This window comes from Amblyraja radiata, chromosome 7 (assembly GCF_010909765.2).
Source record: "Amblyraja radiata isolate CabotCenter1 chromosome 7, sAmbRad1.1.pri, whole genome shotgun sequence".
Taxonomy (NCBI): Eukaryota; Metazoa; Chordata; class Chondrichthyes; order Rajiformes; family Rajidae; genus Amblyraja; species Amblyraja radiata.
In genome coordinates this window covers 56334381-56478559 of record NC_045962.1, presented here as the reverse complement: position 1 = coordinate 56478559, position 144179 = coordinate 56334381, and the positions used below count along the sequence as shown (strand labels likewise).

At 42.2% G+C, this 144179-nt stretch overlaps 3 protein-coding genes across 12 annotated transcripts; 2 read left to right on the top strand and 1 right to left on the bottom strand.

Annotated features, from left to right (window-relative positions):
* Positions 1–60470: 60470 nt before the first annotated feature.
* steap3 (STEAP3 metalloreductase) lies at positions 60471–103438 on the top strand. Of its 3 annotated transcripts, none has more exons than XM_033024605.1 (5): positions 60471–60538; positions 93645–94121; positions 96013–96540; positions 98012–98176; positions 101328–103438. In XM_033024605.1, the coding sequence occupies exons 1-5, from the start codon at positions 60494–60496 to the stop codon at positions 101622–101624; spliced, it is 1512 nt and encodes a 503-aa protein (XP_032880496.1). In that variant the 5' UTR covers positions 60471–60493; the 3' UTR covers positions 101625–103438. The 3 variants fall into 3 exon arrangements, with proteins under 3 accessions (XP_032880496.1, XP_032880499.1, XP_032880497.1); XM_033024606.1 differs by lacking the exon at positions 60471–60538 and adding an exon at positions 92382–92400; XM_033024608.1 differs by lacking the exon at positions 98012–98176.
* A 654-nt stretch (positions 103439–104092) lies between these two features.
* Positions 104093–121150, bottom strand: c7h2orf76 (chromosome 7 C2orf76 homolog). Of its 8 annotated transcripts, none has more exons than XM_033024611.1 (7): positions 120693–121138; positions 119719–119786; positions 117407–117563; positions 112996–113046; positions 110992–111029; positions 110010–110091; positions 104093–104566 (listed from the first exon to the last, which is right to left on the bottom strand). In XM_033024611.1, exons 3-7 carry the CDS (start codon positions 117537–117539, stop codon positions 104490–104492), a joined length of 381 nt encoding a protein of 126 aa, XP_032880502.1. In that variant the 5' UTR covers positions 117540–117563; positions 119719–119786; positions 120693–121138; the 3' UTR covers positions 104093–104489. The 8 variants fall into 8 exon arrangements, with proteins under 8 accessions (XP_032880502.1, XP_032880503.1, XP_032880507.1 ...); XM_033024612.1 differs by having other exon boundaries at positions 119741–119786; XM_033024616.1 differs by having other exon boundaries at positions 119741–119786; positions 120984–121138.
* A 16747-nt stretch (positions 121151–137897) lies between these two features.
* Positions 137898–143792, top strand: dbi (diazepam binding inhibitor, acyl-CoA binding protein). The gene is made up of 4 exons (XM_033024609.1): positions 137898–137976; positions 141076–141193; positions 141389–141451; positions 142105–143792. Exons 1-4 carry the CDS (start codon positions 137968–137970, stop codon positions 142179–142181), a joined length of 267 nt encoding a protein of 88 aa, XP_032880500.1. The 5' UTR covers positions 137898–137967; the 3' UTR covers positions 142182–143792.
* Positions 143793–144179: the final 387 nt, after the last annotated feature.

Sequence of the window (144179 nt, the reverse complement as noted above, 5' to 3'; positions counted from 1 at the left end):
GGTTGGGTGAGTGAGTGGGTTATCCACTGGTGGCAAAAACAGGAAAGTAGACTATTATCTGAATGGTGGCCGATTAGGAAAAGGGGAGATGCAACGAGACCTGGGTGTCATGGACACCAGTCATTGAAAGTAGGAATGCAGGCAGTGAAGAAATGGTATGTTAGCATTCATAGCAAAAGGATTTGAGTATAAGAGCAGGGAGGTTCTACTGCAGTTGTACAGGGTCTTGGTGAGACCACACCTGGAGTATTGTGTACAGTTTTGGTCTCCTAATCTGAGGAAAGACATTCTTGCCATAGAGGGAGTACAGAGAAGGTTCACTAGACTGATTCCTGGGATGGCAGGACTTTCATATGAAGAAAGACTGGATAGACTCGGCTTGTACACGCTAGAATTTAGAAGATTGAGGGGGGATCTTATAGAAACTTACAAAATTCTTAAGTGGTTGTACAGGCTAGATGCAGGAAGATTATTCCCGATGTTGGGGAAGTCCAGAACTAGGGGGTCACAGTTTAAGGATAAGAGGGAAGTCTTTTAGGACCGAGATGAGAAAATCATTTTTTACACAGAGAGTGGTGAATCTGTGGGATTCTCTGCCACAGAAGGTAGTTGAGGCCGGTTCATTGGCTATATTTAAGAGGGAGTTAGATGTGGCCCTTGTGGCTAAATGGATCAGGGGGTATGGAGAGAAGGCAGGGATGGGATACTGAGTTGGATGATCAGCCATGATCATATCGAATGGCGGTGCAGGAGTAGGTCATTCGGCCCTTCGAGCCTGCACCGCCATTCGATATGATCATGGCTGTTTTCTATGTCTATGTTTCTATGTAAGAGTAAGGAGTAAGCCACTTAGAACGGAGACGAGAAAATACTTTTTCTCATAGAGAGTGGTGTGTCTGTGGAATTCTCTGCCTCAGGGGGCAGTGGAGGCAGACCACTTTCACCCGGCACATTACCTCTTTAATCTCCTCCCATCAGGAAGGAGATATAGAAGCATTAAAAGTAAAACATCTCGCTTCAGAGACAGCACCTACCTCCAAGCCATCAGATATTTGAATTTGCACTAATCACTTTGCACTTTCTTTTGCACTTGCACTTACGCTTAACATGACGCTGCTGGGTACTGTCCTTCCTGTATATATTGTCCTTCGTACGGTATTGTCTGTATTATTTATTGTGGTGTATGTGGTGGTTGTATTGTACTGTATTGTATCTGTCTGAGAGCGAACCAAGACACATTCCTATCAACTTGTTGACATGGCAATAAACTTCTTGAATCTTGAATCTTGAATCTGTTCAAGAGAGAGCTAGAGGGGCTCTGAAAAATAGCAGTCAGGGGATATGGGGAGAAGGCAGGAATGGGGTACTGATTGGGGATGATCAGCCATGATCACATTGAATGGCGGTGCTGGCTCAAAGGGCCGAATGGCCTACTCCTGCACCTATTGTCGATTGTCTATTGTCTATTGCTCCGCAACGGGTTGAGTTAGGGGACCATGCGTCCTGTGGGGACTATGGGTTAATGATGCAATATTGCGTTGGAGAACAGATTGCATTGGGGGACTAGGCTTCCTGTGTGACAGGGACCCAGTTGGTCTAGTATCTATCTATCTTATATTACTAAAAGTCTGATCTTGACCACTTCCTGGTGTTCTGTATATTGATTTTTGAAAAGACGCTGCCACTTACGGCTGTGATTTTTGGCCATCTTACTGAGAGTCCTCCTCAGCTGCACAGGACAAGAAGATTTTTCCCACCGATTAAAAATAAAAGAGTTATTAGTGTTTAATAAATGTTGAGATTCTCTCTCCTGAAGGCCATGCCCCTTCCTGAGGGACTATAAAACCCGGAAGTGTTGAGTGCCTCAGTCAGTCTCTCAAAGATGGGGGAGCGAGAGGGTCACGTCTCTCAGTCTGAGCTGTGAATAACACTGAACACATGTCTACTAAACTGTGAGTGGTTTTACTGACCTGTCAGTGCCCTTAATGTGGTTTGAAAATATAGTTTGGAACTGCTAAAGCTGTGTTGCCTTTGGTTTGGAAATGCTAAAGCTGTGTTGCCTTTGGTTTGGAAATGCTAAAGCTGTGTTGCCTTTGGTTTGGAAATGCTAAAGCTGTGTTGCCTTTGGTTTGTGTAAATGACAATGAACACAGGTCTGAAGTTTAAATCATCTTTAATCATAACATATAGTAGAGTGGTTCAGCAGGTTGTTAGTTCATCACTATCGCTTCCAAGACTACTTAATGTCGGAAATGGGTGTTAATCTAAAGTGTACAGTAAGGTGGGGTTAATGATGCTACACCACTCTGATTGGTTCACATGCAATAACCAATCTACATCCTTCCCCGTAAAGAGAAAAGATTGTTAGGCAAATGTTAAACACACGGATTTAAACATACTCGCCATATCTGTCAGGCGGTCAACTAATATGACCCGAACGCATACGGACAAACCCCTCTCCCTCCGTACTAGAAAAGTTAGTGGGGGAGGGAGGCAGTGAACCCGAAAAGGAGAAAGCAGCTGGGGACACTTGAGGCGACCGGTGGGGTGAGCATGCGGGAGTGGTAACATTGTTAGATGGGGTAGCCGACCGAGGCGGAGAGCGCACACTGGGACTAGTGGTAGCAGGAGCAGCAGAGGGTTTAAATGGCAGGGGTAGAGCATATAGATTGGCTGGAGGTGGTCGAGGTTCGTTTACTAGCAGCAAATGCTGGCGGCTCCGTCTGTACAGGACACCATCGGCGTTGACAAGGTAAGAGCGGGGTTCCTTAAACGGGCCGACAACAAAACCCAGATGGGTATGTCCCAGAGCAGTCTGCAAACGGATTACTTGACCCTGTATTTGCAGCTTCAGTGGTTTACTGGACTTGTCATAGGAGGGCTTCTGAATGTTGTGTTTCTCCTGAATGCGCTTCTGGACCGCAGTTGGTTTAAACACCTGTGGCTTCAGCTGTCGCTGGGAGACTGGTATTGGAGGTCGTGTTGTCCGAGACATCAGGCGTTGAGCTGGTGAACCCAGGACCCCGTTTCTGGAAATGTTTCTCAGGTTTAAAAGGTCCAGGTAAACATCTGACTTGGCCATGTGGGAGCGTTCCATTAGTTGTTTTGCACTCCTGACGGCACGTTCAGCTAGCCCGTTGCTTTGGGGGGCATTCAGGGCTGCTTGTGACATGGTGAAAGTTCCATCGTTTGGCAAAGTGTTTAAATGCGTGGCTAGTGAATTGTCTTCCGTTGTCAGTTTACAGACGAACTGGTGCGCCGAATACAGAAAAGTGTCTCTGTAGCTTTTGTGTAACCATGTCGGATGTGATGGTGGGCAGTAAGTCGAGTTTGAATCAGTTGGAGTAGGAGTCGACTTGGACTAGGTAGTGTTTACCGTGCCATTCGAAATGTCTGCTGCCAGAGCTGTCCAAGGCAGTGCTGGTGAGGGTTGTTGTAGCAGAGGCTGTTTCTGTTGGTGTGGTGCCAAACTGTTGCAGATGGGGCAGAATGCTGTTCTGCCCCGTATGTACTTGGACATCCCAGGCCAATAGAGCATGCTCTGTGCGTGAGCCAATGTGGCCTCGGTGCCTGGAGGAGGGAGAGGTCATGACTCGCTGTCTTTAGTGGCCTTGCACCCTGCTTGAAATGGTATGAAATTGCACTTGAATTTGGTGGCCTTGCACCCTGCTTGAAATGGAATTTCAAGGAATAGCTGTGAGTCAACTGCCAGCCCACCAGCCGTGAGTGAGTGAGCTGCCAGCACAACAGGCCAGACGCCAGCCCAAGAATCCATTCGGCCCACAATGTCCATATTAGCCCTCTGGAAACCAGTCCCTTCAGCCCACAACACCCATACTTGCGCTCCAGAAAGCCCCCACCCCCCCCCCTCCACTGGCCACCAATATTGGAATTGGTGGAGAGATGCAAAAATTGCATTGGGGACCAGCCCTCCCGTATAAAGCTGGGACCCAACGGGTCCCACCTAGTCTAGTACACAACTAAAACTCTGATCTTGTTATCTTACGATTTGGCAGTCTTTCTATTTGCGCAAAATTGGTCCGCAATCTTTCGCCAGTTCACTCACTGTTCTCCTATGCTGCGAATGCACCAAGTTTCTTTCCGATTGGTTGAATGTCGTAAAAGTTAGCGAGGTTTTAAAATCTTAAAAACCGGGCATGCACAGATCGATCTCTTCACCTACCAGTCAGTGCCGCGCGGATTAGTCTCTGCCCATGTCAGTCTCCGGGATGGTCCGCCCCTTCCTGCGCCATCGCGTCTTTACTGGTGCTGAAGATGGCCGACGGAGGTTTCAACCGGACTTTTGGAGGGACCCGCAGCAGCCCAGCCGCAAGCAACCCAGCCCAACCCCTTCCCTTCCCGCTCCAAGCAGCAGCCCCGCCCCAAGCAGCAGCCCTGCCCCAAGCAGCAGCCCAGCCCCAAGCAGCAGCCCAGCATCGGAGACCCGACCCAGCCCAGTGTGGGAGACCCAGCCCAGCCCACCTCAGAGTCGGGGACTCAGCCCAACCCAGAGTTGGAGATATCGCCGATGTTGCCAAACAGAAAGCAGAGACTCTGATCCCGGCGGAGGAGAACGACCCGTGACCAGCGACCATCGCCCGCTGTGAGTCCCCATCACACCGCTAATTCCAACCATTACCCCTCTGGTCCCCCTTGCTGACTCCTCCCCCCTCCCCTGTGATGCTCCCCTCTCCCCTATGGCATTTCCCCGTGTTTTCTCCGAGCTCATACCCTCCACGCACACACCCCTTCTCCCCCATAACTCCCCCCGCTCACACACCCCTCTCTCCCCCCCACAAGCCCCCTTGCCCACACACACCCAACCCCCCAACATACACACCCCCACACACACATCCCCCCCCCCACACACACACCCCACACCCCCCACACCCCCCACACACACCCCCGCACACACCCTGGCACCTACACTCACCCGCGCCCATACCCCCCACCCCAACAACCCCGCCCACACACCTCACCCCCCCACAGACACACCCACTCCCTCCCCCACGCACACCCACCCACCCCCCAGACACCTGGCCCCCACACGCCCACCCCACACAAACCCCACCGCCCACACACCCCGCTGCCCACACACCCCACCGCCCACAACCCAGCCGCCCCCACACCACCCCGGCCCCACAAACCCCCCTCCCCCACAACCCCCTCTCCCCACGACCCCCTCCAGATACCACCCTCCCCCCCTCCTACACCTCCCTATCCACACACACCCTCCTCCCCTCCCACCCCACAGCCCACCCGCAACACGTCCCTTCTCCCACACCCCACCTCCCCTCACACCACCCTCTCCCCCCTCCTACACCTCCCCGTCCACACACACACACACATCCTCCCCTCCCACCCCACACCCCCCTGCCAAACACCCCACTTCCCTCCACCCCTCTCCTCCTCCCCTCCCACACATGAAGAGGAGGGGGAGGGATTGCTTGGGTATGAGGGGAAATGAGCCGCACTTTAGCAGTTAGGGGCTATGGGTGAATGGTGTAATATTGCATGGGGGGAACGGGTTTGCATTGGGGGAATGGGTTGCGTTGGGGGAACAGGTGAGTGGTGGAACATTGTTTTGGGGAATGGGTTGCGTTGGGGGGACCAGGCCTCCCATGTGACTGGGACCCAACAGGTCCCACTTAGTCTAGTATTATACTAAAACTCACATCTTGATTTTATGTGTGTATGTGTATATGTGTTATTGTATCTTTGCCAAAACGAATTTTTGGAGAACCTTACTCAGCTTTTTCCTGTCATCGGTCTTGTCACGTTTCCTTCAGATTTGATGTTATATTTCACAAGTTAAGGATAATTTAAAAAACTTTAAGCCAACTTTGTAAATAATAACTGAGGGAGACTCTTCCAGCAGCTTCCAGTGATGATGTCACAATGCCATCTCACAGTCCTACAATCACAATGGGATCTCATTTACATAAGCTGCGAGTCCGACATTGATATCACAATCGGAACTGCCCGTGAAGAGTCTTCAATCCCACAATTACATCACAGCGGTTATTCGTACGAGTTGCCAAAGGTAACGGCAGCCGCAGCTTGAAGGCGAATGCTGTGCTGCCATCTTCAGTCCGACTGGGCCACGCAAGGGGGGTAGTGTGTGACGGGGGAAATGTGTTATGGGGGGGGAGTGTGTGGCGGGGTGGGTGTGAGGAGTGTACGACGGGGGGGGGGGGGGGGAGTGTGTGACGGGGGGGGGGGGTGTTTTCCAGAATACGCTTTGGGTGAATGGGTGAGTGGTGGAATCTTACCTTGGGGAACGGTTTGCGTTGGGGGACCAGGCCTCCCATGAGAGCTATGGGTGAGTCATCAAATGTTGTGTTAAAAATTAGCTGCACAGTTCGGGGCTATGGGTGAGTGGTAGAATATTGCATTGGGGTAACTGGTTGCGTTAGGGGAAAGGGTGAGTGGTGGAATCTTACGTTGGGGAATGGGTTGCGTGGGGGGACCAGGCCTCCCATGTGACAGGGACCCAATGGGTGAGATGTGGAATCTTACATTGGGGAACGTTTTGCATTGGGGGACCAGGCCTCCCGTGGGGGATATGGGTGAGTGGTGGAATTTTGCATTGAGCAATGGGTTACATTGGGGGAACAGATGAGTGGTGGAAATGGGTTGCATTGGGGGAACGGGTGAGTGGTGGATTATTGAGTTGGGGGAATGGGGCCCAACGGGTCCCGCTTGGTCTAGTATATAACTAAAACTCTGATCGTGTTATCTTCCGGTTTGCGCTATGATTTTTTGTCACCTTACTCACCATTCTCCTGTGCTGCAAATGCAATAAGTTTTGTTCTGATCGATGGTATATTTTAAAAGTTATTAATTAAAAATCTTGTATGCACAGATTGGTCTCCTCTCCTGTCAGTCATCGCCATGCAGATTGATCTCCTCACGGCCGGGATAGCGATGCCCATTCCAGCACCATCACCACACTGATTGGCCGTGTCCGCTGTCAGTCACCCGGTGCTGAGCCTGGCTCTGAGGCTGATGGCTGCAACATCAATATCCTGGGGAGGAAGTGTGGGGGGATTGAAGGAAAGGAGGGGGTAGGGAGGGAGAGGGGGGAACGTGCTGGAGGTGAGGAGGGAGAGTGGGCGAGGAGGGGGAATAGATGGAGAGGAGGGCAGTGGCGGAGGTGAGGAGGGATAGTGGGTGGGATAGGGGAGGTGAGGAGTGGGGTAGGTGGGGTAGGAGGGGGTAGGAAGGGGAGAGAAGGGAGGGAGGGAGGGAGGGAGGGAGGGAGGGAGGGAGGGAGGGAGGGAGGGAGGGAGGGAGGGAGGGAGGGAGGGAGGGAGGGAGGGAGGGAGGGAGGGAGGGAGGGAAAAAGGAGAGAGAGGGAGAAGTGAAGGTGGGATTTGGGGAGTGGAGGAGAGGGAGGGAGGGAGGGAGGGAGGGAGGGAGGGAGGGAGGGAGGGAGGGAGGGAGGGAGGGAGGGAGGGAGGGAGGGAAAAAGGAGAGAGAGGGAGAAGTGAAGGCGGGATTTGGGGAGTGGAGGAGAGGGGAACAATCATGGGGAGCTGAGGAAGGAGAGTGGGGGGATTGAGGGAGAGGAAGGGATAGGGAGGGAGAGAAGGGAAAGTGGGGGAGTAAGGAGGGAGAGTACCAGAGGAGGGGGGATAGAGGGAGAGGAGGAGGAGTGCGGTGGTAGTTAGTGAGGAATGGAGGGCAGTGGGAGAAGTCAGGAGGGATAGTGGGTGGGATAGGGGAGATAAGGAGTGGGGAGGTGGGGGATAGAGGGATAGGCGGGGGTAGGGAGGGGAGATGAGTTATGGAGCGAGTGACTGAGGGTGGGGGAAAGGAGAGGGAGGGAGAGGTGAGGAAGGGATTGGGGAGGGGAGGAGGAGACGGGAAAGAAGAGGGAGGATGAAGAGGAGGGGGAGGGAGTGCGGGGGGATGCGGGGAAATGAGCCGCTCCTGCGCAGTTGGGGGCTATGGTTGAGTGGCGGAATATTGCGTTGAGGGAATGGGTTGCATTGGGGACACAGGTGAGTGGTGGGATGGTGACCGGTAAATTCCACCACAGTAAATTCCACCAAGGTAAATTCCACCAGGTAAATTCCACCACGGTAAATTCCACCATGGTAAATTCCACCACGTGACTCGAATAACTGTTTAATACACACTTTAACTGAAAACGTAAGCTTTGCGATGAAGAGAATCATATATACGAAAAGCATGGAGATAACAGTAGCAAAATCAAGACATATTGGCATTGTGAGCGTTTTTATAATGGTTGCCGAGCTAGACTACATACAACTTACAACTGCAGTGAACCAGAAGTCATTTTTTCATCGGGCTCCCATAATCACTCAGCAAAGGGGATGCGGTCTTCGTCGACGAAGAGAAACCCCACAGTTTCCTATTCAACTCTGGAATGTACGCAACCGCGTTTTAAATGACTTGCCAAGTACAAATAATTCCGTAGAAGGGTTCCACAATGCTTTGCGCTCATCGATAACATCCACACATCCAAATTTGTGGAAACTGTGCACTGCCCTTAAGGCTGAGGAAGGATTAAGCCAAACAAAAATTGCACACATTCGACGTGGAGACTCAACAACAAAAAAAAAGACCTATCAAATTATTGATGTACGACTGAAGAAGCTAGTTCAAGATTATCAAAATGAAAACCCTCTGCAATTTTTAAGAAGTATTGCACGCAATTTGTCTTAAGAGAATTTTCTTTAAATAAATTGAACTTTTTTTTTCATAACTGCTTTTTTAATGTACTCGCTGTTATTTTTATCCTAATGTCAGAATAAAATGTGAGCTAAAATTTATTCTTTTTCTTTCTTTATCCCAAATTATATTATATTAAAAATTTTGCGGTGGTAGTTCCTTTTTTTAATTTACTCTGGTGGAATTTACCATGGTGGAATATACCGTGGTGGAATTTACCTATGGTGGAATTTACTGTGGTGGAATTTACCGTGGTGGAATTTATCTAGAACCGGTGGAATATTGCGTTGGGAAACGGGTTGTGTTGGGGGACCAGACTTCCCGTGTGACATGGACCCAATGCGTCCCTCAGTCTAGTATTTTTTAATTTTCAAGATGTAGATGTCACCAGCAGAACCAGCTTTTTTTGCCCAAAATCTGATTGTTTTTGAGTAGGTGGTGGTTCTGAAGAAGATGCTAGTGAGTTGCAAAGAGAGGCACAGATACCACAGTACAAACTATACAGTATGTTAGAGATATACAAAGACCACATAATTATTGGAAGCAATTGTAGCAACGTATACTTTATAGGCTTTGCAGGGAGTGCAAAATAGGCTTATACGAATGATTCCTTGAAATTTAAAGGTTAATTTGCAAGGTAAGTTTACAGAGGTGGAGGTTTACAAAGATGGAACGAGCGGCTGGAGAAGGTAGTTGAGGTAGGTACTATTGCAACGTTTAAGAAACATTTAGACTGATACATGGATATGACAGGTTTAGAGGGATATGGGTCTGTCACAGGCACGTGGGAATAGTGAAGATGGGACATGTTATTCAAAGGGGGCAAGTTGGGCAGAAAGGCCTGTTTCCACACTGCATAATTCTATACCTCTATTACCTGAGACAAAATTGTATTTGATGGAATTAAGAAGATGAACAAGTCATTTGATTAATGTGTGTGTGCACGTATGTGTGTGTGTGTGTGTATGTGTGTGTGCGCGGGTGCGCGTGTATCTGTGTGTGGTCAGAATTCACCCACATATGTAGAGATTGTCTGTGCAGCTGAGAGTCTGGCCTGAGCCAGTCATCATTCAGCTGTTTGCCATTGGACCAAAACCTTGTTCTGACAGTACTATATGGTAGCTGATCTTCATTCCATATCAAAACAGTTTAAGCATGTGCATTTTCCACTACTCAGAACTTGCCATAGAAACAGAGAACTCTCAATCTCACGGGAATGCCCAAGATGAAAAAGGATTATAATTGTGCTGATTGTGTTCTGTCTCTCTATCTGTGCATCAAATAGACACCAAAAGTGTATTCATCCTAACAAGATCTCAACACGCCTATGTGATTTCATGAATCTCATATCTACCAAGCTGAGAAGCACCTATTGAAATAAGCTTTCCCACAAAATCTGGAGGGGCAGTGGTGAATTTTGCCTATTGATCATTGTCTTTGTTTAAGAGCACTTTTCTTTTGGATCTGCATGCAAATATTATCCTTTCTTGCAACAGGCAGGATAAGGTCATGAGGTGATACAACTGAAAATAATATTTTCTTTATGTATTAGCTGCAGCGAATGTACCCAACTCTCCAGGGAAAATGGGAAGTATAACGGGATCTGGGGGTCCTTGATCATCAGTCAATGAAAGTAAGCATGCAGGTACAGCAGGCAGTGAAGAAAGCGAATGGCAGGTCGGCCTTCATAACAAGAGGAGTTGAGTATGGGAGCAAAGAGGTCCCTCTGCAGTTATACAGGCCCCTAGTGAGACCACATCTGGAGTATTGTGTGCAGTTTTGGTCCCCTAATTTGAGGAAGGACATTCTTGCTATTGAGGGAGTGCAGCGTAGTTTTTCAAGGTTAATTCCCAGGATGGTGGGACTCTCATATGCTGAGAGAATGGAGCGGCTGGGCTTGTATACTCTGAAATTTAGAAGGATGAGAGGCGATATTATTGAAACATATAAGATTATTTAGGGTTTGGACACGCTTGAGGCAGGAAACATGTTCCCGATGTTTGGGGAGTCCAGAACTAGGGGCCACAGTTAAGAATAAGGGGGAAGCCACGGAGATGAGGAAACACTTTTTTCACACAGAGAGTTGTGAGTCTGTGGAATTCTCTGCCTCAGAGGGCGGTGGAGGCTGGTTCTCTGGATACTTTTAAGAGAGAGCTAGAGAGGGCTCTTAAAGATAGTGGAGTCAGGGGATATGGGAAGAAGGCAGGAACAGGGTACTGATTGTGGATGATCAGCCATGATCACATTGAATGGCGGTGCTGGCTCGAAGGGCCAAATGGCCTACTCCTGCACCTATTGTCTATTGCCTATTGTCAGACATAAGCTTGCAGTCAGTGCTCAATAACTGGATGCAAGGGTTACTAGATGTGGAGACCCTGCCTTCAATAGTGCTTTTTAATAAGCCAGGGGTGAAAGGAGTACTCCATTGGCCACTCAAGTCAGCATTCAGCATCTCTGTGGATTGCAATGATCATCTCTCCTGTAGAAATCATTAACTATTGCCAGAAACTCCAACCCCAGCCAGATGCTACTCTCTTCTCCCTCTGCAGCTATGCCTCTGCCTCTCAGTTCATCCACCCTGGTTCTCTCTGTCAGGGCCCAGCCAATTGATTGCAGTGCAATCAAGAGATGAGTGGAAGACTGAAGCTAAACATTTCATTGAGATGCTCCACCTACCTGACCTAGCTGGTAATTTCCAAAAACAACCATGCAGCCAAATCCTCACCCATTGTGGAACATCTGGTGCGTGGTATTGAGAATGTAGGGAGAATATAATCTCTGACTTAATGTAAATGGGTGTTTGATGGCTAGTGAAGTGTCAGTAGGCTAAAACACCAAAGTGACCTATTGCACTATATGACTACAACACTACAATACACTCTTTCCATAGGTGTTAGGTCCAAGATGTTCTCTATCCCTCTTTTCTGATACCCAACATTGCTGGCATGCTGCATTTCGGCCTTCATCAAATATTTTATATGAGGCATTAATATTTTTCCAGCAAGGACAAGATGGGCTGAATTCCTTCCAAATGTAATTCTTTGAGATTCTAAATGGAGTCTCAAGATATGAAGAAGGATGAAAGTGATATCACTCCCAGTATTACCATGCGTTCAAAACACATATTCTCCACCAACATCACAGAAAACATCCCAGAATGCATTATGATGCACATGGAGACAGCATCAGCCTGGTACAAGCCGAGACTGTCTATTCTGATTTTAAAAATATGATTATAAAACCAGAATCAAGTTTGGTTATAAAATAAATCTGGATAAACAGGGTCTGATTAGGAACAGTCAACATGGATTTGTGCCTGGAAGGTCATGTTTGACTAATCTTCTTGAATTTTTTGAAGAGGTTACTCGGAAAATTGATGAGGGTAAAGCAGTGGATGTTGTATATATGGACTTCAGTAAGGCCTTTGACAAGGTTCCTCATGGAAGGTTGGTTAAGAAGGTTCAATTGTTGGGTATTAATGGTGGAGTAGCAAGATGGATTCAACAGTGGCTGAATGGGAGATGCCAGAGAGTAATGGTGGATGGCTGTTTGTCAGGTTGGAGGCCAGTGACTAGTAGGGTGCCACAGGGATCTGTGTTGGGTCCACTGTTGTTTGTCATGTACATCAATGATCTGGATGATGGTGTGGTAAATTGGATTAGTAAGTATGCAGATGATACTAAGATAGATGGTGTTGTGGATAATTAAGTAGATTTTCAAAGTCTACAGAGAGATTTAGGCCATTTGGAAGAGTGGGCTGAAAGATGGCAGATGGAGTTTAATGCTGATAAGTATGAGGTGCTACATCTTGGCAGGACAAATCAAAATAGGACGTACATGGTAAATGGTAGTGAATTGAGGAATGCAGTTGAACAGAGGGATCTAGGAATAACTGTGCTCAGTTCCCTGAAGGTGGAATCTCATGGAGATAGGGTGGTAAAGAAAGCTTTTGGTGTGCTGGCCTTTATAAATCAGAGCATTGAGTATAGAAGTTGGGATGTAATGTTAAAATTGTACAAGGCATTGGTGAGGCCAATTCTGGAGTATGGTGTACAATTTTGGTTGCCTAATTATAGGAAGGATGTCAACAAAATAGAGAGAGTACAGAGGAGATTTACCAGAATGTTGCCTGGGTTTCAGCAACTAAGTTACAGAGAAAGGTTGAACAAGTTAGGTCTTTATTCTTTGGAGCGCAGAAGGTTAAGGGGGGACTTGATAGAGGTCTTTAAAATGATGAGAGGGATAGACAGAGTTGACGTGGATAAGCTTTTCTCACTGAGAGTAGGGAAGATTCAAACAAGAGGACATGACTTCAGAATTAAGGGACAGAAGTTTAGGGGTAACATGAGGGGGAACTTCTTTACTCAGAGAGTGGTAGCTGTGTGGAATGAGCTTCCAGTGGAGGTGGTGGAGGCAGGTTCGATTTTATCATTTAAAAATAAATTGGATAGTTATATGGATGGGAAAGGAATGGAGGGTTATGGTCTGAGTGCAGGTAGATGGGACTAGGGGAGAATAAGTGTTCGGCACGGACTAGAAGGGCCGAGATGGCCTGTTTCCGTGCTGTAATTGTTACATGGTTATATGGTTATAATCAGCCGTAAGCAGTAAAGAAGGAAAAAAATATGATAAGAATAATAATATGGAAACAATACAATAGCTCCAAAATGGCCGAGGGGATCAGTATCTGGAGCTTCTTCTGATGGCTCAGTAATTAGACATATTTCATTATCAAATCCACAATCTAATTTTCATGTTTATTTTCCACCTGATTAAGCCACGGAGTTTGGATTTGCACACTGAAATAAATATCTTAAGACGCTACAATATTTTCTAATGCTTAAACTTACTTGCAGATTATCACTGCAATCATTACATGAAGCAACAAAGCTGTACCATTTATTTTCTCATGCTGAACTCCACGAACTGACAGCATGGTTGGATTTTAAAATGAACTTTAACTTTCAGCAGTCATTCTAATATGTGCTGTGTTTTCAAATTTGGAAATCTCCTCATTATTCTTTGACAATAGACCTGCATCATTTCAGTAAAGCATTTTTTTATTTTTCACCAGAATAAATATTTCAAGGGATTACCGTGAAACTGGCGTGAAACTGTGAATGAACACAATGTAAATCAACATCATCACAATGATTATATTAAAGAGCTTCTTTCAAAACAATGTTGTCTTACGATGTTAGAATACACAGTCATGTTACCTTGTCAACCAATCATCTCAAACCAATGTAATCAGGAATGTTTGACTTTCATTTAAATATAGTGGATTTACAGTAGAAATGAAATACTGTACAGGCCATGGAACTTTGTCATGGACATCATAAGTCTTGTTTATTTCAGGAGTACATGTTATGATTTTAAATTCTAGATTTTGCTGATTTAAATATATAATTTATGCAGTGGTAAATATTTTAGGGTCAATCCTCTGGTATTATTCTGCTTCAATATATTTAGAAGTGAATCTGGATGAACACTGGAAGAGGCATGAGTTATTGGGCCATGTACTAAGTCCTAGAAGGTGGGATTACTAATTATTGCCTATTTTTTACTGGCATAAATTAGATAGGTTAAAAATGTGCCATGCACCTACAATTCTTCTAAGAGTGCACAGTGACGCAGTGTTAGAGTTGCTGCCTTACAGAGCCAGAGACCCTGGTTCAATCCTGACTACGGCTGCTGTCTGTATGGAGTTTGTACGTTCTCCCTGTGATGGTGTGGTTTTCCTCTGTGTGCTCCGGTTTTCTGCCACACTCCAAAGACGTATAGGTTTGTAGGTTAATTGGCTTTGGTAAAAAATTGTGAATTGTCCCTGGTGTGTAAGATATGTACGGGGTGATTGCTGCTCGGCGTGGGCTTGATGGGCTGCCGGGCCTGTTTCCACACTGTATCTCTAAAGTCTGAGGTCTAAAGATAGAGTTTTGCACTTCACAATCATTCAATTAAAGGATCGAACACACAGGTACATCTGTGATTAACCTAATTTAGGTTTGGTAAGCTCTCAGCCCTTAGTTCCTGAATCAAAGAGTATAATATAGTTTAAGATAGTTACAAAGGGAATGATTAATAAATAACCAAGAGGCTGTTGATGTTTAATATATTTATTTCTATATAGAACTATGTCTCTGGGAAAATCAGATGGGGAAAATGCATGCGGTTCCAGATATGGGATTGCTTAGAAGCAAAGAGTAGAGACTAAAGACTAGAGAAACTAGCAATATGTGTCATATAGCATGGAAACAGGCCCTTCATCCCAACTTGCCCATGCCGACCATAGAAACATTGAAACATAGCAAGTAGGTGCAGGAGTAGGCCATTCGGTCCTTCGAGCCAGCACTGCCATTCAATATGATCATGGCTGATTGTCCAAAATCAGTACCCCCTTCCTGCTTTCTCCCCATATCCCTTGATTCCATTAGCCCTAAGTGCTATATCTAACTCTCTCTTGAAAACATCCAGTGAATTGGCGTCCATTGCCCTCTGTGGCAGAGAATTCCACAATGAAGCCCAAAATGCCCTATCTACACTAGTCCCTGCCTGCGTTTGGCCCATATACCGCCATATCAATCTTATCCATGTACCTGTTTCTTAAACGTGTGATAATACCAGCCTCAACTACCTCCTCTGGCAACTTGTGTCATATTCTTACCACCCTTTGTGTAAAAAGGTTGCCCTTTGGTTCCTATCTTTTCCCCCCTCACCTTATACCTATGTCCGCTGGTTCTTGATTCCCCTATTAACCATATAAGCATATAACAATTACAGCACGGAAACAGGCCATCTTGGCCCTACAAGTCCGTGCCGAACAACTTTTTTCCCTTAGTCCCACCTGCCTGCACTCATACCATAACCCTCCATTCCCTTCTCATCCATATGCCTATCCAATTTATTTTTAAATGATACCAACGAACCTGCCGCCACCACTTCCACTGGAAGCTCATTCCACACCGCTACCACTCTCTGAGTAAAGAAGTTCCCCCTCATGTTACCCCTAAACTTCTGTCCCTTAATTCTGAAGTCATGTCCTCTTGTTTGAATCTTCCCTATTCTCAAAGGGAAAAGCTTGTCCACATCAACTCTGTCTATCCCTCTCATCATTTTAAAGACCTCTATCAAGTCCCCCCTTAACCTTCTGCGCTCCAGAGAATAAAGACCTAACTTATTCAACCTATCTCTGTAACTTAGTTGTTGAAACCCAGGCAACATTCTAGTAAATCTCCTCTGTACTCTATCTATTTTGTTGACATCCTTCCTATAATTGGGCGACCAAAATTGTACACCATACTCCAGATTTGGTCTCACCAATGCCTTGTACAATTTTAACATTACATCCCAGCTTCTATACTCAATGCTCTGATTTATAAAGGCTAGCATACCAAAAGCTTTCTTTACCACCCTATCTATATGAGATTCCACCTTCAAGGAACTATGCACAGTTATTCCCAGATTCCTCTGTTCAACTGTATTCTTCAATTCCCTACCATTTACCATGTACGTCCTATTTTGATTTGTCCTGCCAAGGTGTAGCACCTCACATTTATCAGCATTAAACTCCATCTGCCATCTTTCAACCCATTTTTCCAAATGGCCTAAATCACTCTGTAGACTTTGGAAATCCTCTTCATTATCCACAACACCCCCTATCTTGGTATCATCTGCATACTTACTAATCCAATTTACCACCCCTTCATCCAGATCATTGATGTACATGACAAACAACAAAGGACCCAACACCGATCCCTGAGGCACCCCACTAGTCACCTGCCTCCAACCCGACAAACAGCCTTCCACCATTACCCTCTGGCTTCTCCCATTCAGCCACTGTTGAATCCATCTTGCTATTCCTGCATTTATACCCAACAGTTGAACCTTCTTAACCAACCTTCCATGAGGAACCTTGTCAAAGGCCTTACTAAAGTCCATATATACAACATCCACTGCTTTATCCTCGTCAATTTCCCTAGTAACCTCTTCAAAAAATTCAAGAAGATTAGTTAAACATGACCTTCCAGGCACAAATCCATGTTGACTGTTCCTAATCAGATCCTGTTTATCCAGATGCTTATATATATTATCTCTAAGTATCTTTTCCATTAATTTGCCCACCACTGAAGTCAAACTAACAGGTCTATAATTGCTAGGTTTACTCTTAGAACCCTTTTTAAACAATGGAACAACATGCGCAGTACGCCAATCCTCGAGGACTATTCCCGTTTCTAATGACATTTGAAATATTTCTGTCATAGCCCTGGCTATTTCTACACTAACTTCCCTCAATGTCCTAGGGAATATCCTGTCAGGACCTGGAGACTTATCCACTTTTATATTTTTCAAAAGTGTCAGTACTTCTTTTACTTTGAAACTCATAGTATCCATAGCTACTCTACTAGTTTCCCTTACCTCACATAATTCAATATCCTTCTCCTTGGTGAATACCGAAGAAAATAAATTGTTCAATATCTCCCCCATCTCTTTTGGCTCTGCAGATAGCTGTCCACTCTGTCTCTCCAATGGACCAATTTTATCCCTCGTTATCCTTTTGCTATTAATATAGCTGTGGAAACCCTTTGGATTTACTTTCACCTTACTTGCCAAAGCAACCTCATATCTTCTTTTAGCTTTTCTAATTTCTTTCTTAAGATTCTTTTTACATTCCTTATACTCCTCAAGCACCTCATTTACTTCATGCTGCCTATAATTATTGTAGATCTCCCTCTTTTTCCGAACAAGATGTCCAATTTCCCTTGAAAACCAGGGCTCTTTCCAATTTTTACTGTTTCCTTTCAACCGAACAGGAACATAAAGATTCTGTACTCTTAAAATTTCCCCTTTAAATGTCCTCCATTTCTCTTCTACATCTTTCCCATAAAACAAAATGTCCCAGTTCACTCCTTTTAAATCATCTCGCATCTCATCAAAGTTAGCCTTTCTCCAATCAAAAATCTCAACCCTAGGTCCAGTTCTGACCTTCTCCATAATTATATTGAAACTAATTTTTTTTTTTTTTTCAATTCAATTCAATTTATTGTCATTTGGACCCCTTGAGGTCCAAACGAAATGCCGTTTCTGCAGCCATACATTACAAACAAATAGACCCAAGACACAACATAATTTACATAAACATCCATCACATTGCTGTGATGGAAGGCCAAAAAACTTTTCTCTCCACTGCACTCTCCCCCCCCATGTCAGAGTCAAAGTCAAAGCCCCCGGCGGGCGATGGCGAATTGTCCCGTGGCCATTAAGCCACGTCGGGTAATGCAAGGTCGCACACCGGGTCTTGGTGTTAGAGCCCCCGGCGCGCGCTCGCAGAGCCCCGCGGCCATTCCAAGCCGCGCGGGGCGGTGCTGTAAGGCCCCGCTCCAGGAGCTCTTCAACCCCGCAACTCGGGCGGGAGAAGTCGCCGCTGCGGAAGCCCCGAAAAGCGGTCTCCCTCCAGGGACCCGCGGGCTCCCGGTGCCGTCCGCCAAACCCGCAGTTGCAGCCACCGAATCTCCGGGGGTCGGGTCGCAGCAGCGTCCACCACAGCTCCACCCGCTCTGGACTCGGCCAGCTCCGCGACGGTGAGGTGAGTTCGGCACCAGAGTCTGTGATCACTGGACCCGAAGTGCTCCCCAACGCATACCTCCGCCACCTGTCCCATCTCATTTCCTAACAGGAGGTCCAGCACTGCCCCTCCTCTAGTAGGTACCTCTATGTATTGCTGCAAAAAACTATCCTGCACACATTTTACAAACTCCAAACCATCCAGCCCATTTACAGAATGTGTTTCCCAATCTATGTGTGGAAAGTTGAAATCTCCCACAATCACTACCTTGTGCTTACTACTAATATCTGCTATCTCCTTACATATTTGCTCTTCCAATTCTCGTTCCCCATTTGGCGGTCTATAATACACCCCTATAAGTGTTGCTACACCTTTCCCACTTCTCGGTTCCACCCAAATAGCTTCCCTAGATGAGCCCTCCAATCTATCCTGCCAAAGCACTGCTGTAATATCTTCCCTGACTAGCAATGCAACACCTCCACCTCTTGCCCCTCCAATTCTATCACACCTGAAGCAACGAAATCCTGGAATATTTAGTTTCCACTCACAGCCCTCCTGCAACCATGTTTCATTGATCGCCACAACATCATACTTCCAGGTGTCTATCCAGACTCTAAGCTCATCCACCTTTCTTACAATGCTCCTAGCATTAAAATATGCACATTTAAGAAACCCCCCGTCTCTTATTCTCTGTTTATTTCCCTTTTTTTTCTTTCTCCTCTTGTGTCCGAGTGCTTCCCTTTTCTGCTTCCTGCCTCCCATTCTGTCTACTAGCTTTCTCCATTTGAGTCCCTCGCCCCAACCATTCTAGTTTAAAGTCTCCCCAGTGGCCTTTGCAAATTTCCCCGCCAGGATATTGGTCCCCCTCAGGTTCAAGTGCAACCCATCCTTTCTGTACAGGTCCCACCTTCCCCAAAAGAAGTCCCAATGATCCAGAAACTTGAATCCCTGCCCTCTGCACCAGTCTTTCAGCCACGCATTTATCCTCCACCTCGCTCCATTCCTACTCTCACTGTCGCGTGGCACAGGCAGTAATCCTGAGATTGTTACCTTTTTGGTCCTTTTCCTTAACTCTCCTCCCAACTCCCTAAATCCTCCCTTCAGGACCTCTTCCCTTTTTTTACCTATGTCATTGGTGCCTATATGTACCACGACCTCAGGCTCCTCTCCCTCTGATTTCAGGATATCTTGGATGTGTTGAGACACGTCCGAGACCTTGGCACCAGGGAGGCAGACCACCATCCTGGTCTCCCGACTGTGTCCACAGAATCGCCTATCCAACCCCCTAACAATAGAGTCCCCAATTACTATTGCCCTCTTCTTTTTTTCCCTACCTTTCGGAGCAACAGGGCCGGTCTCTGTGCTGGGTAAAAGCCTCCATGTATTTACCCTATCTATTCCTCTCATGATCTTTTTCACTATAATATCACCCCTTATCCTTCTACACTCCAAGGAATAATGTCCTAGCCTGCTCAACATATCACTAGTGCTCAGGCCCTCGAGTCCTGACAGCATCCTCGTAAATCTTCTCTTCTATCAATTAATCCAATGTTTGTACACTCTACATGAAAACTGGATTTACTGGACCATAATAAAGTGCACCATTACCCTTTTTGGGACATCTATGCAGCTGATATATCAACACAACAAGATGTCTGGAGATGTACAATAGAATCCAGCACATGCAAGGTATCTGGATATGGCATCCATGAACTTCACTGAGGGCTCAAAGATGATAACATGTTGAATCAGCCTTCACAATATATGAGCAGTTCACTTCGGAGTTAACTAAAAGCACCTAATTTACCTGGTTTTAATTTATACCATAGCAGACCTGGTAAGAATCTCTGGGTATTTTAAACTAACACGTACCCTTACTGGCTGTTACTCGGGTATTCCAATACTCCCCATCATGACCTTGCTCCACCTATTCCAATCGTGACCCAATCGTATCCTTCCACGTATCCCTACCAATCTGCCTGGGCTTTTCTCTTCCATATAACCACTTCCTGTGTTCCTAAGACACATAAGCGTCCATTCTTTTCTTTTCATTCCACAATTAATGGTCATCTGACGGAAAACCTTTGCTATGTCTGGCCTTTTCCATTGCACCTGTTGCATTGAGCCTGATGTGAAATAGCATTATACAGTGGTGGAACACTGGATAAATATTTGTTGGTTTATGGTTTCAGCAACAAGTCTAACTTTATTTCAGAGATTTATTTGTTGTTTTCTTCATTTTCTCTGCTTCTCTAACTATTCCTATTGACCCACTATTCATACAGCATTGTAAACCGGGCAACCCTACCCTAATATAGTAGGTATGTTACAATACTTACCTTCAGCAGCGCTGCAGTTCTGCCACTGGCCGTGTGCGCGATTTTGGCGCGTTTGAGGGGAGGGGCGGGGTTAAAACGCGGTTTTCTCCGACCTTGTCCTGGATTATATATTGTTGGGGTGCAAGCTTTTGCTGAAGAATCGTTCCGACGGCCGTTCTGTGTCTTTTTTTTTTTTAATCGCCCGACAATTTCAGCATTGGAGTCATTTTAAAATCAGCTTCTAAAGCCGTCAACACCGACAACGGGGATGGATTTCACGTAGGTGACAGGTAAAAGAAAGCCGTTTATTTTTATGTATAAAAGTCTTTCTTAAGATGCCTTTAGTTCACATTTTAAGTTGCGAAACGGTGATTTAGTCCCCATACGAACCGGCAGTATTTTTCCTGCCGATATGGGGGTCTAGATCACCGCAACCGCAACGTTCCAAATGATCGCGTTCCAGAAAACCCACTCGCAAGTTGATTTAAATGGCCATTAATTTGCAGGTATTAAACATTAAATTCCTTCCATTTGGCCTATAAATCCATGACAATGAGATTTAAAAATTATGTTATATTGTGAATTCTTGTGTGAATGTTATTTGGACACTTAGGCTATTTAAAATTTTTAATCTATTCTTAAGAAATTGATAGATGTTTAGATCTAGTAATTGAATTTTGTAATTAGCTACAATTAGGTAACTAACTAATTATATGGTTTAATTTCAAGTAATCTAAGTAAGATTGTTTCATATTTGTTTCAGAATGCTTCAATCTATACTAACTGAAAATTTCTTTCAGTTCTCTTAATTTTTAAGAAATTTATAGGCTTTTGACTGTCCTCGATCACAGTTTTTGTGTTCAGTCAATGGAAAAGCAATAGGGAACAAGATGCTAATTTCCGAGTATGAAAATGGCCATAACTTTTTTAAGACTGAAGATATGAAAGTGAATTAGGTGTCAAATTAAACTTCATTTTATGCTTTATCTGATGGGATAAATTACAGACTTGATTTTTAAAATCTCAAAATGTTGTAACATTGCTAAATATAGATCTTTTTCTCAGTTCTGGCATAGGGCGTTTGACCGGAAATGTTATCTCTGTTTCTTTTTCCACAACTGCTGCCAGGCAAGCTGACATTTTACTTGCATATTATTTTATTTTCAGATTCTCCGCATGTACAGTTCTTTCATTTTCAATTTCTGTTGACCCACTATGCTGTCGATTCAAAACTTCTTTCTCACCACCAAATAATCTCTAGCCTAGGAATTCTTTGACCCATAACAGTAAAGGAAAGAATTTCCATTTACATCAGCTTTTCTCAATCTCATAATGCCGTCAAAATCAAACATTTCTAATTGTTGTATTGGAGTACAGTTATTGTTGTATTGGAGTACAGTTATTGTTGTATTGGAGGAATTTAGTAAAAACACAGTTGTGATGTTCAACTTATTTAAAAATCTTTTATTCCCTTTTTGGAGTAAATCTGTTCAAATGCTGTTTAGAAATATATTTAAGAAGGACACAATATAAGATGTATTAGATTTATTGCGTCCGTTTGTTAAAACCTTAAGTAACTATATTCTGCAGTGATCCAGTTAGAGGAGAGAACCCATTAACCTTATTGTGTAGTCTAATTTTGTAAAAGTCCAACCTTTAGCTCCAGAATGAGAATATATAATTTATTTTAGAGATACGGTGTAAAACAGCCCCCCAAGTTCACGGTGACCAGTTTTCCCGGTACACGAGCACTATCCTACATACGAAGGACAATTTACAATTTTTTTTTACCAAAACCAATTAACCTACAAACCTGTGTGTTTTTGGAGTGTGGGTGGAAACCGGAACACCTGGGGGAAACCCGCACGGTCACGGGGAGAACGCACAAACCCCATACAGACAGCACCAGTGGTCAGTATCGAACACACGTCTCTGGCTCTGTAAGACAGCATCTCTACAGCTACACCACCGTGAATTTATTTTGATAGATTTTAGAATTTAGCTCAATATTCCAGTAACTACCCAGACCGTTGTGGGACGAATTACAAATGGTGATGACTCAGAGTATTGAAGTGAGATCGACCGACTGACCATATGGTGCCAGCACAACAACCTGTAGGTATGTTGCAAAGCCTACCTGAAGCGTCGTTGAAAATCTGCCGCTGGGGGTGTGCGCGATTTTGGCGCCGTTTAGAGGGGGGCGGGTTTAAAACGCGATTTTCTCTAAGCTGTTCAAATCGAAGATGTTCAGCCTAGTTAATTATTAACGAAAAATCGCTGGAAGACCCCGTCGCAAAAGCTATTATTAGTTTTAAAGGCCTCGTATAATAGTTATAGTAGTTTAAAAATCAATCTCTAAACCCGCGACCGCCAGCAACCGCAGGGTCTCATAAAGCAAACCACAGAAGGTATGCTGTATATTTTTACATTAAAAAGGGCTTCTAAAGATCCCTTTATACAAAGTTTAATATTGCGATTAGCTCATTTTGGGCCCATTATATCCCGCAGTATTTTTCTGGGCATTTGGGGCACAAATCTACCGCAATGTGAACGTTCTAAACCAGCGCGTTCCACAGGGACCCACTGGAAAGCTGATTTAAATGGGCATTTAGTTACAGCAATTGAACACTAAATTCCTTCCATTTGGTCTATAAATTAATGTAAATGAGATTTAAAAATCATGTTTTATTGTGAATTATTTGTGAATATTATTTGGACATTTAGGCTATTTAAAAATGTTAATCATTTATTAAGAAATGGATAGATGTTTAGATCTAGTAATTGAAGTCTGAAATTAGCTACAATTAGGTAACTAACTAATTATATGCTTTAATTTCAGGTCATCCAAGTAAGATTATTTTATATTTGTTTCAGAATGCTTCAATCTATGATAACTGAAAATTTCATTCAGTTCTCTTAATTTTTAAGAAAGTTATGGGCTTTTGACTTCACGATCACAGCTTTTTTGTTATGTCCATAGAAAATCAATAGGGAACAAGATGCTCATTTCCGAGTATGAAAATGGCCATAACTTTTTAAATACTTGAGATATGAAAGTGAATTAGGTGTCAAATTAAACTTATTTTTATGCTTTATCTGATGGGATAAATTGCAGACTTGATTTTTTAAATCTCAAAATTTTGTAACATTGCTACAACCTGGCTCTCAATATCAGCAAAACCAAAGAACTGATTGTGGACTTTGGAAGAGGAAGGTTGAGGACCCACAATCCTGTGTACATCAATGGGATGATGGTGGGGAGAGTCAAAATCTTAAAATTCCTGGTCATGCATATTTCCGATGATCTTTCCTGGACCCAGCTCACTGATGCAATCATAAAGAAAGCACCTCTACTTCCTGAGAAGGTTACGGAGATTTGGTATGTCAAAGAGGATTCTCTTGAACTTCTACAGGTACACAGTAAAGAGCATACTGACTGGTTGCGTCGTGGCCTGGTTCCGCAACATGAACGTCCAGGAGCAGAAAAGACTGCAAAAAGTTGTAAACACTGCCTGGGCCATCACCGGCTCTGACCTCCCCACTATCGAAGGGATCTATCGTAGTCACTGCCTCTAAAAGGCAGCCAACATCATCAAAGACCCACACCATCCTGGCCACACACTCATCTCACCATTGCCATGGAGAAGAAGGTACAGGAGCCTGAGAACTGTAACATCCGGGTTCAGGAACAGCTTCTTCCCTGCAGCCATCAGGCTATTAAAAACTACAACCTCATAAGCTATGAACTACAATAGACTATTATTATTATTATAATTATTGCACTGTTATTGTTTGTTCTTTTTTTTCTGAATTTTTGTTATATTATTTATTATGATTACATATTATTTTATGCTGCAGCAAGTAAGAATTTCATTGTTCTATCTGGGACATATGACAATAAAACACTCTTGACTCTTGACTCTTGCATGGTTACACAATTTATTCTACAGAAGTAATTCTATTAAATTCAAGTTCAAGTTCACATTTATTGTCACATGCACCAATTAAGGTACAGTGATATTTGAGTTACCATACAGCTATACAAGTTTAAAAAAAACGCAATACACAATAATTTTAACATAAACATCCACCACAGTGGAATCAACATTCCTCACTGTGATGGAAGGCAATAAAGTTCAGTCATCTTCCACCTTTGTTCACCCGTGGTGGTCGGGGCCTTGAACCCTCAGCACTGCCTCTGCCGACGGTCCGCTGTTCAACCCCTCTCGTCGGGATGATGGAAACCCCAGCGTCGGGACAGAATGGAAACACTCCGTGGCCTGGAGCTCCCGAGTCGGCCTTTTCTTACCGGAGACCGCGGATTCACGGTGTTAAAGTCCACAAGCCCCGCAGTCGGAGCACTTCCACAGTGATCTTCGGCAAAGGATCGCCAGCTCCGTGCTTGCGGCTTGAAGCTCCAGGCCAGTCTCCAGGAAAAGCCGCACCAATCCAGTTGTTAGGCCGCTGGGAGGGGACGGAGACGTGACATGGAGAAAGATCACATCTCCGTCGAGGTAAGTGACTGAAAACGGTTTACCCCTATTTCCCCCCCCCCCCCCTCACTCCCCACGTAAAAACATACTGAGAAACATTAAAGCATACATTTTAGACACACTAAAAATACCAAAAAAGTCAAAATAACACACAGGCTGCTGGCGAAGCTGCCATCTCGGCACCACCCAATGACGAATATGCTATTACAGTAGCATTTATGACAATTTAAACTTTATATTATTGAAATCTGCACAAGCTCAGGAAAATCATATAAAAATAGCTTCTGGCTTCACTCTGAGTTGTCAATGATGAAATATATCTGTATAGATGTACTTGACTACTGGCAGCAGTTGTGCCTGTGGACAATGATGGAAGCAGAATGTCATTTATGTACATTTTAACTAGATGCTGATGGCAGTTTTAAACTCAGCCCTTACCCTCCTGTATAGCAACGAATAAAGTCCTAGCCTGCTCTATTTCTCCCTCTAGCTCAGGGCCTCGATTTCTGCCAACATCCTCGTAAATCTTACCTGTACTCTTTCCAGCTTAATGACATCCTTACTATAACAGGGTGACAAAAAACTGAACACAACTCTTCAAATGCATCCTCGCCAACACAATGTACAATTGTAAATAATGACCCAACATCTACACTTAATTCTCTGACTGATGAAGGCTGACGTGCCAAAAGCCATTCTTCACCAATCTATCTGTGACGCCATGTTCAGGGAACTATATGTACTTGGACGACATAGTGGCGCAGCGGTAGAGTTGCTGCCTTACAGCACTTGCAGAGCAGGAGACCCGGGTTCGATCCTGACTACGGGTGCTGACTGCACGGAGTTTGTCCGTTCTCCCCATTCTTTGGTTTCCTCCCACACTCCAAAAAAGATGTACAGGTTTGTAGGTTAATTGGCTTAGTGTAAATGTAAATTGTCCCTTGTGTGTGTAGGATAGTATGCGGGGATTGCTGGTCGGCGTGCACTCGGTGGGCCGAAGGGCCTATTTCTGCACTGTATCTCTAAACTTGTGCTCCTAGATTTCTCTGCCCTTCAACATTCTCAAGGTCCCTTTGTGTCCCACTGTGAAGGTCCTGCCCCGCTTTGACTTCCTAAAATGCCATATTTCACACCTATCAGAATTACCATTCCTCATGCACTTACCCAGCTGAATAAGATCATGCTGTAATTCTTGATAACCACCTTCACTGACTATGATACCACCTATTTTAGTATCATCTGAAAACTGATGCCTTGTTCACTCTCGTCCAAATCGTTGATACAGATGACAATTTCGTTGATATAGATTGGCAAGATCATTTTATATCAGCGCGGCTGTAAATTAATATTTCAGTTTGCTGAATGTTCTCCAGCAATTTTTAGTAATTCATTTCTTATGTTGTCTAACTTTGTCAAGATTTCCCTGAAAATGCTTGCCTATGGCTGCCAAAGCCTGTTATTTTTTATAGTGATGGATTTATAGCTACAAGAACTTGATTCTCTTGATTACTCCGGGTATGGCTTCAAGAGAAATAATGAACTGATTCTGTCATGATTTGTCCATTGCTAGCTGATTTAGTGTTAGAGCCTCTGCAAGAGGAAAAGTCCATATCTGACTTGACACCTATCTTTCCATTACTCTTCATTAATTTTGGTGTACATTAAAATATAAACCCTTGGGTTAATCAACATCAGCAAGTGTGGCAAAAAACTAATTAAAGCTGTAATTTTAAATTGGCAAGATTGTAATATTTTAATATAAATATTTATAAAAGTAAACAGTTTTTTAATTCATTTCTAAGTTTTTGCAGACTATTTTGTTGACAACAAATAAATTACAAGGCTGTGTACTGTTCACTGTTCATTAATTACTTTTTAAGAGATGCATGGTGGGTGGATGTTGGTCTATTGTCAGCTCTTCTGAGATACATTGGCTAAATGCATCGATTTATTCAGAACCTAATGTTATTAAACAATCCAGTTTTTATACATATAACTATTTTCCAGAATTTCATGAACCCAGTGACTAAACAATATTTGCAGTGCCTCCAGCACTTTGTGTCAAGCAGTATCTACATTTTGACTGCTCCACTGCAAAATCTCCTCAAGGTATGCCTTCCAGAGATGTTGTTTACCTGCTGAGTTACTCCAGCACTGTATCATTTTGCGTAAATCAGCATCTGCAGTTCCTTGTTGCTACATTTGCAGCACATTTGACTTACTCTTATCAATTGCATTTGCATAACTATTTGGATGGAAAACTGCTATAGGTGGGAAATACAAACATTGCTGTCTTCTCTCCAGGTCATCTTGGAACTGTTTTAGTAGAGCAAGCACTGGTGCATCTCCTCAAGTAATCAGATTCAAGCATACATTAAGAAGAACACCAGAAATGTGACAGGAAGATTAAATTAACCTATGGATTGTGGAACAGGGATGGAAAAGAAAGATTATCAGAAATGCACCTTTTTCCAAAAGACTCCAATTGAAAATCAGGAGAATGAGGTTCCACGTTAACCTTCTGCAATTTATTTGGTGATATTTAAGTTTTATCTTACAATCAAAATCAACTAGTTTGCCTCAAATGGACAAGCTCTAAAATGAGGTGAGTTTACCTTGAACATGGAAAACATGCCTTTCAATGCATCTGCATGAGAAATCAGGCAATGAGATGTCATTTTCAGGGATGGTAATGTCAGATTGGTGTTTTTCTGAAAGAAATCTGAATTTTCATATGTAACCTCACAGCAGTCCTTTTTTGACCTTGTTCTATGACTTTAAAGTATATCTTTCACGGCTTTATAAAACTTTGGTTACAGCATCTTATTGTTATAGTTGGATAAATGTGGCAGTTCTGGTTGCCACATAAAAGGAATGATGCAATTACATTGGGGAGGGTGCAGTGGAGATTTACCAGGAAGCTGCCTGGTTTGGAATATTGAGAATGATTAGGCTGGGGTTATTTTCCTGAGAGCTGATGAGGATGAGGGAAGAACTGACAGAGACATACAAAATCATGGGAGGCATCGTTAGGCGGATGGTAAAAAATATTTTCCTCCATAATATGAAAGTAAGCATGCAGGTATGACAGGCAGTTGTACAGCAAATGAAAGCAAATGGCATGTTGGCCTTCATAGCAGGAGGATTTGAGTATGGGTGCAAGGAGGTCCTACTGCAGTTGTACAGGGCCCTGGTGAGACCACACCTGGAGTATTGTGTGCAGTTTTGGTCTCCTAATTTGAGGAAGGACATTTGTGCTATTAAGGGAGTGCAGCGTAGGTTCACCAGGTTAATCCCTGGGATGGCGGGACTGTCATATGATGAAATAATGCATCAACTGGGCTTATATTCACTGGAATTTAGAAGAATGAGAGGGGATCTTATAGAAACATAAAATTATTAAGGGATTGGACAGGCTAGATGCAGGAAAAATGTATTGGATATATATTCAGTGTGCTGCTGCAAGTAAGAATGTCATTGTTCCTTTGCCAGTGCATATGACATATGTATATCTACCTATTATAATCATACAGGTAAAAATGTCTTGACCATACTTAATTTGAAATGCTAGAACACACTGACCTTGTCATGGTCCGTTCATTAGTGTCTTCTTTTGGCAAATAGTTCTAGCTTTATTACATTTATTCATGTATTTCCATTATTTTTTATGATACCCTCAGGCTACAGTTAGACTTGACAAAGTTCAGTCACACATTTTTGCATGCCTTCAATCTTCAGGGGAAAGTGTTATATATATTCCATCAATGCAAATAAAGAGAAGCCAAGTGTGATCCTCTAATGTCACAGCGTCTGACAGTTGTATCCTAATATGTTCATACCTGAAAGATATGATTTTAAACAATTCAGTTGCTCTTCTTTGTTAATAGTATTGAGATACGTCTCATAAGTGACCTCTAGTGTACAAATGGAAAAACAGCTGAAGGTAATGAGACCAGACTAGCCTACCGTCTCAATGGATTGTTTCACTGATAATTCTATTCACTCGATTTCTCCCTCAAATTTAGCCATATCTCTCTTTGATATTACTATTGAAATAAAGCCATGAAAATAACTGTGTTCATCTGCTCCATAATAATCATGTTTCATTTTAAATGAAAGCAATCATATTTATTGCAAAATATTAAGTGGGTTTTCATTTTGGTTGGTTCCATCTTCTATTAAGATAATCGTGTAAGTCTACTGTGCTTAATGTTCTTATATTTCAATGGTTCAGTTCTTGTAGGGACAATCTGTATGTTAGAAATGGCACATGTGCTGCAGCCTTGGTTTGTATATTCACTGATCTGTGCAGCAAGACGAACAAATGCATCTCTTCATAGAACTGGATTCTGCTGCAGTGGAATTGTTTTTGTTATATTTCAGTGCCTCGTGTCTTTATATGTCTGTGAATAAATGGTCTGTGGTGAATTTAATAACTGAAATATCCAAGGTTAATTCATACAATCATAACACCATTTACTTCAGATGAAATAAAGTGAATAAAAATGTTAACTTTGGAAAAAATATAGAAAATTTATAGTTCACAGCAAACGGGGGGTATAATTACCTTTATGCAGATTTATTGATATCAAACAGTTCCTCAGGAAGGTTTTCAAAAATGAATGTAATGCCTGGAAATGATAAACTGTCTGCTTACAACTTTGATGGAAGAGGTGAAATTCGAAATTGAGGTTTAGGGTTAGGTTTATTGTCACATATACCGAGGTACATTGAAAAGCTTTGCCTTGCATGTTATCCAATCAAATCAGATAATACTATATGTAAATATAATCGTCAAACTCAAGTACAATAGGTCGAGCAAAAAAAAAACAGAGTACAGAGTGATATGGACCAGATTATAAAGGGAACTCAACTATTAAGAACAGTGCGCTGCAACTCTTGATACCAGTGGGCATGTTGGAGATCATGAAGGGAGGAACAAAGGGATGCAAGGAAGGGAGTTAAGATGGTTGAGTTTGGAAGTCACAATGGCTTTTGTAAAGGTTTAATTGTGTAACATTTGAAGCAAGCCAGTTGATCTTTTTCCCACCTCTCTGCTCGAACCCCCTCTACCTCAGGATGCAAAGGTATCCTCCTTGTCTTCACTCACTAGCCCTCACATTCAATAGATTATCCTTTGCAATTTCCACCAGTTCCAACAAGATTCCATCACGAGACACATCTTCCCCTCAGTGTCCATCCCTTCTGAACTCTCTGGTCTGCTCTCCATCTGCACCAACCACCCCCCACCATAGTGCATGTTCCCCATCAAAGCATACATGAGAACAACAGAAAGTTCAAAAAGAGAAAGGAAACAAATTGCAAAATATGTAGTGTTGCAGCTACAGAGAAAGTACAGATTTTTTTAAAGTACAAGGGCCTCAACGAGGTAGATTGGGAGATTGGGAATACATCCTTAGTTTATGAGAAGTCCATTCAGGAGTCCGATTGCAGAGAGCAGGAAGATGTTATTGAATCTAGTGGAGATTACTTACCCGAATACTGTTTTTTGAAGTATTTACTAACCTATTATATTCTATTATGTTATAAGTGAGCTGGGCAGTGGGCAGGTGCTATAAACCTGCTCGGGAAGGTAGACGCTCCCGCCCCCACGTGTCTCGGGCAGATGGGGCTCATCAGCCTGGGAAGGCAGTCCATCTAGGAGAGGGAAAACTCTGATTTAAAACCTCCACTGCTTTGTGGCCATATCCGGTCATGGAAAAGGCTCCAGGAATAAACCTCAAGAAAATCCGGAGCCCCTAAGGCAGTTTGTCATTGTCTACAACCTCGCTCTGGCAGCTCCTGCGACGGTGCTGCCAAACTGTAACGGCCCTGCTGTTCCTTTGGATTGATCAGCGACGTAGAGGGGGGACGTGCTGCATGGGCAACAGCCTGTCCTCCATATGACATCACCGAGGCTTGCATCCGACCAGGATGCATCACCCATGGTCAGTTATGACCGAGAGGGGCCTACTAGACTACCACTATAAGTGAAAATGAAACTACAGTAGCATCTAACTTATTTTGTTTAATCTTTGCTGCGATGGATGTTTTGCTGCAGAAATACTTACCAAAGGAGTGACTTTGAAGCACATTCTGCTCCTGTTCCCATACTTATCATTGCAGCATGGTGTTGTCCTGCACTATTAATGGGTGTGTCCATTTAAACCTGAAACGCCTGATGCCTGTAGATATCCAAGCAACATGATCGGCAGCTCTGGATATAGGTCTCTGAAAGATTCCGTTATAAGGACTGTTTCCCCTTTCAACAAGTAGCAAAAAATTACATGTACTTGAAAACAAATTAAAAAAAGAAAAATGATGGGATACTCATCAGGTCAAGGAGCATCTGGAAGAGAGGAACAGAGTTAACATTTCAGTTCTGATGAAGAGTCATTGACATGAAATGGTGACTCTGTGGCTCCTTCCACAGATGATGCCTAACCTGCTGAGTAACCCATCATTTTCAGTTTTTACTTCCCCCTACCAATGTCAATTGGATGTAAGTGAATATTTAATTTGATGCCTGCTTTCTTGTCATGACCATTCAGACTACTGATAATCCAAATATTTATTGAAGCATCAGAATAATACCGAAATAAATACAGATGTTAGTAACATTACAAATGTTTTAGATAATTGCAATCTCCCAAAATTGGATAGTTTAGGACGAGCAATTAGGAGCACGGATTACTAGTGAAGAAATAAAACAAATAATAAACTCACTGAAAAATGGGAAGACCCCAGGACCAGATGGTTTTAGTAATGAATTTTATAAACGATTTCAGGAGTCAATTGTACCAAGATTACTCAATTTATACACGCAGGCTTATACCAAAAATAAACTACCAGAAACTCTAGCAGAATCAACAATAACGCTTATACCAAAAAATGATAAAGATTTAGATGAACCGGGTTCTTATAGAGCTATTTCACTTCTAAATACGGATCAGAAAATTTTAGCAAAGATTCTAGCTAGAAGACTGAATAATTATATTAATAATTTAATAAATACGGATCAAACGGTTTTTATACCCAAAAGACAATCATTTAATAATTTGAGAAGGCTTTTCAATATAATCTACTCTCACAATGAGGACAATGAAGATATTTCAGTTGTTACGCTGGATGCAGAGAAGGCATTTGATCAGGTAGAATGGCAGTATTTATACAAGGTACTCCAAAAATTTAATACGGGAGAGAATTTTATTAGATGGGTTAAACTACTTTACGATAAACCTACGGCAAGAATATTAACTAACAATATGCTATCTCCAAAATTTTACTTATCAAGGGGTAATAGGCAGGGTTGTGCCTTATCACCATTGCTATTTGCCCTTATGATAGAACTGTTGGCCGAAAAGATTAGAAATCACCCGAATATTCACGGATATAACACTAAGGACTCAAAGAATAAAATTTCATTATACGCTAATGATATTCTTTTATATATTACTAATACACAAACGAGTATACCCACCTTATTAACACTAATTGAGGAATTCGGCTCTTTTTCAGGTTATAGAATAAATTGGAACAAAAGCGAACTTATGTCTTTAAAACCACAGGATTCGAGACACTTACTAAAATTCCCCTTCAAAATTGTAACAGGAAAATTCAAGTATCTGGATATTCAAATTACGAGAAGAGGCAAATCATTATTTAGTGCCAATTTTATGCCACTATTAAATAAACTGAATGATATGATTAAATTTTGGAAAACGCTCCCGCTCTCATTGATAGGTAGAATTAACGCTAGAAAAATGACTTTCTTACCACAATTAATATATTTGTTTCAAGCGATCCCAATATATATTCCAAAATACCTTTTCAAAAAACAAGATTCTACTATCACTAATTTTATATGGGATTACAGAGCACACAGAACTCAACGAAAGCATTTGTGTAAACCTAAAGAAGTTGGGGGTTTATCACTACCTAACTTCATGTATTACTACTGGGCAGTGCATATTAAGAACATAATGTACTGGTTGGATAGTTCCACTCAGCAGTTGGAGTGGATAAGAATGGAGAAAGAGGAGTGCTATCCATACGATATAGGAATGATCTTGCTCTCACCGATAAAATTGAATAGTATAATATATAAGAAGAATCCAATTATTCACAATACAATAAGAATTTGGAAACAAATAAAAGTATCCTTGAAATTAAATAATCTATCGGTACTAACCCCACTATTGAACAACCCCGCATTCAAACCATCTCTCATCGACAAAACATATCAACAATGGGATAGACTGGGGATTAGGAAAGTAGGAGATATGTATGAATTGGGAAAACTGTTATCATTTCAACAATTAAAACTAAAATTTAAACTGAAGGATAATCAATATTTTAAATATATACAGATATGTGACTTTATGAAGAAATATACACATAGATTTCAAACTATATTTTTAGACCCTTTAGAAGAAGCAATGAATATTAAGGCTGATTCACAAAAACTAATATCATACTTTTATAATAATATATTAAATAGAGAATTACCCTCAACAGAAGCACTAAGAGAAGATTGGGAACATGATCTAATGATAAAGATCTCGAAGGATAGATGGGAAAAGTATCTGATGAACACACATAATTGTTCCATTAATGCAAGACATAATTTAATTCAATTCAAATTATTACATAGACTATATTATTCAAAAACGAGGTTGAATAAATTTTACCCAAACGTCTCTCCCAAATGCGATAAATGTTTGTTTCAAAACGCTAATATAACACATTCATTTGTAGGATGTACAAAGTTGAATACATTTTGGAGTGATATATTTGATATATTTACAAAGCTTTTCAAGTCAAGAATAGAACCTAAAACGGAATGGATTATATTTGGAATAATAGGAGAAGATACCAATTTAAATAAAGGCCAATAGTTTTTTTTAATTATGGGTTAATAATTGGAAAGAAATTGATACATAAATTTTGGAAAAATACAACTATACCAACTGTTAAAATGTGGATTAGGAATATGATGGACATAGCACGCCTTGAAGAAATGAGACTCCGACTAATAGATAAATATGACCAATTCTTAAGGAGTTGGTCTCCTTTCATCGACTTTTTGGAATCATGTGATGCAGCGGTACCGTAAAGATTTCTGATTTCAGTTCATGCCGTGGATAGATCTACATCTCCGAATAAAGATTTGAAAATTTCTCTTTTAAGGGGCCTTCTCTCCTATTTCTACTTTCCACTTTTTCTTTTTTTATATACACACTTCACGTTTTTCTATTCTCTACCATCTATTTTTCCTCTTTTTCCCCTTTCCATTGTTTTCTTTTTCTTGTCTTGCTTACTTCCTTTTCAAAACATAAAACTAGAGGTTGTACATAGAATGGATTACCGTATGACATAGTTGGCACCTAAAATTAGGTTCCACTGTACTGTTTTGTACTGTATTAACTTCTAATAAAATAAACAAAACAAAGAATAATACCGAAATATCACCTAAATACTGGACATTTGCTTTCCCCTCATTCCTCAGCACTCACCATTCATAGATGGCATGAGTGGACAATGACATATGTGGAATACACAAGGAACTACAGATGCTAATTTACAAAAATAGACAAAAAGTGCTGGGCTAACATAGTGGATCAGGCAGCAACTCTGGAGAACATGGATAGGCGAGGGTCAGGACCCTTTTTCAGACTATACCTGGAAAATCTGTGATAGAATATCCCAGTATTTTCATCAGTGGTTCTATTTGAGCATTAGTAATATGCAGTCAACCTGCTGAGGAACTTATATCCATAAGGTCTATCAATTATCCATGTACATTTCTTCAGTTGTTATCTCAGACATCTCAATGTTCTTGAAACGCTTAAGGCCTTAGCTGCACTAATCCTATGACAGAGTAGCAAGTAGCAATTAACCACCAGGGGCGCCAAACAATTGGCAGCCCCGCCACAGTCTGTCTGTTTTTTCGTCTTATTAAATTTTTTTAGTGCATTTTAAATGTTTGTGTAAATGTTCTCCGGTTTGTTTTATGTGGGGGGAGGGGGAGTGGGGTCGGGGGAAACTTTGTTTCAGTTTCTTACCTTGCTGGAGATGCGATTACTTTCCGAATCGAGACTCCGGTCGCTCTGCAGCCTACCATCGATGGAGCTGGAGGCCTCCTCGGACTGACCTTGAGTGCCGGTGGGGGTGGACTTAACATCGGAGTCGATCCCTTGCCTGGGATCGCTCCAAGCCCGGCCTGCGGACTTTACCATTGACCTCGCAGTCTCGGGAGAGGCTAGTCGGGAGCACCAACAAACGCAGAGGCTTGACCAGCCGCGACACGGGGTTCGATTACCGGCGCGGGGGAGCTGACATCCACCCGATGCAGGAGCTGATCGCCCCGACGCTGAGGGCCCGCCGCCGGCTATGGGAGTCAAGATCGTCCCCTCAACGGAGGGCTCAAGGGCCCCGACCTCGGGAGAGCTAACAAGGGAAGAGATTGAAGTTTTTTTTCGCCTTCCATCACAGTGAGGAATGTGGTGGTGGATGTTTATGTTAAAATGTGTTTTGTGTGTTCTGTGCTTTTTATTTGTGTGACTGACTTGGCAAATGAAATTCCTCATATGTTGCAAAACATACTTGGCTAATAAAGTATTATCGTGATTGTGCTTGTGATTGTGAAAGTATATATCCCTGCTTTTGAAAATGGAGTCAAGAACTTGCTTTGTGACTTTACTTAACAAGCATCATGTTGTCATCCTCTTCATCTTTCCCCAGTTCAGTTCAGAATAAGGTATTCTATTGTGAAACTCACAGCTAATGATAAAGAGATTGTTATTTAAAAATCGTAGAATCATAGCATCGTACAGCACAGACATTGTTAACTGTGATGCCTATTTACACTAATCCTATTTGCCTACATTAGGCCTGTATCATTCTATGTATTTACTATCCAAGTGCCGGTCCAAATGCCTTCTAATTAATAAAATGCCTTCATAATTGTACCTATCTCTTCCACCTCCCCTGGCATCTCGTTCCAGATATTTACCACCCTTTACGTGAAAATAATTTCTGAAATGCTTCCTTCCTACATACAAAAAATAGAAGGAAAAATAAAAATAATTGCTACTGATCTAGCTTTAATCTCTTCAATTACTCTTCCTATTGTTTCCAGTAAATGAAATTTTGCTGACAGCTCATTCCCATTGGTATCCATTATAAATGGGGATAATGGGATTCAATGCCGTGCAGGCATAATGGGCCATTTATTTGAATAGTTTAATAAATCTTCAACCTTTTTACACCCTGTACACATTTCCAGCGATACCAAGAACAGGTGTTTGATGCCAATTATAGGAGGGAACTATTTCCACCTGCCTACACAACTACCAAAATATGCATAAGCATAAACTTTGCAGAAGCACATGCTTATTTACAATCTTAATTACAATCTAGTTTTCCCATAATCAAATGTACATCAGCATAATAACCTGGTGAAAATCAATAATTTGTAAATCATTTGTAAAATGTTTTTCTAATAGTATGTTCAGGAAAATGTGAAAGGAAAGGGAACCATCTGAAGTAGAAACTTTTAAAAATTATCGTCTTTTTCAGTTTTAATATTGTCACGGATCAGAATTCAGTGCAAAAAAATGCTTTTTAATCCATTTTTATCTCATCACGTCTTTCCAATCTGATTGATGGGTGCATCTAATAATGTCACATGAGATGTATAAGCTAATTCTAAAAAAGTAGTTTAATAAGCATATTCATATGAAATCTTTACAACAGAGGCCAACTGGAAAAGTTTGTATCCTTTAATATACTTTTAAATTTTAAAACCACAAATTTGGTTGCCAGTTTAACATTATTATGCATTAATATATTATTCAGCCTGCAAAGTAAATTAGGCTGTTAATGAAAATGTTAATTAATTTCGTGTTAGCTTGGGGACTAGATGATTTGCTTCACTCTGCTTCTATGAGTTCTGATGTTGCTGAGGAGCCTATTTGTGGGTCTGCTAACTCAGCCACAACTGGGGCTGGAGATGCTTGAAGGGGTGGCAGCTGGGCAGTCTGTGACATGGAGTCCACATGAAGCCATTTTTGCCGAGCTCTCCTGTGCTTCCGATGAATGGTTCTCAATTCTCAGTTAGCAATTCTCAGTTTGTCTGTGAGGTGCTAACTAAGGAGAGCAATTGTTGTAGGATCCATGAGATCTTCCGCATGGCTTTTCTTGCTACACTATTTCTGATGACATTGCTGTTTTGGGGCCGGTCTAACAGAAATAACAGGGTCAATTAAAGGACGGTCAGTACAAGGCCTATTTAGGAACTGTCATGATATTTCAGCACTTTGTGTCCTTTTGTGTCAACCAGCATCTGCAGTTTCTACTATCCTGTGACATGGCATCCTGCGGGTGCTCCAGTTTCCTCCCACGACCAAAGACATGCAGGTTTGTAGATTAATCGGCCTCTGTAAATTGCCCCAGGTGTGTAAGGTGTGGATGAGAAAGTGGAGCAATATAGAACAATGACTCTATGACTCTAAGTAGTCAGTTTAGTTTAGTGTTACATGTACCGAGGTACAGTGAAAAGCTTTTGTTGCATGCAAACCAGTCAGCAAAAAGACAATACATGATTACAATTAATCCATTTACAGTGTATAGATACATGATAAGGGAATAACATTTAGTTCAAGGTAAAGCCAGCAGCCTGATTAAGGATGGTCCAAAGGTCACCAAAGTTGATAGTTCAGCACCGTTCTCTGGTTGTGGTAGGATGATTCAGTTGCCTGATAACAACTGGGAAGAAACTGTTCCTGAATCTGATGGTGTGCATTTTCACACTTCTTTACCTTTTGTCTGATGGTAGAGGGGAGAAGCGGGTGCCAGGTGCAACTCGTCCTTGATTATGCTGCTGGCCTTGCCGAGGCAGTGTGAGGTACAAAAAAGGAGTCAATAGAAGGGAGGTTGGTTTGTGTGATGGTCTGGGCTGCGTCAAGAGTCAAATCAAGAATGTTTTATTGTCATATTTTCCAGATAGAACAATGAAATTCGTACTTGCGGCAGCACAACAGAATATGTAAACATAATACATAAATGAGAGAAAAAAAGTTCAGTGTGCATATAATACCAGGGACATGTGGTCAGGGGAGCCAGGGGAGGCAGAGCTTCACCTGTCATACTCCAATGAAAATAGCTGTTACGAAAAGTAAAGAAAAATAATAATAAAATAAAATAAATATAAAGATTTTTCCACTGATCTGTGTTATAAATGATATTTTTGTATGATTCTAATCATTTTTTATATTAAAAATCGCCAAATTTGCGGAGCTCCGCTGCAAATACAGGGAGACACGAGAAGTGAGGCAGTGACGAGCTGAGCCTCCCCTCTGATCGCGCAACCCCTCAGAAACTGGATGGAGCGCGGGATATAAGCGTGTGCCTGTTACTATCTCTCTGTATGTCACCAATGTAATGTTTGTAGACCCCTTCATTACCTGTCCTCGCCTTCCATAGTCCAGGTAACTTATTTCACGTATAAAGTTATTTAGGCTCGCTGGTCTCGTCATAAAACTGCAATGAAAAAGCACCAGGGTAGGCAGCTATCACATCTGCCTCACTGAGGGGGGCGTGTCTTGAGCCCAGAAGAGGGAGAGCGACCATCAATAGGTTCAGCCCACGTAATTAACGCTCGCTCTCCCTCCACGTTAGCTAGCTCTAGCAAAAAAATTCCAGCGGCTGCAAAAATGGAAAACGTTATATTTAACCTTAAAAATTTATCAAAATTGGACTTTCAATCAAAACAGGGAGTGATAAACACTGGAAGACCAATGCCTGAGCTTAAGGACTTACTTCAAATGAAGGTACAGAAAAAAACACGGTCATTTCAAATGGAGTGGTACCAACGAAAAGACTGGCTGTGTGGCTACGACGAATCGCCTTTAGTGCTTTCCCTGCCTTCTGTTCTCCACTACCGACAATGTTTGGACTAACGAGGGATTTTGTGACTTGAAAAATCTACCAAGGAGCCTCAACAAACATGAAAAATCGACAACTCACATTCAAAGCCAAATTGCTATAAAAACATTTGGAACTTCAAGGATAGATCTGGCTTTGGATGAACACCGGAGATTAAATATCAGCATCCACAATGCTAAGGTAAATGAAGACTGTGAGATATTAAAAGACCTTATTAATGCGACCTGCTTCCTAGCCAAACAGGAGTTAGCATTTCGTGGTAACGATGAGAGTGCAAGCTCTTCTAATCGTGGAAACTATGTGGAGCTATTACATGCTTTTGCTGAGAAAGATGAAAAGTTAGCTAGACATTTGGAGACATCCACTGTATTTTCTGGCTTATCAAACAGAATACAGAATGATTTAATTGAAGCAGTCGGTGATGTAATTAGAAATTATATCAAAGAGGAGATTAATGCAGCCCCATTTGTTGCAGTCGAAGTAGACGAGACAACGGATGTCACAAACAAAACCCAGGTCTCTGTAATTTTGCGTTATGTGGCTAAAAGTGAGGTGACTTGTGAGGTGAGGCAACCTGCCAATTGAATGGTGAATTCATTGTGCAACCTGACAAATGAATGGTGAATTTAAGCTACCTCTATCAGTATCATATGTGTGTAAATCTGGCTCTGATACTAGCCAGTGACTCCCCAGCCATTGACCTCACCGCACGTCACTGATATACACACATACTCAAAAAACAAACAATTATAGTGCAATAATAATAATCTGTTGCAGTTCAGAGCTTATTTGTTGTCGTGTTAAATAGCCTGATGGCTGAAGGGAAGCATCTGTTCCTGAACCTGGACTTTACATTTTTCAGGCTCATGTACCTTCTTCCCGATGGCATTGGTGAAATGAGTGTGTGGCCAGGATGATGGTCTCTGATGATGTTTGTTGCCTTTTTGAGTCAGCGACTCCGATAAATCCCTTTGATGGTGGAGAGGTCAGAGCCGGTGATGGACTGGGCAGTGGTCACAACTTTTTGCAGTCTTTTCCGCTCCTGGATGTTTAAGTTGCCGAACCAGGCCATGGTGCAACTAGTCAATTCGCTGCAATTTTTTGCGACCTTGGATGGAGCTGTTCCCAAACCAAGCTGATGCATCCTGATAAAATGCTTTCTATGATGCATCTGTAGAAGTTGGTGAGAGTTGTAATGGACATGCCAAACATTATAAGCCTTCTACGGAAGTAGAGTCGTTGGTGTGCTTTCTTGGTCATTGCTTCAATATGGGTGGTCCATGAGAAGTTGTTGGTGATATTGACTCCTAGGAATTTACTATCTCTACTTTGGCACTGTCAATGCAAACTGGGGTATGTGTACCGCTTCGCTTCCTGATGTCGATCACTATCTCCTTTGTCTTGCTTACATTGAGAGAATGGTTGTTGGCCTGACTCCAGGACACGGGGGTCTCAAACTCCTTCCTGAACTCCGTCTCATCATTATTTGATAACCAGCCCACAATGGTGGTGTTGTCTGCGAATTTGAAAATTGAATTAGATTTGTATATGGCTGCACAGTTGCAGATTTACAAGGAGTAAAGAAGGGGTCTGAGAATGCATCCGCGTTGAGGATGAACAGGTCGGTGTGGACTCAGTGGGCTGAAGGATCTGTTTCCATGCTATGTCTTTCAATTCAGTTTAATTCAATTAACTGAAAGTGGCAACACAAATGGATAAGAGTGGTAAAGATGGCAAAGGTATACTTGTTTTCATAGGCCGGGGCAATGAATATAAGAGTCATGAAGTCATGATGCAGCTTTATAGAATTTTGGATAGTTTGCATTTGGGGTATTGTATGTAGTTTTGTCTGCCCCTTTACTGGAAGAATGTGGAGGCTTTGGACAGGGTGTACAAGAGGTTTACCAGAATGGTGCCTGGAATACGATGTATTAGCTACAGGGACAGTTTGGAGAGACTTAAAGCCCTGTCCCACTGTACGAGTTCATTCAAGAGTTCTCCCGAGTTTGCCCTGATTCGAACTCGGAGATTTACGGTAATGGCCGCTCGTGGGTACTCGGGGCTCTCGTGGACATTTTTCAACATGTTGAAAAATCTTCACGAGTCTTCCTGAGCTTACCACATTTCCTCAGTATCTGCCGTTAGCATTACGAGCCGCTAAGAGACGTCCCCGAGCTCCGACGTACCCGCTACATTCATTCTATGTGCTTACCGTGAGTTTGATTTTTTTTTAAACTTGGGAGAGCACTTGAATGAACTCGTACAGTGGGACAGGGCTTTTAGATTGTTTTCCCTGGATCACAGGAGGTTGCAAGGTGACCTGGTAGAAGGATTTAAAAGTATGAGAGGCATAAATAGGGTAGACAGAACCATTCTCCCAGGATGTAAAATACAAATACTAGAAGGAATAACTTTGATATGGCTTGTGATGATAGCAATGGGGACAAAGTTTAAAAGAAATGTGCAAGGAAATGCATAACCTTCCTGACTTGCTATCATCACAAAAGCCAGACTTCAGTCAATTTGATGGCGTGGGAGATTGCAACCTTCCGTGTTTCAACGAATGCAATCAACCTGGCGTGCAAAATCAAATAGGATCAAATAGAACAAGTTGCCCTACAACTTTAGGCTGTGCATGCCATGCACAAGAAGAAGAAGAAGTCAATTTGATATCAATAAAATAACTGACAGCCCCAGACACAACAAAGACTATCAATGAGAATACATCCCAACTCTAAACCATTTCCCCAGTTAATTGTTTCCTTAATCAAGCTGTTACTACAGAATTATACACTGGACAATGTGGACAATTGTATTTTCTGTTCACAAGAAACAGGAAAAGTCCAAAGAACTAATTACTGCCAAATCAGTTTGCATTGAAACATCAGCAAAATCTTGGTCAACAAGTTGGGCTAAAGGGCCTGTTTCTATGCTGTATGACTATGATTCTATGGCCCTATGATGGCAGGGAGTGTCAACAGCAGTGTGAGGAAGAACTTAATTTCCAATAATCTGCTCACCAATGCCCATTTTGACTTTTTTTCTGGACCATTTGGCTACACACCTCATGATTATCTTGGTCCAAAAGAGATGAATTCCAGATGTAAGGTGTGAGTGAATGCCCACGGCATCAAGGCACCATTTGATCAAGTATAGAACCAAGCAGCCCTGGCAAAACAGAAGTCAATGGGCATCAAGGGAGAAACACTCAAAGAACTAGAGTAATACCTTGCATGAAGGAAGATGGCTGTGGTTAACATTCAATAGCATTACCATCACTGAGTGCCTCACCATTAATATCCTGAGGGTTATTGATGACTAGAAACTAATTGCAGCAGCCGTTGGGGGCAGCATAGTGGTGCAGCAAGTAGTGTTGCTGTTTTACAGCGACAGAGACCCAGATTCGATCCTGACTATGGGTACTGTCTGTATGGAGTTTGTACGTTATCTCTGTGACCGCATGGATTTTCTCTGGGTGCTCCGGTTTCCTCCCACACGGTGTGTTCCGAGTGTGTAGGACAGTGTTAGTTTACAGGATAATAGCTGGTCGGCGTGGCCTCGGTGAGCCAAAGGGCCTGTTTCTGTGCTGTATCTCAAAGTCTAAAGTTAAACCACATAAGCACTGTGGCTACATGATCAGGTTTGATGTTTGATATCCTACTGCAAGGAACTCACCTACTAATACCCCAACCTCTTTTCATCACTTCCATGGCATGTCAAGAGTGTGAAAGAAGACTCTCCACTTGCCCACCTCAGTGCAGCTCCAGCAATTCCCAGGAATCTCAACACCATCTAAGATAAACTGTCCTGTATGATTAGGCACCCATCACTCACCCTAACCATTAATTTCATCCACCACTGATGCACAGTGACAGCAGTGTGTAATTTCCACAAAATACAATGCAGATGCTCATTCAGCTATTTCAAATGCTTCACCAAAACATTTCATTACCAAACTAAAAGATGGACAAGGGCTTTAAAATACCACGACCTCCAAATAGCACCCTATTCAGATTATATATATATATAATTATCATTACAGGGTCTTTAATCCTGAAACTCCCCATCCAACCCTTCAGTTTAGGGACAATAGGAGTCCAAGAAAACAATTTCAGGGACAACTTGACATGGACAATTTAGTAGCCCAGCCTGAGGGGCAACTTTTTCCACAGAAAGGGTGGTGCATACATGAAATTGATGTGACAGGAAGTGGTAGAGAGAAGTACAATTATCGTGTATAAAAGACGCTTGGATAGGTATATGGATAGGAAAGGTTTGGAGAGAAATGAGCCAGGCACAGGCAAATGGGAATCAAGGGCCTGTCCCACTGTACGAAGTAATTCAAGAGCTCTCCCGAGTTTAAAAAAATCAAACTCATGGAAACTACATAGAATGTACGTAGCGGCTACATCGGAGCTCGTGGATGTCTCGAAGCGGCTCGTAATGCTAATGACAGGTACTCGGGAAATGCGGTAACTCGTGAAGTTTTTCAACACTGTGAAATATGTCCACAAGAGCCCCGAGTACCTACGAACGGCTATTACCATAATTCTCCGAGTTCGAATCAGGGGAAACTCGGGAGAACTCTTGAATTACCTCGGATAGGCCCTTAAGTAACTTTGTCAGCATTGGCATGATGCCATATAGCTTTATGAATGTATGAGTCACAGCCTGCCTGGTTCAAACTGACTCAAATACAGGATGAATTACACCTACCTTGAGTACATTTTATCACATTTTCTCCTTCTAAAATCACCTAAATATTCAATTCCCTTCCTGACTGAGTACAGTGCTCCAACGGAAAAAAAATAAGGACAAAGTCTATTGGAAATCCATTATTACTGTGGAGACACAAGATGCAGCAACCTTGTTCCAAGCTTGCACTGTGATACCTACACCAAACAGAAACGATGTATAACAATGGTCAAATAAATGGTGGGAGTAGAAGAAGCAAGTAACAACCTAAAGGAATATGGACATATTCAAATTTAGAGTGAGGGATATAATGTCAGGAAAAATAAATAAATAGAAGAGAAAAATAGGTTAAATTAACAGCAAATGTAGAGGAGATGTGAATCAAATTACAAAGTAAAGGCTGTTAAATAAATGTGTGCCCTTTGATCGTATAATACATGTGACAGTTTTTCATCTACCGTGAGTTCACATAGGACTCAGCAGCAGAATACAACAAACCTAATTCAGGTCACTTTCTAAATAATGACTCTAAAGATGAACAATAACAAATGTGTAGATAAGATTACAAGACAAAATTGTGTTCAAGAATTTAAATGATCGTTCATAACAACACCTGAAACCTTTGATAGGCTTTCTGACATGCCCATCTGATATTCTCTTTGCAGACGTGTTCAATTTCATACAAGGCAGCATTCCTGTTCCCTTGTCTTGTCTGTCATTTAAAATATGAACAGATCAGATAAACCAAAGATGCAGCTGCCAACCACCTGGCCTTGTTTCCCAGGCAGCAACTGGTAGAAGAACAGAAACAAAAGGCTGTGTAGCCTTCAATTCAATTATTAATAATCACAGAAAGTATGGGCATGGCATGAAACAAAACACCAGAAATGGAATCTGTAAAAGAAGGGAAACTATTTATGAACTTCCTTATTTGCACATAGAAATAATTAAGACTGGACTAAGTGCAGACCTGTTGGGTCTGCTTCCCCAATGCAGTAATCTACCACTCGCCCGTTTCCCAACGCAACCCGTTCCCCCAACGCAATATTCCACCACTCATGCATATCCCCCAACAGCACAGGCGCAGCTCATTTCCCCTCATCCCCCAGCACTCTCTCCCCCTCCTCTTCACCCTCCCTCTTCTTTTCCCTCTCCTCCTCCCCTCCCCAATCCCTCCCTCACCTCTCCCCCTCTCTCCTTTCCCCATCCCTCAGTCGCTCCCTCTCACCATAACTCCTCTTCCCTCCCTACCCCCCTCCTATCCTGCTATTCCCCAACTCTCCCACTCCTCACCTCCCCTATCCCCCCCAATATCCCTCCTCATCTCCCCCACTGCCATCCTCTCCCTCTATTCCCCACTCTGTACCTCCCCCTCCACCCCCTTCCTCTCCCTCTATTCCACCTCCTCCCCCACTTTCCCAGCTCACCTCCCCCACTTTCCCCCCTCTCCCTCCCTACCCCTTCCTATCCCTCAATCCCCCCCACTCTCCGTCCTCACCTCCCCAGGATCTTTCCCCTTGCCTCCACCCCTCCCCCAATCCCTCCCTCACCTCTCCCCTCCCTCTCATTTCCCCATATCCTCAGTCACTCCCTGCCTCCCTCCATAACTCCTCTCCACTCCCTATCCCCCTCCTATCCCTCTATCCCCACCTCCCCCACTCCTCATCTCCCCTATCCCCCGCACTATCCCTCCTCACCTCCCCCTCTCCCTCTATTCCCCACTGTACCTCCCCTACTCCCCCCACCTCTCCCTCAATTCCCCTTCCTCCCCCACCAGACATGAGACAGGAAAAAACTGAAAAAAGAGGAAGAGATAGATTTCTCCGCGGATTTTTGAAATTAGCCGAGGCCCCACCACCGCCACGAGCCACACCGTCGCCGCGAGGCCCCACCTCCACCCCGAGGTCCCACCACCTCCACGGCTCCATCGCCGCAAAGCCCCACTGCCACCGCGACCCCATGGTCTTAATGCCTCCTGGATCGCCGCATAGAACCCCGGCCGGGGCCACGCGTGTAGAAGCCCAGGTCAGACAAAGCAGCCGACGGCTCCCACGGCTGGACAACATGGAGGCCGTGAAGTGCGCTCGGCCGCTCACACCACAGAGGTGCCCGCGGATGCAGCTCCAGCCGGCGGAGCGTAAGTGATGCTCACTCGCTCCTTAAGCTTTATATTCTCCTCGCCGGGCGCCGCCCGTGACTGACAGCCTACCCGGCCAATCAGTGCAGCGATGGTGCAGGAAGGGACATCACCATTCTTGCGATTGACAGGAGAGGAGACCAATCTACGTGGCGGCGACTGACAGGAGAGGAGACCAATCTGCGCATGCGCGGTTTTTAAGATTTTTAAACCTTAATAACTTAAAATATACCATAGATCGGAACAAAACTTGTTGCCCTTGTAGCACAGAATGGTGAGTAAGGTGGCGAAAAATTGCAGCACTATCATATACCTCGCATGCACAAATTGAAAAAAGCACAAAACTGGAAGAGCTCAAGATCAGAGTTTTAGTTATGTATAGATAGAAGATAGAAGATAGATGAGTTAATTACTATAATCATGATAGAATTCTTTGAAATCTGATATCAGAAGCACATTAAATTTGGGCAGCACAGTGGTGCAGTGGTAGAGTTGCTGCCTTACAGCACCAGACTCGGGTTTGATCATGACTACAGGTGCTGTCTGTACAGAATGTATACCTTCTCCCTGTGATCGCATGGGTTTTCTCCAGGTGCTTTGGTTTCCTCCCATACTCCAAGGACATGCAGGTTTGTAGGTTAATTGGCTTCGGTAAGTTGTGAAACAATCCCTCTAGTGAAGGATAATGTTAGTATACGATGTGATCTCTGGTGAGCGCAGACTTGGAGGGCCGAAGGGCCTGTTTCCATGCTGTATCTCTAAAGTCTAAAGTCTGAATATGGTACTGTATATCATGGAGCATTTTTTTTAACATTTGTTTATCCATCCAAGAAGCTAAATTATTGCATTTGTTGACCACCTAGTACACTGCCACATTTGCCACATAAGAGTAAGAAATGTTTCTAATGCGTGAGATTTATGCTTTCGTGAAATGTGACACAATTGCCTTTGCAAATATTGTTTCTTCTGCTAATTGAGCCCACAACTGCAACCCTCACCGAAACTCTCAAATACAAAATTAATCCAATTGGCGGTGAGATTATTTTGACCAGTAGAACATAGAATAGAGAAAAAATATAGCACAGGAACAGCCCTTCGGCCCACAATGACTGTGCAGAACATAATGCCAAGATAAACTGACCTCATCTGCCTATACATGATCCAGAAACCTCCATTCCATGGATATCCATGTGCTTAATTAAAAACCGCTTAAACGCCACTATCACATCTGCCCCTGCCATCACCCCCAACAGAGTGTTGCAAGCACCCATCAACCTCTGTGTAAAAATATGCCCTACACATCTCCTTTAAACTTTTCCCTTCTCGCTTTAAAGCTATGCCCTCTAGTCTTTGACATTCTAACACTGGAAAAAAAGGGTTTACCTTATCTGTGTGTCTCTTAATTCAAGCTATGCACCATGACTCGCATCCAGTAGGGATTCAAGATGGTGGATGTTGGAGCCACTGGATGGTAGTCATTAGGGCATGCTACCTTTTTGTTATTTTGGCATTAGAATGAAAGTAGTCCTCTTGTAAAATTGTCTGTTATAAGCCTCCTCCATTGCCAAGATAGCCAAACACAAACTAAAGGAAAAGTATCTTATAAGTAGTCTACAACCTAATGTTATGAATATTGAATTTTCCAATTTCAGATAACCCATTTCTGCACAATCCATTTAACTATCATTCTGATCTACCCAGATCCTCTCACACAAGTCCTTTCCAGCCCAATAGCTCAGAATTACTCAGTTTGTTTCCTCCCTCCACCCACCTTAGCTGCTATCACATCCCTCCCATTAGCCCATCATCCATCCCTTATTTGGTACTGCTCTTCCTTTTGTATTAGATTCTACAGTCTACATCCTATTGTTGTCCCCACATCCCTTCCGAGCCTCTGTTATGTCCACCCTTTCCTCTTCCACTAACTCTTATCTGCCAATTAACCCTTCCTCAGCTGGATCCACATCACTTGCCAACACTTGTCCCACACCTCCCCGTCACCCTCTATGTACTGGCTACTCTGTCAATCCAGATGAAGGCTCTCAACCCAAACAGTGACTGTCCATTTCCCTTCACAAATGTGGTCTGACCTGCGGAGTTCCTCCACTAGTTAGTTTTTTTTCACCCAATATTGAATTCAGCAGCTAACCTCAAGGCTTCCATTAACATATTAACACATTAGTGTAAAATAACACACCAGCAGCAATGGACCTTTGCAGTAATGTGTAAATTTACAAAACCACTGTCCTTTCATTCACTGATTTTAAATGCTCTGTCCTACTTCAGCCCATCTGTGTTGAATATCACAATTGCTCCAGTGCCTGCTGGCTGGTCTTCATCCCCGACCTCAGAAAGCCAGAAGTGGTTTTCATTGAAAACTCAACTGCTTGCAACATCTTCATCAGCTCTCGCCCACACTTTTTCCTGTGTTGAATAAGCTACATTAACTCCAAATAAAAAGCATAACAGTTAAACAAACAATGGAATCCTGCAATAGTAGGACTTCAAAGTCACTCAGCATGGTTGAATTAATATAAGCTAAGCCTTCATCTGATTCCAGAATCATATTTTTAGTCAGGCAGCAACCGTAAAAGTTCATTCCTAACATGATTTCAGTGACTGTCATTTAGGAAATACAGAGAGGAATTATGGATACTAGCAGGAATTGAGTGGGTGTATTTATTATTTCAAGTACATCTTTTGTGGTAAATGCTCTGCTGTTAACAGAGACATTGCTGTTTTTGCTGTTATCACGCACGCACACACGTACACACTTCCCTGTGAGCATAAAAGTGGCAATGAGATAAATAAGGGAGAACATCCACTGCCCGAGACCTCTTACCCTTCAATTGCTTCTTCCATCAATATCCTGGACACAGTTTTCCTTTTCCTCTACCAACACAAACACCTAACTGTCCTCACAGAAAGGCTTTGAAGCTTTAGACAACCTACCCCAGACTTATAAATTGTCAAAGCCATCACTGAAAAGTTTAAATTAAAATACCATTAAAAATTAAAATTACATTTAAGAATGATGGCATTAGAAGCACAAATACCTTTTAAGCAGTAATTATACTTATATTTTTAGTTTTAGTTTCAGAGATACTGCACGGAAACAGGCCCTTTGGCCTACCAAATCCACACCGACCAGTGATCCCCGCACACTAGCACTCTCCTATACACACTAGGGACAATTTACAATTATACCAAACCAATTAACCTACAAACCTGTACGTCTTTGGAATGTGAGAGGAAACCAGAGAAAACCCACGCAGGTCATGGGGAGAACGTACAAGCTCCGTACAGACGGCACCCGCAGTCAGGATCGAAACCAGGTCACTGGCCCTGTAAGGCAGCAACTCTACCACTGTGCTGCCATGCCACCCTAAACTAGTTGTATTGAATCAAATAAAAATATTTCTTATTATCCTCACAGCAGCTGTTTTTTCCCATTTAATTTCAACCAGGTACAATCTGGTGCAGGCTGAGGGATCAACTAACCAACTTGTAAATTGGGAACTCCATGGAAGTTTGAATTCCTCGAGGAGTCAGCCAAAGTGTTGCAGGGATATTCCATGGTATAAATGAGGCAGCAGAGGATGCTGCTCTTGGTTTAAGCTCTCACCAGCTCTGGACTTCCACAGAGAAACCTGGGTAAGATCATGAGAATCACAGCCTCCAGCTGAACAATCAGCCATTTTTTCTTCATTTCCATGTTAACATTTCTGTGAATTTCATATATTAACCTGTCAATTAAAATGAGAAGTATCATGAGACCATCTCGAACGAATAGTCACACACTGCATAAGCCTCAAAGCAGCTACAGTATAACTGTAACCGCAAGAGATAATTTCAGTTGTGGAGAAGTCATAAAGAAGAGTAAAGAATAAGTCAGCTTGATTGAGAGGCCAAGGATATGACATGTAGGATACAATGAAGAAGATGATTAAGTTGTGATGTAATCAGTGAAGACTGAGCATACTAATTCTGGCTAGATGTAGAGGCCTTGAACATGTTCCAACCACTGACTCAAGGCAGTCTTAAAATAAACCACCAACCATTGTTGTATTGTGCTTCAATCCCTATCTGAAAGACGGCAGGAGCAGCACTTCAGTTATCAGATTGACTGAAATGCGGGTGAGGGATGGAGCAATGGGCATACTATATAATGGTACAGTGATGGTCTAGAGCGTTAACACCTTTTGTGAGGTAGGAGACATGCTGATGGTATTTGAGGAGTATATTCCTAAGTTATCATGACTGGGTTCACTGGAGATTGGCATTAGCATGAGGTGGTTTGTAGACAAGATGGTAGAGGTGAATTTCACGATTGAATTAAGTCATTAATTGGGTAATGGAGATAGGCAGCTTGGGGAATTGCATTCGGCAATTGAGCTATGGGCTGGTAAACAGAGATGTGTTCATCACTCATGCTGATCTACAGTCAGGGAGATTTTCGGTCAGGACAATTGGTGGTTCACGGGTTATTATTGGTAGCAGAAAGCAAGGCTTGGTGGGTGGTGGGGGGGATTTGAATGATGGTTAAGTGCCAGAAGATGCAGGTGGGGGCACTTCTGTGATTCAGGGAAATGGGGCAGTCAGGGTATGAGAGGCCCAGTAGAGAATTAGATAATCAAATAAATAAAATGGGTCTTACCAGTCTCATTTTCTAGCATTGGCCTGAGACCTGCTTGGACAAGTTGTCCACTTTAACTTATGCTGAAACAGATTTTACTCATTTATCCCAACCATAGGAGACTGAGAATTATTATTAAAGAGCAGTATGTTTGTTTTTGTCACAAACGGTTATTGATAGCACAAAAAATAATAGAACCCCATTTGTGACGTGTTTGGTTTTAAAGTCCTTAGCCAAGGAAGAAACTCTTTGTCTTAGACATACTGTAATAAATTGAGCAATTGGGTAAATTGTGTAAATTGAGGTGGGCAGTCCAATATTCCCCCGTGTTTAGAAGAATGAAGAGATCTCACTGAAACACGTATAGCAATATTTAATAGTGTTAGAAGGTGTGTCCTCTGACTGGAGAGTGTGGAACCTGGAATCTTGATCTTAGAATAAGATGTCTGCCAAAATTCCTCATTTAAAATATTGAGGTCTTTGGATGTATCAATTCAAGAAGACTACATATGTTCATTTGTTGGTTTAATTCAAAATGGAGATCAAAAAAGTTAAATACTAAAACAATCAAAGGACTTTGGGATGGTTTGGGGAGTGTCATCGTTGCATTTTTGGGCTACCTCTGGCCCAAATAACCCAGTTTTGTTCCTATTAATTAGGTAAAGCTTAAAGCTTATACTTCATATTTGATCTGTTTAAAATCTTGAATATTTTCTGAGCCAATAGGCTGTTGTTTTTCTCCAAGAATAGGTATGATCCGATTCTAAAAGCTAGCAAGTTCAGCTAAAACATGGATGTAAGCAACTTTACTTTGTTCAATTGATTATAATGGCAATCTAGCAAATTAACTCATTTCCATCAGTTCCATGTCAATCAAACTAGTTAGAAGTTCAAAGCATTCTTCTACATAATGATTTTTTAATAAAAAATGTAGGGCATTGCAGTATTACCTATCTAAACCTGTGATGCAATATTTCTGCTATTGTTCTCGACATAATTCCACATCCTTAATGAGGCCCATGCAGTCACGTTGATTTACATTCCGAACTGTGTCCCCAAAATTGACTCATAGAGTGATACATTGTGGAAACAGACCCTTCGGCCCAACCTGCCCACACCAGCTAACATATCCCAGCTACAATTGAATTAAGAAGTTTCAAAATGTAACTTTTAAGCCATTCTTCCAAAAAGGAATTAGAAATAGGAGGCACTTTTAATATTTATCACACATATAACAAAGGTATCTTGATGAAAGTTGGTGAATATGTTAAATGGATGTTGGAATTTTTCCCCTAAAGAATATGCATTAGCCATTCGTTTGCTAGTGTGGTTAATTGATAAACAACTCACTGCACTAATTTATTTGAACACTGTGTGAGAACAGATGGAGAAAGGAGCATGAGACGGGCTTTGGGGAGACAGGGTGGTAGCAAGGGCAGACAGATCTTTAAAAACTAAGCTGCTGAAACAAAATAGGTAGGCTCAACATGTTGAAAACATCACAGCCAATAGGAACTGGTACTTTTATCCAATCTCTACATGCATTGACTGCTTGTTTGTATTAGGTTCCTTTTATGATGCTTATGTTATAGGACATAAAACAGTACAGCACAAGAACAGGACGTTCGGCCCACAATGTTTGTGCTGAACATCTGTGTAAAAAAATTTCCCCGCACATCTCCTTTACACTTTATGCTACTGCAAGTAAGAATCTCATTGTTCCGCTGTTAGTACATATGACAATTAAACAAACACTCTTGGCTCTATCTTGCACCCTCTCTATAGATTGGTTACTTCTTACTAACCAATTGTAGTGCTTGTTAGTAGAAGCTCCGCCTACTATGCGGTTTATATTATCAGCAGTCTGCTTAAGGGGTGGGAGATTGCAACCTTTGCGTGGTCCAGGCTGTTTCGCCGAATGCGATCAACCTGGTGTACACAATCAAATAAGATCAAATAGAACAAGTTGTCCTACAACTTTAAGCTGTGCACGCCATACGCAAGAAGAAGTCTGCGTACCCTGACTTTAGTCTGAATAGTTGCTAGCTTACTGTAACACTATGCAGAAGTGTGCTGTGAGTAGACTTTAATAAACATGTGTTGTACCCTGTTGTATGACGACCTCTTACATGGTGTCAGAAGTGGGATCTGCCATAACAAGCTTTTGGCATCCAGAATGGAGAACATGGATGCGTTGCCTATCTGAGCAGCAACTTCCTCTACCGTTCGCATCGGGTAGTGTGGGCGTTTGATTGCTGTGTTTAGGTCTCTGGGGTTGATGCAGATTCGGATTTCTTCCATCATGGTGGAAACCCAGTCAGATGGGTCGGTAGCTGTAGTTATGACACCCAGGGAGACCATCCGCTGGAGCTCATTGTGTACTCTGTCACGCATGGCATGCAGAATATGGTGTGGGGCTTGGACCACAGGAGTGATTTTGGGATCCAAGGCGATATTGTATTTGAGGGGCAGCTTTCCAAGCTCATCGTCAAACAGTTCTTTATATTGTGAGAGTATCTGCTGAGTGGGGCCCTCAGTAAGAAAGAGTTGATGGACAGCAGGGCCAAAGTAGACTAGGCCCAGATCATGGCATGTATTGATACCAAGCATAGTTGCAGATTCTCCTCGGACAATAAAAAACTTTAGAGTGTGAGACCGCTAGTCTATGATGCAGTTCAATTCAATTTCTCCAAGTGGGTACAGAACCTCACCCCCGTAGGCCCGTAACATGGCCATAGCTTTTTCAACATGCTCAGTATTACGTATTCGTTCAAAGTCAGATAAGGAAATGACATTGCATTTTGTTCCGGTATCAATCTTAGTGAGCACAGTTTTGTTATTAACAATCAGGGTGACATCGGGGTCGAGTTGCTTGTTAGTGGAAGGGAGGAGGGAGTGAATGTCTGAACTGTTATCTTGGCTTTCAGAGAGGAGAGCGGGGGATGGCGCGTCCAGCTCTTGGTGCTCGTTATCAGTAGGTTCCTGTTTTAACAGGTGCACATTTGTCCTTGGGACGGAACGAGTCACATGAGAATGGCAACATTTTGCGAAGTGTTTACATTTCTTACAGTAGTGGCAAATTTGACCAAAAGCAGCGCAGAATTCCCGACCTGGAGCATGAGAGTTGTTACAGTTAGGGCACTGAGCAGTAGACCTTTGTTGCTGCCAGGGAGGGGAAGGCTGTGAAGGCTTGTCGTATCGGCAAGATTAACACTATACTGGGAACGTTGCCTCTCCACGGCATTCAGCGCCCTGCTCGCCTACTTCGCCACCTCCACTTGACGGGTCTCCGGTGCCGTTCCCGGTCACTTCCCCGGTCACTTCCCCGATGAAAGGAGGAGATGCAGATTTATACCGCACGCGCGCCGGACAGGTCAGTAGGCCACCGCTTAGATACGGAGATTTTGTGTAATCATCTATAGGTCCCCATATGCGTTATTAGCATTTCGGCTACTGTATTATTTAGCCACCATGTATCAATGCTTTACTTTGTTTCTACAAGGAAAGATGTAGATTGGTTACTTTTTACTAACCAATTGTAGTGCTTGTTAGTAGAAGCTCCGCCTACTGTGCGGTTTATATTATCAGAAGGCTACTTAAGTAATTAGTCTGAGCAGTTGCTAGCTTACTGTAACACCTTGCAGAAATGTGCTGTGAGTAGACTTTAATAAACATGCGTTGTACCCTGACGTGCGTATGACTCTCCTCATTACACTCTCCAGTGCCTCCACATCCTTCAGTAATGGGGTGACCAGAACTGCACGCCATACTCCAAATGCAGCCTAACCAAAGGACTATAAAGCTGCATCATAAATTCTTGACTCTTATACTCAAAGGCCCGACCATTGAAGCAAACAGATCACATGTCTTCTTAACTACACTATTGATTTGAGTTGACATTTTCAGGGAACTAGACTTGGACCCCAAGATCCCTCTGAAATTTAATGCTGTTCAGGGTCTTGCCATTAACTGCATAATTGCCCCCTATATTCCAATACCTCACAATTGCTCAAATTAAACTCTCTGCCTTTTTTCCACCCATTTCTGTAGCTGATCTATATAATGTTATTTTCATTGACAGACTTCCTCACAGTCTACAACTCCGTCAATCTTGGTGTCATCTGCAAAATTACTAACCAACTTCTGCATTTATGTCCATCTTTTATATATATCACAAAAAAACAAAGATCCCAGCACAGATCCCTGTGAAACTCCACAGGTCACAGACATCCAGTCCAAATAACTCCTTTACACCACAACACTCTGTCTCTGGTGTCACTTCAAGCTTTTCCAAATGAAGCTGAACAACCGGCATTAAATATTATCTAGGTTAGGACATTCAACAACATTATCTATTGAGGTGCTGACTGAGGAAGGATGTTTTCTTATTTATCTGAGGAAGAGTTGGTAACAACAAATCTCCTTCTTAGGCTACCCTCAAGATCAAGGACAATTTCCACGCCGGTTTTGTAGGTTCTGAGGTAACTAATGAAATCAATGTGGCCATTACAATCTCTTCCACAGATTGGCAGAAGGTACCTGATGGGGTAGGCAGAGGTAGCTTAACATAGAAGCACACAACTGGAGACATTGTTTTTATCTCATAATACAATGGCCAGTTGGGATGAGGTGCTGACTGAGGGAGGATGTTTGACATAAACCCATGCACTTTTGCTACGTTGCACAATATGTAGTGCAAGCAGCTACTGCCTAAAACATAAAATATTAGTGTTGGTGCACAAGGATATCATTATCTCATTTGGGCCATGTAGTGAGACTAAACACGAAAGTAGGACATTTCAAGGAAGGCGACTTCCTGATGCAGACATTTGTGCAAATCAGACAGTTCTTTCTGTCTTGAAATATGGAGATTTGAGCAAATCTCTAATGAAATAGGCCAAGTGAAAAAGTAAGATCTTAAAGCCAGCGATCTCAGGATTACTCTCAGTATCTCAAATTAACAATAGCAAAAATAATGCGTGGCTGGTGCAATAGGGAGGGTTTTAGAATGCTGAGGCAGTGGGACATTTTCTGGGCAAATGGGACCTGCAATTATCGAGCTGTTTGTTCCTCATCAGGACTGGGACCAACATCTTTGCTGGGGAATTTCCAAGTGTGGTTGAAAATGGTTTTAAACTAGCTTGGCAGGGAGCAAGGGGAATTCAAGAGGAAACAAAGTAAGTAGGTACCATAAAAACTGGCATAAATCAACAGCAGAAGGAAAGCGAAATGGAATCCAAGAAGGGAAAATGTTAAAATTACAAAATTGAAGGTGCAATATCCAAATGTGAACAGCTTTCCCAACAATGTAGAGAATTAATGGTGGAAATAGAAAATAGTGGTGTAATATAATTGTCATTAAGGAAACATGACTACAGTATGATTGGTGTGCTCTTGATGTAGGGCCTTGAGGTCCTCAACCAATCAAATGCTCCTTCTCAACTTTGATTGCACATTTCCTAGATATTCTCAGGTATCAACAGGGATAATGTATTTCTCCAAGGAAGCTTTGAACATATGGCAGCAGGGTGGTGCAGCAGTAGAATTGCTGCCTTACAGCGCCAGAGACCCAGGTTTGATCCTGACTACGGGTGCTGTCTGTACAGAGTTTGTACATTCTCCCCATGACCTGCATGGGTTTTCTCAGCAACTCCAGGAGTATAGAAGTTGGGAGGTCATGTTGCAGTTGTATAAGACGTTGGTGAGGCCGCATTTAGAGTAGTGTTTTCAGTTCTGGGCACCATGTTATAGGAAAGATGTTGTCAAGCTGGAAACGGTACAGATAAGATTTACGAGGATGGTGCCAGGACTAGAGGGTCTGAGCTATAGGGAGAGGTTGAGTAGGCTCTATTCCCTGGACCACAGGAGAATGATTGATCTTAGAGAGATGTATAAAATTATGAAAGGAATAGATCGGGTAGATGCATAGTCTCTTGCCAAGAGTAGGTGAATTGAGGCCCATAGGACATAGCTTTAATAGGAATCTGAGGGGTAACTTGTTCACGCAAAGGGTGGTGAGTGCATGGAACAAGCTGCCAGAGGAGGTAGTTGGGGCTGGGACTATCCCAATATTTAAGAAACAGTTAGAAAGATACATGAATAGGACAGGTTTGGAGGGATATGGACCAAACGCAGGCAAGTGGGACTAGTGTAGCTGGGACATGTTGGTAGGCGTAGACGAGTTGGTCTGAAGGGCCTGTTTCCACCCTGTATCACTCTATGAATCCATCTCTGATTTTTTCCACACTCCAAGTCATACAGGTTTGTAGGCTAATTGGCTTGGTATAGAAGTAAATTGTCCCTAGTGTGTGTAGGAAAGTGTTAGTGCGAAGGGATCACTGGTCAGCATGGTCTCGGTGGGCCTATGTGCCTGTTTCCATGCTGTATATCTATCCCCTGGGTAGGCAAATTTTACCCTAGGCTAGGAACCCTTGGTCTACATTCGTCTTGGAAACGCCAAATGTGCAGCTTGCCCAATGGATTAACTAGGGCCTCGCTACTGTTGAAGAACATTGGTTTACTTGTCCTTCTGTGGACTTCGAGGATTTTGATGATGTAACAATAGATATATTTTTCCAGTGCCTTGAGATACCTACTATATTTGGCTGGGCCTCATATAAATGCCTGGGATCACTGCCGCCCAATAGAAAGTAGCTTTTGTTTCAGGCCTGAGGTCTTGATCGTTGAATATTGCATTGGAGTTTCAAGTAAGCTTTCGATAAAGTTCCAAATACAGGATTGGTCCACAAGCTTAGAATGCACAGAATTGTGGATAATACACTGATACAGAGAGAATTAGTTGTCAGACTTAAAGCAAAAATGTGAGAATAAACAAATCTGACAGTTGGCAGTGTTTGACTGATAGCATCGCACAGAGATAGTGGTCTCTCCCACAGAGGGCTGTGGCTCTATCATTAAGCTCGTGCAACATTGAGATAGAATCATAGAGTCATACAGTGTGGAAACAGACCCTTCGGCCTAACCTAGCCCACACCGGCCAACAATGCCCCTGCTACACTAGTCCCACTTGCTTGCACTTGGTCCATATCCCTCCAAACCTGTCCTACCCATATACCTGTCTAACTGTTTCTTAAATGATGGGATAGTCCCAGCCTCAACTACCTCCACTGGCAGCTTGTTCCATACCCCCACCACCCTTTGTGCGAAAAAGCTACCCCTCGGACTCCTATCAAATCTTTTCCCCTTCACCTTGCACCTATGTCAATAGACAATAGACAATAGACAATAGGTGCAGGAGCAGGAGCAGGCAATTTGGCCCTTCGAGCCAGCACCGCCATTCAATGTGATCATGGCTGATCATCCCCAATCAGTACCCCGTTCCTGCCTTCTCCCCATATCCCCTGACTGCTATTTTTAAGAGCCCTATCTAGCTCTCTCTTGAAAGCATCCAGAGAACCTGCCTCCACCGTCCTCTGAGGCAGAGAATTCTACAGACTCACCACTCTCTGTGAGAAAAAGTGTTCCCTCGTCTCAGTTCTAAATGGCTTACTCCTTATTCTTAAACTGTGGCCCCTGGTTCTGGACTACCCCAACATCGGAAACATGTTTCCTGCCTCTAGTCCTCTAGTCCTCGATTCTCCTACTCTGTGCATCTACCCGATCTATTCCTCTCATGATTTTGGAAACCTCTATAAGATCTCCCCCTCATCCTCCTGCGCTCCATGGAATAGAGACCCAGCCTACTCAACCTCTCCCTATAGCTCACACCCTCTAGTCCTGGCAACATCCTCGTAAATCTTTTCTGAACCCTTTCAAGCTTGACAATATCTCTCCTATAACATGGTGCCCAGAACTGAATGCAATATTCTATGTGCGGTCTCACCAACGTCTTATAGAACTGCAACATGACCTCCCAACATCTATACTCAATACTCAAACTGCCAAAAGCCTTTTTGATCTGCAACCTATCTATGACTCGACCTTCAACGAACCATGCACCTGTACTCCTAGATCCCTCTGCTCTACAACACTACCCAGAGACCTACCATTTACTGTATAGGTCCTGCCCTTGTTCGACGAACCAAAACGCAACACTTCACACTTCTCTGTATAAGCGAGTTCAGTATTTCGACTGCGCATTCCCAGGTCAAAGGTGACTATGCATAAACATTGCTGGAAAGCAGTGGAGCTGTGTACAAAGAGACCTTCATTTCTTCAGTTTTTTCCAGCTTTGATACTTCTAGGCAAGAAAATACTGCTTTCAATCTATGAATTAGTATTTATTTATGTTCAAAGACAAGACAAAGACAAAGGACATTTATTATCACATACACCAAATGGTGTAGTGAAATTTGACTTGCCAATGCAGCACACGAATAAAGATAAGACACAACATTAAAGAATTTTACAACATAAAAACATGTTGTCTTATGTTTAAGAAGGAACTGCAGATGCTGGAAAATCAAAGGTAGACAAAAATGTTGGAGATCCTCAGCGGGTGAGGCAGCATCTATGGAGCAAAGGAAATAGGCAATGTTTCAGGTTGAAACCCTTCTTCAGAATTTATTATTTATTTAATATTTATTATTCCTTTGTTAAAAGCTAAGATTATTTTGTTGTTTTTATTGCTTCATGCTTTAGCGAGTGACCAAGATCGTGCTCTTCCGTGTTTGGGGGCGGCCCCGGGTCTCCGGCGCTGTGAGCGCTGTTGCGTTACTGCTGGGCCATCCCCATCCCCTCCCAGGTGTTCCGTCCCTGTCAGGGTGCGGCCATAGGTGTTGGGCCGAGCTTGCAGCCGGCGCGGGGAGGATGCTCTGGCTCCGGCTCCCTGGGGGCCTGGGGACCGTCGACTGCACCTCTCTCCTTGTCCAGTGGCTGTCGATTGGCCCCTCGGTGCTGGTGGGGGCAGGGGGGGGTGGACCGGGCAGTCCAGTGGCGGTTCGGCAATGCTTGCAGCTCCGGGGACCCGGGTTCGAACCTGGCTGCGGATGAGGTACAGGTCTGTGTGCGCGCACTCCCCTGTCTCTCACTCGCATCTGTCCCCTCTCTCTTACTGTTACACTCCGCTCTCCCGCTACCTGTTCCTTTGGGGGGGGGGGGGGGGGATGAGGAGTTGACCATTTATGGGAGTCTCTCTGGAATTGAGAATTTCATTGCTCATTCATATTCATAGATGAGGCTGAAGAATTTTGAATAGTGAAATTCGACTCAGAAACTATCATTGTTGTGTTCCAGTCTGGAATACATTAATTTTCCTATAATGTGACCACACGGCACCTCAGATCTCATGTTCCTCAGATTAAATATATATGTACACATTACTTATGAATAAGAATTGATGCAGTTTCTTCAGCCAGCGCTTCATTCGCCTTTTCTCCATCAACCATTCCTCCGCCCATCTGGCCAATTTATCCAGATCCTGATGCAATCATTCACAACCATCTTCACTATCTGAAAAACCACTCACTTTTGCATAATCATCAAACTTGCTAATCTTGCCCTGTATTTTCTCATCCAATAGGCTTCTAGAAATGAAGATGACCAAGGGTTATGGGAATACTTCAGCAAAATGTCACCGACAAGGAGAAGCACATCCAGGATGATCGAAAGACCAACTGGTCTTCTGCTTCTGCTTCTCCTGAGTCTTAAAACCTTGTGATGCTTTTCTATGTTAAAAGTTCCATATGAATTCAAGCTGTTTAAGGTTTTGCAAAGTACAAAATATTTGTAAGAAACAAATATATACAAATAATAAGCAATGCCTTTTCAACCGTTTGTGCAGTACGCCATGGGTGGGTTGTATTGCGAGGACACCTCGATATTATTTGATAATCTCTTCAACCGCACGAATATTTCCTGAGAGATTCCTTCTCTGCCACGGGTGTCTGGTTCTGATATTCCTAAATGTGTGTGTTCCGTCCGATTATCGTGCCTTTGTTCATCTAATCGCAGTGTTCAGTGTGGAAGGAGGGGCAGTGTAGGATTGACCAAATATCCTATAGCGGAGCCGCTATAGGATCTTTGGGATTGACTGCAGTTGGTCACATGGCAGAACGTCCTTCCAACTTGGATGAAGCGCAGCAACAACGTGTAAGTACAGTGAAGCCAGAATGGGTTTTTTCAGTGAGCGCGCTGTGTTAATCGTCTTTGGTGTTCATGCAGCGTTGTAATGCTGCCGTAAATTGTGTTGAGGTTCTAAGCCGATTTGTTTCCTCATGGTTTCTGGGTCAGAACAGTCGCAATATGTTGCAGAGGAAGAGCTGGTGGTGTAACACAGTATCGCTACAAACCTCAACTTTGAGGAAGTGTGTGCGCTCCTCGTGTACGAGTGTAGTTGTACCCTTCCGTCTGCTCTTATTACTGCTGACTTTGCATTTAAATAAAGATCAGCCAACAGCTAAGTCTGACCCAGACTTTAATCGAGTTAAGTGCGAAGTTGAAAGTCACATTTTGTATCAGTCCCCCACCCCAGTCTGAGCGTTAATTGGGAGAAAAAGGTTTGTTTAGTGCCGCTGTTCTTGATTCAATGTCATTTTTCCGAGTTCAAACGAAAGCGAATGCCTAGACGTGCAGAACTGCACGATTCACTCCGTAAGTTAGAACCATTCAAAGTTTCTATTCCCAAAAATAGGCGCTCTCTGTGACATTAACAGAATTAATTTTGGGAAAACGTTTGTTCCAACCATTCTGTTCAAATGGGCCTATAAATAATCCAGGAATGGTAAATTGGAGAGAATCGACGACAAAAATACTTTTGTTGAGCGCTTTTCTAATGTAATTAGCGCCAGTTGGGGGTGAGCTGAGAGTATTGTCGGGGTGCCGGTGCAGCGCGGTCAGTGACTGGGTGGGCGGAGACTGTCCCCAACTCTGCTGCAGCTGACGGGGACATAGAAAATAGGTGCAGGAGGAGGCCATTCGCCACCGCCATTCATTGTGATCGTCCCCAATCAATAACCGGTGCCAACCTTCTCCCCATATCCCTTGATTCCACTAGTCCCTAGAGCTCTATCGGACTCTCTCTTAAATCCATCCAGTGACTTGGCCTCCACTGCCCTCTGTGGCAGGGAATTCCACAAATTCACAACTCTGAGTGAAAACGTTTTTTCTCACCTCAGTCTTAAATGGCTTCCCCTTTATTCTAAGACTGTGGCCCCTGGTTCTGGACTCGCCCAACATTGGGAACATTTTTCCTGCATCGAGCTTGTCCAGTCCTTTTATAATTTTATATGTTTCTATAAGATTCGCCCTCATCCTTCAAAATTCCAGTGAATACAAGCCTAGTCTTTTCAATCTTTCCTCATATGACAGTCCCGCCATCCCAGGGATCAATCTCGTGAACCTAAATTGCACTGCCTCAATCACAGGGATATCCTTCCTCAGATTAGGAGACTAAAACTGTATATAATACTCCAGATGTGGTCTCACCAGTGCCCTATACAACTGCAGAAGAACCACTTTACTCCTATACTGAAATCCTCTTGGTATGAAGGCCAACCTCTTTACTCCTATACTGAAATCCTCTTGTTATGAAGGCATCTTGTTATGAAAGCCATTAGCTTTCTTCACTGCTTGCTGTACCTGCACGCCAACTTTCAGTGACTGGTGTACAATGACGCCCAGGTCTCGCTGCACCTCCCCCTTACCTAACCCCATTGAGATAATAATGTGCCCCCTTGTTTTTGCCGCCAAAGTGGATTACCTCACATTTATCTATATTGTACTGCATCTGCCCACTCACTCAACCTGTCCTGGTCACCCTGCAACCTCCTAACATCCTCTTCACAGTTCACACTGACACCCAGCTATGTATCATCTGCAAACTTGCTAGTATTGCTCCTAATTCCCTCTTCCAAATCATTAATATATATAGTAAACAGTTGCGGCCCCAGCACCGAGCCTTGTGGCACTCCACTCGCCACTGCCTGCCATTCTGAAAAGGACCTGTTCACTCCTACTCTTTGCTTCCTGTCTGCCAACCAATTTTCTATCCATGTCAACACCCTACCCCCAATACCATGTGCTCTAATTTTAGTCACCAGTCTCCCGTGATGGACCTTATCAAAGGCTTACTGAAAGTCTAGATACACTACATCCACTGGCACCCCTTCACTCATTTGCCGGGTTTGCCATCACTCGTCGCCATGTGTCCGCTGCCCGGAGCCGCGGCCCCGCTCCACCCGGCCCCATGTGTGGGTGCTGCCGACCCACAGCACGTGACAGTGCGGTCACATGGGGAGGGTAGGTTGAGGGTGACCGTGGCCGAACAGCACTGACCCCTGGGGGAGAGTGAGGGCTGTCCCGAGGAATGCGCTCCTTCAGCCGCTTATACCTTGGTGCTCGGGTTCAGAGCAAAGATACTAGAGCATTTGGTTCAGAGCACTCAGTCACCCCACCACAATTATTTACAGCATAAAAATTGACCATTTTGGCAGTTTTTAACAAGTAAGAAAGTACGCGTTTCGTGTGTTAACAGTGTATGCCGGAGGCTGCCATGTCCTCCAGAAGGATTGAGCTGCTCCGTGCATCACGCCCTTTGACCCGATTACTTTACGCACAATCCCCCCCCCCCTAGTGCATGCAACGAGGCAAATTAAGTATCGTGTTGAGGCATGCTTCTTCTTCTTGCGTATGGCGTGCACAGCCTAAAGTTGTAGGACAACTTGTTCTATTTGATTGTGCATGCCGGGTTGATTGCATTTGTCGAAACAGGGCAGACCACGTGAAGGTTGCAATCTCCCACCCCAAGAGGCATGCTTCAAAGGCTCACTTTGCAATAATGCCAATTAAATCGTTGGTGATGTCTTTCCTACTCCGTTACTGTTTTGACATCTGCCTTGTTACAGTGGGCTGTAATGATCAACCTAATGTCACGTGTTATGGTGCGCTGCTTTCCTGGCGTTAAGGTGTTATTAGCACCTGTTAGCAGTATCTCCAGCACTATTCAAAAAGCTCCAAAACAAAAATAGTAAAATTATTTTGTAGGACTTTCAAACCAGCACTGAATGGATTCCTCAAGTGAAGCTACTCTGTGTTAGGATGAGCATGGTCACATTTCCCAAGTTCGTCGCAGTTTATTCTCACAACCTCAGGGAATAGTTCTTGAAAACTTGCATCACAACAAAACCAGCACTCTTTCATCTTTTGGTGAATGTCAGCAAGACATGAGTGCATCTTGGAGGGGAGGAATATTAGACTCCTTGGAACTGGGGATTGAGGAACCTGCACAGGCTTCTGAAGCGCAATAACAAGCTGAGTGCAAAGAACACATGTGCAGTGGAATTCTGGAGAGGCAAATCCACTGGATGTATTAAAGAGAGAGTTAGATATAGGTCTTAGGACAAACAAAATCAAGGGATATGGGGAGAAAGCAGGAATGGGATATTGATTCTTGATGATCAGCCATGATCATATTGAATGGCGGTGCTGGCTTGGGGGAAACATTTTTTTTTTAAATGGCGCGGCCCTGTCCAGTCGCCGTTGTGGCAGCTCCGCGAAAATTGTGTGGTTTTTAACTTTTATGTTCCTTTTTAACTTATTTCTAAGTTCTAACTCCCTAATACTAACAAAGTATGACAGGGAAACCCTCTTAAATCTAAACTCCAGGGCAAACGGAGACTTTTTAAACTCTGTACTTATTGATCCAGCATGGCCAGCAGAGATCAACAGAAGCTGCTGCAGCAACAATGGGAGCGCGGCTGCAAGGAAAACCCGGAGAAAACATCGAGGGAAGCGGGGGGAGATTCGGAATAGGCTGAAAGCCCAAGCCTTTCGTCCACCTCTGCCCAGCATTCTTCTGGCGAATGTCCAGTCCCTGGAAAACAAGATGGGTGACCTCAGGGCGAGGGTCAGATTCCAGAGGGACATAAGGGACTGCGACATCCTCTGCCTGACTGAAACATGGCTGACCTCGCTGATTCCGGATCAGGTAATCTGCCCAACCGAGTCCTTCACTGTCCACCGTGCTGACAGAAGCATCTGGGAAATCCAAGGGTGGAGGAGTCTGCTTCATGACCAATAACAACTGGTGCAACCCTGGAAATATCAAGACGCTTTCCCGTTCCTGCTCGCCGGACCTGGAGCACTTGACGATCTCATGCCGCCCATTCTACCTTCCCCGGGAGTTCGGCTCAGTGATCGTCACAGCCGTCTACATTCCACCGCATGCAGACACCGACATGGCACTATCGGCCCTACACGATGTGCTATGTCGACATCAAAACAAGTACCCGGATGCGGCTATGGTGGTGGCTGGAGATTTTAATAAATCAAATTTCAAGAAGGTCATGCCGAACTTCTACCAACACATCACGTGTGCCACCAGGGGGGAGAGAACTTTGGACCACTGCTACACACCGTTCAGGAAAGGCTACAAGGCCGTTTCACTCCCTCCGCTAGGAAAATCTGACCACGCTACCATTTTCCTGTTGCCGGAGTATAAACAGAGGATAGTTCGGGAAGCGGTAGAGACGAGGGACGTAAAGCGGTGGTCCGACCAGTCAGAGGCCATGCTGCAAGATGCACTGAGTGATGTCGACTGGAATATGTTCGAAGCAAGTTCCAGTGACGTCAGTGAGTTCGCGGAAGCAGTCACGGACTTCATCGCAACAGTAACCGACAACATCGTCCCCACGGTAAGGGTAAGCACCTTTCCGAACCAAAAACCCTGGGTAGAAAGGTCTGTTCGTGTGGCCCAGAATGCTCGCACCGCTGCCTACAACTCGGGCCTGGCATCAGGAAACATGGATGTCTACAAGGCAGAGTCCTACCGACTGCGAAGGGCGGTGAAGGACGCAAAGAGAAGGTACAGAGACAAGATGGAGTTACAGATGGAGCAGCAGGACACCAGAAGCCTGTGGCAGGGGCTACGGATTGTATCCAACTACCAGAGCACCCCTCCCTCATCCGCAAGTGCCGGCACCTCCCTAGCTGATGACCTGAACTCCTTTTACGCTCATTTCGAGAGGGGCAACACCACTCCAGGTCTGCCGACTATCGACAATACCGCCAGCGGGCTGGCTACCGAAGCTGAAGGGAGGAATGTGCACACATTCTCGCTGTCCGAGCACGACGTGAGGAGGTCTCTGACACGGGTGAACATGAGAAAAGCTGCAGGCCCCGATAGCATCTCGGGGCGAGTACTCAAGTCCTGTGCTACGCAGCTAGCTCCAGTGCTCACTACATTATTCAACCTCTCCCTGGACAAGTCCGTGGTCCCTGCCTGCTTCAAAAAATCCATCATTGTACCGGTACCAAAAAAATGCCTCCCCAGCCTGTCTGAATGACTACCGTCCGGTGGCCCTTACCTCGGTAGTCATGAAATGCTTTGAGAGGCTGGTGAAGAAACACATCTGCGCCTTCCTCCCTTGGAACATGGACCCGTTGCAGTTCGCATACCGTCCGAACAGATCCACGGACGATGCGGTCTCCCAGGTCTTGCACACCGCTCTCTCCCATCTGGACAGCCAGAAGGGGGGCTACGTGAGGATGCTGTTCATAGACTACAGTTCAGCCTTCAACACGATAGTCCCCACCAGACTGGCCGGGAAGCTAATGGAATTGGGGCTCAACACCTCCCTGTGTGCCTGGGTCCTGGACTTTCTCACCGCCAGGCCCCAGGTAGTCAAGATGGGAGGGAATACATCGAAGTCCCTCACCCTGAGCACAGGATCGCCCCAGGGTTGCGTCCTCAGCCCCCTATTGTACTCCCTGTACACACATGACTGTGTGGCTAGGTTCAGCTCCAACTCATTAATTAAGTTTGCTGATGACACTGTGGTGGTGGGCCTGATCTCAGACAACGACGAGAAGGCCTACCGGGAGGAGGTGGCTGGTCTAGCACTCTGGTGCCAGGATAACAGCCTCCTCTTCAACATCAAAAAATCGAAGGAGCTGATCATGGACTTTAGGAGGGGACATCATCCGAGGACGTACACTCCATTGAGGATAAATGGGGATCCTGTGGATAGGGTGAACTGTTTTAAATATCTGGGAGTCCACATCTCCGAGGATATGACATGGGCATCACATGCCTCAGCACTCGTGAGTAAGAGCAGCGCCTTTACCACCTCAGGCAATTGAGGAAATTCAGAGTGTCTCCGAGGATCCTCCAGTGCTTCTACGCAGCGGCGGTGGAAAGCATCTTGTCCGGGAACATTACCATCTGGTTTGGGAATTGCTCTGCCAAGGACAAGAAGGCTCTGCAGAGAGTAGTGCGTTCGGCCGAACGCACTATGGGAACTTCACTTGCCCCCCTGCAGGAACTATACATCAGGAGGTGCAACTCCAGAGTCAACAATATCATGAGAGACCCCTTCCACCCCTGCAACGGACTGTTCCAGCTGCTACGGTCAGGCAAACGCCTCCGTTGCCATGCGGTGAGAACGGAGAGGTTGAGAAGGAGTTTCTTCCCAGAGGCCATTTGGACTGTAAATGCCTATCTCACCAGGGACTAACTCTACTGAACGTTTTTCCTTCCGTTATTTATTATGTAAAAGAATATGTGTGTTATGATTGTGTTTATAGTTTGTTTGGTTGTTTGTCTTTTGCACAAAAGTCCGCGAGCATTGCCACTTTCATTTCACTGCACATCTCGTATGTGTATGTGACAAATAAACTTGACGACTTGACTTGACTTGAATTACTATCATAATAATACTTTATTAGCCAAGTATGTTTTGCAACACACGAGGAACTTAATTTACTAAGTCAGTCATACAAATAAAAAGCAATGGAACGCACAGAATATATTTTAACACAAACATCCACCACAGCGCCTCCTCTGCATTCCTCACTGTGATGAAAGGCGAAAAAAAGTTAAAACCTCTTCCCTTAGCTCTCTCGCTGTCAGGGGCCTTGAGTCTTCCGTTGACGGGACGATCTTTACTCCCGTAGCCGGCGGCGTTTGGGCCCTCCGCATTGAGGCGATCAGCTCCTCCATCGGGGGGATGTCAGCTCCTCCATCGGGGGGAATGTCAGCTCCCCTTGCCAGACGACCGGACCCTGCGTCGGGACTGGTTGAACCTCTGCGTCGTTGGAGTTCCTGACTAGACTCTCCCGAGACTGCGAGCTCTTGATGGTAAGTCCGCAGGCCGCGGTTGGAGCGATCCCAGGCAAGGGATTGGCTCTGATGTAAGTCCACGACCCGCGGTGAGACCCAAAGTTAGTCCGAGGAGGCATCCAGCTCCATCGATGGTAGGCTGCAGAGCGCCCGGAGATGCAATCCGAAAATTAATCGCATCTCCGGCAAGGTAAGAAACAGAAAAGAAAAGTTTCCCCTGACCCCGACCCCCACATAAAACAAACCAGCGAACATTTACACAGACTTTTAACACACACTAACAATTAAAAAAAATGAAAAAACACACAGACTGTTGGCGGGGCTACCAATCGTGCGGCGCCGCTGGTGGATATATGGCCTACTCCTGCACCTATTTTCTATGTCTATGTTTCTATGACCCGAAATGTCAACTATCTATTTTCTCCAGAGATGCTGCCTGACCTGCTGAATCACTCCAGCACTTTGTGTCCTTTTGTGTATTAACTTGTATCTGCAGTTCCTTGTTTCTCCAGTGTTGGGTAGGTGGTAGTTGGGGTACAAAAAAAGTTTAAAGTTATTTTATTTTCAATTTTCCCACTTTTGATATATAATTTTTCATTGTAATACCACTTTCTCTTTGGTCTATGTGATTTTAATTTTCAAAGCTTTTTTCTGGTTCATAAATATAATGTCCCACTTGCTATTAAGTTGCAACTAAATTCTCCAGATGCATTTAGCCCAGCATTTTCAACATACAATGTTTTGCTGAATCCAAGACTTTCCAAGAACATGTGCTTTCCATAAATGGAGAATGGCTGCAGAGTTCTTGCCGTATTCATTGCAGGGCAGCCTTGAGAATGAACTTGGCACTGTTTGAGTCATCCAAGAAAGTTGGGTACTATAAATCCATGGGATCAGTCCATATATTCTTCAGCTTATTAAAAATGCTCCATAGGTATCCTGGCTTCTGGAATAGGTCTCATATGGAAGGTTATGTATTACAAAATCTTAGAGGAGTTTGATTCATTGGTTAATGTCTTACACCAATAATCTGAATGAGAATTAATATTTGACGATTATCAAGATAATGGTTAAAGTGGGAAAGAGAATAAAATGCAGACATTTACAGTGTTTTTGGAATCGTTATTTTTAATTCACCTTACCTAGTTTTGGAAACATAGGTGCAATTAGATCAAGATAGCAAAGGTTAATAAATGGGAATATCTAACATGTTCAAGGAGCAGAATTATCACTGATGAAGGGCATACAGATAATTGTAAAATGATATGCATTAAAAAAAGAACATGAATAGATTTAATAAATTAAATTGAATTTAATGAAGTTAGTGGTGTCTTTTTATTCTTCGCTGAACAGAATTGAAAGAAACTTGCCTCTTGGGAGAGAATCCTGTGCCATATTCCCATTTCTTTCCAGACCATTGCCCGATACTTTAAAACCATTTTTTTTTCAATTCTGGGATGTTTGATATAGAATGAGATATACTTCCGATGTCAACGAATACTCCTTTGGTGGCTGAACTGCCTCCAGTGTACCACTGACCACATTGGCAACATATATGTCCCCACAGCATCGCTTGTCTCGTCTATTGAGATCCATATTTTGTTGCATCTCTAATTTTCTGCACAACAATGTTGAAGTTGCTGTCAACATAATTTTTCCATAATGATGACTCGCTTGGTATATGTTCCTTTGTGTATTTCTCTAAAAAACCTCTGAGAGATTTGTTTTCCAATTTTCACAGTGGAGTTCCAGCATCAATGAATGCCTTGCACAAATCACTCAAACTCAGATTTTCTACTGGAGCCAGCAGTAAATGTAATGAGGAGACAAGCTTGGGTATTTCGCTTGGGTAGTCTACACCCCAGCGGTATCAACATTGACTTCTCTAATTTTAGATAGCCTTGTCTTCTCCCTCCTCTGCCTTCCCAGCTCTCCTTCTAGTCCTACCATCTCCGCCTCTTCCTTTCTTTTTCCTGCCCCCCCAAAACATCAGTCTGAAGAAAGGTTTCAACCCGAAACGTCGCCTATTTCTTCTCTCCATAGATGCTGCATCACCCGCTGAGTTTCTCCAGCATTTTTTTGTCTACCTTCAATTTTTCCAGCATCTGCAGTTCTTTCTTGACTAAATATTGGAGAAAACTGAACCAGCAGGCAGAGGCACGGACGAATGAATGACCGACAGTGGCGCCCCTTGTTTCGCCCCTGTGGTGGAGGATTTCTTGTAAGTTATACTATGTTTACACGTTAATAATACATTAATATCAACGTGTTAACATAGAAAACTTCATTGTAATCGCGGTACAACTAGAGAAATTAGCACGACCTTTTAGCAAAATTGTTAAAAAAGGCTGATTTAGGCACTAGATCATGAAAAGGGCATTATCCTGGTGAAATCAAAAAAAGGCATGAAAAGGCACGGCATTTATGGCAAAATCCTGGCTCTAGTGATTATATACAGTCTACTTTTGCTGTTTAGTGTGTCCAAGTTTGAATTGATATAAACCCTGGGGCGAGGAATACAACACATCTCATCGATTACTGTAGGGATGAGAAAGGTCCGCCTGTTCATTTCAGTTACAGTGAGCACGGTGGTTGGATCGATTTTAATCAACAGGTTCCCAGCAATGCAGTGAGGAATGATCTTGCTGTACAGAGAGGGGGATATGCCTCACCGTGACCCCAAAATGTACCATGGGTCATGCTTCATTCTCCGAGATGGGTTGGGAGACAGCCCAAGGTCAGGCGGTGATTGAGGCCACTAAGACTTAATGAACAGTGTACTTACTCATCCAGATCAAGTCCAGCGATCCTGGACACTGGTTCATACAAAGAACCTAAAACAAAGTTACTTTCCTTTGGTAGACGCATGATGCTGGAGTAACTCAGCGGGACAGGCAGCATCTCTGGAGAAAAGGAATAGGTGATGTTTGGGGTCGAGTCCCTTCTTCAGACTGAGAGACACACAGATATCTTTAGTTTCTCTCTCCCCTCACTCCCAAACTGATGAAGGGTCTGGACCCAAAACGTCGCCTATCCATTTTCTCCAAAGATGCTGATTGACCCGCTGAGTTACTCCGGCAAGTGTGTCTACCAGAGGAAAGTAACTAGCTGTTCAGTAAACTGGGGAACGCACAGGATCTGCCCTCACCCATTAATTAGCCGGGTTCAGGAGCCGGTGTAACCCAGGACCTCTCACTCACCGCACACCTCCAGTCAGACTCTTGCCTGAGTTTCACCTCCTGAACTTGTTCGAAAAGTCACCTCATATTCACCAGCATCCTCTCCCCGTAGATCACGGATTAAAAGACTGAATTCCTGAGGTGAAGAGTTACCCGTCCCGTGTAATTGGGGTATTAATATTCAATGTTCCCATTCGGGTCTCGGCGCTACCACAGCTCCCCATAGAGTAATATACAGCTACCTATTATTGAGCACAAGAGGGCGCTGTTACTTTTTCTAATTAGCTTAATTAATTAGCGTGCCCAATTGTTTTTGCACTGACGAGTTATGAATTCCTTCTCAATGATATTTTATCTAAATCTGTGCCAAATTTCAAGTAGATACCAAACAAGGGTCACGAAAGTTAAATTCTAGACACATTTTCGATGTTTGGCCCACGGCCTATGCTGGAGTTGTGAGACAACAGTACCATCTGTTGCATCATTTCTAGTTGAACATGTTCAGAAATAAATGGTTTAAATGTTAAGTGTTACCATTTGCATTATCCTGAAATCCTGAAGGAACAACTCCCTGCTCTCTCTTTCTATGATATGAAGGTTGAGCATATGCATTGTTAAATTACTACACTTTCTAGTTTATCGGGCAAACAAAAATGTGCAAATCATGCAAGATGCCGTCTCCACAAATACATTTTTCTGCTGTTTGTGTTCAAGCAGCATGTGATTCAAAATCTGGCTCACTGTAAAGGGGGTGAACAAACTACATTTTTGTTCCTGGAATTTAGGGAATCCTTGCCTAGCAGTATTTATCGCCTAATCCTATTTGCCCTGAAAAATTGTGTCAAACTGATATTAACCCTCTTAAATTCCTGGAGCCTTGATGAGGATTGTACTCCCTTGAAGGCATTGCATGAAAGAATTCTAAGTTATCAATTTACTGCTGAAACAACAATCGTGTATATGATAGAGGTGCAAGTACATGTATTAGCAACAAAGCGGCTGACACAATCAGTGGATTGATAAGTGGTTTCATTCAGGAGTGTTGCCGATATGGCTGTACCGGTAAGAAATTTAACTTGATTTCACTGATATATGAATTGACGGAGGTGAAGTCCCAACTGTAGTCTTGCTTTATTCTTCCATCACAATTGAAAGAGAGTATGTATGAGTGATGAAGTAGCAATAACAAACAGAAAATTAACGTAGGTACAGTAAGCAGTTGGGGAATCACAGGGTAGCCATTATTTTAGCCATTAAAAATAAATATTGTGTTGTATTGTATTTTAACATTTTTTGTTAGTGCAACAGCTTCCACAGCTATAGTTCAGCTTGAGCGCCGTAAAGCTAATGTATGGGCACTATAATAAAGTAGGAAAGGTGACAGCTAATTTGTAAATGTCTCTACAAACTGCAATTTGCTGAGGAGATATAATCAATTTTTGTTATGCTGTAGATTGAGAGATTAATATTGCCGCTGGAGGTAACACCCATGTTTTTGTCCAAGTCATACAGTCATGGGATCGTTTACGCAAATCCTGTTCAGGCAAATGAAAATCTCACCTAGAAAACTAAACTTTTTTTCTCACTTATTTTCTGGGATCTGGGCACAAGGTTGGCATTCACTGTCCATGTTACCTTTCAAATAGTTATGCTGTCTCCAATTAAAAGGTAGCTTTAAATATAATTGACTTTTATTTCACTTTTGCTTGAAAGACTTTTAGGAACAATTGAATTCTGTAACATATTCCTCTGGGTAAATGTCCTCCTTTAATACATATATACTTTGGAAAGGGGTTGAGAGTGGGGGAAAGGGAGGTGGGGTGGTGGTTTGATGCACAGCCTGGAGAGGCTCTTGAAGAGAGATATGCTTGGTTAATCTTTCAATCAAAAACAGCAGTGTTGGGCATTGGGTAACCCTGGATTGCTGGAATAATGTCTGTCCGTTGCATGTGAAACAAAACCAATTGCACTACTCAAAATCCTCAGCTTGTATGCTTGTAGCTATCATTCATCATATAAGGATTCTGATAAATGTCCCTGTGCAAAGGATTACTGTTTTTGATTAAGGATAGTGGAATAGAATGAGCAAAGTTATTGTTGGTTATATTCTGGCATGACCTGCTGGATACAGTTGTAACTTTGGAATCGATTCTTTGAATACAATTTTGATTAAGTAATTAATGATTAAAAAATCTTCAAATGATCCTACGAAAATAACTTTAAATAAATGAATTATTGTGATATTTGGAGCACCAACTTGTATTTGGACAGTAGACTGAATAAATAGTACTTCAATTGATATATCATAATGGGGAAGTTATGAATATTAAAAATAGTAACAATGTTTTGTACTTTTATTTGAGTTCCTTCCAGCCTCTTCATTGTCTTTTTTTTGCAATTGTAAAATAGTTAGCAGAGGGGTTTCAAATAGATTTGTGTGATTGATAGTTTATGCAGAATCAGTCAACCTGAGGCTCTGGTTCCTTGCTCTATGACTCTTTAATTTTTAAGGTATGCACACTAGTTTTAGTTGTGGCACAGCTGACCCCTGAGAATGGGTTCAAGGGCCAGCCCAGAGACTCCAGCGTGTTATTTGTGTTTCTTCAGTGCACTACTTTTGGACAAAACTTAATCCAAGGCTCTGTCTGGCCTTGGATAGATATGTGAGATCAAAGGTCACTACTTTTTAGAGGAGGACTGCTTCCGCCCTATTTTAAATCCATTTATGCATACTATTAAAACAGATTATCTAATCTTTTTATCTTGTGTTTAGCTGTGAAACGATTGGTTGTCACATTTCCTGTACCTCACCAAGTGGAAATATTTATCTTCTTTATCTGAAAGAAAGCTGGGACAGCTTGAGAATGTGAAAATTGTTTTATAAATGTTTTTTTCCCTTGTCTTTATCTCAAATCATGAAGGGATGAAGGACAAACATGTAAGATTTGAGCTTACTGAGTCATGGTGTTCTTGACCAATCTGGAGTGTGAAATAGGCAAACAAATTATTCATCCAGGACAACTTGTACTTTGGGTTTCGTAAGAAACTCTGGTGATTCGAACAATAAACATATTTCTGCCGTATTCTTTACCTGTCCTTTTCTGGATTTAAATATTGTGCTTTCCTTTGAGGTGGTTTAAATTATTTATTTGGCTCATTGCTATGATTAGCAAAAGACTTCAAAAGTATTTTTGTGGGTGCTGCTGAAATACTAGATCTCAGTCCAGGTTGGTTAATGGCACATTTTTTTCTGTTGGATATTACATTGTTTGCAGTGTATATACAGTAACTGATTTGACTGAGAAGTTCAACTGATCACTTGGGGACACAAAGTAGTGCTGCAGTAACTCAGCGGGTCAGGCATCATCTCTGCAGAATAAGGATAGCTGACGGTTGGGACTCTTCTTCGCACTGATGGTGGGGTGGGTGGGGGAGTGATGAGAGAGGGTCTCATAGAACTCTTGTCGGAGAGAAGAGGAGAAATTCTTCAAAGTAGGTGAGGAGATTTTGCAGTGGAGCAGTCAAAATGTAGAAGCAAGGAACTGCAGATGCTGAGGCATATATTTTGACTGCTCCACTGTGCAATCTCCTCGAGGTATACTTACTCTGAAGTTCTCCTCTGGGAGTTTTGTGAGACCCTCTCATAGGCCTCCCTCTGTGTCCAGATTTCTTCTTCCTCTTACAATCAGTCTGAAATCCTCTCCCAGATTTCTTCATCCACCTACAATCAGTCTGAAAACGGTTCCCAACCTGGAACGTCACCTATTTCCGTTCCCCACAGATGCTACCTGACCAGTTGAGTTATTCCAGCAATTTGTGTCCTTTTGATCACTTTGGGAAACTTGCTTATAGGTGGTCAAGAAGATTGAATTCTCTTATTGACGATCTTCTATTCTGATGGAATATGGATTGGTTAATTATTATTTGAAGTGGTTTAAATGGTATTAATTATTCTGTTAAAGATTATTCTGTCATTTCAACTTCACAACACATGGACACACAAGGGGGCAGTGATGGAAGCGCAAACATTTTCTTGAAGAGAAACAGTTTTGCTGGGCTCTGTCCATGTTTTCTTTGCTGAATTGTTCAATTTACTGATCGTTTGGATTTGCTCAGATGTATATATGTTGTACATTTGTATTGTTGACAATTCGCTTTTATTTTGCAACAATATTTTTAAAATGCTGGGTTAGAACACAAAAAAAGATAGAGATTTGTGCCATTTAACTCAAATTCCAGCACTGAACCGTATTCAGTTTCGTACAAAAGATGTTACTAATCATCTAAACCAGACCAGTACACCTATTAGTTCTGGAAAATGTAATTATAATTTGGAGCATACATCAGAGTTTCCTGCCAAAATGTAAATAGTCACTATATTCCTGGAACTTTATTCCCACTTTCCTACCATTGCTTTTCAAATAAAGAGAAGTAAAAACTCTTTTTGCATGATCAATCTAAAGTTCTCTTGGACCTATGACAAATAGGAGCAGATCTAAGGAAATCTCTGGCCACAGATTGTAATAATTTCAGCACAAGGAAAAGGTGTTTGATCCTCAAACCTCCTCCACACTGCAGGTGTTTACACTACTCTAATCGTTTGCCTTTAGTCTTCAAAAGTTTGTTTTCCACCAATTACTTCCTAAGTGCAACCTATTCCGTTTTATTAGTCACTGGGGCACAATACATTGCTCCTTTCTATCAAATGCTAGCTAAATTTTAGCCGATAATAATGGTGAAATAGTCATTTTACTTTATGAAACTGAAGACAGTTTATGTTTTGTTAGTGTGTAGTTAATCCACATGTTGCTGGCATTGATAGTCTGTCCCTTCACAATGTGAGCTGTTGAAAGTCCTCCCAGATGGAAATCATTTTAAGTCAGCATAAATTTCCACTTTTGTACATTCTTCTTATGTTAATGCTCAGATGTTGACCTTTGGTGAATTAAGTGCAACTTGAAACTTTAATGTTGCACTATACTGCACAATATACTCTCATCTTCACCTCTAAAACTCACCACTTGGTGTCATTTGTTCAGTGTCGGAAGGTTATAGGATTGTCCAGACTGAATAGATGAATCTAAGCTGACAGCACAATGCAGGGAGTAACATCAGGCGACCAATGTTTGGATTGGATTTTAAACTACCAGCCGCCTTCCATTTTAGGTATTGTCTGGGATTTTTTTAAAGGGGCTTGAATGGAGGTACAGATCCAAGCCATTCTTCTCCTTGAACATGCCTTTGGTGATCTGTCCTGCTATTTTTTCAAAAGTAAGCTATCAGATTTTTGTTTGATTAGACCCCAGTTATACCCCAGTTCAGCACATCGTGATATTACATTAGGGAGCCATAATTGATGACTAGAATATCAAATGTCACCATTTTCCATCAATCTGTTGATATTCAAAAGTTTTTAAACTTATTATTTAGTGTCTATTATAATTCAGTGTATGTTCTGATTATTTTATTTTTTTGTTCTATAAAATTGTGGAAAAAAAGCTATAGTAAAACTTCCATGCTACTTTCTGTTTTGCTCATTTGTGACAACATTTCAATATAATTGGCTGCTAAGCCTGCTCAAATTCATCACCAGATTTCTCTAAAATTAATGCCACAATTAAATTAACCTTAGGGACAGGTGAGATCTGTACCCCATAAATCACTGGATCTTTTTTTTTGCCAGTTTTGATTGATTGATTGAAAGATACAGCATGGAAACAGGCCCTTTGGCCCACCAAGTCCACACTGACTGTCAATCACTAGTCTACAGTATCCTATTTTGTGTCCACTTTCTACACACAAGAGTCAATTTACAATAGCCAATTAATGTACAAACCCGCTCGTCTTTGGGATGTGGGAAGAAATCAGAATACCAAGAGGAAACTTACACTGTTTCAGGGAGAATGTGCAAACTCCACACAGAGAGCATCCAAGGTCAGGATTGAACTGGGTTTCTAGCGCTGTGAGGCAGTTGCTCTACCAGCTGTGCCACTGTACCAACCTTTACATCAGGAGTTATCAGTGTTGCTGAGCACACCTTGGTGAATGCAATGTAACTGCTAACTGCACAAAGGCACTATTATAGCCTGTGCAACTGCTAATATCACATGACCTTACATTTTGAAATATTTTTTCTACTTTTGGTAAAACAATACAAAGAATTAAAAACTAAAATGGGGCTTTCCCAGTGTTTTACAAAGCTAATTCATCAAGTCAGGAACGTCTGCATTTAGCCTAGCCAAAATCCAAGAGCCACTACCAAGTAACCATAATTTTCTGTGTGTGCAGTTTGCCCACAATCATTTGACTCCAGCATATCTCTTCTACCATCCACAAAACTTTGGTAACTTCTGAAACTATATGAATGTCATAAATATAAAGTTTACAGTCAAAGTAAAAATTGGACAACTTTTTTCCATTTGACTTCCAAAGGCGTCTGCAGAATCTATCCTTTGACAGTGCTAAATTCTCCAAGTGAATCAACAATTCTTGACCAGTTGCGGTATATATGCTTGCATTGGTACAAGTAGGTACTGTCAATTATATCCCAAGGCCTAAAGATCAGACATGCAATAACAAGTATTGAATTCTTGATTAGATGTCTGTGTCTCACTAGTAGACTGAGTCACTATAAATAAACACAGCAGACCTAACCATGCCAGAATATAATTTTGCTCTGTATGTGATACGTACATAATTATGATTTGTAAGGATGTCAACTGCTGTTCTACTGGAGGTAGTCAAAAGGAAATGGAGGGAATCCATTTGTTTTTTGTTCATTCAGTATTTTTTCTGCAAATTCATTCAAAGCATTAGTTTGTAATGGTTTTCAAAAATGAAACACATGCTGCTTGGAATAAAACAGATGTCAATAAAGTAACATTGAAGTTTTTCTAACATATGACATGGGTTTGCCTCTCTCTGGCAGCAGTTAAAGAAGCATTGTGTGGGGAAAGGAATGCTTTTTTTCCATTCGTGTATTAAAACCTTATGTTAAAGTCTAGTTTGCATGAGACATCATAATTTTCATTTCATTTCTCAATTCCAGTTCTGAAAAATTGATAATGAAATGAAGGATTGCTCTGTAGGGAATCTAACAATCTGTATTTTGAGCTGGTCAGAAGACTAGCGTGGAAATTGCTAAATACGACACTGCACAAACAAAGTCTCATGTTGACTTTCAGACATCAGATGAGAATTATTGGTTAATTATTAAATTGTGTTTTTTCTCTCTTTTACCAAAATCTTTCATTTCAGGGTACACTTTAGCACTTAGTGCTTTTACTTTTTAAAAAAAGGAGAAATTTCTGCACATTCTGTCAGACCGGAAATATTGTAGACCAAAATAATGCATCTCATAGACTAACATGTTCCACACAAAGTATGAGCTTTGCTTTGTCTATTGTACGCTTGCAAGTGTTCTGTTGAAATCTGCTTATACCTAACTGTTAAGTAGCTTTCAGCGTTTTCAAGGACCCATGGAATATTAAAATCAATTTATTATGGCTATTTGTTGAAGATTTCCAATTCCGTGAGCCATCCGACCAAAAATTGTGATACAATACAGTTCTTTGTTTTCTAATGACCCAGTTGTGGCCAGTTGCACTTCACTGCAAGGCACCAGTCCCACACACAAATAAAGTGAAAGTCAGCCACATCTTTGCCAGCTTCATATTTTCCACTGTTTAGAAAATAGGTACAATGAAGCAGGGACATGGCGATCCTCCAGACAATTCCTAGCTTACAAGCCTAACATTTATTGTGGGTAAAATGTTAAAATGCATCATGAAAGAGTGATAATGAAATGCCGACTTAAGTATTGGAGAAAGGTCAGTATAAATTTATGAGGAAGATTCCCCAGCTAGGTAATCATGGAAACAACCTAAGCCAATAAAAGAAATACAGAATTGGCTAACTTAGTGAAAGAATGTTATAAGCACAGGACAGACAAAAGATGAAGTGATAGGAGCATAATTGAAGTGATAGGAGCAGAATTCAGCCCATCAAGTCTACTCAGCCATTCAATCATGGCTGATCTATCTCTGCCTCCTAACCCCATTCTTCTGCCTTCTACCCATAACCTCTGACACCCGTATAAATCAAGAAATTAGTAGGAAGGCAGAAAGTACTATTGCAGGAACATGGTAGTAGTTCTGGGATGTGATTGTAAATTGGAGTTAGATATCTAAACATAATTGTCTAGGTTTGCAGATGACATTTAGGTTAAAGCATTCTGTTGGTTATGATTCTAGATTCTTAACTCGTGAGAGCCAAATCCACTTATGGCAAATTTAAAAAAAATTGCTTTCAATAAATGTTATATTTTAAAGTCTAGCACCAGAGTATATCTGTATTTGTAACAAAATTTCAGTCCCTTCAGGAGAAAGAAAAGCATCAGGTTGTGATCATAGTTCAAGGTTTCCTGAAATGTTGAATAAAATGCTGCACCAGGAAGGAAGATTTTAAGTATAATTTGCAAAGCAAATGCAAAGGTATTTGGTAGATGGTGGGAAGGGACATATTGAACTACAACGAACTGGAAAAATGAAATGAAATGTTATAAAGATTAACTATAAATGAATTAGATTCAAAAGGTCAGGAATTGCGTATAAGGAGGGATTGAACAATATTGAATTGTCTTTTCGGGAACGTTAGAGGTTGAGTGGAGGCCTGATATGAGTAAATAACATAATGAGAGGCATAGACACAAAATGCTGCAGTAACTCAACAGGTTAGGCAGCATCTCTGGAAAAAATGGATAGGTGACATTTCAGGTTAGGACCCTTCTGCAGACTGTAGTAGGGAGAATGGGGAAAAAGTGAGAGGCATAGATAAGGTAGACTGTCCTCAGGATAGAAATGTCAAGGACTCCAGGGCATAGTTTTAGGCTAAGAGGGGCAAAGTTTAAAGGAGACATACGGGACAAGTTTTTGTTTACAGGGAGTGGTAAGTGCCTGGATTGCACTGCCAGTGGTGGTGGAAACAGATACAGTGCCCTCCATAATTTTGGGACAAAGACCCATTGTTTATTTATTTGCCTCTGTGCCCCACAATTTGAGATTTGTAATAGAAAAAATTACACGTGGTTAAAGTGTACATTGTCAGATTTTCTTAAGGGTATTTTTATACATTTTGGTTTCACCATGTGGAAATTACAGCTGTGTTTATACATTGCCCCCCCCCCCCCATTTCAGGGCACCATAAAGTTTGGGACACATGGCTTCACAGGTGTTTGTAATTGCTCAGGAGTGTTTAAATGCCTCCTTAATGCAGGTATGAGAGCTCTCAGCACCTAGTCTTCTCCAGTCTTTCCATCACCTTTGGAAACTTTTATTGCTGTTTATCAACATGAGGACCAAAGTTGTGCCAATGAAAGTCAAAGAAGCCATTATGAGACTGAGAAACAAGAATAAAACTATTAGAGACATCAACCAAACCTTAGGCTTACTTGAGAGCACTGGTGAGCCTACTAATCGCAAAGTGACTGGCAGGTCAAGGAACACCTCCACAGCTGATGACAGAATTCTCATTATAATAAAGAAAAATCCCCAAACATCTGTCCGACAGATCAGAAACACTCTTCAGGAGTCAGGTGTGGATTTGTCAATGACCACTGTCCACAGAAGACTTCATGACCAGAAATACAGAGGCTACACTACAAGATGCAAACCAGTGGTTTAGCCGCAAAAATTGGATGGCCAGGTTACTGCTTGCCAAGTACTTAAAAGAGCAATCACAGTTCTGGAAAAAGGTCTTGTGGACAGATGAGACGAAGATTAACTTATATTAGAGTGATGGCAAGAGCAAAGTATGGAGGTGAGAAGGAATTGCCCAAGATCCAAAGCATACCACCTCATCTGTGAAACACAGTGGTGGGGGTGTTATGGCCTGGGCATGTGTGGCTGCTGAAGGTACTGGCTCACTTATCTCAATTGATGATACAACTGCTGATGGTAGTAGCATAATGAATTCCAAAGTGTATAGACACATCCTATCTGCTCAAGTTCAAACAAATGCCTCAAAACTCATTGGCCGGTGGTTCATTCTACAGCAAGATAATGATCCAAAACATACTGCTAAAGCAACAAGGGAGTTTTTCAAAGCTAAACAATGGTCAATTCTTGAGTGGCCAAGTCAATCACCCGATCTGAACCCAATTGAGCATGCCTTTTATATGCTGAAAAGAAAACTGAAGGGGACTAGCCCCCAAAACAAGCATAAGCTAAAGATGGTACACAAAATTGCTGGGGAAACTCAGCGGGTGCAGCAGCATCTATGGAGCGAAGGAAATAGGCGACGTTTCGGGCCGAACCCCTTCTTCAGACTAAGCTAAAGATGGCTGCAATACAGGTCTGGCAGAGCATCACCAGAGAAGACACCCAGCAAGTGGTGATGTCCATGAATCGCAGACTTCAAGCAGTCATTGCATGCAAAAGATATGCAACAAAATACTAAACATGACTATTGGTGTATTCCAAACATTATGATGCCCTGAAATGGGGGGACTATGTATAAACACTGCTGTAATTTCTACATGGTGAAACCAAATGGCCTTTATTAAAATCTGACAATGTGCACTTTAACCACATGTGATTTTTTTTCTATTACAAATCTCATATTGTTGAGTACAGAGGCAAATAAATAAATGATGGGTCTTTGTCCCAAACATTATGGAGGGCACTGTATGATAGTGGCATTTAAGAAGCTTTTAGATGGGCCATTTGCTTTTTGATAGGCACATGGAAATGCAGGAAATTGAGGGATATGGATCTTGTGCAACAGACGATTGTAATTTAACTTGGCAACATGTTTGGCACGAACATTGTGAGCCGAAAGGTCTGTTCCTGTGCTGTATGTTTTGTGCTCTATGTAAGTGACTAGAGGCTACAAGGCATTGCCCATCTGAGCGATCTGTTGAGAGAAACGTGAATGTACAGCAGAATGAAATCAAGTAGTGAAATGGCAGCAACCGGATTGTGCTATATATAGAGGAGACAGTGTAAAAGCCCTAATTATGGTGGTGAATCCATCCACAGGTCCAATTTTGATTACAGAGTTACATAAAAATACTTTCTAAAGTACTGTTTGTGATTGTTTAATATTAAACATGAATCTTAAAGAAATAGATACTAGAGTCTAAGTGGAAGATGCATGTTTCGTGACTTTCACAGAGTGTACTGCATGAGGGGAACAAACTCCCCAGCACAGGTGGGAGGAAGTGGGTGGAAATATACGTACAGGAGAATGGGTTAGATATTTGATGGAGTAGGGAATTAAAGGTTATTTGTTTTGAGATTTATTTTTGTTCCTTTATAATACCAAGTCAAATGAACCTTTATCTTTGTGTAAAAAAACCCATTACATACGCCCAATACATGTCCCCGTCCAATTTTTAGTTGTTTCTTTAAACGTAATCTTTCGTGATCTTTCATAGTTTAATAACTTAGATGGGTGGTGGCTAGCTTCTATTTTACAATTAGAATAATTGTTGAATAATGAAAGGTCTGGATAAAGTGGATATGAAGATGATGTTTCCACTATTGAGAGAGTCTAAGACCAGAGGGCTCCCACGGAATCAAAGGACGTACCATTAGAAAGGAGATGAGGAATTTTGTTGGCCAGAGGATGGTGGAATCTGTGGAAATCATTGCCACCGATGGCTGTGGAGGTCGTCTTTGGGTATTTTTAAAGTGGAGATTGATAGGTTCTTGAACGCTACAGGGAGAAGGCAGGTGATTGGGGTTAAGAGGAAAAGATAGATCAGCTGTGATTGAGTGACTAGTTGACTCAATGGGCCAAATGGCCTAATTCTGCTCATATGACTTCTGAACATGAAGTTTGTAACCTGCAGAACCTACACGATTTTCACCAATTCAACTCTAACTTGGATAATAAAAGATACTTTTACTGGAAAAAAAACAATATATTGAACTCATTGCTTTAGGCAGCCCGTGATTAACCAGCTGTTTGTGTATGGAGTGCATGAAATTAAGTTGAAGTGCCTACAGGTTTCTTCCACTGGAATTTCCATTCAGCTTCCTTCCAAGATGCCGGCACCATCAGTAGAAATGATTATGGCCTTCACATAGCCTTTCCCAGATAGTTTACTGGAACCAGTAATATAACAGGGGTTACTGTGTGCTTGTTATAATGCTTCTAAAATTTGTTCATCACTAGCTGTTTCTCTGGCAAATCAATAATAGCATTAGGATCTACTTGACAATGTAGAGGAACAGCTCAAGTAGGCATCTATCCGCAGACAAGTAGAGGAAATCTAATGTGACCAATTTCCATTCTACCAGCCAGGAACAAAGTGATGAACAGAGTTGAATAATACTACCAAACAATGCACATAATTTTCTCACTGCTACAACAAGTCTTCTTTGGACCTTTGCACTGTTTTGATCAAGATATGAATGCGGACTGGGAATTTAGATAAAATGTTAGCTGAATTTGTCAAGAGGACACATTTAATCCAATCATAGAGTCATAGAGCTATATAACACAGAAACAGACCATTTATCTTGTCCATGATAATCAAGTTGGCATACTGGGCTAGTCTCATTTTCCTGGATTTGGCCCAGTCTTCAAAGCCTTCCTATCCATATATATCTGTCCAAATATCCTTTAAAAGCCTCAATTTTATCTACTTTACTAGCTTTCTCTTGCAGCTCATTACGTATGGATTACCCACTCATTAAAAAAGTTATCTTTGAGGTTCCTCTTAGAACTCCCCTCTCACACTCAACCTATGTCTTCTAGTATTAGAATTATTTACTCTGCAGAAAAAGATGGTAAGCTTTTACTTTAAACATGCTTCTCATGCTTTTGTACACCTTAAAAAGGTCACCCCTCACCGTATCCAACCTCTCCATATAACTCAAGCCTGCAAGCCCAGGTAATGTCCTAGTGAATCTCTTCTGCACCCTTTCCAAATTAATGATATCTTTCGTACAGTTGGGCAAGTAGAACTGTACACAGCAGCTTTGTAATCAATACTCCTCCCAACAAACCCACGCCTACCAATTGCCGCCTTCACCACACTGTCCACCTGACTCCTCACTTTTCGGAAACCATGCACTTGTACTCCCACATCGCACTGTCCCACAGCACTCATGAGCACTATCATTTACTGTGCAGGAACTGCCCTGGTTTGACATACCTGTGCAACACCTCCCGCTTGTTAAAGTTAAATTCCATTTGCCAGCATTGGCCCACCTTCCAAACTAACCTAGATCCTCTTGTAAACTTAGATATCCTTCCTCACTGTCCACTACACCAATATTAGTTACATCTGCAACGTGTTAACAACATCGTCATCCAAATCATAAATCTATGTAACAAATGGCAATGGACCGTTTGAAACTCCACTAGTCAATAGCCTCCAATCATAAAACAACCCTTCACAAGTACAAGTTTACTTCTTCCTCCAAGCCAATTTTCAATCAAAATGTCTGGCTAACCTTGGTCTAACCTTCCAGACTAGCCAAGCGACACTGTGTGTCTATCCGATATATTCCTCTCTTGATTTTGACTTGAATAATCTTTGACAACATCCCATTGTTGTGATGTGTGAGTAGCCACAGTATTGACTATCTACATTTGTAATGTAGCAAATTACGTTTCTGTAAGAATACATTACGCCTCTGCATTATTCTTTAACCACCCAAGAAAAATCATAGCAATGATATTGCATAATCACCATCACTTCCATATTCCCACTCCAAATAGCAGAACATGTTAACTTGGAAAGAGATTGCTTTTTTTGCAACAGTACTGTCTCAGCATCCCGAAATCCCTACTTAATAATAATAATAATAATAATAATAATATCTTTTATTGTCATTGCACGTCAGTGCAACGAGATTTAGTATGCAGCTTCCAACCGATGTAAAAGAAGAGTAAAATAAATAAATAAGCTGTGTGACGTGACCATCCGAGGGAGACAGTCCAGGGGGGATGGGGGGCACTCAGCAGGGCTGGTTCAGAGCCGCTATAGCTCTGGGAATAAAGCTGTTTCTGAGTCTGGAGGTTCGGGCGTAGAAGGCCTTGTAATGTCTGCCGGAGGGAAGATAGATAGATAGATAGATATAATAGATAGATATAATTTATTTGCCACACAACCAGGGTTGGTGGAAATTTGGGTTGTCAGCAGCAGTACAATAATAAAGAACACACAATAAAACTGTAACACAAACATCCACCACAGCATTCATCACTGTGGTGGAAGGCACAAAAATTTGGCCAGTCCTCCTCCATTTCCCCCCCCCCCCCCGTGTACAGGACCAGAGTCCTGTCAGTCCAGGATCGGCTCTTCCTCACCGGAGACCGCGGCTTTAGATTGTTGTAGGCCGCCGGCCGGCGGTCGAGATTTAAAGTCCCCGCTGCAGCCAGAAGCACCGTAGACTGCAGGGCCGGCAGTCGAAGCTCCCCTCCAGGGGTGATGGTAAGTCCATGCCGCACCCGCGGTAGAAGTTGGCCGCGGGCCGGCAGTGATGGCTTCTTCTTCCCCCGGGTCCCCAACGTGAGATCCCGGGCTGTAGACGCCGCACCAGCTGGAGCTCTGCAGACCACGGCTTCAGGCTGCGACTTCAGGCTGCCGGCTGCTCCGGGCCAGCGAAACGGAGCGCTCCCATCCAGCGAGCCCCAGCGAGGGTCGCCCGCTCCACGCCGAGAGTCCACGCTGCGCCCGCCGCTGAAGCCCCGGGCGCGCCTCCGGGAAAGGCCGCGTCGATCCTTGATGTTAGGCCACGGGGGAGGCGACCTGGAAAAAGTCGCCTCTCCATGGAGGAGGCGACCGAAGCGGTTTCCCCCTCACCCCCCCACACGAAGAAACACAAAATACACACTTTAAAACATACTAAAAAATAAAAAAAAGATGGAAAAACTGACGCGCTGCTGACAGGGCTGCACACAGAGGAGCGCCCCCTACAAGTAGTTCGAACAGTCCATTACAAGGGTGTGATGAGTCCTCTGTGCCTCTGTGGATGACGCGCTGAAGAGCTCTCCTCTCCGCCTCCGTGCAGCTGAGATACCACACAGAGATGCCATACGTTAATATGCTCTCTGTGGTGCAGCAGTAGAACGTTGTCAGCAGCTGTTGGGGCAGACCAGTCATTTTAATGTCCTCAGGAAGAACAGTCGTTGCTGTGCCGTCTTGACCAGCGCAGCGGTGTTGGTGGACCATGTGAGGTCCTCAGAAATGTGAGTGCCCAGAAACTTAAAGCTGGACACTCTCTCCACACTTTCCCCGTAAATGGAGATTGGGGCGTATTCTCCATTATGGGACCTCCTGAAGTCAATAATCAGCTCCTTGGTCTTGGAGGTGTTTAGTGACAAGTTGTTATGTGCGCACCAGTCCGCCAGGTTCTGCACCTCCGCTCTGTATTTTGTTTCATCACCGTTGGTGATCAGCCCAATCACTGTTGTGTCGTCTGCAAACTTCACGATGGTGTTGGTGTCGAATGCAGGAACACAGTCGTGAGTGAAGAGGGAGTAGAGCATGGGGCTTAGTACACAGCCCTGTGGTGTGCCGGTGCTCAGGGTGATAGTGGAGGACAAGTGCGGGCCCAGTCTCACTGACTGCGGTCGCTCCGTCAGAAAGTTCAGGATCCAATCGCATATCGGCGAGCTGAGGCCTAGCTGGTGGAGTTTGGTGGTGAGCTTGGTGGGGATGACCATATTGTAGGTATGTTGCAAAGCCTACCTGAAGCGTCGTTGAAGATCTGCTGCTGAGGGTGTGCGCGATTTTGGCGCCGTTTAGAGGGGGCGGGTTTAAAACGCGATTTTCTCTAAGCTGTTCCAATCGAAAATGTTCAGCCTAGTTAATTATTAACGAAAAATCGCTGGAAGACCCCGTCGCAAAAGCTATTATTAGGTTTAAAGGCCTTGAATAATAGTTATAGTAGTTTAAAAATCAATCTCTAAACCCGCGACCGCCAGCAACCGCAGGGTCCCATAAAGCAAATAGCAGAAGTTAGGTTGTATATTTTTACATTAAAAAGGGCTTCTAAAGATCCCTTTATACTAAGTTTAATATTGCGAGTAGCTCAATTTGGGCCCATTATATCCCGCAGTATTTTTCTCGGCATTTGGGGCACAAATCTACCGCAATGTGAACGTTCTAAACCAGCGCGTTCCACAGGGACCCACTGGAAAGCTGATTTAAATGGGCATTTATTTACAGCAATTAAACACTAAATTCCTTCCATTTGGCCTATAAATTAATGTAAATGAGATTTAAAAATCATGTTTTATTGTGAATTATTTGTGAATATTATTTGGACATTTAGGCTATTTAAAAATGTTAATCATTTATTAAGAAATGGATAGATGTTTAGATCTAGTAATTGAAGTCTGAAATTAGCTACAATTAGGTAACTAACTAATTATATGCTTTAATTTCAGGTCATCCAAGTAAGATTATTTTATATTTGTTTCAGAATGCTTCAATCTATGATAACTGAAAATTTCATTCAGTTCTCTTAATTTTTAAGAAAGTTATGGGCTTTTGACTGTTCACGATCACAGCTTTTTTGTTATGTCCATAGAAAATCAATAGGGAACAAGATGCTCATTTCCCAGTATGAAAATGGCCATAACTTTTTAAATACTTGAGATATGAAAGTGAATTAGGTGTCAAATTATTTTTATGCTTTATCTGATGGGATAAATTACAGACTTGATTTTTAAAATCTCAAAATTTTGTAACATTGCTACATATTGAATGCAGAGCTATAGTCAATGAAGAGCATCCTCACGTACGTGCCCTGTCTGTCCAGGTGAGTCAGGACAGTGTGAAGAGCCAGAGAGATGGCATCCTTTATTTGCCCTGTATGCAAATTGATGAGAGTCCAGTGAGGCAGGGATGCTGGATTTGATGTGGGAGAGGACCAGCCTTTCGAAGCACTTCATTGGGATTGGAGTTAGGGCAACCGGGCGGTAGTCGTTCAGGTTGGTGACTTTAGACTTTTTCGGCACCGGCACTATGGTGGCTGTTTTCAGGCACTTGGGGACCGTTGCCAGAGATAGAGACAGATTGAAGATTCTCGTGTACAGCACAGTCCTTTAGTACCCTTCCCTGGACTCCATCCGGGCCTGCAGCCTTGCGTGGATTGATCCTACGCAGAGCGCACTGTACCTCCTGAGTGCTCAGTATTAAGGCCTGTCCCTCCACCATGGCTGGGGTTATTCCACTCCTGGTGGTGTTGCCAGTTTCGAAGTGGGCAAAGAAGGTGTTTAGTTCGTTGGCCAGTGTGATATCACCATGGGGGCAGGCGGGGCTGCTCTTGTAGTCAGTTATGTCCCTGACACCCTGCCACATGCTTCTGGTGTCCGCGGTATTGAAGTGGTCTTTCACCCTTTGCCTGTGGATGTCTTTGGCCTTTTTTATGCCTTTGTTCAGGTTCGACTTGGCCGCACTGTAGGCAGAAGTGTCCCTGGATTTAAAGGCATTGTTGCGTGCCTTTAGCAGATCCTGAACCTCCTTGTTCATCCAGGGTTTCCGGTTTGGGAACATCTTTATTTGCTTGTCCACTAATAACATTGTGGAAGCTCTGGTGTCACCAGGACTGAAATATTTAGCTAGAAATCCCACTGTCGTCTCAATAACTGGCCTGGGCAATAAATGCAGTCTTGCTCATGTTACCTACATACTCAAATGTAGAAGCCATTCATTTCAGCGATCCAGTACTGACTGACAGTCGCAAATCAGAGGATTATAGTTGAATATTTGATGAAGATAATGGATCAGTTGCAAAATATAAGCTGTTGCTATTTGGGTTGTCTCTCCTATTGCAGTATTGTTTAATTGAGTGTCCTTGACCAAGTATCCCGAGTATTTACACTGAAAAAACAAATGAGTGCACGTTTCAATACAGACGTGAGTCTGAGGTTCAAACATTTGTTGGCTGAAATGCCTGGTGCACACTAACAATTAATCTTTGTAGCTGTAGGTAAATGTAGCCTTTTGAAGCCAAGGATTTGCTTAACACACAGTTCGCAGTTCCCACATTTCATGCTATTACAGAAATGATCCTCAAAGTACCTTTCAAAAACATATACACTGGGAGTGAATATCAATTCCATAAATTGGGTATATTTTCAGTAAGTCTTCAATGGAACTTGTGTAATTTTATTTTATGTTCAATGCTTCTTTTATATGGTTCCAAACTTGGCAAAATGTCTCTTACTATATAATTATATGGATATTTATAATAATAATAATAAAATTAATGCATAAATAAAATTTCAACCAACAAGCACAAAGTTTAAAATTTCATTTAAATTCTAGCATTAAAATCAATGATTGAATCACATGTAGGGGGCGCTCTCCTATGCACGGCTGCCCAGCCAGCAGCTGTCTGTCTTTTCATCTTTTTATTTTTTATTTTAGTTAGTTGAGTGTTTTGTTTGGAGGTCTAGACTTTTTTATGTGGGGGGTGGGGGTGGGGGGAAGGGGGAAACTACCTTTCAGGGTCCCTACCTGATCGGAGAGGCAGCTTTTCTCCGGGCTGCAGCTTCGACCTGTCCTCGCGGCCTACCAGCGGGCCTGGAGCGGCGTTTCCTGTCGGGGACCGCCCAGAACCTCGGCGCGGCACAGCGCTGGAGCGCTATCGTGGAGCGGGCGATGCCTTGCCCGGGTCGCCGCGCTGGAGCTCCAGTGAGCTGAAGATCGCTGAGGAAAACATCGCGGAGCTGCGGGACTGTGGAGCGACCAGCTGCGGGCGGCGGCGCTGAACTTTACACCGGAAGCCTGGGATCTCTAGATGAGATCGCCAGTTGTGGAGCTCCAACCGGCGCGGCCTTGTTGGCTTTGGAAGCCGCGGCCTCCAGTACGGAAGCGGCCGTTCCAGGGTTCCCAGGCCGCTGAGAGGACTCTCCCGACGCTGGAGCAACATCACCCGGCGAAAACGGCCTGGAACATCGGGCCTCCGTAGAGGCAACTGTGGAGGCCTCAATAGGCCCGACTATGGGTGAACTGGGGTTGGGGACTGGACTTTGTGCCTTCCCTCATAATGGGAACCATTGTGGGGGGATGTTCTTTATGTTTAAAACTCTTATTAATGTTATGTCTGTATTCCTTCTTTATGTGCTGCAAAATGGCAAGAAGCATTTCACTTCACTACACCTAGGTGTATGTGAATGTGACCAATAAAATACCTTTGATACCTTTGAAATTGTTAAAATTACAATAAGAAATTTTTTTAAATTATGAAATAGTTACGAGTTTGGACTCTGATCCTATGCTTGTTTTGATTGTCATGGGATCAGAATGACAAATCCATGCTGTTGGCTATAAGCAGGATGGTGTACCCTATATAGCCTAATATAGCCCCCCCTCCCCCGATAGGTGGCAATTAATGTTTAGCACTGAATAAAGCTTCTTCTTACCCTTGACCATCGTTGTCTTTCTTGGATTAGAGGCAAGTATTCTTGTGTCCGCCGTTTCCAAAAAATATCTGCCATATATTGTACCTGTTTCCATCTGTGTTTAATGTACAAGTCTTCCTTCACAAAGAGTCCAGGTGGTAGTAATGGCTTGGTCTTCAACAGAAGAAGATGGTAAGGTGAAGTGCTTCCAGGTCCCCTGGATCTTCAGAATTCTTGGTAATGGGTCGATCATTTAAAATTGCTTCAACTTCACAAAATAATGTTTGCAATCCTTCATCGTTCACAACTTGTTGTTTAAGAACAGAGTGAAGCACATTTTGAACCATGCGGATCAATCATTCCCAAACACTGCCATGATGGGATCCTGCTGGGGATTAAAGTTCCACCTTATTCCTCGCTGGATCTTGTTCTGATTTAAGCCATTGATTGCTTCTCTCAATTCTCTTTCCTCTCTGATAAAATTTGTGCCATTGTCTGATCTTAAAGATGAAACTTGACCAAAGTTTGTGGGCTTCATGCACCGGTCCACTTTAAATTCTGACATCTTGTTGAGATCTGCTAACCATCCTGTCCATCGCTGATAGAAGGTTTGCGTTATGCTCTCATCCCATCCGAGTCTTTCCTTACAAAACTCCTGCTTAATCAGCTTAGCTGGCAGAGTAAATGGGGCTAGAAATCCTAAAGGGTCATATATAGAGCCAACCACGGACAAGATGCCCTGTCTTGTGTATGGTCGTTCCTGTACCGCAATTCTGAACTTCAACACCTGCTTCAATGCAATCCAGTGCAATCCCAGTGCCCTTTCCATAGGCCGATTGTCTTTGTCCAAGTCCAACTCCCTGGTCTTCTTGGCTCTGTTTTCTTGTGGAATGGATACCAATACAGCACGGCTGTTGCTGATCCACTTTGACAGCATGAATCCTCCCATTTGGCAGAGGGAAGTCAAGTGTGCTGCCATTTGAATTGCTTCTTGTTCTGAAGGCATAGACTTTAAAGAATCGTCTACGTAGAAGTTGTTCTTTACTGTGTTTATCACCTCTGCTGGGAAATGAGCTTTGTTGTCTTCAGCAGTCTTCCTTAATGCAAAGGTTGCACAACTTGGCGATGACACTGCTCCAAAAAGATGTACCTTTATCCGGTATTCAACAGGATCTTGCTGTGCATCACCCTCAGGCCGCCACAGGAGCCACAAATAGTCAATATGCTTTTCTGTCACCTTGACCTGATGAAACATTGCTTTCATATCAGCAATCAAAGCAACCAGTTCTTGTCTGAATTTGATAAGAAGTGCAATGAGTGAATTGGTATGTCTGGACCCTGCAGCAGTTGGCAATTAGGTGATGTTCCTTTAAAAACTGCCCCACAGTCAAAGACCACCCTTAAGTTTCCTTTCCTTGAGTGATACACCCCATGAAGTGGGATGTACCAGAGCTCTCCATCACTTCGATTCAGCTGGTCCACTGGTACCATTTCAGTATAACCATTATCAATTATTTCTGTAAGGATATATATTAATCATGAACAGGGGGCGGAAATCCCGGGGGGACGGGGGGGGGGCACGTCCCCCCCCCCCACCCTGTTTTGAGAGGTGGGGGACGACCCCCCCATTTTTTTGTAATCCAGATTTTAAAACTCGGTGAAATCACCGCTTTCCGCGAGACAGTGGGGTGGGACTGATGATCGAGGGCGCCGATTGGACGAGAGAGACGTTGGTCAGCAGGCAATGGGGGGGGGGGGCCATGGTGATTCAACGCGACGATTGGAGGAGGGAGGTGTCGGTCAGAGGCGGAAGTAGGGGGGTGGGACTGAGGATAGAGTGCGGTGATTGGAGGAGGGAGACGTCCATGGAGCAAAGATCATAGAGCAGAGCTTGAATTGGCCCGTTCGCAGGGCTTTTCACCGTCCGGCCCGGCACAGCCGGGATCTTCCATCGCCCCATGGTCAAATTGCTGTGTCGAGGCGATCGAGGCTCCCAATGTTGAAGCCCCCGCTGGGGGATGGAAGGCCCCGCGAACGGGCCGATTCAAGCACCACGATTCGGGACGTACGAACCTGCTGTTGCTGGAGTTCGGAGTCGGTCACCAACCAGGTCAGCTCCCCATGTTACCTTCCACAGCAAAGATACTAGACAGGGTTTAGGGCCTATGCCTCGCGTGCGTGCGCATGGCCACCAAGAAATTGTGTCCCCCCCTCATGTTTTGACAGCGATTTCCGTGCCTGATCATGACATTACTCATTCTTGCCAAACCTGCATTTCAGGCTCTTGATGCGCTGCACTGCAATGCAACGGTTATTCAGCAAATTGACGCTTTCTTGTTTGAAAGGTAAATCTAGACAATAGTGTCCATCTATCATCTTTACCGACTGGTTCATAATATCCAAGAACTTTACTTCTTTTCTGGACATTTCTTCTGCTTCCTTGCTGGTTCTTTCTCTGAAGTCGTGATTGTATTGCTTGACCAGTAGCTGTTCTAGGTTTACAATGGATATTCAATTGACAGCAGCAGCAGGGCGGCCATTTTCATTCCAGCTTTCATTGTCTCTTCTCAGGGGACCATAGAGGACCCATCCAAGTAGGGTCTTCACGGCAAATGGTCCATCCCCTTGGCTGTTGACCAGCTCCCAAGGTTCCAATACCTTTGGAGCATTTGTTCCAATGAGTAGGTCGATGCCAGTGTCTATTTTAGGATTTTAGGAATCTTGACATCCTTCAAGTAAGGCCATTGCTTCAGCTCTTCCTGGCTGGGAATGTTTAGATGAGAAATTGTCTTATGTGTGAACACATCAGATAGTTGTATAAAATCATCTTTGTCCAGACTAGATATTTCCAAACCTGAGATATGATGACTGATCACGGGCTTCTCTTCATTTATGGTACGCAAGAGAATCTTAATCTTTTGTCCTGTACTGTCCAGCTTTCTGTACATAAGGTTGTTGAACTTCCATGATCCAAAAATGCGTATGCTTACAACACCGTGTCCCCCTTGCGGCTTTTACCTGTACTGGTAAGGTGGAGAAGATGCAGACTTCATCACCGGCCCCAATATTGGCACACATCTTAGATGAGGAAACAGCATCACTCACAGTTGGTTTCTCATTCTGTTCTGTATGCTCCGGCTTCTTCTCTGTGTTCTTCTGTTCAGTGTGAAGTATTTCAGGATGTTTGCACACATCACAAGTCATACGACTCTTGCAGTCTCTACTCATGTGTGCTTTCTTCAAACCTCTAAAGCAGACTCCCTTCTCCCTTAAGAAGTCTCTCTTACTATCTGGTAAGAACTGTTTTCTCTCCAAATCCCATGGCTGGTCTCTGATCTGGTCAGTCCCTCTAACCTCTATCATGTGTGTCACACCCATCTACGTATCAAATGCCCACCCCCAAGTGTTCAAAATGATCCTGCTAGAAATATCTAGACAAAACAACGCAATATGTATTTATACAGTAACTAGCCTAAGCATGAATGGCTCCTACACTTACATTCTCCACTTCCCACCTCCATCTCATCATGTTTGTATACTATAATTATCCACAGAAAATCACATCTCACCATTTCTTTTCTTGCTGCAGAGAATGGCCAAAAAGGAAATGATAAAGCCACTCTTGGGGAATGAGTGTGAAATTCATAATTACAGCCTCCAGAAAATTACAGTGGGTATTTTGGGGACTGGAGATTTTGCTCGCTCCTTGGCAACACGTCTCGTATGTTCTGGTTATGACGTGATCGTTGGAAGTCGATATCCTAAATGCAATGAAAGTTTGTTTCCCAGTGCAATTGAAGTTACCAGTCAACGTGAAGCTACTAACAGGGCAAACATCATCTTTGTAGCAGTGCACCATGAACATTACAGTACATTGAACAAACTTAGAGATGGACTGATGGGAAAGATTCTTGTGGATGTCAGCAACAATGTTGAAGTAAATGAGCGTGAAGAATCAAATGCAGAACGCCTTGCTTCTATGTTCCCAGAATCTACAGTTGTAAAAGCCTTTAATCTCATCTCAGCCTGGGCTCTACAGTCAGGTGCAAGAGATGGAAGTAAACAGGTATGTATCAGTAAATAAAGTGACCCAATGTAATTCTTTCCTTTTATTAATGTACCCTGATTTATGATAGACATGGGGCTACAAACCCATTAGTACAGGTGTCAGAGATTATGGGGAGAAGGCAAGAGAATGGGGAGAAAGTCAAAGTTAAGTTTATTCGTCACATACACATACGAGATGTGCAGTGAAATGAAAAGTAGCAATGCTCGTGGATTGTGCAAAAAAACTACAAAACAGAATGGAACAGAAACACATATTCACATATTGCATATTTGTGGGAGGAAAAAAATTAAAAAAAACAGCAATTTTAAAAAGACACAACAGTAAAAGGTACAGTAAAGTTAGTCCCTGGTGAGATAGGAGTTTACAGTCCTAATTGCCTCCGGGAAGAAACTCCTTCTCATCCTCCGTTTTCACAGCATGGCAACGGAGGCGTTTGCCTGACCGTAGCAGCTGGAACAGTCTGTTGCTGGGGTGGAAGGGTTCTCCCATGATCTTGTTGGCTCTGGAGTTGCACCTTCTGATGTGTAGTTCCTGCAGGGGGGTGAGTGTAGTTCCCATAGTGCGTTCGGCCGAACGCACTACTCTGCAGAGCCTTGTCCTGGGCAGAGCAGTTCCCAAACCAAATCGTGATGTTTCCAGACAAGATGCTTTCCACAGCCTCTGAGTAGAAGCACTGGAGGATCCTCAGAGACACTCTGAATTTCCTCAGTTGCCTGAGGTGGTAAAGGTGCTGCCTTGCCTTACAGTATACGAATTGATGGTATGTGAATTGTAGCGGGTCCATGTTGCAAGGGAGGAAGGCGCAGATGTGTTTCTTGACCAACCCCTCAAAGCATTTCACGACTACCGAGGTGAGGGCCACCGAATGGTAGTCATTCAGACAAGCTGGGGAGACAATTTTAGGTACAGGTACAATGACGGATCTTTTGAAGCAGGCAGGGACCACGGACTTGGCCTGGGAGAGGTTGAATATTGTAGTGGGGGGGGGGGGGGGGGAAAATAACAACCATGATTGGATGGTGGAGTAGACTTGATGGGCCGAATGGCCTAATTCTGCTCCTATCATTTATGATCTTATGACTTATGAACCATTATAAGACTTTGGGTATAAAATACCTCTTGGACCCTTGAACCTTCCAGATCCTGTTTATAATATTTATGCATTTACGGGTGAACATAGAGGCAGATGACTGAACTTTTATTGCCTTCCCCACAGTGGGAAACGTTGATTCCGCTGTGTGGGGATGTTCATGTTAAATTCCACCGTGTGTGGTGTTATTTTTATTTGTATTGCTGTATGGCAACACAAATCTCGCTGTACCTATTGGTACAGTGACAATAAATGTAAACTTGAACTTGAACTTGATTTTATTACTGCTGTGATATGGTAACAAAAAAAATGTATAATTGTTAAATTGTGAATTTTAAACAGTCTGATCAGGCCAGTTGCAGTCTCGCTGTTCTTCAAAGTGTTGAATTATGATTTTTTTTAAAGTGCAGATCATGATTAGGACTTCAGCACATTTCTCAGAACAAATCTACATTTTTACATTTAAATGAGAACATATTTATATTGAAACTAACTTTGGTGCAAAAGAATTTTCACTTGGTACTGAAAATAATTTGTGACAATTCCAAATCGGCGATGGTTTTACTCTTGAGTAAAGTGATGTAGAATTCCTGAAAGTGCAGATTGTTGGACCATAAACAAAACAGTTTGTGGTGTAATTTAGTATTTCCTAGACTTCTGTGAACAAAATTAAATCCTAGTTATGCCAAAATATATTTTTGGCTGGGAGAATAACCCCACGTTCATTATTTAGCCATAAACTTTCTGGAAAACTGTTTCTATGTTTTTGATTTACAAGAATATCTTCTTCTCCTGCAGGTGATGATCTGTAGTAACAGCCAAGAAGCTAGATGCATGGTGGTTGAAATAGCACGAAATATGGGATTCATTCCTCTGGATTTTGGCTTACTATCATCAGCAAAAGAAATTGAGAACCTCCCATTACGTCTCTTCCCTTCGTGGAAAATGCCTATTATCCTGACTGTAGTCTTATTTGTACTTTTCTATGTGTACAGCTTTATTAGGAAGGTTATTCACCCATATGTAATGAAAGGGCAGAATGTATTTTATAAAATCCCAATTAGTGTCGTCAATGTCGCTCTACCATGTGTTTCATTCGTGATGCTATCCCTTGTTTACCTGCCAGGAGTTCTTGCAGCACTCTTTCAACTGCGCAATGGTACAAAGTACAAGCGTTTTCCATGCTGGTTAGATCAGTGGCTTCAACAAAGGAAACAACTTGGTCTGTTGAGCTTCCTCTGTGCTGCCTTACATGCTGTCTACAGCCTGTGCCTCCCTATGCGTAGATCTGCCCGTTACCAGCTGCTGAATGAAGCTTCTGCTTTGGTAAGAGAAATGTAATATCACGCAACTGGTCTGTTAATAACTAATTTCAAAGATGATGCAGCAAGCACACCACCAAGTGGCAAGTTTCATTGGAGAACACCTTCTAGACCATTTTACAAGTGTCAAACTAGATCCTGGTCTTATAAGTAAATTTGGTGTTTTCTAAGAGAATCAAAAAGTAAAATCTCCTCTTGGAGTGGGAATGTAAGTGGATGGAGAGATTTTTTTTGATTTATCAAATTATCTAGAAATTTCAATTAAGCAATATCATTAAGATGGCAAATTACCACTTTAAATGAATTCAAATTATAAAAAAATATGAACTGACTAAATTAATAGGTACAGAGTACAATTAGTAAAAATTATTAACCTTCCTTCCTAATTAACTTTACATTAAAATATTTAATATAGTGACCATTTGTTCTGTAACTTTCCTGAGCTGGATCAGACTACATTAAATGAGTAACAGCCATTTATCTGAAAAAGAAATGGCTATAAACACTGGCACTAGAATGCAAGCCGTTTTAAAACTAAATTCTGGTAATCAAAGACCTAGAAGAGCAACCATTAACAAGAAGATAGTATTGTAAGGAATTTTTAATCGGCTTGATCTACCAAAGACTACTTAGTAATCTGAAGATCCTAATAAACCTGTACATCCTGATAGTCTTTGTTATTTATGTAACGTATTATTTTTGAACCATGACTTGAAAAATTATCTAATCTCTATGTCACCATTTCCTATAGCTTAGAATAAAATATTTTAAAAAATACGTTTAATTCAAAAATTACTGGCATTATAGGAACAGAAATTTGAACTGAAACTTATTAAGGTAAAATGACTCTGCAAATTAAAATTCAGGTTTTTAATAATTTGTGAGTTTCATATAGGAATTTGGCATGATATAGTTTTCTGAGATCCTTACAATAAAATAATAAATACTGATGATGTTGTTTTGATTTTAGTTCCTGAATCACTTCTCTTTTATATAACATTGTCACTTATCTGGGCTTTGCAGTTTGAGTAATCGGGCATCAAAAAGACAGTGCTCAGTACCCATCTGAATGCTATTAATAGTGCCAAATAAGTTGTGTAACGATTATAGTGATGAAGAGATTCGATTGAAATCAATATTTGATCCTGTCATGGCTTATATCTAATATGGCCCAAAATAATACGTTTTTAAGTTTGCAGGACAATTGAAAGGCCTAACACACACACAACTTAGTACAATTAGGTACACTCCAGAAAATGATAACTTTAATGCTGAAAATCATTTATCAGATCTATCAACAACGTAGAGAGGATTTAATATTGAACTTTTCATCAAAACTCAAAAGGCTTATGGCACGGTTTGAAAATGCAGTAAAATGACTAAGTTGCATTAAAGATTGAAAATTAATTTTATAGTGATTCTTTGGGTATAGTTATTTATGTTTATAACTGGTGCAATTTCTCATGGTTTAACAGAGTAGAGGTGATAAGAAGAATATTTGGGTAGAAGAAGAAGTATGGAGGATGGAAATTTACCTTTTCTTTGGAATTTTGGCTATCGGCATGCTTTCATTGCTCGCTGTGACATCATTGCCTTCAGTGGCAAATTCTCTGAACTGGAGGGAATTCAATTTCATTCAAGTAAGGCAATTTTACTTTTTTTGTAAAGTTTCTGGTGAAGCTCTTTGAGTACTTTTGTAAATGTCAATAATAATTTAGATTTATAAAAAGCGAACTAGTACAGCTGTTTCTTAAGAAAAGCATTGGCAGTAATTATTTATTTGTTGAAAGTTCTGGTATTTGAAAGCTGACGTTAATTTTGACAATTTACCAGTCTCATTAGTCTTGTGTTGGTTTTCGTTCAGTCAGCTTTAAATACCTCTCATACCAATCATGTTTTAAACTAATTTGGACATTAATTCAAATATAAAACATTGTCCATTGATGTATTTTGTGCACTGTCATTCCAGTTGACATTTTTAATTACATTTGCAACCCCTTGGTCCAGATTTTATGGTGGTTGCAATAGTCAAACTGTTAGCACTCATTGGTACTTTATTTAAATTCACTGCTCACGTGCACAATTCAAGGTGGAAATTCCAAACGCAGTTGAACTCCTGCACCTTCATAGGGTCTGTTGCTTATCAGAATCATTTAATCCAGTCTTCAAAAGTTGGTAAATTGATGAGACCTTCAAACATTTAGGAAATACAATAAATTCCAATAATGTACTCAGCAACGGTTCAGAAATCTTGACGGCCTGACATCGAACTCACTGGATGCTGATTTCCATGCTTCCTCTAGCACAATTCCCCACAGTGCAAAAATACCTCCCACAATTACACCAGTTTGCAGCATGAATTTTGCAGATAGTGAAGATTGTTGTGAACGATTGCAGCCGGATCTGAATCGATTGGCCAGGTGGGCGGAGGAATGGTTGATGGAATTTAATACAGAGAAGTGTGAGGTGTTGCATTTTGGGTCTCTGGGTAGTGTTGTAGAACAGAGGGGTCTAGGAGTACAGGTGCATGGTTCCTTGAAGATCAAGTCACAGGTGGGTCGCAGGTCAAAAAGGCTTTTGGTACTTTGGCCTTCATCAGTCAGAGTATTGAGTATAGAAGTTGTGAGGTCGTGTTGCAGTTGTATAAGACGTTGGTGAGACTGCATTCTAAATATTGTGTTCAGTTCTGGGCACCATGTTATAGGAAAGATATTGTCAAGCTTGAAAGGGTTCAGAAAAGATTTACGAGGATATTGCCAGGACTAGAGGGTGTGAGCTCTAGGGAGAGGTTGAGTAGGCTGGGTCTCTATTCCATGGAGCATAGGAGGATGAGGGGAGATCTTATAGAGGTATACAAAATCATGACAGGAATAGAACGGGTAGATGTGCAGAGTCTTTTGCCCAAAGTAGGGGAATCGAGGACCAGAGATGATAGGTTCAAGGTGAAGGGGAAAAGATTTAATAGGTATCCGAGGGGTAACTTTTTCACACAAAGGGTGGTCGGTGTATGGAACAAGCTGCCAGAGTAGGTAGTTGAGGCTGGGACTATCCCATCATTTAAGAAACAGTTAGATAGGTATATGGATGGGATAGGTTTGGAGGGATATGGACCAGGCACAGGCAAGTGGGACTAGTGTAGCTGGGACATTGTTGGCCAGTGTGGGTGAGTTGGGCCGAAGTCATCGAGTTGACACCGACTCTAATTGAGCTTTTAATTTGAGATATCTTATTTAGCATGTTTTTTCTAATATAAACACTATTTTGAATGGATTTTAATTTCATAAATATTTCAATGCAATTTAAAAAAAAATTCAAACCTAAGATTCTACATTAATTATCTGTATGTTCCAATATTTATGGCATTTATTATTTCTTTGTTTGTTTGTTTATTTTTCTCTATCTCTGAAAATTCTGCTAATCATTTCTTGATTTCATGGACGACAATGCTTCTTTATGACTGTTTGCTCAGCCAATTTCATGTTAATTTTATTGCTTGATGTCAGGGATCCCCTAGAACTATTGGAAGGAGGAAATTCATGTCACAAAGTTTCCTTGATAGTTGTGGGAGTCTTTTGATTTTAGCAGTGAATTACATGATTTTGGAGACAAAAACACAAGTCAAGGTCTTATCAATGTCCACATGCTAGATTTGATAATGATAGTAGTTAGAAAATAAGATTTTAGATTACTGCTAGTTACTTATTATTTGTAAAGCAATGTTTGCTTTTTGTTTTCCAGTTAACAGCATATTTTAAAGTTGTTTTTAGCAGTTCAATAAGGGGACTATGAGGTATAATTGCATAGATTTCTGTTCCAACATTAACATTAAAGCTGGGACATATCCGCCTTTCCCCATGAAAGCCTTGGGGTCCAGTACTGGTGTGAACTTGAGCTTGCTTCTGCACCACTATCTGATCTCCTGCCCATGCTACTGGCTGCCTCTGTACTGCACCTCTGAGCTCCCTATAGTGTTTAGAGTGTCGTGCATTTAATTCCCCTCCCTCCAGTTGTGAGTCCTGCTCTGTGCCTTAATAGCAGCCTTCATTCAATTGAGATTTCCATTGGCTACCAGCTGCAAAGCATGTAGAGCTTGCTCTATTATTTAGTTTGAATATTTTTTCACTTTTGAAGCATACGGATTTGAGTACAGTGTTCAAAAGAGTTTATTTTATTGACAAGCCCAACACATCACTAAGTGCTTTAAATATCAAAGACATCAACCAGCTGATATCAAGGACAATTTTGACTGATTGTCAATGAGTGCAGCCAGTTGCCAATGCTGATGGAATTGAGCTCAACACAAAGCTGATCATAAGACAATGAAATATCTGTGAAATCAATAGTTGCAGACCAGGAGAATGGTCATAAGACAACTACATTTTAAAATAGTGTAAGAAGGAAGCGCAGATGCTGGTTTAAACTGAAGATAGACACAAAAAGTGAACCTATGAACCACAGGTTTTCTGTGAACCTATGAACCTATCATTGAACACACATTTTACATTGATCATTGTTAAGATAGAAACCAAATCAAAACGTGGAACTTATTAATGCATATCAATTTGTTAATCCTTATCCTTATGATTAAGATACTCCAGAAGTAAATTGTAATTTGTGAATTACAATGGTAAAATATTGGAATAGTTTCTGCATATACTATCTAAATTGTGCACACACTTTACTTTTCTAATTCTGGTGGTTCTTAAAGTTCTTTGTGTAAAAGCTCATTAGCTGCTGTACATTATTCATATGCATTCTGAGGTAATAATTATAAATTGTTTACTTTTTCAGTCCAGACTTGGATTCACTGCTCTGGTGGTCAGCACTCTGCATGTTCTAACTTTTGGATGGCGCAAAGCCTTTGACTCTACTCAATACAAGTTCTACCTACCACCTACATTCGCGATCACTCTCATTGTGCCGTGTATAGTCCTTCCGACCAAAGCGTTCCTATTCCTTCCTTGTGTGAATCGCAAACTGAAACGCATCAGGCGAGGATGGGAAACCAGTCACCAAGCGAAGTTCCGTGAACCTGGTGAAGCAGACTCTGTTGCACATTTCAGCATGGAGAGCACCAGCAGGGTTTGATTTCTATCTTCAAAGTTGTCAGTCATTTTATAAGGAAAAACTTTCCCCAAATAAACCAAGTACATATACACATGTATGTGTTTTTTAAATATCTGATAGGTAGAGCCAGAGATGCTGCTCAAGATTAGTTATTCCCACATATATAGAATTACTTTTTGCATATGGTTTGTACATATTGAATAATATGATTACATTGTGCATAAGCAAAATAATGTTTCCTTATGACATTTTAAAAATTGTGGCATCATTCTGGAACCTTGTGCATCAATTTGAATGTATTTGAACGATGTTAAATGTATTGAACATTTTAAATGTGAAATTTAATTGCACTTTTAAACATTAGTTTCTCCTTGATCCACTAAGGTGACAGGTTACCCGGAAAGAGCAGCAGTCTATTGGGTTAGACAGCAATAATTCATAATGTTGAAAATTAGAAAAGTTGTACAGAGCTCAGGATGTGTTCTGAGTAGATTTTTCTTTCTTTTTTTTTTTTAAACCTTCCACATCCCACCCATTCCCCACACCGTTCCTCTCAATTCTGTTTCCATTAAACAGACTTGAGAAGAAATGGCAGTTATAGACAATAGTAAACTGATGTAGCCATTTATTATGATCTGGCTGGAGCACAAAATACTCTGACATTGGCTGTTACACAATAAGTATATTTGTATATATGTATGGGCAAATGTTTCCGTTGAATTATTAATGTTTCACATAATTTCTGGAATTAAATCAGCCCATCCAATCTAAACTTTCTGGCATACTTGCAATATAGAGTACATTTTATTTCAAGAATTACACTGAGATGTCAGAAGTGTTGGATACAGACTATTTAGTATGGAGAGTTTAGAACTTTTAGAATTTACTTAACATGAAATGTTATTCCTGCACAGCAAAAGGTCCTGTACTGTTCCAGTTAGCCTCAATTTGATTCATAGATTGCAAATAAATGTGCCAGTGAATACTTGGAGTATGTTTCAAAAACATTTCATCTTGAATTCAATGATAAACATCCAGACTTACAACTTGAACCTTTTGGCAATATTATCCTTAGAAAAAACTAGGTGAGGATTAAATAATTCTATATTGTACGTTGATTTTTGTCTCCTTAGTAAAATTTACAGTTTCAGTTTTCTTGAACCACCTTGAAAGACAACAATCCTAGAAGTTAATAATCACAATATTCTGCTTAAATAGTCATGAGACCATACCATCTACCATCTTTCTATGTTGACTGATAATCACTCTTTGACCTCTCGGTCACTAAATGATAGGTACATTTTTCCACTTTTCTCAAATATTGTTGGTAAAGGGGTGATGGTAAATCTAGAAATAGATAGCTAGTTAATTGCACCCCTCTCTGTTATTTATTGATGGAGAAACTGTAAATTAGAGTTTCGTAATTCTAGTCATTTCTCATATTTGTCATGACAAGAGGCAGCAAATCAGCCTGTACCACTTAACTGTAGCAGAGTTGTTCCAGATGAAAATCCATCTCAAAAGTTCTTATTTAAAGAATTGTGCCAAATCAAACTGTCCTTAAGAAAAATGACTACTTTATTAAATGTCTTATGTTGTAATTTTACAATTTGGGTTACAATAGTTAGTTAAATGAACTATTTCAAACAATATTGCTTAGAACTATATTCTGCACTCTCTATCTTTCACTCTGCTCGACCTACAGTATTTGAGTATGATTTGATTGTATTTGTGTATGACTTGCTGACTTGATTGGATAGTATTGAGAACAAAGCTTTTCACTGTACCTCAGTATCCATGACAATAATAAACCTAAAGCTCAATGTTCAATAACATTTGATTTATTTGCTGAGCATTCATGTTTTTTTTAACTTGTGTTCTAGAAGATATACTGTAAATTTGATATTACCAGTTATAAATTCAAGCTTAATATTTCAAATGTTTTCGTAATTTGGTATTCTATCTCAAGAAATTAAAACATGACCTCTCACCTCTAATAACTTAAATTCCTCATAAAATGTTTCATCATTGTCATTATTCAAACAATAGGCTACAATGATAACATCAACCATAAATTTTGAGGAGTCGGTCAAACAACAAGGAAGCACGCACTTCTACCCACTGGGTCTTACCAATCATTTATACTAATCCAATTTTTTTTTAAATCAATTTGCCTCACATTCTAATTTACAATGGCCAATTAACCTACCATCCCACACATCTTTGGGATGTGGGAGGATACCAAAGCAATGGATACACCCACACATTCACAGGGAGAACATGCAAACTTCAGATTAAGATTTAACCTTAGGTCACTGGAGCTGAGAGGCAGGAACTCTACCAGCTGTACTGTTAAAAGGATAAAAGCTGTTGCAGCAATTGTCAACCTCTGCTTTTGAATATCTAATCCATGCACTCAATAACTTTCATTACAACTCTCAGGATGTGGTTTGTTTACATCAACTACCAAAAAAATTCACAAAACCACATTTTTTTAATTTGAAAGAATGTTAACAATTTTATCCATGTATAAACAATGTTTTACTTTGATCCAGCTATATGGTTCTATAATCAAACATTTCCCAATGGTAAGTATGAAATCTCCCTGGTTCCCCTCAATACTGGGTTGTAAACATGACCAGTTGAAGAACTTTCTAAACATCTTATTCCAGAAATGTACATTGCAACTGGTGAAAATATAGTGGAGTGACATAAATGAGACAGCCAAATTAAAATGTATGTTTTTACAATTCATCTTTAAACAGGAAAGAAAAAAAAACATTATTTGCATGAGCTGCTTTATCACACAGTTCTCAAAATTTCAAACTTCACAGAATGTGATACTTGAGGTCATTAAATTTTCAAACACTGACATTTCTACAATTGTCACCAGATAACTACAGGGTTCGTTTTGTATGTTTCATAATCTTCCTTTTTAAAGTAAGCCATTTCAGTTTCATGGGCTGCAAAACAAACAAAACAAATGGATATCAGTACCATACTATTAAGGTACATAGTACTTTCTATTGTAGACAAATATGCTGGAGAAACTCAGCGGGTGAGGCAGCATCTATGGAGCGAAGGAAATAGGTAAAGTTTCGGGTCGCGACCCTTCTTCAGACTGATGTGAGGGTGAGGGAGGGCGGGAAGAAGAAAGGAAGAGGCGGAGACAGTGGGCTGTGGGAGAACCGAGAAGGGGAGGAGAAAGCAGGGACTACCTGAAATTAGAGAAGTCAATGTTCATACCGCTGGGATGTAAACTGCCTAAGTGAAATATGAGGTGCTGCTCCTCCAATTTACGGTAGTCCTCACTCTGGCCATGGAGGAGGCCCAGGACAGAAAGGTCGGATTCGGAATGGGAGGGGGAGTTGAAGTGCTGAGCCACCGGGAGATCAGGATGGTTATTGCGAACCGACCGGAGGTGTTGGGCAAACCGATCACCAAGCCTACGCTTGGACTCACCGATGTAGAGCAGCTGACACCTAGAGCAGCGGATGCAATAGATGAGGCTGGAGGAGGTGCAGGTGAACCTCTGCCGCACCTGGAAAGACTGCTTGGGTCCTTGAATGGAGTCAAGGGGGGTAAAGCGACATGTGTAGCATTTCCTGCGGTTGCAAGGGAAAGTGCCAGGAGAGGGGTGGTTTGGGTGGGAAGGGACAAATTGACCAGGGAGTTACGGAGGGAACGGTCTCTGTGGAAAGCAAACAGGGGAGGAGATGGGAAGATGTGGCCGGTGGTGGGATCCCGTTGGAGGTGGCGAAAATGTCAGAGGATTATTTGTTGTATGTGACGGCTGGTAGGGTGGAAGGTGAGGACAAGGGGGACTCTGCCCTTGTTACGAGTGAAGGGATGGGGAGTGAGAGTTACGGGGTATAGAAGAGAACCTGGTGACAGCCTCATCTATAGTAGAAGAGGGGACCCCCGTTCGCTGACGAATGAGGACATCTCCGATGCCCTGATGTGGAACACCTCATCCTGGGTGCAGATGCGGCATAGACGGAGGAATTGGGAGTAGGGGATGGAGTCCTTACAGGAAGCTGGGTGGGAAGAAGTGTAGTCCAGATAGCCATGGTACATCAGGACTACTTTCTATTAATATATAGTGTTTGAAAAAGTCATTGTCATTTCAAATTTAGAAACTTATGCTTCTGACTAACAATAGTATATCATGGCATATTTTTCTCTCAATCCTTTGCAGACATCTTGAGACTGGTTGTAAAACATCAATCTCTGCCCCAGTTGAGATCAGGCAACTCTATTTTTGATTGAAACCTGAACCTTGATCTTTCATTGGCAATAACTCCAAAGATCTTTTACTAACTCACCAATTGACAGCCAAGTTCAGATTGCTGACCAAATGCCCTGGACAAAAATCAAACGTATTCATTTTTCCTTAATCACAAGCTTGATTCTTTGACTTGCTCATAACTAGTCACTGTCAAGGCTATTCAATTAATGTGCTGACTGTAAATTTTGATGCTAACATTGACAAACAATATTGCTGCAACTCATTCTTAGTATAAACATGAAACAGAAATTGTAACTTATTTGTTTCAATGTACCAATATTTAGACATCATGAAACAGCTGCATAATTAACCATTCAAATTCAACAACAACCAACCACGAATTTGAAAAATCTGAAACTTTGATTAAATAATACCATAAGAACCAGAGTTATGGCAAGAAAACGGACCCTTTGGCAAATTTCACCCAAGCCGACCAAGATGCCCCATCCAAGCTAATCCATTTGGTCCATGTACCTATCCAAATGTCTTTCAAATACTGTTAATAATACCTGCCTCACACCTATCTCCTCTGGCAGCTTATTCCATATACCCACCACCCTCTGAGTGAAAATCCTGCCACAGGTTCCTATTAAGTCTTTCATCTCTCACCTTAAACCTATGTCCTCTGGTTTCTTGATTCCCTACCATATATAAAAGACTGTTCCTTCACCCTATCCACTCCCCTCGTGATTTAAAACACCTCTACAAGATCACCCTTCAGCCTCCTGCACTCCAAAGAATAAAGTCCTAGACTTTAGTCCTAGACTGCCCAACCTTTATAGATCAGGCTCTTGAGTCCTGTCCACACCCTGGTAAATCTGCACTCTTTCCAGGCTAGTGACATCCTTCCTATAGCAGGGTGACGAAAACTGAACGAAGTATTCCAAATGCGGCCTCACCCATGTCTTGTATAACCGTAACATAACTTCCCAACTTGTCCGCCATATTTTAAGTAAGGTATTATCAATAATAATAATAATAATAATAATAATAATAAACTTTATTTTGGAATTACGGTCCAGACAAGGGACAACATTACATAGGTATGTTGCAAAACGTACCTGAAGGTCGCTGAAAATCTGTCCCAGCCCGTGTGCGCGATTTTGGCGCCATTTAGAGGGGGGCGGGTTTAAAACGCGATTTTCCCTAGGCTGTTCAAATCGAGGTTTTTCAGCCTAGTTAATTATTAACGAAAAATCACTGGAAGATTCCCTCGCTTGAGCTATTATTAGTTTTAAGGGCTTTAGTTAATTGTTATAGTAGGTTAAAAATTAACCTCTAAACCCGCGACCGCCGACAACGGGCCAGATCTCATGCAGGGGAAAACAGAAGGTAGGCTGTTTATTTTTACGTTAAAAAGGGCTTCTTAAGATCCCTTTATACAAAGTTTAATGTTGCGAGTAGCTAATTTTGGGCCCATTATATCCCGCAGTATTTTTCTGGGCATTTGAGGGTACAAATCTACCGCAATGTGAACGTTCTAAACCAGCGCGTTCACAGGATCCCGCTAGAAAGCTGATTTAAATGGACTTTAATTTACAGCAATTAAACACTAAATTCCTTCCATTTGGCCTATAAATTAATGTAAATGAGATTTAAAAATCATATTTTATTGTGAATTATTTGTGAATATTAGTTGGACACTTAGGCTATTTAAAAATGTTAATCATTTATTAAGAAATGGATAGATGTTTAGATCTAGTAATTGAAGTTTGGAATTAGCTACAATTAGGTAACTAACTAATTATATGCTTTAATTTCAGGTCATCCAAGTAAGATTATTTTATATTTGTTTCAGAATGCTTTAATCTATGATAACTGAAAATTTCATTCAGTTCTCTTAATTATTAAGAAAGTTATGGGCTTTTGACTGTCCACGATCACAGCTTTTTGTCAATCGCTTGATTGCTAATCAACAAGATGCTAATTTCCGAGTATGAAAATGGCCATAACTTTTTAAATACTTGAGATATGAAAGTGAATTAGGTGTCAAATTAAACTTATTTTTATGCTTTATCTGATGGGATAAATTGCAGACTTGATTTTTAAAATCTCAGGGCTCTCACAACTTTTTTTCCCTGTTGCCAGCCAGGTAACCTTGGCAGCTTTTTAGGTTGCCAAATGACAGTTTAGGTGGTCAATTAAGACGGTTTGCATGACGCGTGCGATAATGTGCTCGGACGAAGTGCGTAGTTACCAGTCGGAATTATGCTCAATGAAGCATTCACATATTATGTTCAAGAAGGAACTGCAGATGCTGGACAATCGAAGGTAGACAAAAGTGCTGGAGAAACTTAGCGGGTGCAGCAGCATCTATGGAGCGAAGGAAAGATAGAGAGCGAGGGAGAGAGAGAGAGCAGATGGGGTCAGCGCTCCTCGGACAACATCGCCCCGCTGCCTTGGCCATCCCTGTCCAACGCCAAAGTGCCGCTACCAAATGGGTAGGCGGTTTGGATCTCCTGGCCACCCCCTCCCCTCCTCTGCCAGCCGACGCGAAGGTGCGGGGCCGAGCGGTGCAGCTCTAAGATCCTATAGCTACAGGATCTTTGGTGCAGCTGCTCCAGACGGCGGAAGGAGACCTCCCTCCCTCCCTTCCTCCCTCGGCATGCGAGAGGGATTGTTTTGAAAGCGCCGTTGGCGGATTTGCAGGCAGCGGCTGTTATCAGGGCGATAGCGGCTGCTGCTTGCAAATCCGCCAACGGTGCTCTCAAAACAACCCCTCTCACACGCCGAGGGAGGCCTCCTTCCACCGGGCGGGGTGCAGGGGGAGGAGGGGGTGGAGCCGCTGTCGCGGCCGCCGCTGCTGTTCGGGGCCCGTCATTCGCTCCGACCCTTCACCTAGTATCTTTGCCCCTACTACAGCCGCCGCCGACACGAAACGTCACGTTCCTTTTCTCCAGAGATGCTGCCTGACCCGCGGAGTTACACCAGTTTTTTGTGTCTATCGCTATAAACCAGTATCTGCATGCCAAGCCGGGCAAAATGTTTGACGAGGCCACAATAATTACATTTTCAGAGTCATTTATCATGCAGATGAGTTTATGCATATGATTTCTTAGGATAGCTTCTAAAGTACTGTATGTATGTATTGTTGAAACAAACAACTGCAGATAATAGTTAATACACAAAGTGCTGGAGTAACACAGCGGGTCAGGCAGCATCTCTGGAGAATATGCATAGGTGGCATCAGGATCCTTCTTCAGACTGATTCAGTCTGTCGAGTTACTCGAGCATTTTGTATCGATTCACCTTAATACTAGGTGCCAATGCCACTTGTCTGCACTAGCGAGCCCTTCTTCACTGGTTTGACATGGCTGTTGCTGTGGTTCATGTTGTAGCTTCTGACAGGATGTGCTTTCTTCAGGCCACCGCTAGCGACATGACGAGCTCGGTCACCATGGGGCTCCATCCCCTCTCACCTGTTACTTTGTCCATTCCTCCACTGCCTCCTTCTCCCCACAGTTGCCAACATCTTCCAAGGTGGACTATGTTGGCGACTCCAGGGGATAAGGAGGCGGCAGTGGTGAAGCTGGGGAGGGGAGGTGTGGAGGCCGAATGGACAAAGCAATGGCCAACAGAAAGAGGCCTTAGCTGGTGGGAGGGGAGGGAGCTCCACAGTGACTAAATGTATCATGTCGGTGGCAGCGGCTTGAAGAAAGCCGCTGTTCCCAGGTGCTACCACATGAGCCGCAACAATAGCCCTGTTAACCGGACTGTGTGGTGGGTGAAGAAGGGCTCGCTATTACACCCTGCGAGCCTGGAGTCGTGTCTGGCAGGCAGAGCGAGCCAGGATGGTGTCGGAAGATGAATTCGCTATGAAGCGTTATAAAGGGGTCCATTAAAAGAGGGTTTACTATATTGTGAGACTTAAATCTATCCACCACTACTAATATTTTACCTTCAAGATGGAGGTGCACTAAGTAATAACATACAGCCGTGATGCCAATGAGAAACTCAATTTAGCATCTAATTGTCATTAATCAATTGAACCACGAGATGAACAACTGCCTATTAATCCTATTAAGCCTATTAATCAATGCAGCTTAACCTCTCATCATCACCTTCCAAAAGCTGCAAGCCATCTCAGAGTATAAAGCCAGGTATTTCCAAGCACTTACCCACTCCTGCTTCTTTCAGTGTGCTTGTCTCCTTTAATATAAGTTGGTCATCATTATCCAAACTTACAACAAGATCATTTGTCTATAAAAAAAAAATAGAAAATGTTCCTTATTGTGGTTTAACTTGTGTCAAGCTAGAGCTATTTAATTCATAGTCTACCACACAGGGGCTGAAAGCATATTTCAGGAAAACAATCACCACCTATAAAACTGGGTGAGAAATATTCTTAGCCAGCTTTAAAATAACCATACAAAGTTTTTTATTCCCCCCAGAATGCAAGTGTATTTTAAGGTTTATTGGTCTCCTTTATAACTCAAAACATTAGTGTTCAATTTATGGTAGCAAATAAGGAGCATAGATTGTCAGAATCTAACAGGAGGTTTTCATCAATAGCAACACCACTTTTTTAAATGTTTCTTTTATACAAAATGTCCATGTGAAAAGCTGCAAGAAAATGTGGAAAGCACACAGCCACAATTTGGATAAAAGAACAAAAAGGAATGTGTTATGAAGTCATAACCGCAAATTAAATACCAACAAAGTTAAAACCCCCTAAAGTCCCAAAGCACTATTTGTTTCATTGTTGCTAAATGTAAACCAACACACTTAAAAATGCAAAAGTCACAAATATTAGTATTTGTATCAACAATTTAATTAATATTTTATTCACAGGTATCGTTTTATACTATCGTAAAACTAAAAAGTAGACAAGATCATTTAGTTCTAATAATTAAAATTCCAGTCTAAAGAAGGGTCCCGTCCGACCCCTCCCCTCATAGATGCTGCCTGATCTGCTTAGTTCCTTCAGCACTTTTCATTTTTAAATCAATTAAATTAAACTTGCTTATTGGAATGTAGCAAAGTAAAACAACATGCTGCAAAAGAATGAGCTTACAAAATTATTCATTGACTGAAGGAAAAACTAAACATAGATAGCAAAAAGTTTTTAAAAGATGCAAAATATATCATATTTATACTTACCTTTGCCCCATGTGCTTGGTGAATAATCTTTAATGTATCTAAAGTAAATTAAAAAACAATCAAAGTTACATAATTCACTAAGAAAATTGTGGCTATATGTCTGTTTCTATTTTCACACCATTTTTAAGCATTTCTTTATTTCGCTACTTTTCAATCTGGAACTATTCTTAGGGTTCTACTCTTTATTTTGGCCACATAAATTATGTTTTCTCCTCAGGTGTAGAGCTGAAACTAGGCAGGGGCTCTCAAACCGATGAAATTAGCATTCAAAGATCAAGAGTTAAACCCCTGTCACACGGTACGAGTTCATTCCAAGAGTTCTCCCGAGTTTGCCCTGATTCGAACTCAGAGATTTATGTTAATGGCCACTCGTCGGTACTCGGGGCTCTCGTGGACATTTTTCATCATGTTGAAAAATCTTCACGAGTCTTCCCGTGCTTACCTGCTGTTAGCGAGTCTTTCCGAGAACCTGGCGTTAGCGCTAAGAGACGTCCCCGAGCTCCGACGTACCCGCTACGTTCATTCTCTGTGCATACCACGAGTTTGATTTTATTTTAAACTCGGGAGAGCTCTTGGAATGAACTCGTACCGTGGGACAGGGCTATTAAGATTGTTTAATTGTCAAATGTCCCAAAATGGAACAATGAAATTCTTACTTGTAGCAGCACAACAGGTATATGTCTATTTTTGGTTTAAACCAGCATCTGCAGTTCCTTCCTACACAGGTATATTAACATACATGATGCTCTTACGTTAGCTGTCAAGATTTACAAAAAATACCACTAAGATAATGTAAACATTTGTAGTTTCGGACCATTCAGAGTCATACAGTGTGGAAACATGCCCTTCGGTCCCATGTACCCACACCGGCCAATATGTCCCAGCTAAACTAGTGTGTCTGTCGAATTGTTTCTTTAACGTTGAGATTTTCCCTGCCTCATCAACCTCCTCTTGCAGCTCATTGCATACATCCACCACCCTTTATGTGAAAAAGTCACCCCTCAGATTGCTATCAAATCTTTCCCCCCGTCATCTTAAACCTACGTCCTTGGTTCCCCAACTCTGGGCAAGAGACTCTGTGCGTCTACCCGATCTATTCCTCTTAGGATTTTATACACCGCTAAGATACAATACAATACAATTCAATTTATTGTCATTTGGACCCCTTGAGGTCCAAACGAAATGTCGTTTCTGCAGCCATACATTACAAAACAAAAAGACCCGAGACACAACACAGTTTACACAAACATCCATCACATCGTTGTGATGGAAGGCAAAAAAAAAACTTAACTCTCCACTGCACTCTCCCCCCCGATGTCAGAGTCAGAGTCAAAGCCCCCAGCTGGCGATGGTGATTGTCCCGCGGCCATTAAAGCCACGCCGGGTGATGCAAGGTCACCCCTTCTGCGCTCCAAGGAATAGAGTCCTAGCCTATGCAACCTCTCCCTATAGCTCAGAACCTACAGTTCATATTTCATAAATGTTTATATTCCTGCTTTAACCAAAGCGTTTAGGAATCAAATATAAGCTCAAAGGAAAAAACAATAGAAAAAAAACTGATGCTGAACAAGCTTATTAATATTTCATTGCGGGAATATGCAACAGCAATTACAACCAGAGAGAAGACTGTCAGCTGTAGAAGAATGATGGGGAGGCCAGGCACTATGGTACACACTGTTCCTCATTAATAAATGTGAGGGAAGATGCAGCTGTCAATCAAGAGCAACAACAGGGAGTTTATCACCATGACACACATCATTCGTGGCCAGGATGACAAAAAAACATAACATGTAGCTTTAAGCCAGAGAAAAGTTGTGAGTATTATTGCCACTTATTGCCAGGAATGAAAAATAATTTCTAATTTCCTGTGAACCATGTTGAAAATATTTAGTTATTTAGTGAATTATATAAATGAGACAGACTATGGTCAACTGTTCTGCTTTATGAATATAAACAACAACTTCCCAAAAGAACTATTCATAACTTTCTGTTAAAATAACATACCATATGTGTACTTCGTAAATGGTGGGGGAAGCCCAGGCTTTGAAGATACATCTACAGAAAGCAAAACAAACATTTATGCATTGATCCAGACTAAAAAACAATGATAATGTTTCAGGTATGCAATCGGAGTTATTCAGAAGCTACTTGCAAGTACTATAGTTGCAATCAAAGATTATCGAGTGGAGCCTATGATCTTTGGTTGCAATCTGCAAAATTGACACAAAAGACAGGACTGATTACAAAGCATTTGCAATAACGTATCAAAAGATGTGGCAATATTGATAACAGGTTATGAAGTTAACAGTTCTATGAAACAGGAGGAAATGTCTGGTCATTCAAGTATAAATAAACATTCAATTATGAAGTAATAAACTATTTCACTGACACAGAAAGTTGTATTTTCCAAGCATGATCTAATTCTTTCAAACTGTCCCAAATAATGTAAATTTGAAACATATTAATTTAATATATGAATACTTAATTCACAATACCATTTCTATTTATTTGATTCCTTCACACCATATACAATGAATTAAAGGCCATTACAATATCCAACTCTAACTTTGAGAAACTTAGCAAATGAAGAAAGAGGAGTCATAGAAAGGACAGGCAATCAGGATGGAAATATCAAATGCAAGAGGGCATTAGGTTTTAGGTGAGTGGGGCAACCTTTAAAGGAGATGTATGAGACACACACAGAGGATAGTCCGTGCCTGGAACACACAGCGAGGGATGGTGGTGAGGGCATTTCCAATAGTATATATTATAGTTTAACTGAGACTTTTGGATAAGCACATGGATATACAGGCATATGGATTTTTCCCGAAGTTGACACGAAGGAATGAAGTTAGCGACTTGGTCCGTACGAAAGGCAAACAAGAGACAGTGTTGCCAAATTGATATTTGGCTCAGTTTCTTAGTTTTGATGACTAATTTATGTCCCAAATTTTATTTTATTGATTTAAATAAAATCAGAAAATATATCGTAAACGATCGTTGCGTTTTTGACACCACCATGTTTTTGATATATTAAATTGGAAAATAAGAAAAAATAATTAACTTGCCCAAAAATCGCTACTACCATATACTCCTTGGTTTTTTGAAAGCATTAGACGTTTGGAGCCTCCGTGATTTAACCTACGGAGGGGGGTGGGAGATTGCAACCTTCACGTGGTCCATCCTGTTTCAACGAATGCAATCGACTTGGCGTGCACAAACAGAAGATCAAACAGAATGTGTTCAAGAAGGAACTGCAGATGTTGGAAAATAGAAGGTACACAAAAATGCTGGAGAAACTCAGCGGGTGCAGCAGCATCTATGGAGCGAAGGTAATAAACAGAACAAGTTGTCTTACAGCTTTAGGCTGTGCCCACCATATGCAAGAAGAAGACCTATGGAGGTACCAACCCCGATAACGGTCATTGTGACAATGGACACCAAGCACAACAACAGTTACGGGATCTTTACTGTACTGTATTTTTGTCCTGGTATTGATGAAGATATTTCCCTAGATCATTATCATAATGTACATGTATAAGGGGCCGTATGAAGTTTATTTATGAATTAAATATTCATGACTAAATGTGGCAGAGTTTTTAATGTCACATTTTTGGTGTCCAAATTGGTGGTAAAACGATGAAAATTTGTCTATCATGAAAAAAGTTTTTAACTTTCGGTCTTGAAGTTATCTAATTTATATCTGTTATTTATAAGGTTTCACATGATGGGTAGATTTTTGTTAAGAACAGTGTATTGGTGTAAAAAACTGAATAATAATCTTGTTCCTCAAAATCTCTCCAGTATTGTAAAAATACACATATATATAAATTGGTAAATTGCCAAGCTCATTGGCTGTCCACTACTTGTTCCGCATCTAAAATCCAAAATAGAGATAACGGCTCAGATTTATAATATGAACCCAATTTACAAACACAAAGGTTTGCCTCCAATTTCATTTAGAAAATGTGACCAAAAGGCAAAATTGAAGCCTCTTTATCCAAATGTATACCGCCTAAGATTGCTGAATTAATGACAAATGGAAATAAGTTGATATTATCAAATAACCTTTACAGAAACAAGGTTGCATGCAACCAAGATTGGTAATTCCAGGCTACTTGACTTTTAGACAAGATAGACAAAGTAGGAAAGGAGGCATGGCAATCCTGATAACTAAAGAATAGGATAAGGATGTGGGAAGGAAGGATCTTAGCTTTAAAAAATATCAAGAGCAGTATCAGTTTAGGTGGAGCTAAGAAACAGCAAAAGGAAAGAAGGAATGGAGGAGTTAAGTATGCAATACCGTGAAATACAGAAATATCAAATAAATTGGATCATTATGTGCATCGATCTTAACAGAAGACACAGAAGAACCTTTAGAAACAGAGAACCAAGGTCAGTGTGCATGAGGGTCTCAGAGAAATAAGTATCAGTTAAAAATTTGTATTCGAGAAATTAATGAGACAAAGATAACGCCCAGGATCTGAAGATTTTGCATCCTATGGTTATGAAAATTCCATGATGCTTGAACAATTCCTGCACATCTGAAGATAACAAATTGAATCCAACTTTTTAAGAAATAAGGGCCAAAGAAAACCAGAAACTACAGACCAGTTAACCTGACATCAGTAGCAGGGGAAAATATGGAATATATTAAGGAAGTGGCAACAGGGCACTTGGATTGGGCAATGTCAATGCAGATTTAAGAAAATAAAATTATGTTTAACAGATCTGCTTGAGTTTTACGATGGTAACGAGAATAGATTAGGGTGAAGCAGTTGATGCGAATTCAATTTTTCAGAAAGCCTTTGATACGTTGTCACAAGAGATAAAAACAAAAGTGGTATATCCAGCGTTGGAGTCAATAGTGATGTGGAATGTTAACTGACAGAATACAGTGGAAATAACTAGATCATTTGAGTTGGAAGGCTGTAAACAATCCCATCAGTATCAATGCTAGGTCCCCTGCTGTTCTAAATCATTGATAAAGTTTGCATAGAGGGGATAGGTTCGAGTCAGCATGGATATACGAAGGGGAAATCATGCTTGACTATTCTTCTGGAACTTTTTGAGAATGTAACTAGGAAAATGGACAAGAGAGAGCCCGTGGATGTAGCGTGTACCTGGACTTTCAGAAAGCCTTTGATAAGGTCCTACATAGGAGATTAGTGGGCAAAATTAGAGCACATTGTATTGGGGGTAGGGTACTGACATGGATAAAAAATTGGTTGGCAGACAGGAAACAAAGAGTAGGGAATAACGGGTCCTTTTCAGAACGGCAGGCAGTGACTAATGGGGTACCGCAAGGCTCGGTGCTCAGACCGCAGCTATTTACAATATACATTAATGATTTAGATGAAGGGATTAAAAGTAACATTAGCAAATTTGCAGATGACACAAAGCTGGGTGGCAGTGTGAACTGTGAGGAGGATGCTATTAGGATGCAGGGTAAGTGGACAGGTTGGGTGAGTGAGCAGAAACATTGCAGATTCAGTTTAATGTGGATAAATGTGAGGTTATCCACTTTGGTGGCAAGAACGGGAAGGCAGATTATTATCTGAATGGTGTTAAATTAGGAAAAGGGGAAGTACAATGATATCTGGGTGTCCTTGTTCATCGGTCACTGAAAGTCAACATGCAGGTACAGCATGCAGTGAAGAAAGCTAATGGCAGGTTGACCTTCATAACAAGAGGAGTTGAGTATAGGAGCAAAGAGGCCCTTCTGCAGTTGTACAGGGCCCCACTGTGCTTTGCTTTGTTCCAACTAAAGAGGATTTGCTTTGTTCCAACTATACCAGGTTCTGGCAAGCCCTGACTACTGTATAAAAGTCTGGTCTCATTGAGGTGTGCTATACTTACTGAACTCAGAGCGCATGACAGAAGGGCAGCAAAGTGGCATAGCAGCAGAGCTGCTGCCTTACAGCGCCGGAGACCCAGGTTCGATCCTGACTTAGGATGCTGTCTGTACAGACTTTGTACGTTCTCACCTTAATCGGCGCGAGTTTTCTCCAGGATCTCAGGTTTCCTCCCACATTGCAAAGGCGTACAGGTTTGTAGGTGTGTGTAGGATAGTGTGCGGGGATCGATGCTCAGCGCGGACTCGGTGGGCCAAAGTGCCTATTTCTGCGCTGCATCTCTAAACTAAACTAATTACATTTGCAGTCACTCATTTTGTGTGACCAGAAAGATGTGATAAACATCTGCTGTTGTGTGAAACCTTATACATTGCTACCCTTATACTACTTTGTGGCTGGAGATACAATTGAATAAGCAGAGACTTTAAACAAGACAACTTTCTTTAGAAAGGCATTTGAATGCACATTGATAGTAGAATGCACATGCATCGCAAATCTAACCCAGCAGTGCAAAAGTAATATGTTACTATAATAAAACACAGATCATTCACTTAACTCACCATTCTGGAGAAAGGAAAGGAATTCCTTTACAGATTGATTAACATTAACATCATGGTAGACTACGGGTTTGAAATTGCGATGCTCGAAAGAACGAACCAGCCTAACAGTAACAGTTATTTTTTCAGACGACATGTGTTGTATTTAGGAACATTAAGCCTACAATTTGAAGCAGAAATAAAAAAATTAATGATATTAAACCAAATTTAGTTCATTAAGTCAATTCCATTTCAGATTACCAGAGAAATACATGACTTACTGTGCATTCAAAAACATTGAACTTTCACCAACATTTGCAGTTGAGAAATATTTGTTGGGAAAATTAGAATAACTTAAATGTGTCAACCAAAGAATTTGTCACGTTGAATTTGGAGAATTTGGCTCATATTGATTTAATGTCAAAAATATTCGCCAGGGTCAAATAGCAAGCAATCAAAGCCAGTGATGGCTCATCAAGGTTATTAAGATTCAATATTCAAGTCTATGTGAGACTCTGTTAGTACAGACATAAGAAGCTATAGACTATGTCAGCATCTCAGGTGCTTATGCCTCATCGATTTGGAGGTCATGAGGGTACTGACATTGGAATGCGAGAATTTAAAGTGATTGAGCCTTCCGCATCCACTCCTATCAATTTTTTAAAAAATATATATATTTGACATCTTTACACTAAAGATTAATTTTCATTTTTGTTAAATCTTAAGCAAGTTATCAAGTAAATGTAGGAGACAGGAAAGCGAATCTTCAAAAGATAGTTACAAAAGCTAAGATTCTATACCTACAATATCAAGACATAGGAAATCGAAGAAGGCTGTATCTTTGCTAGGTTCCAAATGTAGGAATCTTGGAATAAAGGATACAGAATACCCTAGCTATCTTTTTAAAAATCCTGATACAGAAGCCATTAGCAGTAATGAACAGTGGCCCTCAATCCTTAATGTCTCCAATATTTTATTTGTATTATTATATTCTCACACATTAAACCTTTGATCCTCCAGTTTCTGGCACATTAATTGAATGCAAATGAAGATCAACTAAATATTTAATGGTCAACCACTTATTAGTCATTTTTATTTTCTTCCACTTTGTTCTCCTTTTACATGGGTGTTGATGTGTTTAACCTTTAATATTTCACGCTGCTCTCAGTTTTTTTTTCGTCGTCTCTCTCTAAATTCCATGGTCATCTTGATTATTAAAACTTCAGATTACCAGGCTTCCTACAAGCAGCATTCCAAGTCTCTATTACTCACAAACGTCCCTTCAATTCTTAGTTATTTATAGGCAGATCCCATTACTCACTATATTTTATTTCTCAATTGAATATAGATTTGGGAAATATAATTGTTTCAATGTTAAGACTACTCAAAAATCAACAAACATTTTTCATCATATAATTTCTGCATATTTTAGCCATTGTATCCACATACCCACATAATAACCATGTCCAATATTCTTCAACTTCCTATTGACTCTATGGCATAATAGCCCGAGAAAGTGATTGATGAAAGTATTCGGAACATTTTCTAAATCATTATAATTTAATTTATTAAACTCTTAAAGTATTAAACTCTTAATAAAAATGTTTGCACAATTTTCTAATGTGTTAATTCTCTGTCCACTTGTGCTCCTGTATTTAGAAAGCACATACGCTACCACAAATACTTTGGCTTTATTATTTCTTGCCTTCATCGTTACCAATTCTACTTCCCATGTTTCTAACCCAGTGCCATTCCTCACTAAATCCTTTCATCATGGAAATACCAATCACCAAATACTTCCATTTTGTACACAAAAAGCTGGAGTAACTCAGCGGGACAGGCGGCATCTCTGGAGCGAAGGAATGGATGATGTTTTGGGTCGATTATGTATGCTTTCCAAATACCAACGCAACAAACTACTCAATTCCTAACTGTTGTCACTGTGAACCACATCCCTGGAACAGCTAAAGTAAAACACCATTTATTCATAATACAAGATCAACAAATGCTTGGGGTACCCAGAAGACCCAACTGTATACAAATACTTTGATAAGATATAAAAACTTTCCTGAGAGCTCCAACATCTGCTCCTGACAGCATCAGTACAAATCCAAACACTAAGAGGAAAACTGCACCAAAGAAGTAAATGTTTTGCAAATACAAAAGTAATTCATTATGGCCTGACAAAAGGTTTCTGGCCCAAAACAATAACTGTTTTCGTTTTCTCAGATGCTGCCCAACCTGCTCAGTTTTACTGCATTCACCGTTTTAAATCTCAAATTTCTAGCATCTGTTTATTATTTTTTACCCCCCATTTTCAACAATTTGGTTTCTACCTGTGCAATTTGTGCCACATACCTCTTATCTCCAGATTACTGGAACCCGAAATACAGTGATCACACCACTGAAAAATAAAATGGGAATATGCTTCATATTTTGCCCATATTAAATTTTCAATCACAATCAAATATGTCATGATATATGGATCCAGGCCAAGGTCACAACCCAAAGCATCACCTGTCCATTCCCTCCCCAACGCAGCCTGACCAGCTGAGATCTTCCAGTACTTTGTGTATGGCTCAAGATCCCAACATATGCAGTTCTTGATATACTCTCCACCAAAGATCATAGATCTTTGCTCTCTACCTCTATTTCATTAAACCTTCACATTTCCAACACTTGTATATTTTATCCCAACCAACACTGTTTTCACCTCAAGCCTGTCACTTACCCCACCTATCTATAAACCCCCAGCACTATAAACTAGCATCTGCAGTTCGTTTCTCCATTTAACATTTGCCAGGCTTTCTCCTCACTACTCCAATACCACTGAAGGGTCAAGACGTAAAGCAGCCTCTGTCCATTCCTCTCCACAGATGCTGCCTGACCCGCTGAGTATTTCCAGCACTGAGCATTGCTCAAGATTCCATCATGAGTAGTTCCTTGTGTCGTTATTTATTTATTTTTTATTGACTTTCATTTATTTACAACTTGGCTCCATTCAGTCGAAAAAAAGCCCGTTTACCGCAGCCAGAGTCTTGCGAATGTCCAAGCAAAGATCTTAGAGCTCTGCTCTAAGATCTTTGTGTCCAAGGGCGGAGAGCTAGATCCCACCCCAGTATTATACTCCTTTCATTAGGATACTCCTTTCATTGGCTCCCTGTGAGATCCACGATAGACTATAAAGCAAATATCATAGAGCGGAGATCTATGATCTTTGCTATAAAGGTCCTCCCTCCTTCATTGTTATGATCCCAGTATTATTCTCCCTTCATTGGCTCCCTGCGAGATCCAGGATAGATAGACTCACGCTGCCTGGTCGTCGCCAAAGATCTTAGTTTGGTCGTCGCTGTCGCCGCCATCTTTGTGATTCATTACATTTTATGGTATCTGTTTACATTTGCTGAATTCCGAATTTTAGGCTACAAGGATTTATAGATGCTGCAACCTTTGAGCAAGACCGAGGAAGGGTCCCGACCCTGATTATCGCCCTTCAATTTCTTTTCACAGATGCTGCCAGAACCTGAGTCCCTCCAGCATTTTGTGTTTTGCTCCCGCACTCTCGGGATTCCTTGCCGTTACCCTTTCAGTGAGCACGCACTCTGATGCCGCTGAGGATACTCGCCCAGTTGTCGTTCAGGGCCGTGGCGCAGTCTCAGAGGACAAACTCAGAGCCAAAGATCCTATCTTTGCTCAGAGCCGAGTGCATCCGAGCAGCAGCGCCGCCTCCGCCAGTGGCCTCGCCCCCAAAGGTCATAGAGCCCCAACGTCAACGTCAACGTCAACGCCGGGCCGCGCCCGCGCCCGCGCCCACTCTACTCCTGTGCAACTGCCAGCCATTTCAAATCGGCAAGAATTCCACCCCAAAGAACTTCTTCGCTCTAGCATCTTTGCTCCACCCCCCGAGCACCACTCACGCTGGGGCGGTGAGGAGGGAACCGCAGATGCTGATTTAAACCAAAGATACTAGTTACACTTAAGTTGGACACAAAATGCTGGAGCAACTCAGCGGTGGGTTGAAAGGAACGGCAATTGCTGGGGTTTTTTAAAGACACAAAATGTAGCAATGTTACAAAATTTTGAGATTTAAAAAATCAAGTCTGTAAGTTATCCCATCAGATAAAGCATAAAAAGAAGTTTAATTTGACACCTAATTCACTTTCATATCTTCAGTATTAAAAAAGTTATGGCCATTTTCATACTCGGCATCTTGTTCCCTTTTGCTTTTCCATTTACACAACTCAAAAGCTGTGATCGAGGACAGTCAAAAGCCCAAAACTTTCTTAAAAAGTAAAACTGAAAGAAATTTTCAGTTATTATAGATTGAAGCATTCTGAAACAAATATGAAACAATCTTACTTAGATGACTTGAAATTAAAGCATATAATTAGTTAGTTACCTAATTGTAGCTAATTACAAAATTCAATTACTAGATCTAAACATCTATCAATTTCTTAAGAATAGATTAACATTTTTAAATAGCCTGTCCAAATAACATTCACACAAGAATTCACAATATAACATAATTTTTAAATCTCATTGTCAAGGATTTATAGGCCAAATGGAAGGAATTTAATGTTTAATACCTGTAAATTAATGGCCATTTAAATAATCTTGCGAGTGGGTTTTTGTGGAACGCGACAAGGCATCTTAAGGAGCACTTTTATACATAAAATAAACGGCTTTCCTTTACCTGTCCCGTACGTGAAATCCGTCCCCGTTATCGGCGTTGACGGCTTTAGAAGCTGATTTTAAAATTACTCCAACGCTGAACTTGTCGGGCGATTTAAAATATAAATACACAGAACGGCCGTCGGAACAATTCTTCAGCAAAAGCTTGCACTCCAACAAAATATAATCCAGGACAAGGTAGGAGAAAACCACGTTTTAACCCCCCCCCCCCCCCCCCTCAAAGGCGCCAAAATCGCACACACGGCCAGTGGCAGAACTGCAGCACCACTGAAGGTAAGTATTGTAACATACCTACAAAGTGATGGAGTAACAGTGGTCGGTAAGAAGGAAATGCAGATGCTGGTGTGCACCGAATATAAACATGGAGTGCTGGAGTAACTAAGCGGTGGGTAGGACGGAACTACAGATGTTGGTTGTCATCGAAGATAGATACGAAGTGCTGGAATACCTCAGCGGTGGGTAGGAAGAAACTGCAGATGCTGGTTTAGACACTAGGTGCTGGAGTAACTCAGCAGGACAGACAGCATCTCTGGAGAAAAGGAATTGGCGACTTTTCGGGTCGAGACCCCTCTTCAGACTCTGCAGAGCAGGAGGAATCATGGAGGGGGAGCAGCGAGGGAGGATGTTGCCGAACTCTCGGTGGAGAGAGGAGGAGAACTTCTTCAAAGTCGGAAAACCTTGAGGAGATTTTGCAGTGGAGCGGACGAAAAGGACAGTGAAACAGCCAAGTGCTGCAGTAATTCAGCGTTGTGTCGGGACGAACTGCATCCATACAAGTTTATGAGTCATCCTTAGGAAGTAGACGCTTTCTTGGCTGTCGTATCCATGTGGTTGGTCCACGACAGATCATTGGGTACGTATTAATGCCAAGAAATCACAATCACAATCATACTTTATTAGTTAAGTATGTTTTGCAACATACGAGAAATTTCATTTGCCAAATCAGTCATACAAATAAAAAGCAATGGAACACACACAACACATTTTAACATAAGCATCCATCACAGTGACTCCTCCACATGCCTCACTGTGATGCAAGACGAAAAAAAAGTTCAATCTCTTCCCTTTGCTCTCCCATGGTCAGGGGCCTCGAGCCCTCCATTGACAGGATGATCTTGACTCCCGTAGCCAGCGGCGATCAGCTCCTGCATCTGGGGGATATCAGCTCTCCCGTGCTGGACGATCGAACCCCACGTCGGCACTGGTCGAACCTTCCGCGACATTGGAGCTCCCGACATCCATGGCCTCTCCCCAGACTGCGAACTCCCGATGTAAAGTCCGCAAGCCGCGGTTGGAGCGATCCCAGGCAAGAGATCGACTCCGATGTTAAGTCCACGCCTCCGCGGTGGGGCCCAAGGTCAGTCGGAGGAGGCCTCCAGCTCCACCGATGTAGGCCGCAGAGTGACCGGAGAATGTGATCTGAAAATTAATCGCATCTCCGGTAAGGTATGAAACTGAAAAAAAAGTTTCCCCCTCGCCCACATAAAACAAACCGGAGAACATTTACACAGACTTTTAACACACACTAAAAAAAAATTTAAAAAGGGAAAAAACAAACAGACTGTTTGTGGGACTGCCAATCATGAGGCGCCCCTTGTGGTCTAGACTTGAAGCTTTTGACCATTGCCACTTCACCACCATTGATACATGTACTCCACCATGCTTTCTGAAATTGATAACTAGTTCTTTTGTATTGCTGACATTGAGGGAGAGGTTATTGTCCCCACACCGGGTTACTATCACGACCTCTTTCCTGTACTCTGTCTTGTTATTATTTGTGATTCGGTCCACCACAGGTGTTATCTGCAAACTTGTCGATGGAGCGAGAGCTGAATTTGGCCCAGTCATCTTGAACTTCTCCATTGTAAGGTCAGAAGAGAGGATTTGTACTTGATTACAGAATGTCTGATTACATTCACATACAGGCACTTCATAAAATGGACCAGTCCATGCCTGTGTGAGTAATGACAATAGACAGAAAAAGCTGGAATAACTCAGTGGATCAGACAGCATCTCTAGAGAAAAGGAATAGGTGATGTTTATTCAGACTGAATAAGGGTCTCAATCCAAAATGTCACCCATTCCTTCCCTCCAGAGATGCTGCCTGTCCTGCTGAGTTACTCCAGCATTTTGTGTCTATCTGAAGTTCCTTCCTACCCACTGAATAATAACAATGTTCGGTCATAGGCTGATAAATGGCATAAAATATGAATATCACAGAAGTGTCAAGCAATAACCATCTCCATTAAGAAATAATCCAGTGTTGGTTTATGCTAATGTGTGCTGGTACCTCTACAAAGTTAAACAAAAAATAGATTTTAAATACTTTAGAATTATAAATAAATTTATATTTTTAACCTAGTTGATTGGTCACAAAATAAAATCAGAAGGGTGATTGAAATACATTTCTGATAAATCTAGCTTGATATTTAATTGATACATGTGCCAGCATCATTTTGCCTACAAAAAAGCGAGTATGTAACCACCTACGCCTGAAGTTCCATGGCCTTGACCCCAACATCAATTATCCACTAGGACCAGACACATATTCAGGCCTTTCATTATTCGATGTTTCAATGATCCCTCCCTCATCCTTCGAAACGCCAGTCAGTACAGGCCCAGTGCTGTCAAACGCACATCATATGTTAATCCAATCATTCCTGAGATAATTCTCGTAAACCTCCAATGGACCTTCCCCAACACCAGTTCATTCCTCCTCAGATATGGGGCCCAAAACGGCTCACAATACTCAGATTCAGATTCAACTTTAATTGTCATTGTCAGTGTACAGTACAGAGACAACGAAATGTTCAAGTGTTCAAGTGAGTTTATTGTCATGTGTCCCTGTATAGGACAATGAAATTCTTGCTTTGCTTAAGCACACAGAAAATAGTAGGCATTTACCACAAAACAGATAAATGTGTCCATATACCATGATATAAATATATACACACATGAATAAATAAACTGATAAAGTGCAAATAGCAAAAAGTGGTTATTAATAATCAGAGTTTTGTCCGAGCCAGGTTTAATAGCCTGATGGCTGTGGGGAAGTAGCTATTCCTGAACCTGGTTGTTGCAGTCTTCAGGCTCCTGTACCTTCTACCTGAAGGTAGCAGGGAGATGAGTGTGTGGCCAGGATGGTGTGGGTCTTTGATGATACTGCCGGCCTTTTTGAGGCAGCGACAGCGATAAATCCCCTCGATGGAAGGAAGGTCAGAGCCGATGATGGACTGGGCAGTGTTTACTACTTTTTGTAATCTTTTCCTCTCCAGGGCGCTCAAATTGCCGAACCAAGCCACGATGCAACCGGTCAGCATGCTCTCTACTGTGCACCTGTAGAAGTTAGAGAGAGTCTTCCTTGACAAACCGACTCTCCGTAATCTTCTCAGGAAGTAGAGGCGCTGATGAGCTTTTTTGATTATTGCATTAGTATTCTCGGACCAGGAAAGATCTTCAGAGATGTGCACGCCCAGGAATTTGAAGTTCTTGACCCTTTCAACCATATTGACCCGTTGATATAAATGGGGCTGTGGGTCCCCCTCCTACTCCTTCCAAAGTCCACAATCAGTTCCTTGGTTTTGCAGGTGTTGAGGGCCAGGTTATTGCGCTGGCACCATATGGACAGTTGCTCGATCTCTCTTCTGTACTCTGACTCATCCCCATCAGTGATACGTCCCACAACAGTGGTGTCGTCAGCGAACTTGATGATGGAGTTCGCACTGTGATTGGCTAAGCAGTCATGGGTATAGAGTGAGCACAGCAGGGGGCTGAGCACGCAGCCTTGAGGTGCTCCCGTGCTGATTGTTATCGAGGCTGACACATTTCCACCAATACGAACAGACTGGTCTGTGGATGAGGAAGTCGAGGATCCAGTTGCAGAGGGATGCGCAGAGACCCAGTTCTGCGAGTTTGGTAACCAGTTTGGAGGGGATGATTGTGTTGAATGCCGAGCTGTAATCGATGAATAACAGCCTGACATATGAGTTTTTGTTGTCCAAGTGGTCCAATGCGGAGTGGAGGGCCAGCGAGATCGCATCCACCGTTGATCTGTTGTGGCGGTAAGCGAACTGCAGTGGGTCCAGGTTTTTGTCGAGGTAGGAGTTGATTTGCTCCATGATCAGCCGCTCAAAGCACTTCATCACCACCGGCGTTAGTGCCACTGGTCGATAGTCATTGAGGCACGTCACCTTACTCTTCTTGGGCAGTTAGCATCTCCCTGGAAGAGCGACATAGAATATGATTTCAATAAATAAATCTATTTACATGCATACAGTCATAGTGTTTTTCCTGTGGGAGGAGTGTCCGGGGGGGGGGGGTGATTGGCAGTCACCGAGGTACATTGTTGAGTAGTGTGACAGCCGCAGGGAAGAACTCCAAATATAGTCCGGCCAGTGCCCTTTAAAGCCTCAGTATTTTATCGCCACTTTTATATTCTTGTCGCTCTTTTATATTCTTGTCGCTAATATTGCATTTACTTTCTTTACAACCGATTCAAATAATTCCTTCTACTAAAGTGCATAACTGTACACTTTGCTACAATGTATTCCATCTGCCACTTCTCTGCCCACTCTCCCAACCTGTAGACTCCTTGCTTCCTCTACAATATCTTTGTATCATCCGCAATCATCTGGTGAGCGACCGACTGCAACGATGATGGTGGCGCCGCCCATGGTTTGGCTGCTGCTCCTCGCCCACTGCTCGACCAAGTCCTGCTCCTCGCCTGGTCCACGGGTGGGGAGAGGAAACCGAAGATCTCGGAGAAAACCCACGCAGGTCACGGCGAGAACGTACAAATTCCGTAATGACAGCACCTGTAGTCAGGATCTAACCCGAGTCTCAAGCGCTGTAAGGCAGTAGCTCTACCGCGAGGCCACCGTGCTGCTCTAAGTTTAGTTTAAAAGGGAAAAGGAAGTGTCTCAAGATTTAAGAAGTGAAATTGGGCAGCTCCCTCGCATGTAAAGGAAGCGTAGAGAACCGAAACAAGGAATCAGGAGGGTGGAAATGGGCCGTGAAATATCCTTGGTACACATACCCCAGTTTGCATTGACTGCGCCGAAGTATAGATGGTTGAAAACTTCAAATTACGAGGAGTCAATATCACCAATAACTTCTCCTGGACCACTCATATTGAAGCAACGACAAAGAAAACACACCAACACCTCTCCTTCCTAAGAAGGCTTAGGAAGTTCACATGTCCCCAACAACTCTCACCAACTACTACAGATGCGCCGCAGAAAGCATTTTATCGGGATGCACCCAGGTTGGTTTGGGAACAGCTCCAAGACTGTAAGAAATTGCAGCGAATTGTGGACCCAACCCAGACCATCACACAAACCTGCCTCCCTTCCAGTAACGCAATTTATACATCACGCTGCCTCGGCAAGGCCAGCAGCATAATCAAGGACCAGTCTCACCCCAGTCACTCCCTCTTCTCCCCTCTGCTATCAGGCAAATGGTACAGAAGTGTGAAAACACACACCTCCAGAATCAGGGACAGTTTCTTCCCGGCTATTATCAGGCAACTGAATTTTCTACCACAACTAGAGAGCAGTCCTGACCGCCCATCTACCTCATTGGTGACCCTCAGATTATCTTTGATCGGACTTTACTGGCTTTATCTTGCACTAAACGTTATTCCTTTATCATGTTCCCTTGAGGAAATATTATAATAGAATTGCTCGGATAGTAACTTTCGGGTTTTGAACCTATGTTAAGTTGTAAGAAAAGCTTAAGGTTTTCAGAAACACATGTATCTTAAAGAAATAAAGTACAAAGAAACACATACAGCGAACAGATGAATCAAAACATAGAAATGCTAATCTGAACCTGCATAGCTTAGTTTATTGCTTTGAGGCAATTATAACGCTGTAGGAAATTGTATTTGATATGATTTTGTGTTGAAGAATGGATAGCTGAATAGGGCCTCTTACAGAATTCAAGGCTGAGGGATAATAGACTCTGGTTAGCTTTGGCTATGTTAAATTATAATTAGGTTGAGATAAGCAGGGCTCTCACTTAACTTTTTTTCTCTGTTGTCAGCCGAGCAATCTAGGCAGCTTTTCAGGTTGCCAAATGACAGTTTAGGTGGTCATTTAAGACGGCTTGCATGACGCGTGCGATAATGTGCTTGGACAAGTGCATAGTTACCAGTTGGAATTATGCTCAATATTATTTCTGCTTCAAATAAAGTCACAATCTAAATGTATTCATCAATCAAGATATGATATATACCAAAATGACATGCAGCAAAATTATAATACAGTATCTCAACTCTTTTTACACATTGCAATGGATGCCATTTCTATTATTTCTTTCCACTTTCAAACAAAAATGTGGTTGGATTATAAGGCGTATGATCAACCTGTGTCAATAAATCCTGGCCCATGGTAACATATATGCTTAACCATGCACACTACAAGCATGTTTTCTGTGAAGGACCGACAATTATCATGACATGGCCATAGCATGGACCTTTTCCTCTTGAATCTTCAATCATCAATCTCTGTTGTGCCCTGTCACAGCAAGGTAAGTTGATAAAGAATTGAATCGATCTGTTTGACACCTTTGAAGGTCGACACAGTAACAATATCAAGAGGGAAAAATAGATACATAATATATCCCCTCTGCTCTGGGATTTTGTAATTTAAAAGAAATAAAGAGAATGGAAGTGTACTTTGATTTTCTTTTTCTTGTAACATACTTGTTACAAGAATTATTATTATTATTACCTGACCAGACCTACACCTTACTTGTGAATGTACATAGTGCTTCTTTTACTCTGTGCCTACTAAGAAGATGAGTGATGGAAGTAGGCGACTATATTGAATCAATCATGGAACTTGGCAAGTGAGATTGCCCAGAAGGGCAATAAAAATGGCTGGTGGTTATTTTTTTTTAGGGGGGGGTGGGGGGTTATTAAGTTTAAATGAACAGAAACATTATATTTGTGAGAACGTGTAACTTTTCTGCTTGATATTTAAACCATTTCCTGAAAAGCAAAGTGAAGACAGAGCTGTTCAAACACATCTAAAAATCACTTTAATTGTCATCTGAGTGGCTCTCAAGCAGAGCATTCTCCTCATCAGACTTGTCACTGTCAGGGTGAGGTCCCGAGGCTGATGCTGCAGCTGGGTCTTCTCCCGTGTCAGGCCTCCTTGCCCTCATCCCTCCTGCATGCCACAAGCTGATGGCAGGCTGGGGATCAAGGTCCTTGATGTTACTGGCATGCAGCATGATGAGGAGCTGGTCCATCACCTGGTCGTCCTGGAAGGAACTTCTGATGGTGGTCTTCAGCCGGCTGAAGCCTCGCTCAGCCTCAGCTGAACTTGCTGGTATGGTAAGGACGAGGTCAAGGAGAGTGCAGATGTTGGGTAGCTCTTCTGGTGTGGGACTCTAGGAACACCATGCTGTATCACAACACTTTCAGCAACATGGCTGTTACTTGGCACTACACTGGAGCATTAGGGGAGCTTCAAATTTTGGGGTGGGTTTCTGATGAAAAAGTAGGGGATGACTGGTAGGCGAGAGACAGAGAGAAACAGAAAGAGCAGAGACAGAGATGGAGACAGAAACAGAGAGACAGAGACAGATAGAAAGACAGGAACCAAGACAGGTACATGGATAGGACAGGTTCGGAGGGATATGGGTCAAAGGGGGCAGGTGGGGCTAGTGTAGCTGGGACATGTTGGCCGGTGTGGGCAAGTTGGACTGAAGGGCCTGTTTCCACAATGTATCACTCTATGATTCTATGAGAGAGATAGACAGTTCATTAGGTAGACACAAACTGCTGGAGCACCTCAGTGGGGCAGGCAGCATCTCTGGAGAGAAGGAAAGGGTAACGTTTCGGGTCGAGACCCTTCAGGGGAGTGGTTGGGACAGAGATAGATTGTAGTCGGAGACAATGAGACTGTTGGGAGAACTGGGAAGGGGGAGGGGATGGAGAGAGAGGGAAAGCAATGGCTACTTGAAGTTAGAGAAGTCAATGTTCATACCATTGTTATTTTATTGGACCACTTCCAGATCCAAATCACCATCTCTAACTTTTCACAAGGATGGATTCAGTGAGTGTAGAACTCCCCTCTCCCCTCCACCCCCCTCCCGCCTCGTCCCTCCTTCTCCACTCCCCCCCATACCCTTCTTCCTTCCCCTCTCTCCTCCTTTCTTCCCTTCCCCCACTTCCTCCACCCTGCTCCACTCTTCTCTCCCTTCTCCACTCCCCCCTCTGCTCACATCCCCTTCTCTCCCTCTCTCTCCCTTCTCCCATTTTCCACCCCCCACCCCACTTTCCCCGACGCCCCCATTTGTCGACCCAGCCTGTGGCAGCTATATCCCACTAATAGTACTGCACAAAGTCTACTCCACATCATCTGTATTAGTAACATTGACATTGGGATAAATGCAGACTTTGGGAACAACACCCAGGAGCTCAACACCGCTGCAAATTGTTTGGTTGCTGTTGTTCCCTTAAAGGGCCTGTCCCACTTTGCAATTTTTTCAGCGACTGCGGAGCGTCAGTGACTGACGCCCTTTAAAACCATCACTGACAGGCCCTTTAAGGGAACAACAGCAACAGAACAATTTGCAGCGTTGTCGAGCGCCAATCCATTGCCTGCGCCGCTGGTTCACAAACAAGCAGCAACTACACAGGGCAAGCAGGGAACAAAGATAAGGCAAGAGTTCTCTTTGAAACGCCGGCACAGTTTGCACCAGGCTGCCCGCTGTCCACATCAGCCAAGCTTTCCTTCGCTTGCCAAGCCCGGCAAAATGACACAGCTTTTATGTTGCCCGGCGGGGCTTTAGGTGGCCATCGCCACCCGGGCAACCGTTAATTTTGAGCCCTGATAAGGGATCGAGAAGCTGTACTTTTGAGGTGATGGTCTGAAGTAAATTTACCCTGTTTTCTGTAATATTTGTAAATGACCTTGCAGAGAGATTAAAAATCCATATCCCAGAGAAAGGGATGGCGTAATGTAGAATGAAGTTGTATCCTGGCACCAAACACTTATCAATTAAGTTGACAGATTTACAACCCATGTATGCTTGGAGTTGGGAGGTGTGTGTGGGTTTTGAATTTAACTTAGAAGCTGTGTAATTTGGCGAATTCATATAATTAATGTTTTTAATACATAGGTAATGGTATTTTAAACTGTGTAAAATTGTAGTGAAACCATTTATGAAATGTTTTGTGTCTAAGTAGGATTCTAAACCTTAGACCTTGTTTAGATTTATAGAAATATCTTTCTTCTTGGTGTGATCATTGTATTATATGTGTGTATCTTATATATTTTGAGGAGTGGTCATTGATAATTGAGCCTACTGGGGTTTTGATGTGTTGAAATAAAATAATTCTAAACAAAGTTAAACCACAGGCAAACAAAGGTTGTAAAATGAGGCCAGAGAAGGGGGGATCATGTGACTGCTGTTGTAAATCACCAGAAGGACTCCGATGATTGGTTACTAGTTTGTCATACCCTCTGAATCTGAAATGTCTAATACCTATATAAATGCCATGAGTTTGTATCAAAGTTACTAAATTATCTGGACGCGCCCCAGAGCTTCCAGTTCTGTTGAAAGGTTCAGAGACTAGTCTCAGCTGAATAAAGAATCGATTTCAACAGCTTCAAGTATTTGAGTCAAGTTGACTTTAGATTGACAAAATAACTCAGTTTAACATCCTTATCACCCTTACCGGTTGGTGTCAGTTATGAGGAGAAGGCAGGAGAATGGGGTTAGGAGGGAGAGGTAGATCGGACATGTTTGAATGGCGGAGTAGACGATGGGCCGAATGGCCTAATTCTACTGTCACATGATCTTATGATCAAACCTGCCCACAAAGCCATCGATTCCATCATCCAAATCATTAATATACAACATGGAAAGTATGTTCTGCAGAGTGAAATACCCCTACAGGGAAATACCTCTCCAGGCAGAGCTGCCATAGAATGTATCTAGCTTTGAATCAATAATGATACCATGAAATGAGAAGAAAAATCGACCATCGAAATAACGTGAAGACATAAAATATTGTAGATGCTGCAGTCTGGACCAAAACCAAAACAAACCACTGGAGGAGTTCAAGTTCAAGAGTTCAAGAGAGTTTATTGTAATGTGTCCCTGATAGGACAATTAAATTCTTGCTTTGCTTCAGCACAACAGAACATAGTAGTCATGACTACAGAACAGATCAGTGTGTCCATATACCATTGTATATGGTATATACAACTCTGTAAGAAGTAACTGCAGATGTTGGTTTAAACCGAAGATAGACACAAAAAGCTGGAGTAACTCAGCGGGACTGGCAGCATCTCTGGAGAGAACGAATTACGAATGGATGATGTTTTGAGTCAAGACCCTTCTTCAGACTGGTTAGGGATAAGGGAAAGATATGCAAAAAAAATATTATGATAAAGGAAACAAGCATTGTAAACTGTTTGTAGGGTGAAAATGAGAAGCTAGTGGGTGGGGGAGGGAATGCCGGGGGTACCTGAAGTGAGAGAAATTAGCAAAATATTAAATGCTGTTCCTCCAATTTGCGTTTAGCCTCACTCTGACAATGGAGGAGACCGAGGACAGAAAGGTCTGTGTATGAATGGGAAGGAGAATTAAAGTGTCCAGCAACCGGGAGATCAGGTTGGTTCAGGTGGGCTAAGCAAAGGTGTTCCGCGAAACGATCGCCCAGGCTGCATTTGGTCTCGCCAATGTATAAGAGTCCACATCTTGAACAAAGGATACGGTAGATGAGGTTATGGAAGTGCAAGTGAACCTCTGCCTAACCTAAGGACTGTCGGGGTCCCTGGACCGAGTCGAGGGTGGAGGTATAGCGACAAGTGCTGCATCTTTTGCTATTGCTGGGGAAGGTACCCGGGGAGGGAGTGGTTTGGGTGCGAGGGGATGAGTTAACCAGGGGGCTGCGGAGGGAACGGTCTGCGGAAGGCAGAAAGGGGTGGAGATAGGAAAATGTGGCTAGTGGTGGGAGCCCATTGGAGGTGGACATTTTAGAGGATTATGTGTTGTATGCGACAGCTGATGGGGTGGAAGGTAAGGACTAGGGGGACTATCTCTGTTGTGACGTGGGAGGGGGAGAGCAAGGGCGGAGCAGCGGGGTACCGACGAGACATGAGTGAGGGTCTCATCTATAATGGGAGAGGGGAACCCCCGTTCCCTAAAGAATAAGGACATCTTGGATGTTCTGGTATGGAACACCTCCTCTTGGGCACAGATGCGGCGTAGATAGAGGAATTGGGAGTAGGGGATAGAGTCTTTGCAGGAAGCAGGGTGGGAAGAAGTGTAGTCGAGATAGTTGTGGGAGTCAATGAGTTTGTAATAGACATCAGTCAATAGTCTATTCCCTGTGATGGAGACAGATCAAGAAAGTGGAGCGAGGTGTCAGAGATAGTCCAAGTAAATTTGAGTGCAGGATGAAAATTGGTGGTGAAATTGCTAAAGTCCATGAGTTCTGCATGGGAGCAGGAGGTAGCACTGATGCAGTCATCAATGTAACGGAGATAGAGTTCGGGGATAGAGCCAGTGTACGCCTGGAACAGGGATTGTTCAATGTACCCTACAAAGAGGCAGGCATAGCTGGGGCCCATGCGGGTCCTCATAGCTATGCCTTGGACTTGGAGGAAGAGGGAGGAGTCAAAGAATAAGTTGTTGAGGGTGAGGACCAGCTCCACTAGGCAGAGCTGAGTGTTAGTTGAGGGAAATTGGATGGTTATGCGGTCGAGGAAGAAATGGGCGGCTTTAAGGCCTTTCTGGTAGAAGATGGAGGAAGTCATTAAAGAGACGGACATGTGAGGTATCTTGGACATCAGACGGACGGAAGAGATTGGACCAGGGGGGTTAGGATGGAGTCACTGTATGTGGAAATCATTTCTGTGGGACAGGAGCAGGCAGAAACAATAGGTCTGCCAGGGCAGTTGTGTCAGTGGGTTTTGGGGAGAAGGTAAAAAAAGGGGTTTATGCGGGTCAGGGAGACGATAAGGTTTGAGACTGTGGAAGGCAGGCAGCCAGAAGTGATGAAAGCAATAATGGTGTTTGAGATTAAGGCCTGGTGCTCATCTGCGGGATCATGGTCCAAGGATAAGTAGGAGGAGGTGTCTGAGAGTTGTCACCTGGTCTCAGCCCGTCTTCATCTTGCGTATGGCGTGCACAGCCTAAAGTTGTAGGACAACTTGTTCTATTTGATCTTATTTGATTGTGCATGCCGGGTTGATTGCATTCGTCGAAACCAAGCTCCTCTAGTATCTTTGGTCGAAACAGGGTAGACCACATGAAGGTTGCAATCATCCACCCCAAGTCTCAGCCCATAAGAGGTCAATGCGCCAGACTACCACGGCGCCTCCCTTGTCGGCGGGTTTGATAATGTCAGGGATGCTGCAGACTGAGCGGAGGGCTGTACAATCAGTGGGGGTGAGGTGGAGTAGGTAAGTGGAGTGGAAAAGTTGAGACAGTTGATGTCACGTTGGCAGTTAGAAATAAAGAGGTTTAGAGAGGGTAGAAGGCAGTTCTGGGGAGTCTAAGAGGAGGGTGAAGGGGTCATCACTGGGTGGTGAGGACTCCTTCCCATACAAAAAGGCACAGAGGCGAGGCGACGGACGAAAAGCTCTACTTTGTGGCGGACTCGGAACACATTGAGGTGGGGGCGGAGGGGAACGACGGTGAGGCCTCTGTTGAGGACAGACTGTTCCGTATCAGAAAGGGGGAGGTCAGGGTGGATGGTGAAGACACGGCAAGGGTGGGGGTTGGGGTCAGAGGAGGGCCGGGGAGTGGACAACGGCAGTGGGGAAAAGGTGGGTGTTCAGAGAGGAGCGTGAGGACAAATATCATCTGTGAAAGCAAAACCATTTCTGTTCTCGCAACAAGGCGTACTGGCCCTGTCTCACTGTACGAGTTCATTCAAGAGCTCTCCCGAGTTTAAAAATAAATCAAAGTCGTGGTAAGCACGGAGAATGAATGTAGCGGGAACGTCGGAGCTCGGGGACGTCTCTTAGCGGCTCGTAACGCTAATGGCAGGTACTCGGGAAGACTCGTTAACGGCAGGTAAGCTCGGGAAGAATCGTGAAGATTTTTCAACATGTTGAAAAATGTCCACGAGAGCCCCAAGTACCGACGAGCGGTCATTACTGTAAATCTCCGAGTTCGAATCAGGGCAAACTCGGGAGAACTTTTCGAATGAACTCGTACAGTGGGACAGGGCTTGGTTGAAATAATTTTGCTGAATAAGATCGAGAGTATGCACTCTGCTTTAATATGTATTGAAGGATTGTTTGTATGATTATCATAATACATCAAGGTAAAATCTCTGCAGATTTTAGATATGTTACAAAACTTACCTTCAGCGGAGCTGCAGTTCTGCCACTGGCCGTGTGCGCGACTTTGGCGCCTTTGATAGGAGGGCGGGGTTACAATACAGGTTTTCTCCTGCCTGTCTAAGTCGATCTTTATCAGGCTGTTTAGCTGCTGAAGAATAATCGATCCGACTTGCGTTTTATCAAGTTTTTTAAAAACATCGCTGGATAATTTAATAGCAGGAGTAAAAATGAAATCGACTTCTAAAGCCATCAACGCCGACAACGGGACGGATCTCACGTACGGGACAATTAAAGGTAAGCCGTTTATTTTACATATAAACGTGCTTCTTAGGATTACATTAATCCAAATTTTACATTGCGAAAAGGTGATTTAGGCCCCATACGAACCGGCACTGTTTTCCTGCCGATATGGGGTTTAAATTCACCGCAAATGCAACGTTCCAATCGATCGCGTTCCACAAAATCCCACTCGCAAGATGATTTAATGGCCATTAATTTACGGGAATTAAACACTAAATTCCTTCCATTTGGCCTATAAATTCACGACAATTAGATTTAAAAATCATGTTATATTGTGAATTCTTGTGTGAATGTTATTTGGCCACTTAGGCTATTAAAAAATGTTAACCTTTTCTTAAGAAATGGATACATGTTTAGATCTAGTAATTGAGTTTTGTAATTAGCTACAATTAGGTAACTAACTAATTATATGCTTTAATTTCAGGTCATCCAAGTAAGATTGTTCCATATTTGTTTCAGAACGCTGAATTTTATTCAGTTCTCTTAATTTTTAAGAAAGTTATGGGCTTTTGACTGTCCTCGATCACAGCTTTTGAGTTAAGTCAATGGAACAGCAATTTCTGGATAGAGAACTGGCTGGCAGACAGGAAGCAAAGAGTAGGAGTAAACGGGTCCTTTTCACAATGGCAGGCAGTGACTAGTGGGGTACCGCAAGGCTCAGTTCTGGGACCCCAGCTATTTACGATATATATTAATGATTTGGACGAAGGAATTGAATGCAACATCTCCAAGTTTGCGGATGACACGAAGCTGGGGGGCAGTGTTAGCTGTGAGGAGGATGCTAGGAGGCTGCAAGGTGACTTGGATAGGCTGGGTGAGTGGGCAAATGCATGGCAGATGCAGTATAATGTGGATAAATGTGAGGTTATCCACTTTGGTGGCAAAAACAGGAAAGTAGATTATTATCTGAATGGTGGCCGATTAGGAAAGGGGTAGATGCAACGAAACCTGGGTGTCATGGTACACCAGTCATTAAAAGTAGGCATGCAGGTGTAGCAGGCAGTGAAGAAGGCGAATGGCATGTTAGCATTCATAGCAAAAGGATTTGAGTATAGTAGCAGGGAGGTTCTACTGCAGTTGTACAGGGTCTTGGTGAGACTACACCTGGAGTATTGCGTACAGTTTTGGTCTCCTAATCTGAGGAAAGACATTCTTGCCATAGAGGGAGTACAGAGAAGGTTCACCAGACTGATTCCTGGGATGTCAGGACTTTCATATGAAGAAAGACTGGATAGACTCGGTTTGTACTCGCTAGAATTTAGAAGATTGAGGGGGGATCTTATAGAAACTTACAAAATTCTTAAGGGGTTGGACAGGCTAGATGTAGGAAGATTGTTCCCGATGTTGGGGAAGTCCAGAACAAGGGGACACAGTTTAAGGATAAGGGGGAAATCTTTTAGGACCGAGATGAGGAAAACTTTTTTCACACAGAGAGTGGTGAATCTCTGGAATTCTCTCCCGCAGAAGGTAGTTGAGGCCAGTTCATTGGCTATATTTAAGAGGGAGTTAGATGTGGCCCTTGTGGCTAAAGGGATCAGGGGGTATGGAGAGAAGGCAGGTACAAGATACTGAGTTGGATGATCAGCCATGATCATATTGAATGGCGGTGCAGGCTCGAAGGGCCGAATGACCTACTCCTGCACCTATTTTCTATGTTTCAAGATGCTAGTTTCAGAGTATGAAAATGGCCATTACTTTTTTAATAGTGAGATATGAAAGTGAGTTAGGTGTCAAATTAAACTTCTTTTTATGCTTTATCTGATGGGATAAATTGCAGACTTGATTTTTAGAATCTCAAAATGTTGTAACATTGCTACAGATTTGCACGTTTTCTGCAGATTACGCGTTTCATTTCACTTCATCTTGCAATTCAATACTTCCTGATGCATGCCTGACATGGTTTTTAACAGAGTAAAATGGCTGCCTACCGAACAGTGTGATCAAGTGTGTAAATTGGCTCGCCCGTGGGCACAGCCAAAGATCTTGGAGCACAGCCGAGCACTGGGACGCACCGGGCGAATGGCAGAGAAGGGCTGTGTACCATCTTTGCTCTTGCCTCAATCAGAGAGCGCGGCGCGTCAATCACTCAATCAGGGGGTGATCTCATCGACCAATCAGAGGAAACAGTGCCCCTACAATTCCCTCCCCCAATCAGAATGCGCGGCGCCCGGCACCAAAGATCCTATTATCGCTATAGGATCTTTGCTCGGCACAGCCTTAGATTGCGGGCGTGAGCGGAAGGGACGGCTCGTGGAGTGTGTGTGTGCAGCTGCAACAATGTCTCAGGTAAGGGGCTCGGTGCCACATCCCTGGGGTGGGCGATTTGAATTGGGAGTGAAATATGTCCGAGGTGGGCAAGTTAAGTCCCGCTGAAGTTTGGCTGCCGGCGATCAACCATCTGCGAGGCGCTGTGCATCGGTGAGAGGAGTGGCGCGGGGCTGCAGCCCTGCCGATCCCTGCACCGAGTCCCGGGCTATACATCGGTCGGTGTCGGCCAAGTCCCGGGCTCGAAGCTGTTCCAAACATGAGCGACGAATACTGCCGATTTGCTGCCACGGGTCTTGTAGCTCGGAATGAGCTCTTGCTTTTATTGCGGATTTTCCAATGTCCGCCTTTGTTGCCGGGGGAGGGGGAGGGGGAGGGGAGGGGGGAGGGGGGAGGTGGGGCTCGACAAGTGTTCCCTGATTGCAGAGGTTGCTGTGTTCAGGCCAGAAATGAATGAACGTTCAAGTTCAAGTGAGTTTATTGTCATGTGTCCCTGTATAGGACAATGAAATTCTTGCTTTGCTTAAGCACACAGAAAATGGTAGACATTTACTACACTTTATCTTTATTCATTTGTTATATGAAAAGTTTTAAAAGTGAAAAATCCGTCAGTAAAATTACAAAATCGCCCATGGTTCTCAGGTGGGTTTTAACATGCAAAATGAAAACGCTTGTTATTAGATGATAAATAAATAAGTAGTTTGGGTGATTGTGCAGGCTTTAAACAAGAAACATTGAGAAATATATTTTGGCAAATAATAAAATGTCCTGATTTTGTCCAAATAACAGCTGACAATTATCCCATTCCTTAGCTTGCATCTGAGTAAAATTTATTTCAAAACGCATTGATAGTTTACGATTATTTTAATGGTAAATGTAGCTTCAGAAGCGTTTTCATTTTGCATGTTAAAACCCACCTGAGAACCATGGGTGATTTTGCAATTTTACTATCGGATTTTTCACTTTTAAAAGTTTTCATATAGCATCAATAACATGTACCGGAAGTGACGCTTGTACCCCAGTTGGATTTTGCGGTCACGTGGGTGAGGATCTATGCTCCAGTGACCTTTTGTGAAATCACCCTATATGGACACATTTATCTATACCATGATATAAATATATACACACATGAATAAATAAACTGATAAATAAATAAACGTCATAAACATCTTGACCATACTGTTGAGACGAAATGTTTGTATCTTTTAGTTTTTCAAAAGCTAGACCAAAACGGTTCTCTTTATAAAATGACCGCCAATAGATTATCGATCGTTGCTAAGGTTCATTGCTTCAGGAAATAACGCTAGATAAATGTTCACCAATAGCATTACAGCGTAATGATTGAAGGTCGAGCCTACAATTATGTACATTATAATAAACGAAAGATGGAATTAATTATCAAGAGTTTGTAGATATATAATTACAAATTTGTTTATTAAATGTGCTGCCTTCACAATATCATTCAGGGTTGTTGAAATATAGCTGAGGATTGTACACAACAATGAAGTTTGATCTGACCTATGATTCACTGGTGGCGCTGAATGGATTGTGTCAAATCTCCAATCTATTGATACATGACCATTATTTGGATAAGAAAGATAGACTTGCATTTCATTATGCCTTTCAGATTAGCTCAACATGACTCAAAACACTTTATTGTGCTAAAAAATACACAACGCTGGAGTAACTCGGCAGGTCAGACAGCACTCCTGAGGACATGGATAGGTGACGTTTTGGGTCAGGGGCCTTCAGAAAGGACCCGTCCCTACCGAAAACATCACCTATCCATATTCTCCAGTGATGCAGTGAAGTCTGAGAATGGTCATGACCCGAATATCACACATTCTTCTCTCCAGAGATGCTGCCTGTCCCGCTGAGTTACTCCAGCATTTTGTATCGGTATCTTCGGTTTAAACCAGCATCTGCAGTACCTTCCTACACATGCTGCTTGACTTGCTGAGTTACTCCAACACTTTGTCTTTTTGTAAACCAGCATCTGCGGTATATTATTGTGCATGCAAGTAGTTGATGGTGCTGATGAATAGACCCAAATGTAATTATAATGTAAGTACATCCTGATATGCTTTTGTGTGATGGTAAGGAGGTATGAGGAAAGTGGGAAAGGGCAGAAGGTTCATTGAATACATATGCCAGCTGATACCTGCACCTGTTTATCACCAGAGACCATCTGCTCCCCATGTGTATTTTTTTATTTTATATTTCCAGCATTTTATTTTCAGAATTTAAATTGCTTTGTTTTCTCAGTATATCTCTGATCCAGTTCGTCTAACATACTTAGAAGTTTTGTTACTCGAAGGAGAACTATATGATCTTTATTTTATTTATTATTGAGGAAGTGTAGCAGTTTTATCTACTTGTGGATTTAATCATTTACGACAAGGGGATGAAAGCAAACTAATGCTGACTTTGGCCACATTCCTCAGGTAGCAGCTAATAGGCTGAAAGCCATTAAGATATTAAATTATAAATTGTAAATTTCAGAGAAGGGGATTATATTCCTGCAAATGGTCTTTAATATGCATGTTTGTTCATCAGTTGATCTTTTTTATGGACAAAAGTGGAAAAAGAATGCTCAAACCCGGTTTTATTAGTATTGCGGCAGCAATTTTGTTATGACAATTAATAAGCTTTATTATTAGCACACTTAGCAAGAAAACCTGCTGAACTTGATGGATGATGTTATAAATGGACCAGTTTAAATATACCATTCAAGGTCTTTAGATAACATTGATCATAAGTGATAGGAGTAGAATTAGGCCATTCAGCCCATCAAGTCTACTCCGCCATTCATTCATGGCTGATCTATCTCTCCATCCTAACCCCATTCTCCTGCCTTCTCCCCATAACCTCTGATACCCGTACTAACCAAGATATCACAAGATACATACAAGTGCATTAATTCTGATATTGACTTACTGAACAAATACAAATAACTGTCTCTGGAGGGTGTGTTATTTGCTTTATTGGACCCTGTGTTTATTGAATGTGGTATTATGAAGCATCTTGAGTGTACATAACCAAGTATCTGGGGCAGGATTGAAAATGTTGATCATGTTCCACGGATGGTTTGGATTTGACATCTTGTGCTTTCTGTTTTAGGCTGAATTTGAAAAGGCAGCAGATGATATCAAACATCTCAAAACTAAACCATCTGATGAAAACATGCTGACTCTCTATAGCCTGTACAAACAGGCAACTGTTGGAGATGTGAATACAGGTTTGTTGATGATCAGATTCCACACCAATATCCATTTATATGTTGTTCAAAAAGGAACTGCAGATGCTGGAATATCGAAGGTACACAAAATTGCTGGGGAAACTAAAAGGAACTGCAGTTTCCCCAGCAATTTTGTGTACCTTCCATTTATATGTTAATTGCTGTTTACCTTCTATATATCTTTTGCTTTCCCAGCACGCCCCGGCATAACGGACTTTAAAGGAAAAGCCAAGTGGGATGCATGGGAAAAACAGAAAGGTTAGTATAGCACCACAAAACAAAAGACTCCTAATTAAATAATATAATGTACTGTAAAGAGAACATTCAGCCTTAATGCTGCATATCAAGTTCTTGCGGTATGATGTTTTCAAATTGTTGTTTTCTGTCACATCTGCAGTAATCTCATAGATTTTTCTAAACCTAACTTCACTAACTGAAAATTGAAATTACAATTTCTCAAGAGTAGCTTGTAATATTTGAAACTATCTGTCTATATAAATAAATATACATCATATGTAAACTGGTTTTAAGAATTTTTTTTTAGTATTTACTGTAATTTCTAGGCTGTTGGGAAATTATACTGTCTGGGCCTCTTTTTAAATGGGGAAAATACATGAAATTATCACTCAAATTATAACATGAGTGTTCTTAGTTTAAACATGTATCATGATGAAAGTTCATAATGAAATCAGAATTGTGTTGGAACCAATGCAGTGGACATGTTTCTCATTTCCTGAAAATGGAAATTCTTGCATTGAGTTTCAGACTAAATTGAACTGGTTCAATTCTTTTCTACTTTTATAATCAAATTTAAATGAGCATTGAACAAAAAAATTCCTATGTACATATGCAAATTTTTGTGTGAAGATATAGCAGGTAGTTTTTTTAATTCTTTGATTATCCTCTAATAGGTACAAGCAAAGAGGACGCAATGAAGAAATACATAGACAAAGTACAAGCGTTAAAAGAAACAATTGGCATGGAATAGAATGTGAACATTTAAAAAAATATACATTTTATTTACAAAAGCACTGATTGAACTAATTTGTTTCTTCACCATGCATAGTTGAGATAATATCTAAATTAAACTTTTAATGGCATTATGATTAATTTTATACTGTAACATGGCTGCTCAGAATATTTACTAATAAGGATTAAAACTAGCTAGAAAACTGGATTTATAGTAAACCTTAAAATATAACAGTTTTAACTTTTACTAATTTGTGCTGGCTCGAAGGGCCGAATGGCCTACTCCTGCACCTATTGTCTATTGTTTGTTATGACTGAAATACCACTACACCCAAGGTTATGAGTAATTGAACTTCATCCGGTTGCCTCAACAACAAGTAAAGTGCTTTCCCTTCTAATTCAGAGTGTACAATGTACTCCGTGCAATTCCTTTAGCTTTTCGAAGGAGTAACTGATCACTTTGCCAGCAGCTCTGGGTTCTGAAAACCAGAAGGAAAGCTGTTTAAAATAAGCTCCAGGTATAGGTGCGGATTGCGTGTGAGGGAATTTTTGTTTCCCTCCTTATATCATGACTACTGATTTTGCAGGAGACTCTCCTTTCCAGTTCCTTGCAGAAATTGCATGTCTCATATAATTTTAGATTGCAAAGGATTAATTTGATAATGCTAAACATCTCTGGGGCAATCTGAGCCAATTAAGCAAATTAGTGAGGAATTGTAGGTGAATCATACTGGAGTTAATACACAGTGAAATTATAACATACATATGTGACAACAATTTTTGCATGAGAAAAGATAATACATGTCGCTTAAAATTAATCCATCTTCTATGAACAAAGGATTAAGATCTACGCCTAATCTTTGAAATATTAGGGGGGAAATTATCTTGCTGTTGTGCAGTTAGTTCATGTTCAAGTTCACATTTATTGTCACATGCACCAATTAAGGGACAGTGATATTTGAGCTACCATACAAGTAAAAAAAGAACACAATACACAATTTTAACATAAACATCCACCAAAGTGGAATCAACATTCCTCACTGATCATTCATTTGCCTTATTTTTTTAATGCATGTATTGCACTAATAGTTTAAAGAGGCTGTATTTCTGAAAGATGCAGAATATCATGTGATTTTTTTTTTTGATTCCCCACATAATATCTTCAATGAAGTTCAGTTTACAAATAATTTTCTCTTAAACTTGTGTTCAGCTGCTTTGTGGTTGATTATGAAGTGTTGCTTTTAACGGGTGTTTTCATTTGTTATGTTTAATTTCGCACGTGGGCCCCTTGTACCTAGTGTCTGCATATTTGCATTTTAGTGTTCATTCTACCACTGCAAAAAGTTGTTTTGCAAAATTTGGCCGCTACTGTTGGTAAAATAGAAACTAGATCCCACTTCCTTCAAGATTAGAACAATGGTTTTTGACGTGGGTTCGATTGATATTGGTTACACATTGTTTCCCAAGCATTTAATGCAGACACTATCTTGGATCATTTATATGAATTGGGAATAGCCAAAACAGCCAAACTATGTTAGTATATTTGTGGTCCAAGTGTAAGATATTAATTGATTATCATGCATTTAAATTACAATAATGTAATGTTAGAATATTAAAACACATTCTATTATATGGGCCTAACTGTTTTTTGTAAAGATAAGATGCATTGAAAGCGTGGAATTATGTTGGTTCTCCAGCATACAAACTGGAACCTTGTGGCTTGATATTGCCGAATAGGAGTAGAATTAGGCCATTCGGCCCATCAAGTCTACTCCGCTATTCAATCATGGCTGATCTATCTCTCCCTCCTAACCCCATTCTCCTGCCTCCTCCCCATAACATCTGACTAATCACCCCGACCCGGGGGCTTCGATCGCCCCAACTGCGGGTGGTTCGACTGCCCCGACAATAAAGAGAAGGAAGATTGGACTTTATTGCATTTCATCACAGTGAGGAACGTGGGGAATCCGCTGTGGTGGATGTTTATGTTAAATTTTATGTAGTTGTGTCTTGTTGC

Excerpts from the sequence above, each read along its gene's own strand:
- steap3 (XM_033024605.1), top strand. The coding sequence starts at position 60,494 with ATGGCAGAACGTCCTTCCAACTTGGATGAAGCGCAGCAACAACGT. Across the intron at positions 94,122-96,012 it reads CAAGAGATGGAAGTAAACAG|GTGATGATCTGTAGTAACAG; the intron begins GTATGTATCAGT and ends CTTCTCCTGCAG. Across the intron at positions 96,541-98,011 it reads TGAATGAAGCTTCTGCTTTG|AGTAGAGGTGATAAGAAGAA; the intron begins GTAAGAGAAATG and ends ATGGTTTAACAG.
- c7h2orf76 (XM_033024610.1), bottom strand. The coding sequence starts at position 117,539 with ATGTCGTCTGAAAAAATAACTGTTACTGTTAGGCTGGTTCGTTCTTTC. Across the intron at positions 111,030-112,995 it reads ATTTACGAAGTACACATATG|ATACATTAAAGATTATTCAC; the intron begins GTATGTTATTTT and ends AATTTACTTTAG. Across the intron at positions 110,092-110,991 it reads ACCAAGCACATGGGGCAAAG|ACAAATGATCTTGTTGTAAG; the intron begins GTAAGTATAAAT and ends TTTTTTTTATAG.
- dbi (XM_033024609.1), top strand. Across the intron at positions 141,194-141,388 it reads TGTTGGAGATGTGAATACAG|CACGCCCCGGCATAACGGAC; the intron begins GTTTGTTGATGA and ends TTGCTTTCCCAG. Across the intron at positions 141,452-142,104 it reads TGCATGGGAAAAACAGAAAG|GTACAAGCAAAGAGGACGCA; the intron begins GTTAGTATAGCA and ends ATCCTCTAATAG.